Genomic DNA, 144,179 nt, shown 5'->3' with positions numbered 1-144,179 from the left:
TGCTCCTGGCGAAATAAGGAAAAATCAGCGATCGGAGACCATGCGGAGATGGCAGGACGAGTGGGACAACTTAGCCGAGCAGCCTAACGCCAGCAGGTATGTGAGGTGGGCACATCGAGTGATCCCGCAAATAACGCCATGGGTCGCACGGAAACATGGAAGGGTGAACTTCCATTTGTCGCAGGCTCTTACGGGACACGGATTCTTCCGAGAGTACCTGTTCCTTAAGGGGTTCACCCTATCCCCGGACTGCACCCATTGCGTAGGCGTAGTAGAGAACGTGGAGCACGTGCTGTTTTCCTGCCCGCGGTTCGCAGATGTACGGCAACGACTCCTTACTGACCAACAGGACCTCGTACTCACTGCCGAAACGCTGGTGAGCCACCTTCTCAGTAGTCGCCGAAACTGGGACAGAGCAAACGAGGCAGTACACAGCATCACCAGGGAGCTGCAGCGCTCCTGGCGAGCGGAGCAACAGCACCGATCAACGGCAGCAGCAGCGGAAACGAGAGCGGATGCTGCGGCAGCAGAAGCGAGACGAGTGAGAAACAGGCTGCGTCGACCGGGCGGATACTCGCGCCGTCGCCCGGCACTCACCGCCAGACTCAACGCCATGACGCCCGTGGACAGATCAAACTGGCTTCGGGAGTTGCGCAACATCCGTGAGCGAATCCGTCGCCTGAGGAACAGGACTGTCCAGCGAGCTACGCACCACGCGCTCGAGCGCAGGAACGAGAAATCCGAAGGGACCAACGGAGACTGTCACAGCAGGAAAATCGGCCCCAACAACGACGTCATCGGCGATGACACCCCCCCCCCCCCCCCCCCCCCCCCCCGAATGATCGCTCTACCACGACGGTGCACATGCGCATAGGGAACAGGGTACGTTTTTTACGATCACTAAAAAAAAAAAAAACACTTTGCTTCTAACGCCAGCTGTCAATTCGGCCAAGACACAGTACCCGGTGAAAGTGATAAGCGAAAAAGGGAACTTCATCGATCGGCTGACGGATCGGCTGATCGAGAGGATCGATGACCCTTGGCATCGGCTTCGCCAGTCGAGCCATTGTGCAAATTTCAGCGTGGAATAAAAGACTAGATTTTTGGTTCCGCACCACAGCGGTTCCTAAAGAATTTCTTATTTTTTCTTTGCCTTTGCACAGTCTTGGAACAGTTTCCAACAAAGACCTAAAATAAACTGTAACTCCATCTCTATGAGCCTTTATAAAAAAAAATCGTTGAAATTTCATTATTGCGCCGAAGGAGAGCTCGACAATGGTCTAGCTCTGTTATGTCTGTTAATACAATTTATGCTAACCCAAGCAAAACCTATTGATCCGAAAAAAACCCGGATTAAGTGCTATGTACTCTAAATAAGCCGTGAAACTCCAGAACGCCTACAAATTAGAGTAACAATTCCATAAAGAAGTACTTTCTGCACAAAACGTCCACAATCTTCTCCAATGTGACTTATTTGTTTTCACAAATTTTACCAGGAAAAATGAACTATATTTTAAACAACCCTAAACATGTTTTGTTTTGGTGTATTTTATTTCTGCAACGCCTGTAAAACTATAATTTTTACATAACGAGCGCTACAAATGGTTTGTAAAAACCTTGTAACGGTAGGAGCTTAGTGTAACGGGCTGAGCACCAACAGATGACTTTTGTCCGTGGAACTCACGGGCAATATGATATAAAGGGGGCCCCACTCAGTGGGAAAAATAGACCAATAAAGGACTAATTTTGTAGTTTTTTTGCCAGTACGCGCTAGTTCAACGATCCCACCTTCACAAAGATGCTGTACTGCTCGTTAGTTCGGTCTGTCGTGGAGAACGCATCTGTGGTATGGTGGCCGTCGGGCTCGCGTCCACAGGCGCGCCTTGAATCGATTCAGCGAAAGGCTATCTGTAGCGCGCAGAGATTGTTCGTTGTGGGCCTACGTATTGATGCGTCGGAACTTCTTTCGGGGCTCCGTTCATACGTCCCTGTGAGAACACTCCGTGCTAGAACGTCTAGGTTCGCCGTACCCATTTGGCTCCTCAGATCCATTACTTATGATGTGCCGCGAGATTAATACTGTTTGTGATCGTTTGAAACCAGACATGTTGCAATCCGCGTTTTTGTATATATTTGGCTGTATATAATTAAATTATGCTATTTTGTTACACTGTCAAACACTTCAATGGGACCGTTCAATTTTAATAAAAACTAGGTATAACGGCCCGGTTACAAAGGCCCATGTTGATGAAAGAATTTGCATTAGAATCTAGTAAAGTTGTCTTGAATTGAATTTCTCAAAGCTTCAGCCCAATTAGAAGGTTGAACCTGTATCAAACTGTGAGATGCCAAATTCAAATTCCCAGTTATTCTAATATGATAATGGCTCACTGGCTGCCTTAGGACATGCTCATGGCTGAATGGTAAAGAAAAATTTATCGGACCAAACAGAAGAATTGTTGATCACTGAAGACTTTACATGAGGAATGTGTTTTACATTGCCCGGATAGAATAATTTCCTGACTATCATACTGCCAAATGTAGTCAAAGAAAAATAACATGGCAAATATCCGTTTTATTAATTGTCTCGACAAATACTCCCGGTCTTATCTACTTACTAAATGCGGTACGCGGGAAATACAATCATCTCGTTTGGGAGACCATAGATGTACAGTCATTTGCGAGAAATATGATGTGCTCCTGTGATTTTCTGAATCCCGTTGATAATAAAATGGTACTAATCAAGCCATAGGGACTGAATGGTTGTCCCACTGTCCCATAACAAACCAACTTAATTTAAAAAATTATATTTGCTTCTAAGTGCCCCCCAAATACCTTATCTATTTCAATTAAACGCGATGTGAAATACCAGTGACTGGAGCTGCGCAATTGTTCCACCATTTCAATTTAAAAAGCGTTAAATACAATGTAATAGGATTACTGTTCGGTGCGTTTCCATATAAAGTTGAGGTTTTATTTTAAGTGCATCACTTTGTTCAAGTAAAGACATCACCTTAAAAATATGTCATCATCAATCTTTTCAAACACTGCTTTTCCGAATATTCGTTTTATGAATTTTTCTATCCAAGTATCCTTTCGTTTTACTCAAGCGAGCAGATTGCCCATAGCGATCAAAGTACAGAGAAACGTAAACTCTGTAGGTAGACAGACGAAAACTATTTAACTTAACGTTTCAAGTTCCGTAAAATTGGCTGTGAATTGTTGAGGATATTTTATATTTGTATTTCTTAGAGGCGCGTGTGTGTGGTTTTAGTGTCTGAGCCGGCCCAGTAATTTTTAGTCCAGGAACTGACCTTCAGTGAGAAGTTTTTTGTGATTATGTTGTGATTGTTTCGGTGATAGTGTTTTGTGTCGAAAACTGTGTCATATGTGCTTGTTTTTATGTTGTTTTAACTTTTTTGTATTGAAGCCCTTTCGAACAATTGTTCGCGCATTTCCAGTATTAGAAAACACACAGCAAAAGTGATTCGAGCGAGCTAAACCAGCAAGCTACCCGTGCATATCGAACACGGATTTGGTGCATGTTTGGAACCATGTTGAACGATGCATTATCAATCCAGTGTTTCCTTGATGTGTCTAATCAATCGAACTCTTAGTCCACGGGATCGGCGTCGTTCTTTTTAATCGTTTTCTTTTTCCAAACCTTAGAACTATTTTGAAAAACCCGTTTTACTTTTCTTCAATCGTGTTAGTTTCCCCAGGTCAACTGTGATTGCTATAGCGACACCCTTGGAGTGTCACCTTTCTAGCGTGACGTTAAGGATTTTTTATAATAAGATTAATTAACAAACGCATGCACTGGAGGAAACATAGCACCACCCCGTTTTTTGCCAATCTTTTTCAAATTTCCAAAAAATTTTAGCTTTTTCCAATTTGGAACGTGATTACAATTAGTTTCACAACTTTCCAGTGGATTATGGTCGCTTTCATTTCATTTCATTCATCATTTAAATCTAAAAATGCATAAAAAAGGAGAGGAAATAAAAATAGCGCCACCATACCAGAGAAGCAACCTGGCTAAAAGTTGACAGCTGTTTGATTCGATTTGGTGTCAGTTGCAATTAGTTCTTGTAGGAGGTGAAGTATTCTTCTAAAATTGGGTTTTTTTGGTTGTATATCAGTCATGGGTCGTGGGTAGCATCTTACTTATGAATAAAAGATAAAAATTGAAGCTTATGATTATGCAGGCCTATCGTCAAGAGAAATCGGTGTAAAAATCAACCAGTCACATACCGTAGTGGTACACAGTTCTTGCCAAAAGCCGCAAGTGGTGACCGGACAGAAAATCCTAGGAGGAACAGCGAACTTACGGTGAAAGATAACCGAAAGATTTTTAGAGAAGAAGTGAACCATAAAAGATCAGCGACATAAATTCTCGCAGTATTATAACTCCCGGTGTCTACTAGACGTGTTTGGCAAATTCTGTCAAGCAAGGTAAGCCTAAAGCAAGCCGTAAACGTCGCGAACTTGTTCGCGCGAACAATTTGACATCTTGCTTTTTCGTGTTCGCCGTATTTCCCGATGCATGCGGGATACAAGCACGAACATTGCTGACACATCGCAATCATGCTAGTTTACACTACAGGGCTGTAGAGTTTACTGGTATGACAAGTAATAAATTCATATGTGAATCTATAACGATTGTTTGTTTTTATCTATTGAGCCGAAAGAAAAATTATTTAACCCAAGTAAAATTAATAAAACTATATCTTAACAATCAATTTACAACACGAAATCGTACTTTTTAAGATGTCGTAGATTGGATCTCTGATATTTCCACAATAAATTCATATTCTTCTATCATTCTAGAAAAAAAATGTATAAAAAACAGGGTGTTTTGCCATATCACTTTTGGACAACCTTCGAAAACTTTTCCCTATCATGTTTTGTCATAGGGGAAGGTGGGGCAAGACGCGCCGGTGGGGCAAGATGCCCCGGCCTGTTTTACGCTGAATTAAGCAATTTAAAAATAATTTAAGTAATAGAATATGTTCATCAACGTATCTACTACAGCCTATGTAAATTTCACTGCCTGAAATAACCATTTCAAAAAGAAAACGAGAAAAAACCAAATTGACTCTAAATGATCTAATATTTTGTCACTTTTATGTAAGGTATGGCATGCTTTGATATTATATTTTTTAAACACCGAGGCCTTCTTTTACTACCTGATAATGGTATTTAACGAATACCGAAGAGAAACTGTTTTAAAATTCTCAAAATTTTGAATAAATTACATAAAACGGACGATCCTCAGAGTGGGGCAAGATGCGCCGGCCTAGGTGGGGCAAGACGCCCTAGCATTTGCGCCCTAGCAAAATATGCTATTTTGTATAGCTGTTTTTAAACAATAAACAGCTTTCGACACTCCGTCAGTTTTCTCGGAATCAACGCAGCATGGTTTAAGCAACCGATACCACAATAGTCAGTTTTCTCGGAATCAACGCAGCATGGTTTAAGCAACCGATACCACAATATTTAGTATTGAACGATTTAGCTAAGTCCTACGACCACATTTATTGAAAAAATAAGTCATGTAGCTTCAAATAAGTCATGTAGCTTCCCCAAGTAGTTCTAAAATTAGTTTTAAAAATGCAAGTTTCATATGGTATCTATCAGTGGAAGTTGTTAATATTAACACTTTGTTGACGGGGCCCGTACATGCCCAGACTAGCTTGGTTTAACGAGGTGCCGGCAAGTTAGAAGAATATTATATCAATTTTATTATTGTAGACAATTCAAGACGTCGAAAAGGTTCTGCAGCTAATCGAGCTGGTAAAGGCTTATCAATGTATCTGGAAAGATACTGAAAAGCATCACAAAAATGCAGAAATAAGACGATTGCTCCAGCAAGTGGAAAAGCCTCATGGGGCAATACAGGAGAACAAGAAAGGCAATCGCAGCGGAGCAAGTAACCGGTTCTGGTGAGTAAATGTTATTAAGTTTAACTAAAAGGTTTAATTGCGACTAATGACAAGACTTTTTACATAGGAGCTAACAACGATGACCAGGAACATTGGTATGGCTACCCACATATGCTGTTCCTTGCCGAAACCACCGAGCCACGTCGTTCGATAAGTTCTGTAAGTAATCTTCTTCTTTGAATTTTTGTTCTTCCTTTTGGTGATGTTGTTGTTTAGGCTAGTAGAATAATAGCTTACTCCTTATGGAAGAAAGGTTGCTCAAATACAGGGTATCTTTTATAAGGGTGACCGAAGTAGGATTTTGTTTTGAGATGAACAATCGGAAAATAAGTATCATAATCAACATACCGCCTGTATAATAGTATCATAATCAACATAACCGCATAATCGGTAAAATCCCAAATGAAGCCCCCCCGGCGCCGCATCGTCTTCATTTTTTCCACGTTTGCGCCTGAAAGTTATGCAATAGGTGGCACATCAAGTCAGTTTGAATATTTGAACAGTTGAATTTCCGTTAGAAACTGTAATGACTTGAACTAATCGGTAAAACTGAGCAAGATGGAGATCATAAACCAATGAGTTGGACTGAAGAAATGAGTTTGAAACGGCGGCGCGCCCGCAGCGAGCGCAGCGAGCGGACTGCGCTAGGTCTACCGAAAAAGGGAGTTTGTTATAAACTTGTGAAATAAGGGGGGCCCGTGGGCCCCCCTCATACCACACCCCTAGTTTCATTGCGTAGCCGAATTTTCATAACCTCATGCAAGTAATGCATGAGGGAGTTCATGTTGTACATCATTTTCAGTATAACCATAATCTTTAATTAAACGAGACATTCAATTCAAACGGTTCACACAACGGCATTTGTTTCACCCATTGCATACCTTTTAGGTACATCCGCTCACAAATGGTGTAGCCACGACAGCGATTTCGGCAGGGGGGGCTTCATTTGGGATTTTACCGCATAATCAACTATTTTAACTTAAGGCCCTATCATGTTCATCATGGATACCTTAGCGGTTACATGACTTGGAACAAAAATTTAATCCCTATTTTGTTGATGTTTTAAAATACAGAAGGGCGTCGATTATCCGGGGTCGGATTAACCGGAGGACGGATTCACCTGTATTCCGTTAGTATATTGATTGAAAATATTTCACTAGTACCTTATTGTCTATGAGGATGCGGAAGGGAAAATGGTAACGGATCATTAGCCTTAAAATGTTGCGCTAAGTGCGATCGCATATTTTGCAAAGTTCTTGTAGGCCTTAGAGGAGCCGGCAGCGACAACATCGAAGAAGGTAGTTCTTCACCACTATTTTCGTTATGAGCAGCAGAACTAGATTCTGTACTTCTAGTCGGGGGCAGATGGATAGCTGATGTATAATTATACAATAGATGCCGTCGTCGGAAGTTATGCAAATGAATCGTTGCCATTACCACCTTTTCCGCCACGTGGGGTTCCAGTTCAATTGGCTTCGATAAAACACGCCAAAGCTTCACGGCAATACTAAATGCATTTTCGACTACACGACGCGCTCGCGAATGCCTGTGTTTGAAATAACGTTCTATGGAGTCTGCGGCGTGCATCCCTCCATATGGCCGAAGACAATATTCTTTCATTGCAAACGCTTGATCTCCCAGTAAGTAATATGCCACCTCCATCTTGTATGGAGGTTGAAGTATTTCGGGGGCTGGAATATTTAGCTCCCGGCGTTCTAGATCCGCCAGTTGGGCACTCAGTTACTGGAGTTCGTATACGGGATATGATAAATATGTTCCATTAGACAGTATGATTGAGCGAAGCAAACACGTAAGCGAGATGCAATTTCGACCTTGAGCTTAGATAGCAATAGCGAAGGGGAACGAACGAAGCGAGCGCGAAAGTGAGATGCACTGTGCTGACGCGTCAGGTTCCCCTACAGCGTAAGTATTTCCCTTTACGCGCTGTGCTGTCGCTAAGGAAACCATATACCGTATGTTCCGTATACCATATAATGTAGTTCCCGTTTTCTCTGGGCATACAAAAGGAAATGAAACGTTTTCGTGATTTTGGGGACAAATTTTTCGAACATTGCATTTACTCTTGGGAAAGGTGGTGTTGCAACATGATGAAAATAACCAACGCACAATAAAATCAACAATCAAACTACATCCATAAGGTTGGGCCCTGAAAACGGGCCTTTTTCCGGGCCCTGTAAACGGGCCGTGTTACCGGGCCATGTAACGGGGTCCAGTAAATTGACCGTGTTATCGGGCCACTTAAAGGGCCCTGTCAACGGGTCGTGGTACCGGGCCATGTAAACGGGTCCTGAAACCGGGCAATGTGACCAAGTCTAAAAACTGGGCTCTGTAACCGGGACCTGTTAACGGGCCGTGTAACCGGGCCCTGTAACCGGGCCCTGTAAACGGGCCTTATTACCGGGCCCTGCAAATTGACCGTGTTACCGGGCCACGCAAACGGATCCTGTTAACGGGCTGTGTCACCGGGCCATGTAAATGGCTTCTGTAAACGGACCATGCAAATGGGCACTGTAGCCGGGGTCCAGTAACTGGGTCCTGTAACTGGGCCATATAACCGGGCCGTGTTACCGGACCATGTAAACGGGTCCTGTGAATGGGGAATGTAACCGGTCCCTGTAAATTGGCCGTCTTAACGGCCCTATAAACGTGTCCTGTAACTGGGCCGTGTAACCGGGTCCAGTAACTGGGCCGTGTAACCGGGTCCAGTAACTGGGCCGTGTAACCGGGTCCAGTAACTGGGCCGTGTAACCGGGCCCTGTAAACGGGTCCTGTTACCGGGCACTGTTACCGGCCCTTGTAACCGGGACCAGTCAACGGGTCCTGTAAACGGGCCCTGTAAACGGGCACTGTAACCCGGCCCTGTTAACGGGCCCTGTAATCGGGACCTGTCAACGGGCCCTGTAACCGGGACCTGTAACTGGGCCGTGGTAGTCGAAAAATAAAACAAAGCAAAGCGGAAATATGCAGACACAGTTTCATTGAAATTTTGTAATAAGAAGGAAATGAAACGTTTTCGTGATTATGGAAACAATTTTTTCGAACATTGCATTTACTCTTGGGAAAGGTTTTGCTTCAACGTGATGAAAATAACCAATGCAGAATAAAATTAATAACAAAACTACATCCATAAGGTTAGGTTATAATCCCTGTAGCCGGGACCTGTAAACGGGCCCTGTTACCGGGCCCTGTAAACGGACAGTATAAACGGACCCTGTAAACGGGCACTGTAACCGGGCCCTGTAAACGGTCACTGTAACCGAGCCCTATAAACGGCCACTGTAACAGGGCCCTGTAAATTGGCCGTGTTACCGGACCCTGTAAACGGGCTCTGTTACCGGGTCCTGTAACTGGGTCGTGTAACTGGGTTCTGTAACTGGGTCGTGTAACCGGGTCGTTTTACCTAGTCCGGTATAAAAACTCCAGTAACGTGGTGGTTCGATTACACGCTTTCCAGACTGCACCGTCGCGTAACGCGACGTCGCCTGACAGGCGCTGAACTCCATGCTAAAAAAATCTAGCGCGATTCGCGCGACATCGCGCAAGGTTTTTTTTATATGGAGTTCAGCTCCTGTCAGGCGACGTCGCGCTGTAGTGTGGACCCCTAGTTAGACAGTACGATTGAGCGTAGCAAGCACATAAGCGAGATGCAATGTTCGGCTTTTGTATCGCTTAGATAGCAATATAGCAACGAACGAGCGAAGCGAGCGCGAAAGTGAGATGCACTACAGCATACTGGTTTTCCCACGCGTTCTGCTTTTGCTAAGGATAATAAGGATGCAGGGGAAATTTTGTTGCGCTCTGTACGGGTGAACGATTTGATGAGCGAGTTTTTGGTGGTCGATGGTTACTTTGATTATCGATGGTTACTTTGATTATCGATGGTTACTTTGCCGGAAAATAAAACAAAGCAAAGTGGAAATCTACGGACACAGTTTCATTCAAAGTTTGTAATAGGAGGGAAATAAAACGTTTTCGTGGTTATGGAAACAATTTTTGTCGAACATTGCGTTTACTCTTGGGAACGGTGGTGCTTTAACGTGATGAAAAATAACCAACGCAGAATAAAATTAATAATAAAATTACATCCATAAGGTTGAGTCCTGTAAACGGGCCCTGTTACCGGATCCTGTAAACGGGTCCTGTTACCGGCCCTGTAAACGGGCACTGTAACCGGGCCCTGTAACCGGGCACTGTAACTGGGTCCTGTAACTGGGTCGTGTAACCGGGCCGTTTTACCTAGTTAATTTAAACTAGAGTTGTGTTAACCTGATTCAGACTCATGAATCTGAATGAACCTCGGCCTTATAAGGGATTCATGAATCTTTCGTTGAGAGATAATAAATAAATAATATTATTATTTTTATAAATTTCAGTTTCAAAGTCCCGTGATAAGATGAGGCAATAAACCCTACATTTATACAGTGCACGTGAAGCATGCTTTTTACAATCTGACTCTAAGTGGAAACAGGACTCGAACACGGGTTTACCAAGAGCGAAGCCGTAGTCTTGCCGAGGAACCATAGCACAAGTTAGAAATAATGAGGAAATATCACTGAGGAAATACGCTATGAGGAAATTTCGTACCATAAAAGATTTTCCCATTCGGGATTCGAACATCAAACCTCTGATACAAGGCTCGAGCACCACTACCAGTACACCAGTTGTACGAGTGGATAGCAGTGGGAAAATACAGGTCTATATAGCTATGTGAATAAATTGAACCACCAAGCTGTTAATTTAATAATGGTTATGATAATTTGAAATCTATGTAACAAAATATGATCAGATTTGAAAAAGTACATTAAATATCTAAAAAAAATCATGAAATTTTTTTTTTTAAACCGTCAACAAAAAAGTTTTTCCTAGCCCAGATTCGAACTCCGATCCTCCGGAACAACACCCATGCACTTTGCCCCCTAGACTAATGATGAAAGAAAATTTCCGCGTGATATCACAGCTACTAATATGTCTGTAGGCAATCTGAATGTAGCATAGAAAATGAACCAAGAATAAAAACTTTAGTCACATTTTTCCTCCCCGAGCATCGCCGGGGCTTCGAGCTAGTAATATAATAAAAATGATAATTATAATAATAAATACGATAGTTAAATCTCTAAATTATAAAATTTAGCAAAGTGCGCTTACAAGTTGTACAATCTCATGTTGCACGCAATCTCAAGTTGCATGCAAGTGTGCTATGCAACCAGCAACCTGCTGCTGGAATAGGAAAAACTATCCAAACCAACAATCCCGCCACAGAATAGCTGAATTAGCATCTACATGATCGGTCCTGATGCGCTTGTCTCTCGGTTTGAAGTCGCTAACTTGCCACGGAAGCGTATTTGCTTTTGACAAAAAGTACCGACAGTTACATAGCATTGATTGCTATAGCAACCAGCTGATTTGGGAAAGAGTTAAGATACTTGGATTATCAAAAAAAAAAAATCATGTTGAAATTGTGTTTTGAAGCAATTTAAAATTTTCGTGCGGCACCGGGTCCGGGCCCAGGCCTTATGAAATATGTTCAATAGAGTCAAGTGAAAAAAAATACTCGACACCGGGTAACTAGCAATGGTCTTATAATATGTACTAGCAATATAGTAACTAGCAATGGTACAATTTAACAAAAAAAAAAAGAAAAAAAAATGCAACACCAACAGAAGTGATGGCGAATTTCCTTAGAACTGTTTTCTCCAATACACGATTCTTCAAGTGATTCGAAACACATGCAAAACACAAATTCATATAAAATACAGTCACACACAAAACAAAAATATCGCCATGATATACAAATCTACCATCAGAGAAATCCAGAGGTCACTCCGATGGACAAACACGAGGAAATTGAAGGAGATGTTTGATTGACAGTGTTTAGCAAAAATAGTTTCAAAGCTTCCTAAGATTAACATGAAGTCGGACAGTACCGATTTCAATGGTTTGAAAGTGACTCAACTGGACTTGGAATAAATTGTTGAATGAATGTTACATTTGACTGAAATTCCACATTTCACCTCCTAGATAGCACATAAAATAAATTAAATGAAAAAATAAATTTTCAAAACAACAGTTTTTCTTTAAACGTACTAAAAAATAAAAAATAATGTTAGTTAAATGACATATGTATTTATGTATCAGTTTGTTGTTTTGATCATTATTCGCATTGCATCGAGATTGCTCTCAGTTCGATCGCCATCTACGATGCTATGCGAATAATGACAAAAACAAAAAACTTATACATAAATACATATGTCATTTAACTTACATTATTTTTTATTTTTTAGTACGTTTAAAGAAAAACTGTTGTTTTGAAAATTTATTTTTTCATTTAATTTATTTTATACTTTTACGTATTACATGAACAGAGAAAACAGGATTTATTCTTTTATATGAAAATTGTCATTAAGTTAGTTGAGTCGGAGTGTACTTAAGGAAGGAGTAGAAATCCACTGCCTGTTACTGCAGGATCTGGCGCAACTCGTTTTGCTTTGCTGTGAACAGGATCGCGATGTCCGAGTACCAATTATCAAGGAGTAAGAGTAGGACTGCATTCTGTTTTAACGTATGCTATGAGCACTGAGGAAGTGCTTTCGTTCTACAGCACTGCTGCGAGAGAACACAACATGCGATCTCTCAATGTCACACAGCGCTCTCCCGGGAGAGCTGCTGAAGGAGACCAGCACGCTATCTGTTCAAGTGGGCCAGAACGGGATCGCCAACGCACAGTCATAATCCGGGAGCGAAATATGCGGGTGTTGTTGGCACACTCTTTCATTACTGATCTCCTGTCTTTTATATCTGTCCGATTCAATTTTTGCGACATCCGGGAAGGTGAATGCAAGAAAACTGTTTAAAAAATGTAAGGTTTGAAGGCACATAAAAAATACATAGTGCAGCCCGTGGAACCGGGCAATTGAGCTAGTAACGATAATAAACGATAATAATTGTTTTATATTTCCAGGTGGATGAAGATGTGTATGAAACTTTTGTTGATAGTGGACCCAGTTCCTCGATTGCTACTACTCCAATAACATAACCATCAACTCCCTATTCTGACAACACTCATACAAGTCAACTCGTAAGAGAAAGAGAGTTCACAAAAGTGATAGTACAACTGAGGTCATGAAATTGGTAAGACAGAAACTGGAATCGCTACAGGCAAAGGATGCATTTCAGGTGTTCGGAAAACATGTGTGAAAATAACTAAGAGGGAGGCCTCCCAAGTGCGCAAAACGCAATAGCTCAGAAACTTATTTCTGACATGGTATTCGAAGCAGAGATGGGCACGCTAATCAGAAACTTTCAAATGGTTGACATGGCTTGCCATCGACAGGATGACTTTAGTTCAATGAATGGACAGTATGGCCAAACAATTTGGGTCAACAAAATACGCCCCATCAATTGCCACAAACTCCGCCACAGCCACATAACTACATCCCAGAAGCACTACCTCACAAAGAAACTGCTGCAAACTACGTATCTACTTTCGAATCAACGTGGGACGACATCAACTAAAATATTTTTTATTTTTGTTCACTACCATAAAAACTGGAATTATAATAAAATTAATATGAACTTGAATCGAACTTCAATCGTTAATAAAGTTAATACGAACTTGAATTGTTTTAGACAAAAGTAGTTTTATTTACCTTCATATAATCATTTTTCAGCACCTTGAAGATAGCTTCACTTGTTTCCGGAACGATATCACTCAACGATTGTTTTGGTACAACAGTTGTGAATTCTAAGTCTTTGTAACTTCTTCCGTCTGCCAAAAATCTTAAAGTTGCTGTTAGCCTTTCATGTGGTGATCTTACTGCTCTCAAACAAGTTCTTCTTCTTCTTGGCGTAACGACCTTGTTGGTCATGCCTGCCCCGTTAGGGGCTTACAAGACTTGTTTCCCTGTTGTACGTGGATAGTCAGTCCTCTCGCACAGGGGAGGGTCCAGTCTCGGTTGGGATTCGAACCCACGCCGTCGAGGTGGTGAGCCTCGGCGCTCATGGGCCGAATTTCTAACCGGCGCTACCGCTCGGCTGTCGCGGACCCCCAAGTATCAAACAAGTATTTTGTTTGATTATATACGGTGTGACTAACTCCAATAAGTAAGAATACGTGTTCATGTCCATTCTCAAGTAGTTCCGCCAGTCATTCGGTTCATCACGTAATTCACGCAATAATCTAGTATGGGAAAAGTCCCGCCTTTTTAGAAGCCATTTCTGCGACCACTTTCAACGCCTGGTTCTTCTGAGACATTCCAATCTTTTTTCAGCAAGACAACACGCAAAAGTTGACCACAGGAGAACCTCCTCCATTGCGATATCACTCAAGAATGAGTAAACGCACAAATAAGACTGTACCGTCAGGACGCTCACAATTGCAACGTTTTCACTCCGTCTTAAAACTGCTCAAACTTAAAACGTTGTGCAAAACGGAGCATGTGGACCGGCCTAAAGAGGGGATCAGTCGGGTCAGCGTGCCAACTTAAATTGTACAATTTAAGAGGAGAGTGATAGAGAATCGGAAGCTTCGATTGAATCGGCAACGAATGCACGAAGCTTTCTATGCCTTGCTCGATCCATATAATATAAATCCAACTTTCAAGTAAAGAGTAAACCCATATCTTTTTTCCCTACCTCTTCTTCACCGAGCAACGCCGGGCCTTCAAGCTAGTTTACAATAAACAGGCCAAACATTTGATGGTAAAATAATACCAATTTATGTACGAGCATTTATTGCAGATTCTCCTGCGCGCTCTTTTATTAATCCATTAATGGTATTTTCTACCAAACATGGGTGTACCAAATGCAACATTCTTGGAGTTCATGTACAGCCAGAAAAGAAAGTAATGGTTGAAGGTGTACCTGCATCACCACGCATAGATGCTGAGTTTCGTGCTAGAGTAGATAAAGCACATCGTAAAATCCTCCTTAGAAGATGTTGTGTCTAATCTTAACATGGTTTCAAATTTTCCAGTAGCTGGCAGGCATGGGCAAATTGAATCAGAACTGTATGCTTCACTCTGATCTTTCTACTGAGCGAACGAGTACCGCACATTCAAAACAACCAAAATGTTTCTTCCGCACGCGTGTGGTCCGGACTATGCATACATACAGTGTGCCAATCGGTAAATAGGACGGTCGAAAAAAGAACACTTGTCTGGCTTTGCAATTAATTTTAGGGTACTTAGAATTGATAACAATGAATTTCGCTTACCACATCTTCTTTGTCTATCTTTCTACGAAGCATGTGCAAAAAGAGAGAGTAAAAATCGGTCACCAAGCATCGAAAAAGTTAAAAAAAGTCATACATTTGCCAGCCAAACGTAAAGTTAGACACTTGCTTTTCAGGTTTAATACGTGGTTTGTTGAACAATTTTCAGAACTTTTTGATATTTATTGTTGTTTCTGTTATATTATATGACCGTTTGTTGATGCTTGACAACAGTTTTTTCTAACTTTATTGTAACATAGCCGATTTGAGCAAAATTGCACAGTATACTATTGGATTTCAAGCTGGAGACTCAGAAAGATTCTTCTGAACTTTGAGGCTGATTTAGAGTAGTATCTTTTGTGTTATTCGTAGCTTATAATGAGTATAGTTAACTTTTCGGAACTCTTAATAATGGAATATTCAAACTGTATCAACAATATCTGTCATAATTTTGATCATCATATGAACGTTGTGATGTGTATCTATCGTACTTTAATTAAAAATAAGTTTTTCAGTTCAATCTGATCACCTACAACAACAACAACAAATAACCTACAAGGTATAGGAGTTAAAACAACATTTTTTTTAAACGCATCAGCTCCGTTTTGCGTTAGCAAACTGCCTGCCTTTCTAACCAGAACTGTATATGTTTGCTTCATATGTAAGTCATACTTACTGTGACGAACATTTTTTTTTTTTTTTTGTGTGGCACGACATTCCCTAGTGGGACAAGGCCTCTCTCCGAAGAGAGTTTCGGTGACCGAAAGACGGTATATTATAGATCGGTGGTCAGCCGTTCGTAATACCGGAGGGTGCCAGACTCGAGATTCGATCCCACACCTGTGGTGTGGTGTTTTCTCGCGCTACCGCTGCGCCATGGGCACCCCCATGAACATTACCACATTAAATTAATTTATTTGAACGAGCTAGGAAGAGTACTTTTCAACATAATTTAAAATCATCGTCTATATTAGGTTTTGAAATGTAAAGGAGTTGTTTGAGGGTGCTACGGGTATGTTTTGGAAATAGTTTGGAACCTTCTAAATACTTTCATTGTCTTATTGAATTCTTAGACAACTACAATCGAAAAAGCCTTCAACTATATTTTTGACAATATTGGCATTTTTATCAATTGTTGGTGTATCACAATGCAGTAACTTTTGTTAAAATTATAACACCAGGTAACTTTCGGCATTTTTATCGATTTATGTGATAAAAAAGATAATGTTTCATTCCTTTCAGTGGTGTAACATATTTCAACCTCAAAGTGTAAAGAATTTATCAAGAATTGGAAGGGGTTGATGGACAGTGAACAACCGGTGCTTGCAGTTTTCTTGGAGCTAACGCGGGCATTTGAAACAATATCGAGACCCTTGTTACTCACAGCACTTTCGGTATTGAGGGTAGGGAACTCAGTTGGTTCAGCGATTATCTTATCTGAGGTAGAACCCAGAGGACAATTTTCAAAAAATCTGTTTCAGATCCCATTGAGAACACCCTTGGGGTTCCACAAGGAAGTGTGCTTGGACCAATTTTGTTTATCTTTACTTTTATAAATCTCAGTTTCAAAGTCCCGTGATGAGATGAGGCAATAAACCCTACATTTTTACAGTGCACGTGAAGCATTGCCTTTCTACAATCTGACTCTAAGTGGAAACGGGACTCGAACACGGGTTTACCAAGAGCGAAGCCGTAGTCTTGCCGAGGAACCATAGCACAAGTTAGAAATAGTGAGGAAATATCGCTACTTGAATGGCAAACGTAGATTTTGAAGAAAAATTTTATTTCGTACCATAAAAGATTTTCCCAATCGGGATTCGAACATCAAACCTCTGATGCAATGCTCGAGCACCACTACCAGTACACCAGTTGTACGAGTGGATACCATAGGGAAAATACAGGTATAGATGGTGATCGGATTTGAAAAAGTACATTAAATATCTAAAAAAAATCATGGAAAAAAAATTTAACAGCCGTCAACAAAAAAGTTTTTCCTAGCCTAGATTTGAACTCCGATCCTCCGGAACAACACCCATGCACTATTATCGGATTTGAAAAATTACATTGAATATCTTAAAAAAATCATGAAAAAATATTTCCCAACCGTCAACAAAATAGTTTTTCTCAGCCTAGATTCGAACTCCGATCCTCCGGAACAACACCCATGCACTTAGCCCCCTAGACTATTGATGAAATAAAATCTTCGAGTGATATCACAGCTACTCATATGTATGTAGGCAAACTTAATGTAGCATAGAAAATGAACCAAGAATAAAAACTTCAATCACATTTTTCCTCCCCGAGCTTCGCCGGGGCTTCGAGCTAGTCATGTATATAAATGACATGAAGCAGGTCTTACGTTCCTGCGAGATAAATCTTTTTGCTGATGACACAGTAATATTTATATCGCAAAAGGACGTGAAACAGGCAGAGTCTCTTTTAAATGCAGAATTGGTGGCTCTGGATGGCTGGTTGAAATACAAGAAACTAGCATTAAACATAAGTAAAACACACTACATGGTGATGTCGAGGAGGGAGTGGATCAGCCAGCTTTCCATTGCCATCAACACGGAACCAATTGACCGAGTCTCCCAGGTGCAATATTTGGGAGTCATTCTTGACGACGGACTTACATTCAGTGCACATATTGATGGAGTCATCGCTAAGGTGGCAAAAAGTGTGGGGTGATAAGTAGACTGGGGAACAACCTAATTTTTTTTGGGAAAGTTCACCTCTACAAATCAATTATCTCACATTTTGATTTTTTTCCATCAATATTGTTCCTCGGCAATCGGACACAGCTCAAAAGGTTGCAAAAAGTGCAAAATAGGGTAATGAGGCTAGTGTTGTGTTGTAGTCGGTACACGCCGTCTGCTGTTATGCTGGATGTCCTGCAATGGATGTCGGTAGAGCAGCGGATAGTGTATCAGACTACGATACTAATATTCAAACTCCTGAGGGGCTTGTTACCGGGGTACCTTGGAGAAAGAGTAGTTAAGGGTTCTGACGTTCACCGGTACAACACTCGTAGGGCTCATGACCCCAAGACGTCAAACTTCTCTTCAGTATTTGCCAGGAATTCACTATTTTGTAAAGGAATACAATGGTACAACAGCATGCCAAGAGAGATTGCCGAGGCTGCAAACGTTCGTGAGTTCAAGCGCTTGTGTCCCGTGTACGTTAAGCAGGTTGTTAAGTAGAACCAAGTAGCATGTGAAATGTCTCGTAGTTGTGTATTGTCAAAACTTAATGTTTGTAAGCATTGCACTTGTCATCACGATCTCACAGATGATGATGATGAGATTTTTGTTTTGCAAATTTAAAAAAATAATAAAAATCTCACGATGGTTTCCTTTATAATCAACGATATAATAAACGTTTTGCTTGCTTTTTATAAACGTTGCAAAAATGCTTTTTGAACAATGCACTGATAAATTGAAAGTGACTAATAAGTTAATGATATTAGAAAAAAGTTTCAACGCAAGATTGAAGAAATATTCTAGAAACTCGATAAATTCGAAGGGATTCGAAAATCTGGTTGAACAAACCATTTGACATTAGTGCCTATACGAAAAACAAACGTCGTGAACGGCCAAAAAAAGAGATTATGATCTATGCGTGTGGAATCAACGTCGAAGTATAGTCAAAAAGACAGATATCAACGGCAATCTCGAAAAGGAATTATCCTCAGTGAAGTTGTCAGCTTTTAAAGAAAAGCATTTAAGGCTGATGAGTATGATACACATGTCCTTCAAGTGTTATGCTTATGACAACCAAACCCAGACGCAGTAAAATCATTTTTCGTAGATTACAGCTCCTCAAATACTCGTCGTATCAGTCCCTTGCCAATTCAAAACCAAGAAGATTATGGTACAAGTTCAGAATAATCAAATAGTAGCTCTTTGTTAGGAAACGTCATGTCCGCGTTAGATGCTTTAAACATCATTATTTTCCAGATGACAATATTTTGAATGAAACTTTGTAGTAAATTGAGTTTGTTTTTGTAACGTACGGATGGAATGCCGGCTGTCATATGTTGAATCATCATGATCATGATATCATTGAATAAACTCTCTTCTGCGTTGGCTATCGACGAGTAAAGACGTGCCATGCTGATCTTGTTAATCTTCTGCCCGCCTATTACAAATATCGGCCCTACTATTGTGTCGCACTTATAAGCTTCGTACGTGAAGCCCTTCCGTTATTACCCTTCTATTCCTGTAAGCTTCGTACGTGAAGCCCTTCCGTGATTAAAGGGTGTCCCCGAAAGTATAAGCACGATTTCTAAATTAAGTTTCTGGAAAACGGATGACGCCAAACAGTTGATTCTTCGGGTGTTTGATTGTTTACATTCAAACCTACTAGATAGTGCATCGAAACTATTTTTTTCAACCGTTTCTGTTAAAACGCGAGGCATTTCCGTCAAAAAGCGCAAAAGCGTTCTGCACAAATGGTGCTCGACTCCTACCATTTCGCTAAGGCAATTAGCGAAATCGGTAGGTTTGAGTATCGGAGCCGTACGAACCGCCATCCAAAAGTTTCGGGAAGAGTCCAGCTTCGAGGATACGCCGAAAAGTTATCAAAAACCTGGTCCTATCGACCAACAGTTGAACCGGGAAAGAGCAAAAGCATTCAAGCAAAAATAGGAAAGTTCCATTCGCGATGTGGCTCAACAAATGGGTACCTAAAAAAGTAACGTCCAATGTGCCAATGTCCAAGTATAAAAACAAAAAAAAATCGAAACGAAGTGTAAATCAGGCCGCATGCGTTAAATATCGGGCCCAGAAGCTGTACGACAAGCTGTGGTGCAGCAAATCCTTATTCATCAGCTCGACGATGAGTCGGCCAAGACCCAACCAATTGAGATATTTTGGGCGCTAACGAAAGCACCCTTGAGGAAACATGTTAAAACTACGGAAAACATCGACAGTTTTCAAAAAAAAACTGTAAAACCGTTCAAAAGTGTCGAAAAACGTTCACGACAAGTCTGTGCTGAGCCATATCGGAGGCGACAGATCAAAAGTGCGGTCATTAGCATACGATTAAATTTAAAAAAAATTTGTTTTTTGCAAATAATCCAGAACAGAACCCAAACACAATTTGTTAAACAAAAATTCAGTTTCTGGAACAGGTTTTATTTTTTACCTAATGTTGAAATCGTGCTTATACTTTCGGGGTCACCCTTCATTATCCTTCCGTTCTAGTAAGCTTCGTACGTGAAGCCCTTCTGCGAATATCGCTCTTCCGTTCTTATAAGCTTCGTACGTGAAGGCCTTCCGTGGATATAGCTTGATGGAGGCTGGGGCAATGGATCTCACGGTATAAACATGCATGCCGGTCATACGTCACCTATCCACCAGCGACAGCCGAGGCGAACCCACGCACCTCGCCGCAGCCACCACTATCAGCATTAGTGCATAAGTATAATCTAACCTATAATATAATAAACACCCACGTAGAAGTACAACATTACTCTTTTGTTCTTAGAAGCTTCGTACGCGAAGCCCGTTAGTGACCGTTACCGTTCCGGTTTGCTACAGCTCAGAATCCCACTCATCCAATTGCTTCCAGAACTTTCGCAAAATCTTCTGTGCGCGTGTGTGTGTATGCCGATTCTACATCGTTCCCGACATGGTAGGAAAGGAAGACCTCCTGCGGGCGCTCAGCGTGGCCGGCATAGATGTCTCCGACACGGCTCCGAATTTCACAAATTCGGCAATTGTACACCTTCTTGGTGGTTCCCGGCCCCGCTCCTGAGTCATCATTGGAAATTATTGCCTAGGAGCCTGCCTGCGAAGATAGTCATAACCTCACTATCGCCATGAGGTCGCAACAAAATGGTGACGACGCCATCTTATCTCAACATGACATGGACACACGTGCTTTCGCTGTTTCCCTGGAAGGCAATGCTGACGCCAGCCTGATCGTCGAACATAGTGCTACCAGCCGCCCTGTTAAGGACAATGAGAACCATCGCGAGGACGTACCGCTCTCCGGCCGCCCTGCTGTTCCGCGATCGGTCGTCAACGCTGACCATGATCGTCCCCCTTCTGTTTGCCCTCCCGGCCCTTCCGATATGGATGCTCGCATTGACGCGCTGCGCCGCTGCGTTATTGAACTTTAGGATGCCGATCAGAACCGCGATGTCGAGCGTTGGTTCCATGATTTGGAATACCTATTTCCGCTTCATCATGTACGCGATGCAGACAAAAAGCAGGTGGGTCCTAAAGGCAGGTGTGATGAATTGGTCGGTCAATGATTAGAATACAATACCGTTGCACCTAACAACTACTTGCAATTAACTACGGTCACCGCACCTCCGAAGCCGTTATCATCCGCTCCTGTACATAATGCCGCGACGTCAGCTGTACCTGCCGCGCCGCAGCAACGCACTTCGGCTCAGCCAGCCCCAACCAACACATTCGAAAAGGCCGGCACATCCCGGGAAGACGAGGATCGGCCGATGGTCCCCTGCGGTCTGGCAGTGGACGATATCGAATTCGATATCCCGCTCGTTTCCCCTTCCGTCTCCCATCCTGACGATGGGACCAACACGATCGTAGGCGTTAAGCGCCCAGGGGACGACCTGGACAGCAATGCTGCAAAGCGTGCTGGACTGTTCATCTTCTTTGTCTTCTCCTCTCCTTCCCTTTCCCTCGACGTAGTTTGATTCGGTCTGAAACTGCCTCATGATGGATGGCTTAAGTGATATTATTTTTAATATTGCTTCAGTTAACCTGAATGCAATATCAAATCAAACCAAACTTGACGCACTGACCAACTTTACTCGGACAGCCGACGTGGATATTATATTTCTACAAGAAGTATATAATCCTGACATGACAATCCCCGGTTTCAACGTACTGACAAACGTTAATGAAGCCAGGAGGGGGACAGCGATCGCTTTACGCGAGCAACTAACATTTTCCCGCGTCGAGCGCAGCTTAGACTTACATTTGATCTGCGTTCGGCTTGAGAATACTGCCACCCTATGCAATGTCTACGCTCCATCCGGAAGCCAGCGCAGGGCAGAGCGGGAGGATTTTTTCACTCGAACGTTGCCAGCGTGGAATATAGTGATCGAATGGTGGACGCGCGTCTGGCATACACTCCGAAACTCGATCGAGCAGTAGTCCAACGCATCCAAAACATTCTGCAAGGATGCAACCCACTTGCCGCCTAGTTTCACCATGCTTTCGAGCGGATATGCGGATCGAAGAATTTGATGCTGCGGATACACGCACGATTGCCGGGGCTTGACCAGCGCCGCTACAACCAGCCTACCGTGGTTGAAGTCGCTGGCATTTTTCTCTGCTCCGAGCAAGGCAATCCACGTGATGTTGTGCTGCAAGATCGTGACACCGGATATCTTAACCGGGTATACGAGTCACATCAGTTGTTCGAAGCCATGCAGTGTCCGCTCCTACATCCTGCACGTTTGGCATACCAAAACAGCCAAGATTCGACGTAAGCGCTTCACGACATCCGGGCACCATCGCGGCAAATTTCCCCCGCGAATATACCGAGTACCGGCTGTGTTTTCGGTGAGAGGACGCTATGGCCAACCCGACGTCTTCATCACGGTCACGTGTAACCCGAACTGGCCGGAGATTACTGAGGCGTTGCTGCTCCGCCAGAATCGACCTGATCTAACGGCGCGTGTGTTTCGGCTAAAGTTGAAATCCCTGCTGGAGGACCTGTTGGCCGGAGTGCTTCGCCTCGAAATAGCTCGAATCCACGTGATAGAGTATCAGAAGCGTGATCTTCCGCAATCTCAAAGCCTTGTGATCCTTGCTGAAACCGACAAGCCACGGTCTGTAAGCTGGAAAACGGCTGCTCCTTGCATGAAAGATGGTGTGTGCTCGAACCGGTTTCCTAAGCCGGTTTGCGAAGAAACACGGCAAATGGAGGACGGGTGGCCGGACTGTTGTCGTCAAAAACGTAGCGCTGGACAACCGCCACGTATTGCCGTACAACCCGTGGCTGTTGCATAAGTATAATTGCCACATAAAGTGAAGTACCTTTATAAGTACGTGTATAAAGGACACGACCTGGCGTTTCTACTACCGTACCAGTGGACGAGATACAGCAGTATATCCACGCGCGGTACATTTCCACGTCGCAGGCTGTCTCGACGATCTTCGGATTCGAGGTTCAGGCCAAAACGGTGACAGTTGGAAACCGTTACATTCAAATTTGGTCGCTCCCAAATTATGTTGTTTGCAACTTGCAAGCCAGTTGTCGGAACTTAAAAAAAGATCGCCGGGTCACCTTTGCCCGGTCAGCTGATAAGGAGGAATGACCGCGATCGGCTACCGATCGTCGGTCGGGCGCGTGAGAACCATAGGAGAAAGGACATAAATAGGAGCCAAGAAGGAAGTGGGCTTCACTCTTGGCTCAGAACGGATGAAATAAAGCGAAATTTTTTTTAACTGCCCGCATTTCTGCGAGTTAGAAGAAATCGCTTACTTTTATTGAAGTTATTGAATCCGACATCTGCCCAGACACGGTTTTTCCAGCTGACGGCAAACGATTCTTACGCGCGCAGGCTGACGTATCAGGACATCCCAGCCTACTACCGGTACGCAAAACCGTCAGCTACATAGCGGCTGTCGTGGCACGATGGCACGGGCAAACAGTGAATCCGCCGTATCCAACAGAACGGTTTCGTTGTTGGCCGAATGGTCGACTGCCCTATCTCCGGCATGGAACGATACTGTCTGCGATTGCTACTCTGCTACCGTAACGGTCCAACTTCCTTCGAAGATTTGTGCACTGTAAGCAGTTCCGTGTATGGTTCCTTCCAGCAGGCAGCCGCCAGGTCCGGGATACTGCTTGACGAATCGGAGTGGGATCGGTCGAACCAGGAAGCCGTATCATTCCAGATGCCATCCCAGCTGCTTCACCTGTCCTAATACTATCGGAAGGTAAGCCACTAAACCCTCACAGCCTGTGGGAAGCATACGCCGATCATCTGTGCGAGGACTACCATCGGCAACATCGAGAGCGCTACTCGCTGGACGATTCTGAACAAAATCGCCCTTTGCGTGCGGCGGAACACTTCTGGGCTTTGCGGTCGAATGACCAGTATGTACGTGGGACGACGACACCGAAGACACTGGAAACGTTTCCCAGTATGCCAGAGCTCTTACAGCATGCACAGGGTGCAGAACGCTCTTACAGCATCACTGGATTGGATAGAATGCTCCGTAACGTAGAAAGGTTGAATGCCGAACAGCGTGAGGTGTACAACACCTTCACTGAAGCGGTGGATCGGAGCAGTCAAACAGAGCAGAGCGGAGGACGTGCGGCAGACGAGGAAAGTGGAAGCCTATACTTCCTGGATGGACCCGTTGGCACTGGGAAGTCGTTTCTACTCGAGACTATCCTGGCACACACCCGACGTTAGACAAAGATTGCTCTCGCATCAGCCTCCAGAGGAATCGACGCATTGCTTCTCACTGGTGGAAAAACAGTGCACTCTACGTTCAAACTCCCTCTAATTTTGGACGAAAATTTCCATTGCAACATACCCGCCTAGTTGCAGCTGGCGGACTTAATCCGACAGGCGACTATGATCGTGTGGGACGAAGCATCGATGAGCAGCCGGTATGCGCTCGAGGCCGTGAACCGAACGCTTCAAGATATCGTCGGAGTACGTCGTCCGGTCGGTGGGAAGGTTGTGTTGCTGTGTGGAGATTTTCGCCAAAACTTACCGATCGTGCCCAGAGGAACGGATGTGCAAGTGGTGCAGCACTGCATCAAACGGATTCCGCTATGGCACCTCTTTTGTGTGTTGCGGTTGCGGGTGAACATGCGCCTCCAAACGGCTCCGAATGCACAGGATGCTAATGATCTTCAGGAGTTTCTTCCGATTTTCTGCTCCGCATTGGTGAGGGTCGGCATCAAACGCTTCAGCGATTAGACACCACCTTCGCCAGTTAGCAGGGCGACGTTCTATCGTTGATCGGTCACGTATACCCAGATCTTGGTCTTCAATATAAGCACTCCGGATTTTTTTTACCGACCGCATCCTGTCACCACGGAATGTCGTCGTGACCGCAATCAACAACAGCGTGTTGGAAGGGCTAAATGAACCGGAAGAGGTGAATCTGTCCGTCGATACGTTGGTGAATAGCGAGGAACAAGAAACGCTAATGCTGCCGACCGAATTTCTTAACGCGCTGAACATGAGCGGCATTCCGATGCATAGGTTACGGTTGAAGCGGTATTTGCCGGTACTACTTCTCCGTAATCTCAACACCGAGCGTAGATTGTGCAATGGGACGCAGCTGCAGATCGTGTCACTTAGACCGCATTGCCTACATGCACGGATTCTGACTGGCAAGCGGCAGGTTCAAGACGTATCGTTGCCCCGTATCTTCTGCGACAGCAATGATGCGACCTTGCCGTTTCAGATCCGTCGCAAACAGTTTCCAGTGCAAGTGTGCTTTGCGATGACCATCAACAAGGTATAAGGTCAATCGCTTCACCATCTCGGACTCAGGCTGCAATGTGTCATTAGGATAAGTTCTTACACGCAACGTGCTTATAAACGTAATACCTAATTTAATTCTATTCTTTTCAAAATAATTAACCAGCAATTGAAGAACACACGATCGAGCGGATGTTAATAGTATTGGAGAAAAATTGTGGCGTATCGACAGATGGACGGAGTGCAATTGGGCGTCACGGAATTGTATGCAAGGTAAGTTTCTACAAATAAAGAAAATTATAATTGTACCATTCTATACAATTCTTTTCAATTACATTTCACTCATCAGCAAATATCGGTATAGTATTGCAAACCAATGATTGTGGTGCCTTGAGCATGGTTGAAAAGTGGAATCCGAAAAATGTTCGTGATTTTAAATCATCGTTTGAAGAGGTGTCTTTAAGGAAAGTCCTTACATGCGTAGTGCTTAACAAATGTACCATACTAAATAATACTTGTTTTACTTTCCAGTCTTCAGTCAATGGCCGCATCAGGAATGAATTTTCAGCAGCAGCAACAGCACCCAGCCTCGCGCCGATCCTGAGTGGGAAAGTGGGAAGTGGGAACCGACGAGACCAGCCGCAACCCTCTGACGGCGGTATGTCGTCGTGTAGGTGCAAACCGGCATTGATGTTGCCTATTAGGAGCTTTCTAGCGCAAGGGCTTCACGAGAGCCTAAACGGCTTTCGGGGTGCTCTTCAATGAGCCATACCCCAACCACTGGCTCAAACCCCGCAACAGTGGTGAAGCGGCAACATGGAATGGTAAAACAACCTTCCAAATAGTAACATGGCCCGTCCACCGCCATACTGACAGTCAGATTATTTTTCAAAGTATTAAAGTGATGTAACTTTACAATAAAAATTTACTTCCTTAGATTAGCTTGGTTAACTTTTTTCTTATCACCAACAAAAATTTGTCTATTTTTGTAGTGCAAACGCTATTTATATTCCACGGCTTAGTTTAAGACGACGTCCCATTCTTCGGATAGAAAATAAAAACTGTGTATGCTTATAATTCATTACTGACTCTTCAATACTATCCTCTTTGATCTACCGTTGCATACTATGAAGAATCAGCTTCGGTTTAGATTTGATATGCGCTCGACTTAAGACTGTTAAATGTGCACTGATACTATATCATACAAGGGCATGTTAACACGTTCCGTACCGCGTCATCCAAATATGGGTGGTAGCAGTTCTGGTTCTAAAAAGTTTTTCACGCATAAATAATTGAAAATGCAACATAAAAATTATTTGAATATTTTATAAAAAATTTTTTGGGAAGCTAAGTTTTTGCTTGGCCTTCGAAAACAATCGGTTTAACAAATATTATAAACAAATTTTCATTAAAACAATTGTACTAAAATTGTGCTAAAACGCTTGGTACGCAACGTGTTAAGTCAACTATGGCGAACATGTACTAATTTATTAATAAATAAAATAATCAAAATAGACGAGCATCAAAATGTACAGTACAGAGTCATAGCTGTACAGTCTTTCCCCGAGTTACGCGACACTCGAGTTACGCGAATTCGACTTAAGCGAATGTTCAAATTTTGACAGTTCATTGAGTTTATGACGTAAACTTCAGTTCTTCAGACTCATCATACGTCACTTGTCATTTGCAAATTTTCACATCATTACACCGCCATTCAAAACACGTCGTCAACAAAATTAAAAGCGAGTAAAATGAATAACATACGCAAAAATACCGAAAAAAGAAAGAGAAATGCAATAACTTTTGCTAAAAAATTGGAAATAGTGAAGCTGTTCGAAAAAGGAAAAGGATTTACAGCTATCGCCCGTGCAGTGAATCGTCCCGAGTCGACAATACGGACCATTGTGAAAACAAAAGATCGTTTCCTTGAATCCGTGAAAAGCAATGCGTTGATGCAGGGTACAATAGTTACGTCGCATCGTGATGAAACGATACAGAAAATGGAGAGTTTATTGCTGATATGGATTGAGGATCTAACCACAAAAAAAATTCCGCTGTTTGCAAAACATTAAAGATAAAGCCGTATCGTTACATCACGATATAAAACGTCAAGCCAATAACGACGATACTGTAGGATTACCATTTAAAGCAAGCAATGGTTGGTTTACACGTTTTAAAAAACGAACAAATTTACGAAACGTTAAAATTCACGGAGAAGCGTCCAGTGCTGACGATGATGCCGCCACCTGTTTTCCAGACACATTTGCCAGAGTTGTAGAAAACAATTGTTATCTTCCACAACAAATCTTTAATGTAGACGAGACAGCGCTTTTCTGGAAGAAAATGCCCTCGCGGAGTTATATTACTAAAGAAATGGACGCAATGCCAGGCTATAAGGTAGCTAAAGATAGAATAACGCTAATGATTGGGGGTAATTTAGAAGGAGATTGCAAATTGAAGCCACTTGCCGTTTACCGCTCTCTAAAGCCACGAGCTTTCAAAAGTGTAAATATTAACAATCTGCCGGTCACGTGGAAATCTAATGCGAAAGGATGGGTAACCCGAGCCATTTTCGTCGAATGGTTCAATGAAAGTTTTGTACCCGAAGTGAAACAATATTGCGAAAAAAATGACATACCGTTCAACGTGCTATTGTTACTGGACAACGCTCCTGGCCATCCGAATGAACTTGAGACTATGCATCCAAATGTAGAGGTATTATTTTTACCTCCAAGAACAACGTCTTTGTTGCAGCCGATGGATCAAGGAGTGATAGCTGCATTGAAATCGCATTACATTAGAAACACATTCGAGCAAGCATTGAAAACGGTAGAAAATGGATCTACGACACTTAGCCAGTTTTGGAAAACCTTTAATATTTTAAATGCAATAAATAACATTGCAGCTTCTTGGAAACAAGTGAAACTGACAACAATGCAAGCGGCTTGGAAGAAGGTTTATCCACATTTTTTTGTAAATTATCATCCACCAGTCAGTAGCCAGGAGACTCTGGATACTGTGTTAAGTGAATGTGTTTCCTTGGCACATTTTCTCGAAATAGAAGTAAATTACGAGGAAATGGAGGAGCTTGTAAATACAGCGGGAGAGCCTTTATCTAATGACGAGCTCATTAAAATGCAAACGCTAGAAGTACTCGAAGAGTATTTAGAAGACGAAGATGAAAATGTTATTGAGGAAGATAAATGCTTTACATCAAAAGGATTAGCTGAAGCATTCAGCCATTTGGAATTAGCTTGATCAGCCATCGAAGCGATGGACAATGATAAGGATAGATTTGAAGCAGTGAGCAGCAGTGTACGAGAAAAAATGCAAATCTATAAGTTAATTTGGGAAGACAAAAAAAAAACTGCAAAACAGTTGACGTTGGACAATTTTGTTATAACTTTGTAAATTAAAAAATATTAACAATGAATTTGGTATAGAATACAATTCGAATAAACTTAATAAAAAGAGGAACTTAACGTATTCGTATTATTTTGAATATGTTTTGAATGATGATATTAAATACTCGATCTCTTAACACCAGGTATAAACCAAGTGTCAAGCGGAACTCGACTTACACGAAAACTCGACTTACGCGAATGCCTCCGGCACGCATTATTCGCGTAAGTCGGGGAAAGACTGTACTCGATAGTACATCAATGTCCGCAAACAATATGTTTCCACCATCACAACAAAAATTGCAAAAAAAATCGAGAATTAAAGAAACATTGTAACATCCTTCTATTCAATTATTGAAAGTACTATAAACCAGGAAATTTTACTACAAACATGGCATCCACTTTTCTTTTGGATCATCCGTTTATCTTTTGTTGGAGAAATCGTTAAAATCAAACTAAGGTATAGTTACGTGAATAATGCGAGCATACAGGTAAGGTACGGAAGTTTAACAGAATAGCATTCATAATTGATTTTCTAACCCCAATAAAAATATGGAATCAAAAAAATAAATGAATAATTTGTAATTATTGAACGCGAGTGATACATACTTCTTCATTCATGGCACCCGAACAATAAAAATGTGATTGCATTGCACATCAATTTGAAGTGTTTCCAATGATACCCGGATGTAATGATGATTGACACTTACCTATCTTCTTCTACTTACCGGTGAACAAAATATCCTTAGCCCTTGTTATCACACTTTTTTACATTGAAACGCTGGTCGTCGGCTCGAGCATGGAAACTGAAAAACAGCAAAAAAAAAAAATAAAAAACAACAATTCACAAACTGTGTTACTAGATTTTATAAACAATCTACGTGTTGAACATAAATATTAAGAGTATATCTCATGAGGTTCGTGATAGTAAAATATACTGTAAAAAAATTACTTAAAAACTGACTGCTCCGGAGGCATGTCCTGCCTGATATCTGCCTGATGCCTGAATTTTTAGTAAATTAAACTACATTAAATTCGAACTTTTTCGTCATACTGAAAGAATAGTATGATGTTTTAATATCAGAAATCTAAAGATCAAAAGAACGTTAAATTTCGTAACTTCGGTATAACTAAAATTTCTCAAGAAATGAGCGTAATGTGAAATGCAATCTGGTGACACCAGCTGTTATTTATATTCTAGAATCTATCTAATTTTTGAAGATAAATCCAACACAACAAAGAACAATTTTTGTACACTTACCTTGAATTGCAATGGTGAAATTATCCGTTGCACATTAGCTAACACTTTTTCCTTAGCGCAGTTCTACACGGCGCTGCGATAATCCTTCGACCGCCAGTTTCTGCCTTTTGAACACCTTTGACATACGAGTTGGCCGACTTAGACAATTTTGTTTATTACTTTGGCACTTCCGTGTTCGCGGAAACCCGGTCGCAGAAAAGTCGCAGCGCCGTGTAGACCTGCCGTTACCTATCACTCTTTCACTGCCCCACATCAATAACACGTCATGCATTTGATAAGACATATGATAAGACAGCCATAATATTCGGTTAAGCTGAAATGAACCAAAAAGCAGAGTCATTAATGATTCAGTCGTACCTTTCAACAGATTTCATAGTAATTTTCAACTCACCACATTATTTGGAAGGAAATTTGCCGTCATTTAAAACTCAATTCAGTTTATAAACATCACATTGCACATATTTCTGACGAAACGAAACATTATAACATACCAGCCAACCACTGTTTACACTTCTTCCTTCATTGTCAACATAGCGAAGTAATCCTATTGTCGCGCCTACGTGAGGAACACCAAAGCTATTACGTGCGACTTATTACTTGTCGCCTAAAATCTTCACGTAAACCCAAGCTAGTCGCCAAACTTAATCTTTTGGTATTTCTTCTAAAACGAATAACATTAAAATTTCAATGCCAATAGTTTCGGTGATCAACCTAATAAATAACCAGCTTACTCACCATTAAATTATGTATCCATCTTTTGTTCTGCCGCCGAACAATATGAAAATCCTAGAACAATGTGTATTCAGTACATTTTCTGCACCTGTAAAAGAAACAAAAACATGAGAATTATGTAAAGCTAGACTAAACCTGTACAGCTTCTCATGTAACTCTCAATTGAAGTTAAAATATAGTTTGATAAAAGCTTCGACAAATACAGTAACATCCGTACAGTACAGTAACTCATTCAATTGCTGAATTGATACGGATTGACAACTTTTGTGACACGATTTCAAGATTTATTAACGCCCAATAACAATTGGCTACGATCATTGAAACGAAATAAAAAAAACGAACACTCAATTCTTTTTACACTTCGCTTTTCTACACCTTAGGAAAGTTTCAAAACTGTAGAATGATGCGCATTTGTATTTGTAGGTACCCAAACCGTGCCATGAGCTAGCACCCTGGCGTAATACACCGTCACTAGCGCAACTTAAAAAATTACGCGCAAATTTGCAATAAAATGTTCAAGTTGGCAAACGCCTTACCTAGCATACAAGCCTTCTTCTCAATCATATCTGATCGGAACAACAAATCCGCGGCTTTCTACACTTGATGTACAAACATCACTAGCATGAGCTAGCACCCTGACGTACACTATCATAAAATCTCTTTTCACTTTACAAAACTAAGGCCGGCAAAAACAATAAAAAATTTACAAGTTAGCCACCACCCCAACAGTTAGAAGCTGAACAATCAAAGCCTACTTCAGAGTAATTGTATCAAACCGGAACTAGAAAACCGCGTATTGGTACAGTTTTCTACACTTTGACATTTGGTAAACGATAAAAACCTTCGAAATAATTTTTCAAGCAAAATTATATCGACTCGTCATTGACAGTGAAACATTTCATATGAGGCAATGTTTTCCCAAATGTAAAACGGCCGTATGCTTTATAAAGCCCCAATAATAATAACCCCACCCTTTGCGCGTTTTCCGCAATTATTAGACCGTTCGCCGCACCTTTTAGCGGCAGTCATTTTTCCGAGTCTTTTATGAGCGCTTTTGTTCAAAGAGTCAATTGTAGAGGTGGATGCTTCATTTCGTGGTTTGAATTTTCCGTTACGTATCAATAGTTGCGAATATTTTTTTGTTTAGCTGGAATTTTCTTTTTCTTTTTTTTAAAATGTCTCGGGAAATTCTTTCTGAAAATTGTAAATGAAAATCATTATTTCCATAAAGAGTTTTAAGATTTATTTTCATAAAGGTCGCCTTTTCAAAAACATTCTTATTTACATTTGTACATTGTGTCACTCATTTTGACCCCAACGTAGTTTTCGATTTTTAGGCGTACCATACCAAAAAACTGGTACGCTCCTAGTGTCAAAAATCGATTTTTCTGTCAGAATTGAGCGATGCAATTGTAGTCACAAAACCTCCCAACGAGAAATTTTAGCGTCATTTTGATGTAAAAGAATTCTCTTGAGACCTGATCGCTCTTCTTTTCAGAAGTGTTTTACACCTTCTTTTGCAGCAGATTTCCAATGCAATTTTGGATGTAAAACACTTCTTAAAAGAAGGGTAAAACAATTCTCTTGATACTTGCGGGACACCGCAAAAGAGAACTGTTTTGACAACGTGACTGTGCAACGTGTTTATAACACCTATTTCTGGCTATACGCGTAAAAAACGTATACCCATTCCTAGTAGATTATATGAGCTGGGTTCAGGATATCTTTTCTTTCCCATAATAATTATTTTCGTACAGGAAAATATTTTTGATTGTTTTATTATTTTGATACATCTATAATATTATATATACATCGTCCGGTTCGGTAGGCAATCAGGGGAAATGTTCAGAAATCGTCCGACGCCTCCTCTGGTTCGTGCTGGCAAACAGCGACCACGGATCGTAGCAGGCTCCTTCGATGTACGATGTGCAGCACCACTCCGTCATGGCCAGTGAAAACACGTAGAACGCATTGATGATTATTTCAAGCCGCTTCTTCCTCCTTGTCGAGACCCTGAAATGTGTGAAAAGCACGGACAAATCATCATCAGTAAGAACTCTCTGCTGTGGGTTCTTACACACGTACTTACTGTCTGATGCGAGTTAACACGGCCCCGGTTAACCACCCCGAGTCGGTCAATCCAAGCGCTTCCTATCGAACACTGGCCACCGATACTATGTTACAACCGGTAACAACCGATGATCGCCGCGAAGTCCGTTGGCCACCGACCAACTATTTACACTGCGTTGCAGTTTCTATACCTGTCGATGAGGGTCATCGTCCCTTCCTGTTTTCGAATGCTTGCTAGTTGGCCAGACTTGCACAGTAAACAGTAAACAGTAAACAAACAAAGGTTTGACAGCCAGTACCTCTTTCCACTGCGGTGCCTCCCAAAACAAATTATTGGTAGGTTATGAGGTGTCCATGCCTACCAAAAATACACTCGGCAAGGTTCTTTTAGGTAGGCATGGATACCTTTGGTAGGCAAGTGCAGCAGGGTTCTCCTTGGGCTCTCACTCTTTCCCTATGCTTTGTCCTGCTCACGTTATATATTCAAACTGAATCCAGCAGTTTACGGTTAAAGATGGTAATTACAGGCAAATAAAAACAATAAGATTCGTTTTACCACATTGTTTCACGACTTAGAAACCATGACAGTAATTTTATCAACGGGTTTAATGCTCATAACTTCTTTCAAAACGTAATAGTTGTTGGATTAAGAACTATGACCAACAAAGCGGGTAGAAATTTTAAGCAAATACATCGTATCAATTATTATAAAAGAAGAAAAACGATGAAAAGAGAACGAGTATTCTTGTTTAATATCTCCTGGTTGGAACGACAGGTGCAGCGTATTATTTTCATCCATGGAGTAAAGTTGTCATGTTTCACCAATATTATGGTATGGAAAAATAATAATAACCGTTTTAAATTCCATCATGATTCTAAAATATGCTATTTTTTTCTATCACTCAATTATCTATTTATTTCTATCAAATGCTCTTCACAAATTAACTGATAACTGCTTGACAAGTTCTTACCAATATGAAAAGTCTAGCACTTCATTGAGCTCTGTCGAGCACACCATCGTCAGCCAACCCAGAAGTGCTGGGTTGCATTTGGTATGGTACGCTGGAGCTCGACCGTACCAAGTTTTTGGTGTGGTACGCCTAATGTGGTCACGCGGTAAAACAAAAATTTCAGATTTTTCTGTTTGCCCAGTTCCGAGAACCTACTTGACTATACCTAGATTGCTTTTCATGGCCTTATCACACTGGTCACCAACGGCGGCTTGGCGAAGGCACTGGACAGTCAAACTGGTGTATTGAGCAAGCTCATTGCAGCAGTGGCCCCCTTGTTTGACTGTTCATCTCCACATAGCGAACTCTCCTCCGACGAACTGACGAACTCAGTTCCCGCAACAGCTGGGAAACTCGTAGGAAACTGGTAGGAAACTCTTGACAGCACTAGCAAAGCCCCTGGTTCTGACGTTTAATAACTGACGGATTAAGAAGAAGCGAAGAAGACCGAAACAAATGCGTGTCCACTTAGCGAACTCGGGAAACTCGAAACTCCATACAAGTTTGACAGGAGTTTCACCAGAGTTTCCTATACCGCCGTTTAAACACGCCTGGAATTCCAGGTGGCGGGAACGGGAAAAAGTAGCCCAGATTCGACAGAATATCCAGCGGGAACGAGCTTATTCGCCCGATCTGTCAAAGTGAAGCTTTGTTTACGTTTTAGTTTGTTTACGTGATCTAAATTGGCGGCAGGTAAAAGTGGAATTGTGAGTCATTATCAAATATAAAGTTTATGAATGGTGTTGTTGAGTTCCTCCTCCAAAATTTTGCGTCGAAGACTACTCGCATTTTGGTTTCTCCCCAACAACATCGGCCGCATCCATATACGTTGCCCATACCGACGTTGTTGTAGCAAGCGAATGAAACTTTTCATGAAACGTTTCAATTAAGCAAATGCGTCCGTTCCCGCCGGGTCGTAGTTTCGCGTTTTTTAAACATAGCGGGAACGAAATCCGTTTTTTTCATATGGAGTTTCCCGTCGTCCAGCGGGATTCCCGCGGGACGGCGGGAATATTCGTGCGAATACCGCTGTGTCTAGCCGTCGCTTATGAGTTCGCTATGTGGAGATGAACAGTGACAGTACGGTGGCTATACGAATGCCACCAGTGATGACCAGTGTGATAAAGCCATTAGGGGTCATATTGACCCTTATTTTTAAAACGCTATAACTGCACTAGTTTTGAAGATTTTTCAAATCCACAAACTGCTACTTTTTAGTAAATTGGTTTTCTATATTTTAACGGTTTTGGTTTTTTGATGCATTTCTTCATCATCCCGCTAGCTCGATGTAAAGCAAAAATGGTCGAAATTGAGTTTTTCCAGCTTTTATTTATTCAAAATTGCTAATGAAGATCTAGAAAAAATGTTCTCCTTGGGGTGTGAATAAATTGCACATACCGTTGGTGGTAGAATCATATTCTTTTGTCGAGGTTTGTTTTGGGGTTACATAAAAATAATTTTTGATAAATATTGGGCACATTCAAAAACCCGGTTGACAGAAATTTAAATTGTTGCTGCTACTATGTAGTTCCAGTAAGAGTTCCAGCAATCTGCCATGGAAAAACTTAAGTTTCCATGCTGTAAGCAATTGATGTAACTACATGACAGCTGCAAAAAATTGAATTTTTGTCAACCGGGAATAGCATTTACAAACGTATTAATTTGTAGTAAAGCAAACGGCCGTTTTACATTTGGGAAAACATTGCCTCATATGAAATGTTTCACTGTCAATGACGAGTCGATATAACTTAGCTTGAAAAATTATTTCCAAGGTTTGGATCGTTTACCAAATGTCAAAGTGTAGAAAACTGTACCAATACGCGGTTTTCTAGTTCCGGTTTGATACAATTACTCTGAAGTAGGCTTTGATTGTTCAGCTTCTATCTGTTGGGGTGGTGGCTAACTTGTAAATTTTTTATTGTTTTTGCCGGCCTTAGTTTTGTAAAGTGAAAAGAGATTTTATGATAGTGTACGTCAGGGTGCTAGCTCATGCTAGTGATGTTTGTACATCAAGTGTAGAAAGCCGCGGATTTGTTGTTCCGATCAGATATGATTGAGAAGAAGGCTTGTATGCTAGGTAAGGCGTTTGCCAACTTGATCATTTCATTGCAAATTTGCGCTTAGTTTTTTAAGTTGCGCTAGTGACGGTGTATTACGCCAGGGTGCTAGCTCATGGCACGGTTTGGGTACCTACAAATACAAATGCGCATCATTCTACAGTTTTGAAACTTTCCTAAGGTGTAGAAAAGCGAAGTGTAAAAAGAATTGAGTGTTCGTTTTTTTTATTTCGTTTCAATGATCGTAGCCAATTGTTATTGGGCGTTAATAAATCTTGAAATCGTGTCACAAAAGTTGTCAATCCGTATCAATTCAGCAATTGAATGAGTTACTGTACTGATGTTACTGTATTTATCGAAGCTTTTATCAAACTATATTTTAACTTCAATTGAGAGTTACATGAGAAGCTGTACAGGTTTAGTCTAGCTTTACATAATTCTCATGTTTTTGTTTCTTTTACAGGTGCAGAAAATGTACTGAATACACATTGTTCTAGAATTTTCATATTGTTCGGCGGCAGAACAAAGGATGGATACATAATTTAATGGTGAGTAAGCTGGTTATTTATTAGGTTGATCACCGAAACTATTGGCATTGAAATTTTAATGTTATTCGTTTTAGAAGAAACACCAAAAGATTAAGTTTGGCGACTAGCTTGGGTTTACGTGAAGATTTTAGGCTACAAGTAATAAGTCGCACGTAATAGCTTTGGTGTTCCTCACGTAGGCGCGACAATAGGATTACTTCGCTATGTTGACAATGAAGGAAGAAGTGTAAACAGTGGTTGGCTGGTATGTTATAATGTTTCGTTTCGTCAGAAATATGTGCAATGTGATGTTTATAAACTGAATTGAATTTGTTTTATAAACTGAATTGAGTTTTAAATGACGGCAAATTTCCTTCCAAATAATGTGGTGAGTTGAAAATTACTATGAAATCTGTTGAAAGGTACGACTGAATCATTAATGACTCTGCTTTTTGGTTCATTTCAGCTTAACCGAATATTATGGCTGTCTTATCATATGTCTTATCAAATGCATGACGTGTTATTGATGTGGGGCAGTGAAAGAGTGATAGGTAACGGCAGGTCTACACGGCGCTGCGACTTTTCTGCGACCGGGTTTCCGCGAACACGGAAGTGCCAAAGTAATAAACAAAATTGTCTAAGTCGGCCAACTCGTATGTCAAAGGTGTTCAAAAGGCAGAAACTGGCGGTCGAAGGATTATCGCAGCGCCGTGTAGAACTGTGCTAAGGAAAAAGTGTTAGCTAATGTGCAACGGATAATTTCACCATTGCAATTCAAGGTAAGTGTACAAAAATTGTTCTTTGTTGTGTTGGATTTTTCTTCAAAAATTAGATAGATTCTAAAATATAAATAACATCTGGTGTCACCAGATTGCATTTCACATTACGCTCATTTCTTAAGAAATTTTAGTTATACCGAAGTTACGAAATTTAACGTTCTTTTGATCTTTAGATTTCTGATATTAAAACATCATACTATTCTTTCAGTATGACGAAAAAGTTCGAATTTATTGTAGTTTAATTTACTAAAAATTCAGGCATCAGGCAGATATTAGGCAGGACATGCCTCCGGAGCAGTCAGTTTTTAAGTAATTTTTTTACAGTATATTTTACTATCACGAACCTCATGAGATATACTCTTAATATTTATGTTCAACACGTAGATTGTTTATAAAATCTAGTAACACAGTTTGTGAATTGTTGTTTTTTATTTTTTTTTTTGCTGTTTTTCAGTTTCCATGCTCGAGCCGACGACCAGCGTTTCAATGTAAAAAAGTGTGATAACAAGGGCTAAGGATATTTTGTTCACCGGTAAGTAGAAGAAGATAGGTAAGTGTCAATCATCATTACATCCGGGTATCATTGGAAACACTTCAAATTGATGCGCAATGCAATCACATTTTTATTGTTCGGGTGCCATGAATGAAGAAGTATGTATTACTCGCGTTCAATAATTACAAATTATTCATTTATTTTTTTGATTCCATATTTTTATTGGGGTTAGAAAATCAATTATGAATGCTATTCTGTTAAACTTCCGTACCTTACCTGTATGCTCGCATTATTCACGTAACTATACCTTAGTTTGATTTTAACGATTTCTCCGACAAAAGAAAAACGGATGATCCAAAAGAAAAGTGGATGCCATGTATGTAGTAAAATTTCCTGGTTTATAGTACTTTCAATAATTGAATAGAAGGATGTTACAATGTTTCTTTAATTCTCGTTTTTTTTGTAATTTTTTGTGATGATGAAAACATATTGTTTGCGGACATTGATGTACTATCGAGTACAGCTATGCCTCTGTACTGTACATTTTGATGCTCGTCTATTTTGATTATTTTATTTATTAATAAATTAGTACATGTTCGCCATAGTTGACTTAACACGTTGCGTACCAAGCGTTTTAGCACAATTTTAGTACAATTGTTTTAATGAAAATTTGTTTATAATATTTGTTAAACCGATTGTTTTCGAAGGCCAAGCAAAAACTTAGCTTCCCAAAAAATTTTTTATAAAATATTCAAATAATTTTTATGTTGCATTTTCAATTATTTATGCGTGAAAAACTTTTTAGAACCAGAACTGCTACCACCCATATTTGGATGACGCGGTACGGAACGTGTTAACATGCCCTTGTATGATATAGTATCAGTGCACATTTAACAGTCTTAAGTCGAGCGCATATCAAATCTAAACCGAAGCTGATTCTTCATAGTATGCAACGGTAGATCAAAGAGGATAGTATTGAAGAGTCAGTAATGAATTATAAGCATACACAGTTTTTATTTTCTATCCGAAGAATGGGACGTCGTCTTAAACTAAGCCGTGGAATATAAATAGCGTTTGCACTACAAAAATAGACAAATTTTTGTTGGTGATAAGAAAAAAGTTAACCAAGCTAATCTAAGGAAGTAAATTTTTATTGTAAAGTTACATCACTTTAATACTTTGAAAAATAATCTGACTGTCAGTATGGCGGTGGACGGGCCATGTTACTATTTGGAAGGTTGTTTTACCATTCCATGTTGCCGCTTCACCACTGTTGCGGGGTTTGAGCCAGTGGTTGGGGTATGGCTCATTGAAGAGCACCCCGAAAGCCGTTTAGGCTCTCGTGAAGCCCTTGCGCTAGAAAGCTCCTAATAGGCAACATCAATGCCGGTTTGCACCTACACGACGACATACCGCCGTCAGAGGGTTGCGGCTGGTCTCGTCGGTTCCCACTTCCCACTTTCCCACTCAGGATCGGCGCGAGGCTGGGTGCTGTTGCTGCTGCTGAAAATTCATTCCTGATGCGGCCATTGACTGAAGACTGGAAAGTAAAACAAGTATTATTTAGTATGGTACATTTGTTAAGCACTACGCATGTAAGGACTTTCCTTAAAGACACCTCTTCAAACGATGATTTAAAATCACGAACATTTTTCGGATTCCACTTTTCAACCATGCTCAAGGCACCACAATCATTGGTTTGCAATACTATACCGATATTTGCTGATGAGTGAAATGTAATTGAAAAGAATTGTATAGAATGGTACAATTATAATTTTCTTTATTTGTAGAAACTTACCTTGCATACAATTCCGTGACGCCCAATTGCACTCCGTCCATCTGTCGATACGCCACAATTTTTCTCCAATACTATTAACATCCGCTCGATCGTGTGTTCTTCAATTGCTGGTTAATTATTTTGAAAAGAATAGAATTAAATTAGGTATTACGTTTATAAGCACGTTGCGTGTAAGAACTTATCCTAATGACACATTGCAGCCTGAGTCCGAGATGGTGAAGCGATTGACCTTATACCTTGTTGATGGTCATCGCAAAGCACACTTGCACTGGAAACTGTTTGCGACGGATCTGAAACGGCAAGGTCGCATCATTGCTGTCGCAGAAGATACGGGGCAACGATACGTCTTGAACCTGCCGCTTGCCAGTCAGAATCCGTGCATGTAGGCAATGCGGTCTAAGTGACACGATCTGCAGCTGCGTCCCATTGCACAATCTACGCTCGGTGTTGAGATTACGGAGAAGTAGTACCGGCAAATACCGCTTCAACCGTAACCTATGCATCGGAATGCCGCTCATGTTCAGCGCGTTAAGAAATTCGGTCGGCAGCATTAGCGTTTCTTGTTCCTCGCTATTCACCAACGTATCGACGGACAGATTCACCTCTTCCGGTTCATTTAGCCCTTCCAACACGCTGTTGTTGATTGCGGTCACGACGACATTCCGTGGTGACAGGATGCGGTCGGTAAAAAAAATCCGGAGTGCTTATATTGAAGACCAAGATCTGGGTATACGTGACCGATCAACGATAGAACGTCGCCCTGCTAACTGGCGAAGGTGGTGTCTAATCGCTGAAGCGTTTGATGCCGACCCTCACCAATGCGGAGCAGAAAATCGGAAGAAACTCCTGAAGATCATTAGCATCCTGTGCATTCGGAGCCGTTTGGAGGCGCATGTTCACCCGCAACCGCAACACACAAAAGAGGTGCCATAGCGGAATCCGTTTGATGCAGTGCTGCACCACTTGCACATCCGTTCCTCTGGGCACGATCGGTAAGTTTTGGCGAAAATCTCCACACAGCAACACAACCTTCCCACCGACCGGACGATGTACTCCGACGATATCTTGAAGCGTTCGGTTCACGGCCTCGAGCGCATACCGGCTGCTCATCGATGCTTCGTCCCACACGATCATAGTCGCCTGTCGGATTAAGTCCGCCAGCTGCAACTAGGCGGGTATGTTGCAATGGGAATTTTCGTCCAAAATTAGAGGGAGTTTGAACGTAGGTGCCTATCGCGAACGCAGACGTCAGTCCATATCGATCGGTATCGCTTTATCTATCGGTAGCGATATCTACTCGAATTAGCTACCGCGAACGTTCTTCCCATATCGATAGATAAAACATAATCAATCGATAAGGCAAGCAGTTCTCATGCTGTCAAACAACCATTTGTTTACATATGGCTTAAAAATTAATCTGGATAACAATTGTCATCTAATCAGTTTGATTATTGTTTTATGCGCATTTCTTCGTTTCGTTCCAACCAGTTTTGTGTGATTAGTAAAAAGCTATATTCAGCATGAATGCATTAATCTTCTTGTCGAGTGATGATAGTGAGGAAGAGGTTAATGCAGTGAATCTTGCGGTGCATCGAAGGACATTAAGGAGTAATCTGGACTTGTTTGAGATCTCCGATGTAGCGTGAGTAAGCAGTAATCTTTGAGAAAATGCATTCACTAATCCTACTTGTTGATTTTCTTCTAAAGGTTTGTGTCCAATTTTCGTGTGTCGAAGGCATTGTTCACTGCAATACACAGTAAAATTGCATCATGTCTTGCTCGGAAACATATGCGTGGGTTCTCATCGCAAGACAAACTGGCGGCAACTTTAAAATTTCTTGCCCAACGGTCATACCAGCAAGGTGTTGGTAACGACTTCACCGTTGCAATTGGTCAATCAATGTTTTCCGATATTTTTCACGAAACGTTGTGCGCCCTTGAAAAGGAAATCGGTATCGAAGTTACTGTAGAAATGACCCAAGGAGAAAAAGCTGCAGCAAGACGGTATTTTTATGAAAAGTCTGGGATTCCGGGAGTTGTGATGTGTGTGGATGGAACCCACATCAGAATCACTGCACCAAAAGACAACAAAGAAAGTTTTTACAATCGCAAGGGATTTTACAGCATGAATGCAATGATGGTAAGCATAACTGTTCATTAATTAAAGATGTGTTCGTATTTTCTGTATCGTTAAACATCAACTTATTTTTCAGCTTTGTGACCGTCGGAAGCTAATTCGATTTGTCAATGCAAAGTTTCATGGATCACATCATGATTCATACGTTTACAGCAACAGTCCTGTTGCTAACTACTTCGAGGAAAAATGGAGGAATGGTGAAAGGCAGTTTAAACTATTAGGTATGTATTTGTTAGTTGATCTTTGGGTGGTCAACACCCAAAGTAATGCAATAGACACCAATAATATCAGTTTTCTGGTGTTAATTTTTGGGGTCCACCCAGCTAGTTTGAAAATTATGACGGAATGTTAATCATATTTCACTCAATTGCAGCTGATTCTGCATATCCCTCGAAGCCCTGGATCATCAAACCTCATCGCAATGCTAACCAAAACAGTCCGGAAGCAGAATTCAATGAAAAACATGCTAAAGCACGATCCATCATTGAGAGAACGTTTGGAATGCTCAAAAACAAATTTCAATGCCTCTGCACAACATGTGCATTATGCACGGATTGACCACTGCAGATCCGAATGAATAACAATAAATAAGAACGAGCTAGAATTGATGTAGTTGTACACAGATTATTTTTTTGTTTTTCAATTTTTCTTCTTGGTACTTAACCGAATTTTCTACGAATGTTTTTCCGTAGCTCACGAACTCTCGTAGTAGTGCAATTATTTCGTTTTATTATTATTAACGATAATTTTTTTTATAATTTACGTGGCGATTCCTAGCAGTGGTCTGCTGCCGAAGATCGGAAACGTTTTGCTGGTCTGTAGAAGCCTCTGAAGTTGAAGCCACAGTTCGTACAGGATCACTCGTAGCATCCTCAATTGTTTCAGGTGATTCAGTTGTTGCAGCCTCGGTTGTTGCAGCCTCCTGTTCGATTAATGGTTCCTCTTCTGTATCCGGATGATGTCCGTTTTGTCCGTTTACGTGTTGGTGTTGGGTATACCGGCTGCATTTTCATCCAGGTTGACCAATTGAATGATTCTTTCATCCAGATCATTCAACTGTTGTAGTTTCGCTATGCCTCCGTCCGTCTTCTGCTGTTCCCGTCGGTTGTGGGCTAGCTTTGTTTTGGCAGCGGACTTTTTTTCAGTCCATGTCTGTAAAAATATTAAATAGTATTATAAAATATAATATAAAAATCAAGAAACAATCTATGTAGAGCTATTCAAAATACTTACTCGTTTCCACGCTGCTGGTTCCTTTCTAGGACCTATTGAGTTCAGATTTGCAGCTACCTCTTTCCAAAATGACATTGGATTAGTAAAACTGCTTTTCGCAACCTCGGGATGCTCTTCCATTATATCCATGAACTTTTCCAGCTGTTCACGAGTAGCACGACACTTCCTGTAAGCATCAAAGCATCTATTACATATTTTAGCTTTTTTTTATGTATGGAGTTCTATGTACACTAAAAACTCAACTAATACTGACCCGTCGCTTCTGAAACTTTTCACACATTAAGTTTAAGTACTGCAGATGTTGTTGAAGGTTTGTTTGATCACAATTTTGTAATAAAATTATCTAAATTTTACAATTGAAACTCAGTTTTACTAACACAGACAAAACAAGCATGTAAACAAATGTCAAGGTGTATCCAACATAGTTACCCTAAGGTTTATACATCAATGGGAATTTGATGAAATATCAAACATTTTAAATATGTCGTTATTGTAACTATTAAATTCAAACATATCTTTCAAGTCTTAGTCAAAACCATAATACTTTTCTCAATCCCTTCGTCACCGATCAACGCCGGGGCGTCAAGCTAGTATAATATATATATGCCACAAATATATTACGTGTAATAAACACTTACTCGCTTTCTCCACTTTTCTTGGTCATTTCAATAACTATAATAATAACTCCACTGTTAACACTTTGAGGGATCTATTTAAGCTGAACTCGGTTTTGCTACTTAATCCAACGTGGGCGATTCGTCGCAAACCATCGACGGCGAGCGAGGCAGTGCTTTCACGTTCAATCATGTCTCGATCTGTTTTCTTTAGAATTAGAACAATGCTGTCTACAAAGCGATGTCTGACTACTAATAGAAACAATAATGTCTCCACAGTCTGCCGATATATATATAAGTTATGAGATGGACCTTGCTCGTTCGAGCTTCGAGAGTCAACTTGACTATATTTTTGAGATGCTTATGGACTAAGTACAATCTAATCTTATCATTACGCATACTTATACCTTACACTATCTTACAACTACTCGTACATAGCGTCCGGGGCCGTAACGTATATATATATATATATATATATTTATATATATTTATATATATATATATTTATATATATATATATATATATTTTTTTTTTCTCGCACAGTTCGCACTTTTCGCACAGTGCGCACTTTTCGCACAGTGCGCACTTTTCGCACAGTGCGCATTTCTCGCACAGTGCGCACTTCATGCACAGTTATCTTTTTGCTACTTGTAATTCTGTTGCAGATCGATGAACATAAATCCATAATATGTAACATGCTCGGATAGTTGAATTTTAATTAGTCACACATTTTAACTTTTGAGCGGATTCAAGGTGGAATTAAGATTTAATATTTTTAGGGTGTCCCTTTGACTCAATGACACTTTTTAGTCTACTTGGCATGGAATTGACCAAATTTGCCGTGACGCCATTCCCATTGTTCTTCCAATGCGCCTTTCACCCCATCCTTGTTATAAATTGTCCATCGAAATCGAATGGAGTTGTTTTAGGACATTATAAAGAAGCCACACGTTGGTCATTGTCTTGATCGAAAATAAACCTATTATTCCTGCACCTGGTGCGGCAAGGCGCTTTCTATCCCAGAAGCCACAGAAGCCAAGAAAAACTCCCACAGTAATTTCTTGAACTCGTTAATTTTATTCACGGGTTAAAAAATTTGCACTGCACTTGTTGGCGTTCTGAGAGCGAAAAAACGATCGCCCGCACTGCAACCGAACTTTTCGACTTCGCCACCGGTCGTTTATACCCTAATTAGACGAGGAATGTATGTCATTTTTCTAGAAGTTATCTGCCAAATGCGCTTGACATTCCTTCCTCAAAATCGGAATCAGGCATGACTGGTTCCGATTTTCTTTCGACTGGAATTTATACGTCAAAGTGGCGATTTTTTTACTTTTTGCTTTGTTGTTTGCAACGGATTTTGTTCGTTACTCTAGGATGAACAGTACGCTAAATTCAAACATGAAAATGATCAAATATCTGCAAAACCCATTTTGTGGAACTTTGCGTTATTACACGAGCGGACATCATTTCTATGTCGAACGCCCTCCCAGAGCCTACTTTGACAGTAAAAGGATGGCAGAAAATATGACAGATACATTCCTCGTCTAATAAGGGTATTACCCGAATCTGCTAGTTCCCGGTGCAAGTTGGTAGCAATGACCTGTGGTCAACCGAACGGACGGTACAGTGCGAGCGATCGTCTTCCCTTTTTCTTCGATTTCGTGCCTTCTACCGGGATTTTGCGGGACCCAGCTTATCATCGAACCGTTACTTCATCGTTATCTCCGCTGTGCGTTATCAATTAAACTTCAGTTTTTGATATTACAACAAAAACAACGATCATGCAACACCTATCTTCAAGTCCGAGCTTTGCGATGCTTGGTCTTAGTGCTGTCTTCAACATATTTATGTAATATTGCTTATTCATAATATTAAATTCATACAGCCCCATATCATGAGTGATCCTCCGACAAACTGTACAGTTTTTACTATAAATTTTGATAGTAATGGGTTGGCCGACTTTCGCCATACCAATCGGCGTCCATCGGAACCAAACAGGTTGATTTTTCATTCATTGGTGAACAGAACCTGCCGAACGTAAACTATTAGTATATCTGTAATTGATTAACTAGCCTAATTAAAGCTATGATTTATCTGTTTCCAATAATCATATCTTTTATTTACGTGTTCTTTGGCCATCAATCTTAAACGGCTGTTCTTCTCTGAAATAAGTGGCTTCCTACGAGCGACTCGGGCTTTGTAATTTTGTTGCTTTAAAACGCGATGCACTGTGTCCACACTCATTGCAACGTTTACATTTGCCAGCATGTGTTTAAGGTCCATGGCTGACAAAAACGGATTTTGCTCTATTCTCTGTAGAATGACTCTTGAATAGAATGACCATTTATTTTGTTAATTGTTTTGTTTCGTCTCAATTCCTAACTTTATTGACTATTCTCCCCGTGTTTTTGAAGCGGTGAACTGTATCTTAAACAGTTGACTTGCTAATACCCATGATTTCGCTTATATTTCTTATTGAATTTCCTTATACAAAATTATCGATTACAATTTTTCGTTCCTCCAATATCTTATGCTTTCCTCAAGAAGCCATGATACTGTTCACTATCAGTTCGCAAACCCAACTGATATCATTCCGATTAAGTTGGTCACTTCTACCAAATAGTAATGTTTTGTTGTTCTTTTTTTTCGCAATTTTCATAGCGAGAACAAAGAAGAATAGTAGCCAACTCATAATGTGTTGCTAGAACGACCTAAAGTCACTTGAAGTACGCCAAACGGTCATTAAAACTTAGATGAAGCTTAATCCATCTTTTACATATTTTAAAAAATGGGTTAGAGGATATTATAAAAATGCTGTGTAAAAAATGTTGTATAAATAAAGTCAATGACATCGGTCATTGTAACATAGATGAAGCGTGCTCCATCTTTTACATATTTTCAAAACTATGTTAAAGGATATTGTAAAAATGCTGTGTAAAAAGTGTTATATAAATCCAGTCAATCACCAGTAAACCAGTGAAAATAGAAATCAAAACAAAAACCAAATGAGATGAATATTTGAAACGACAAATCACTCGGCAATATGTTCGGTAGTGCTTCCTACATGGGAAGTACGACTAGTTTGTATGCATTCAATTTAATGCGTTTCAAGCGTCGTAGGCCCCGACTTGGCTTTGAATACTGGCACGCATGCTTTAATTGCAGATTGCATGTAAGCAACGAAATGATTTGCAGCATCGTCTATCGAGTTGAAATTGCAATCGAAGCTTTGATTAAATGATGTAATAAGATCGATCAGTCGGGAGACGTCAGCTTTAAAAAAATTCAACCGAGAACCACCTCTAGGTGTCTCTGTTCTGGTTTGACTTGAATGTGGTAGCTGTACATCAAATATCAGGGCAGGATGGTATGGATCTTCATTAAAGTAATGGTTTAAGTCACTTTATAGCTGGATCGGCTACACGCGAAGCTGCTGTGAGATTGGCGAAGATCAAGTCGAGCTGACGGCCAAAAGAGTTGAGAACAGCGTTTATTTGAAATAGACCGTTGAATGTCATGCCATACTGAATCCAGTGTTGGCCATAGATTGCGACTCGGGCACATAGTGTGTGAATGAAGAAAGTTGAAAACTATCAACATGTGACGATGTGTTGGAGCACTTCCATCCAATATCGGATCTATTAAAGTCACCAAAAACATACAGCGGATCACGATCACTAGTCCGGTTCGACATATCACGAATACTATCATGTAGGAGATCGATAGTGGCTATGTTAGTGTTACGTGTCAGAGGAATGTAAACAGCACCAACAGTAACAGCAATATTGGACAATTGCACATTTATCCAGACCTGCTCAAGATTGTTTGTAAACGGTGTGAGCTATGATGACACCAAGGAAGCTTTGCAGGCAATAAGTACACCATCACCGCGAGAAAAGATACTGTTTTCGGGAGAGCGATCACAACGACAAATGCGGTAGCGTCCATAGGCGAAGAGAGATGTGGGTATGGTGTTGATGAGCCAAGTTTCGGTGAAAATAATAATATCAGAATCCGATTCATGAAGAGCCAGCCGCAGGTCAGTGATTTTTGTGCGCAGACCGCGCACGTATTGGTAGTAGATAGAAAGTGCTGTTATTTTGTGACTTTGATGACGGATGACAGGACGATGCTCGGCAGATGTTTGCGAGATGGTGTGTGTATGAGGCGATGAGTGTAGATTAAGGCTGGTGTTAGTGCTTTACCGCGTCAGGTTTTGACAGGCAAAAATGTATGGGATTTGACAGCTGCAAGGTTCGCACGATTTATTCGCATCAAATGATTTTGATTTTATCGGATGGACGCATCCGATTTTATTTGTCAACAAAGTTGGGCTTTATAAACTCGGAGTTGTGGTTTTCATGTAAGAAAAATAATAAAATGCATTTAATCGTATTAGAATCTGAACAATTATAGAAAAATTGTGCGGACCTGTCGTCCGACAAAACATCGTGCGGTAAAGCACTGACACTAACCTAACCGGGAGTGTAGTTATGGAAAAGCCCCGCTACATGAGCCGCAAACTCCAAGCGCAAACTCAAAAACCGTATAAGTTTACGTCAAAATCTTTGCGGTTCGTGTAGCCGCGTTTTGTGGTGCCAATGCTGTCGCCAGTCAATGCAAGCGCAAAGTTCCTGACAGTCTACGCACGGGTCATTCTCTGCTTTTTTTGTTTTTGATATTTCAGTTAACTCAAAAATCATCAAAAAATTGATATTTCAGTTAACTTTTGCATCAAATTGGGTGTGTCGGTATTGGTAACAGCAGGCAAGGGCGTTTGAGGTTCAAAGACCTCGGCAAAAGTTCTGCGTCGTTTGCGGGTAGGAAACATCGGGAGATCCACACCGGCCGCTCGGCTGCTAATTGGACTGGAATGTTGGGCCGAATTTGCGAATCTCAGACTTCAATGGCTCAAGAATTAGTGCCTTCATGGTGTCCACTGTGGACGAAAGAGCCGCTTGAAAGCCGACAAGGAGACCGGCTTCTTTTACCGCCCGTGATCGAGGATTGTTAAGTACAGCAGTACAACCGGTGCAGCTCCAATGCAAGTCGATGCGCTGGTTCACCTCTTTTAAGAGCGCATCAGGTACACGGATGCACTTGAAGTGAAAGGAGCCTCACAGTAGCATTACTGAACTGATTAAAGCATCACTGGGTTCCACCTCGGACGCACACGACGAGCAAACAGCCACCATTTTGAGTAAACTGGCTTAATGATGCGCACAACAATCTTCTCAGAAAACAGGCAACAACTGCCGAAATACACCAATAAGGCAACACACCACAGTTGAAAGTTAGACGCGTGAGGTTAATTATGCCTTTGATCACAAAAAGATATGTAAACAGCACCGAAAACTTGGTTAATCATAAGAAACAATCAGCAGCGATACGGGAATAATCCATCTTTGTTGACGACCTGTCTAATGGCGATATGTAGCTGTAAATATTGAGTTGCTGTGCTAAAAAATAGGTAAGCAATAGAGCGTATACGGCCATTACGATACAATATGCTATCCACATTATTGCAAAGTTCTTGAAACACTGCATATTTTATCTAAAAATGATCGATGGCAAAACACAGAAACATACTGCGCAGACTTTTCAATAAAAATTGAGATGATAACATGCACGAGCACGCGGCTGTCATAGCCGGTTTGGCTGGTGTATATGGGCCTGAGGGGCGCGAAGGACAAGTGATATGGGGTGAGACGAGTGGACGGGAGAAAGCTCCATAGTGGGAAATTAAATAGTCATGTAGTTCAAACCAGTCTAGCATAGAGATGGGATTTTTTTCAAAGGCCTGGAACGGATAGGAACTGGGTGTCACATACTTCGGAACAGGTCCGCGGAACTGGGTGCAAAGAATCTGCTTGGGAGGATAATTTATTATAATGTGGCTCTATTCGAATTATCAAAAAACAAAAAGGTCATTTGTTTCAAATTTCGATGCGTTAGTTTATTTCCATTTAGTTTTGGTACAGGTACATTAGAAACAGTTTTGTTTAGCGACCATAGTTGTGGGGGGTCCGCGACAGCCGAGCGGTAGCGCCGGTTAGAAAATCGGCCCATGAGCGCCGGGGCTCACCACCTCGACGGCGTGGGTTCGAATCCCAACCGAGACCGGACCCTCCCCTGTACGAGAGGACTGACTATCCACGTACAACAGGGAAACAAGTTAACGGGCAGGCATGACCAAGAGGTCGTTACGCCAAAAAGAAGAAGAAGTTGTGCTTCAAAAAACTAACCTCCTCAACATTCTTTGTCGCCATCCTATTTCGCCTATCTGTTATAAGATTTCCCGCATTGGAAAAAAATCGTTCACAGGGAACCGACCGATGCACATTATATTGTACATGTTGGGGTAGTACATATGGTTTTTTTTCCACCACGCCAGTGGATCTTCGTTCCGCATTGCATCTTTGTGCTTCTTGTAGCTATCTAGTTCGTAAATGGCTGCTGCTTTGGGGTTATGTGTTGGTCTTTTAACATTCTTTTTTTTGTCGTATTCTCCCCACAAGCGGTCCATCGCTTTACTTTGGCATTCCTCGACTAAGTCCCTAACCATATCATCTGCACGATTTTGCCTTGCCTTCAAAGTTGCTACATTATTTAAAATTAAATCGTACATCTCGCGGTATTTCTGTTGGTCATTTAAAAAAACCATCGCGCTTGTGTCTAGGATCCAGTAAAATAGATTTTGAAACTAGTTGATTGCTTATAAAACTGGACAATTTTTCTCTTAACCTTCAGGTCTACGACCAAAAATACCTACGTTAACATACGACCGCCTACCCGGGTAGGCCATACGTTTTGTATGGGGGTTTGCATTTTGCTGTGCTTCAAAGCTAATATCTTTTGTTCTAGATGCCGTAGTGAGTTGAAATTTTCAGTAATGATACTTAAGAATGTTTTCTAACACATCCCATTCAAATAATAATATTAAAAATTCGATAAGTAAGTAATTTGTTAATTCAAATATATTTTATCCCATAGATCTACAATCGCCAACTCTGTAAACCATACATTTTCAATAAGTAATTGTGTTTGTTTATAATTCTTAAGTTTCTGGTGAAGTAACTTCTTGGTGCCTTTCAACATTTTTGCTTATAAATTGAAATTTCAAAGATTTAGAAATATTTTTCTATTAAATTTTACGTTTTGGAAATGTTCATGTTCCTCTGTAAATTCAGTGGCATATCTGGAAGAAATTCTTCATTATACATTGTTACATCTGATATTTAAGCCTTAACATTTTAAAACTTAGCTCATATACATAAATTCGATCGTTTTGTTTCAAACGATAACAGTTTCTTTGGTATTTAATTCAACCCGTTGCATCATGATTTTCTTGCAATTAAAAATTTATTATTTTGTGTAGCAAATGATGAAAGTTCACCTAAAATGCTTTCGATGCCACTGTGTGGTCCAAAATGTAGCATAATTTGCATATTTGTACATCGTCTTCGAGTTTATCTCATTACTAATTGTTCGAGGAGTTCGAGGAGTAAAACAGTCTTTCATAGTGTGTCTTAGATAAATTAGGATTGTTTTCAATATAAATATAAAAAGAAAAACCCGAGGGGCACCTCCTTTCACCTACTGGTGGTTTGTCTTGGTACAGAAAAATATAAACTCTCGTATAAAACGTATGACTTACCCGGGTAGGCGGTTGTAGATTTAAGGGGTATAAATCGAAAAATGATGTAAAAAAATACTAAGAATAAAAATAAAAAGTCGGTTTTCGGCAGAATGATAGAAAACATGTTGCTTGAGGCATTCCAGGAATTTCGAGTCGATATAACTGTTCATTTCGAAGTAATAGCAAAATAAAAGGGCAAAACTTACCCAGGTAGGCCGTTGTAGATCTGAAGGTTAAACCTGCTATTAGTTCATTAACTAATTCTTTAATCTCAATTTCTAAACCTTCTTTCTGCTCTTCTTTTAGCATTTCGTGCAATAATATCCTACAAAGCACTCATGTTTTAGATATGGTTATTGTTTTTTCAGCTGAATCATCTTCGGTTGCTAATTTAAATAGTTGCCGAATGTCTAAAGCTTGCTTTAACACATCCCGAGTAACAAGAATATCCATGTTGCGCTATGAAAGGGGCGTTTTTCATGGTATCATCGGGCTCCTGATGGAACCTGCGAAATATGTAGGTTGCGTGACGCGATGTTTTTTATACAATGCGCGGTGTTTTAATGGAGGCGATGTTTTCAATATTTTGTCATCATATACAAAGGAAAATTCCCGAGTCGTAATTTTATATTAAAAGAACATTTTTTATTGAAATATATTTATAAACCACGTTACAAACCGCTTATTCGCCAGGAGCCGCCTTTACTGCAAAAATCAGCCATCTCCGCACGTAACTTGCATTCCACCGCGTGAAGACACCGCGGTTGGGCTTCTGGTGCCGCTGTTGCTTGCGTTGGAACTTTGGAAAAGAAAATGCATAAAAATTAGCACAGTTTTGGATTTTTTCTGATTTTCATGTATCTTAATAACGTTTACTTACCGAATATTAACGAAAACTGCCGCTATATTACTATTTTCTTCACATTTTTGGTGAACTGCAATTTCACTCTGCAAGCGGTGGCAAAATCAAAACAACTCTGCTGACAGCAGGCAAAACTGCCCAAGGCTCATAGAGCTGTAGGTTGGTTTACTTTGGCTTGTTGACATTTGGTTCAAATTCATAATTAATTGTCAAAATAATATTTTATTTTTTCTTCATTGCTTGGTAATTATGAGCAGTGTTTGAAGTGATGATTGATATAAAACTGAACACATTGATTCTATTTTGCGCAATATTTGGATCTGGTTCACTTATTTTGCTTTCAGTCACTTAAAAATGTGTTTTTTAATTCTCCACTACACTTCTACGACTGAAAGTAATAGCTCGATAGAAGATCCATGTTTTTGACATAATATTTTATTTCTTTACATTATGAATCATGATGAATCATGGTATGAGAAATGTATAGCGATTGTTTTGGTTTTTCGCTTTCGCAGTAATCAATAAACAATATTTTTTTCAGCTGTATACAACGAACATCATAGCATTACGTTATCGATTGGTGGCTGTGCGAGCGATCGTTCTTACTCTCGCAACTGCTCAAGATAAAACAAGTGCAGTGCTAATTTTCAACCTATTGATCGAGTATATACGCTGAAGCAAGAAGTTCAAAAACTTCCTGCGAAGTTTGATGTCACCTGAGAAGCGCGAGAGAAAGTCCCTTACTGCGTTTAACGCAGCAATACATAGAAAATACTGACAGTTAAAAAAATGGTTTTCATGGACATTTCATAAAACTCATTTTTTAAGTGCCTTCATCGTAGTCATGGTTAAGTTTTGATATGAATCAATTTTCCGATTCAACTTCAGGGTTTTTGTGGTTTGAAAAGTTTAACGACATTTACCAAACCTACCCTGTTTAATGCGCCTTGGTCCGAACCTGTCCGTGTTGCAGTGCCATCTGCAAGTATGGGTCCATCAGGGGTGGGATGAGGAAATTCCTCCTGATGCATCGCTTCGTCGCGGTGTTTTGTTCGCGATGTTGTGCTACCGCTTGCAAGTATAGACTCGCGGAGAGGAGCACTGGGGTAGCACTTTCATCGCCCGGGCGTTTTGTATGGAAAAAGTTGCACCTAAACCCGCCGTCGCGCAATTTTGTTTGTCGGGATTCCAATCCCTTTCCTCTAAAGTATTTTTTATATTAAGAACTCCTATGCAGGTCAATAATGCTTCTTTATCATCTATAAATCTACTTAACATATCGTAGGTGGAATTCCACCGAGTTGGCACATCCTGTTTCAGTTTTAAGTTTGGTAGATTTAAATGTTGCTGCATTTGAGCTAACTTATGTGTAGCATTTGAACTTTTTTTAAAATGTTGCACTATTACCTCCACTTCATCTATGGTTTTTTTTAATAGAGGTATTCAAACTCTTTTGCACTATTAAATTAAGTGTGTGCGCAAAGCAACTTAAATGACTGATGTTAAGACTCTGGACGGCTGACTTCATGTTTGCAGCATTGTCTGTTACTATTGCTACGACGTTGCTTTCTATTTTAAAATCTACCATGACGTTCCTCAGCCATTCTGCAATAATTTCATCGGTGTGGCTTACAGGAAATTCGGAACATCGCAGCAAATAAGACGATAACTTGCTGTGTTCATTTATAAAATGAGCGGTGACTGCATAAAAATCCGTGTTATTGTAGTTTGTCCATCCGTAGGTTGTTAATGCTATGTGTTTCGCTTTCTGGACTTCATTCTCCACTATTTTTAGTGTTTCACTATACAATATAGGTGTAAGTGAGTTTGTTAAGGTTTTCCTACAGGACAGCTTCTTCTTCATCTTCTTCTTTTCTGGCCCGCTCGCAGTTGAGCACGTCGTGCTGACATGGCCTGGTCGCCAATCGCTTTCCAGGTCGCTCGGTCCATGGCTGCAGCCCTCCAACCCCGGTCGCATCCGATGTCTCGCAGGTTCTGCTCCACTTGGTCCATCCACCGAGCTCGCTGAGCTCCTCGTCGTCTCGTGCCGGGCGGGTCGCTGGTGAGCACCTTCTTGGTGGGGCATGAGTCCGGCATCCTCATGACATGCCCCAGCCAACGAATCCTGCCGGCCTTTGCCACTGTCAGGATGTCCGGCTCACCATACAGCTCAGCTAACTCGTGGTTCATCCTTCTCCTCCACACGCCCTGCTCACACACACCGCCAAAGATAGACCGGAGCAAGCGCCTCTCGAAGACTGCGAGGGCGTTGGCGCGTCCTCCGTGAGCAGAGTCCAGGATTCATGCCCATAGAGAACGACCGGTCTAATCAGCGTGCGGTATATAACACATTTCGTGCGTGGGAGAAGCCATCTGGACCTCAGGAGTTTGTGGAGTCCATAGTAGGCAAGATTCCCCCTCACGTTGTTGTCCGGAGTTACGACAGCGCCGAGGTAGCAAAACTCCTCTACTACCTCAAGTTCGTCGCCGTCCACTGATACACTGCTCCCCAGCCTGGCTCTGTCACTATCGGAGCCTCCAACGAGCAGGTACTTCGTTTTTGTCGCGTTGATCATCAATCCAATCCTTGCGGCCTCGCTTTTCAGTCGGGTGTACGCCTCGCACACCGTCCTAGTGTTCCGCCCGATGATGTCGATGTCATCCGCGAAGCCGAGGAATTGGAGAGAGCGGGTGAAAAACGTGCCACGGATGTCGAAGCCCGCGCTCCTCATGACACCTTCCAGAGCGATGTTGAATAGAAGGCAGGAGAGTCCATCACCTTCGGCCCTATTCCGGGGAACGGTCGTTCCCGGGAAGGGTCGTTCCCGACGATTTGACAGTATAACAGAAGGCGTTACAGTAGGCGGTATTTTTACAGCCGAAATCAATCGTGTCGTTTGTTTACTGTTGTTTGTTTACTTTTGAATTTGGATTTGTGAGATTACAATTGCTCGAAACATGAATTTTATTCATTTTCCCATCATAAATGATGCTGAAAACATCAGAAAATTAAATATGTATCGGTGAAAGCTTCGGTTAAACTCGAATCCAAAACAGCTTTCTGATACAATGTAGGTAATGAAAAGAATTTAATTTGGACCATGAATGTAACCTATTTACATTTCAGGTTTCAACAAAACTTTAGGATATCCAAAGATATTTTCATGGATATTGTAACCATGATTGGACCCCACATAGCCGCTCGGACCGATTATGGTTTGACGGAGGAACAAAAATTAGCAGCTTGTTTGCGGTACTTTGGTGAAGGAAGATATCAGCATGGAACTGGAAAAGATTTCCATGTTGCAATGGCGCAGTCAACGTTCTCGAAGGTGCTACGTGATGTACTTCCACCAATGCAATCCCTTTTGGGCGACTGGATAAAATTACTTATGACCGAAGAAGAACGAATTGAGGCTAAGGAATATTTTTTCCAAAAGAGTGGCCTTCCTGATGTGGTGATGTGTGTAGATGGAACACACATCAAAATAAAAAAACCTAAGCTACGGCCATTGCAGTATATGAACCGAAAAAAATTTTACAGCATAAATGCTATGATAGTAAGTATAACGATATATGATATTATATGAGCTTTTATCGAAAATTTTTATGTTTCCAGGTGTGCGATCATAAAAACCGAATTCGAGCAATCGATGCCCGGTTTGCTGGGTCTCATCATGACGCACACATTTGGAGGGTTAGTCCAATAATCTAGCATTTTATGGATCGACACAGAAATGGATTCAACGATAAATTGCTAGGTACATTTATAACAAGAAGTTGTGAAGAATGTTATTAACTGATTGTCTTTTTGATTAGGTGATGCAGGTTATCCGGCAGCAGACTGGCTGATTACGCCTTACAGGGATCCAAATTCAGGGTCTCCAGAATCTGAATTTAATAGGAAACATTCGTCTGGACGTATGATAGTGGAGAGGACAATCGGTTTGCTCAAGAGTAGATTTAGATGCTTGTTAGGAGTAGATGGAATGTTTAATTATGAACCGCAAAAATGTGCACAAATTCTTAATGTATGTTGTGCTTTACACAACATATGTGTTGAAAATAACATAGAGTGGAACCACCATTTCCAATCTTTACTAGAAGATGTGGGAAATGATTCCGATTAAAAAATAATCGAAAAAACAAACATTTACTGTTTTTGTCTTTTTATTTCTAGTTCTTCCCGTTTCAAGGCCATTTTCTTATTAGCTATTTCTATTCCTAATTCTATTTTTTTTCTTCTAGTACTTTGTAGTACTCGATCCTGTCTTTTTCGAGAGCTAGCTTCTCCTTTTCTATTTTCTTCTTCTACTCAAATTTTTCCTTTTCCAAGTTCAACTGTCTTTCAATAAGATCATTTTTTTTAGCCATAAGGCTATTATATTTTCGCTGCTCGAATAATTGCAGCTCGGCTATTGACCGTTCGGCCTAGCTGCACCTATTTGCCGCATTGATAGGGGCGTTTGTCCCCTTGTTGGCGTCAAAGCAGGTGTTGATGGATCCACCGATGGTTCCATCGTTGGTGGTATCGATGGTTCCGCAGATGGTTCCACCGATGGTTCCCCGTTGGATCCACCACTGGTTCAGGCGATGGTGCAGGGGTTGCTGATTGGGAAAAACCCATTCCCATTACTGGAACATCAGCGTTCCCAATTACAACCTTGTTGAGATCCAATATCGCGATGGCCTGCTCCTCGAGCTGCGAAAATGCCTTGATCGAACAAGGCCCTCCGCCGGTTGATTGGTACTCGCGATTGTTGTGGGCGAGCTTCTTTTTAAGGCCATATTTATATCCTTGCCAAGCCTGGAACGAAGTAAAAACATTCATGGGTTAACTGATATTAGTAATATTTTGTATGATATAACACGCTTACCCTTTTCCACCCTGTTCCATCTTTCGATGGAGAACCAAGGGGGTTTAATTTGCCTGCTACGGCGTTCCAAAATGTTGGACTTCCCACGCACTTATCCTGCGCAACGTCGGGATTGTCCTCTATGAGCAAAAGAAGCTCCCTCAATTGGATCTTCGTAATAGCCTTACGTTTATTCTAAAAAATAAAGAGTTGTATTAGGATAACTGAATAATAACTGAACTTTTTTTTTAAATAAATCAATTACCTCCATTATTAATTCCTTCAATCTATCAATCAAAACAATTTCACACAGCTCAAACAATCCACACTAGTCCGTGCTCCACTTGCCACTGAACCGGTACCTGTACGGCTCCACGCAAATTTGAACGAAATACTTGAACTTACCATTCATGAAAATCGCATTGCATTGCATTGGTTGCCATAGAAACTAGCGCGCTTGAGGGAATGGTCGGATCGTTATAGCCACCAGGTTAACTGAGGAAACCCACCTGGGGCAGATAGCCTGAAGAAACCTGCTGGCCTGGAGAAGGATGAACTGGTTTTTCGTAACGGTTTTACAATTTGCACATACACATGCTTTTTTTGCCGATTTTTCGATCTGCCATTATTCTAAGGTTGTCTTAGAGTGCTACAGGGCCAATAAGACCCACTTTGTACCAAACTCAAATTTCTCAGAGTTTCGCCCCATCGAAAAATACTGGGCAATCACAAAACTTCATCTAAGACGAAGTGGTGGAACAGTTAGAGATGTTCTTGGCACGAGGAAGTGGACGGAGGTTGCGATAATGGTGTCTCATTCCATGATATGGGCGCTAATATAGGAACCAAAAAACAAAATACGCGAATTTAAAAGAACATGTAACAATTAAATAGTAAAAACCTATTTTTATAACAAACGTCATGAATAACTGTAGAAAAGAAAAATACTTATAATTTTTTTTTTGCTTTTTATAATGGGTTCTCGGCCTTGTCACTCTTTCAGCCGGCGCTTCAGTTTTAATTTCCGGGTGGCGTCACTAGAAGCACCACAGCAGCGCGCTTTCCTTGGTTCAATTTACTTATGGTCACACTTTAAGATATGTTATAAGATCCCACACAAGCTAATTAAGCCGGGTAAGATAAATGGAGAAGAGCATCATTTACCAAACTAAAACAAGGCCATTGGTGTTGCTCATTCTTTGTATGTTGTTCGGTATCCAATCTAGCAAAGAATATTGGAATTATTAAGCCACATCGAAAAGATAGTGGAATTGAGTGGGTAATCAACCTGAATTTTGTGGAAACCCAGTTCAGTAACTTTCTATAATCGGGTTTTTTTTTGGGGTTGGGGGGTGGGTTATATATAGAATTTTAGTAGTGTTACAACGCATCTATCAAAGCGACCTGTTAGTGCCCTATAGTTCTTCTTTTCTGACTGGTATTTTTGAGAAAAGCTATAAGTCTTGGAGTCAGGCATCCTATTGAGCCATTGCTCTTCCAACTAGTATGAGGTTTTGAGTAGATGCAGCAAATCTACTGCATTCTCTTCACTAGATTGTAATGCCTTTTATCAGGTTAAGGTTTTAGTGACCAACAGTTCCTCTTGGCCTGATAGCTTAGATAATAATTAGAACTTGGATTGTTTTGTTACCATTCAACCATAATCATCTCATATGGCATTAGAAAAACCTGGATAGGAATTAGCCGTTCACAGTTTGATACGGCTTCATTATTCTAATTGGGCTTTGATTCACTAAATTTACCGCATCTTCTTCCCGGGAACGTAAGTATCTAGGAGCAAAACTAAACTAACTAAAATGCACAAAAAGTAAACCCCCATTAATAGTTTTTGGTCTAAACTGGTAGGAGGTTGTGGATGTGGAGGTTGAAATTTTTTGAAACCACAAATAAATAAACTTAATGAATTTTTTAAATTATAACTTGTAGATAATATTTTGGGAAACACCCTCAAGTATCTTCACTGAAAATTTCAAATCGATCCGACATCTATGATAAAAGATGTATCACATAAAAAGATAAAAGATAAAAGATGTCCGACATCTATGAGGTCTGAAGTAGAGGAAAACAGAATCTCCCATACAAATTTATAGACTACACGGGTTGACCGGTTGAACGAGTAAGGGGTATCAATCGAATAATGAAAATGAAAATTATTTAAACTCCTTTGAAAAATTTCTTTTTTCGGCAAAACGATAGAAAATTGATTTTTATAGTCGTTCTGAAAGTTTCATGCCGATACGACAATCCAATCAAAAGTTATGTGGAAATAAAACTCCAAAAACTACCCGGGTAGACGGTTGAACGGATGCTCAAAGAGCAGCAAAAATTTTCCCCATACAATGCGGGAACGACCGTTCCCGCGTATAACAGTTTAACTCTGGCGTATAACAGAAAACGAACATTTTTTAAAAAATTTGACAGTTAAACGTAAACAAACTACGGGAACGACCGTTCCCCGGAATAGGGCCGCTTGTCTCAGACCCCGATGAGATTCGAACGAATCCGACAGCATGTTCGAAATCCTCACCTTACACAGCACCCCCTCCATTGTGGCCATTCCGTTCAAACGGTGTGACGGCGTGAACGCCTGGAATACTGGCCTCCTCGTGGCGCCACTGGACCCCCTGGAAACAGGGGTGACGAACAGAGATCCGGGTGGGAGGGATATCCGCCCTCTCGTACACTATCAGAGTGATGGGCCAGGGTTATGGTTGTGTGCCGCACACGGAACGGGGTTTGTTAGGTATCTTTAATCCTGGTTTTAGATATCTAGCCCTCCGGTCTGTTTAGCCTCTCCGGAGGTTAGGATGGACCCTATGTCAGCGGACAGGACCGCGAAGACGTAGGGAGTGTTTCGGCAGGGATTCACTCTCCTGGAAGATTCACGAGAAGTCGCAAAGGTCGAAGTCAAGTTGTGCTCTGTGCCTACCGGGTCGCAGGACCTAGACCGATGCGCGAGCTATGAGTGGACGTCCGGCTACGAGGGAGTGGGTTATCGTTCTGGTTTCTCTCTCCTGGGGTTGTTGGTGGGCGAGTATGATGGGATAGCGTCTAACCATCGAAAGTCTTACCAGCAGCAGAACGGAAGGGTCGCTCAGTGTTTAAGGAGGGCAGGGCGGGCTATGGGGCGACTTGACTTTTGTCGGTAAGGGATCCACCGGTGAGGCGAACTATGCGATAGTGGTCATGTCAATCCAGAAACCTATACTGTCAAGGGCCTGGTAGAACAGCAGCCAGGCCAAGCGGATGAGGGCAAGTCTGACTTTGAGGCGATAAAGGATTGGTCGGCGTAGGGCGCTGAGGTTTGCGGCACCATGATGTCTGAGTCGTCCATGACTGAGTCAAATCAAACGTCGGACGACCCCAGGATAGGGACCAGGCGTAGATTGCGCAGTAGCGTGATTTTGCGGCTGGTTTCAACACGGTGAAGGGAACAGAAAGGTTACTTGAGGTTTGTGATGCTTTGGGGAGGGATGCACCGGGGGTGATGTGGGGTCACCTGCCAATTGCGGTACCAAGCCATCGCTGATCAACCTCTTGGACACCGGTCGTGTTCAGGGCCTTGTACTTACCAAACAGGCCAAGGTGGACGGCACGTAGACCGAGGAGGTGCTCGGTTTTGCGGGCCAGCAATCAACATCTGAGGTGTCAGATACTGGAAACCCGGCACGTAGACTAGGCAGGAGCTTAGTTTTGCGGGCCGTCGAATCCGAGTGGTGTCAGAACCAATGTGCAAGTCCACAAGAAGGATTTTAGGAGGTATTGGTGTCAGATAAGTCGGCTGTCGGATCGATCTTCTGAGCCGCTTAAGTTGCACTGCACTGAGTCCGTTGCTTTAGGCGTGGGAAACATGACCCTGGTAGGCAGGGGGTACCAGTTAGCCCTTTAGCAACACGCGCTTTCACCCTTCAGGAGTTAGTTGCGTGCCACAGCGTCCGTAAAGTGAGATTTTAACCTAAGGACAGACGCCTTTTCCATCCATGCTTCTACCGTGTAGGTGTATAGCGGGATGGAATCCAAAGGGCTAGAGGAGGGAGTATGCTTGTTTCGTAGTCCGGGACATCGGGACATCGAGCAAGCTGAACCCTCGTCCAAAAAAATTGTGGCCTCCAGCAGCCGTACCAGCTTCTCGGGAAAGCTGTGCTGCCGCATAGTCTTCCATAGCTCCTTCCTGTCTATGGTATCGTAGGCCGCCTTGAAGTCGATGAAGAGGTGGTGCGTCGGGATCTGGTGCTCCCGGCACTTCTGGAGGATCTGCCGTAGAGTGAAGATCTGGTCGGTGGTGGATTTGCCTCCAACAAACCCAGCTTGGTAGCTTCCGACGAAATCTGTAGCAAGGGGCGCGAGTCTGCAGAAGAGTATCTGGGATAGGATTTTGTAGGCAGCATTGAGAACTGTGATGGCTCGAAAGTTGGCACAGTCCATTCTGTCACCCTTCTTGTACACTGGGTGGATGACACGCAGCTTCCAGTCATCCGGTATCCTTTCCTGCTCCCAGATTTTCACAATTAGCTGGTGCATACTGACGGCAAGCTCTACCGAACCCATCTTGAATAGTTCTGCCACCAGCCCATCGCTGCCAGCTGCTTTGTTCGGTTTCAGCTACTTGATGGCACTAGCGACTTCGTCCAAGGATGGTGGGAGCACATCGTCATCTACCTCCTGACTAATGTGTTGCTCAATTCTGCCTGCGCCGCTGCTGGACTCCCCTAATTCCGCTCCGTTCAGGTGTCTCGAGCTGCGTATAGAAGGCGTCTTTGTCGTCATCGCTGCTCTCAAGGTGCGGGCTGTGCACATTAATAATGCTCAGGTTGTAAAAGCGTCCAGGTATCCTCAACCTGCACATCTTGTCGTTGATCGGCCACCATCCGATCACACGCTTGAAGTGCTACTGTTTCGAAGCCGCGGGCTCTCACATTCTCTGCGAGTATTCTGGTACTCCCGGGTGAGGTAAGAGACCTGCAGTTCCATGTACCGAGTTTCCAATCGTAGTCCTTTTTCCGTCGCGTAGGTCTGGCATGATTGGTCCAAATCGGGTTTTCTTCTTGGTGGTCGTTCGTTGCGATTGTTACAGGGGGTGGCTTGCAAGGCCTCTCCCCCCGCCTCCTATCTCGTCGGTGGAACAACGCATCCTAGCTGTTTTACGTCCCGTAGGATGCCAGGACAGGGTGTACAGCCGCCCCTAACATGGGGAACAGACGCTGGTTCGAGCCGCTCCTAACATGGAGAACAGACGCTCGGGGATGAACTACTTGCAAGTAGCAGTCCATTCCCCCTCTCAATTTAGCCTTGCCGCCCATCCGCCCAAGGGGGTGGGTTTCCCCGTGTACCCTAGCTTGGATATTTAGGCGAAAAGTTACCGTTCTGTACGTCGCGGACGTATTGAGTAGGAGTTGGGGAGGAGAGCCTATAGCAGCCTTCAGGAGGCGTCGGATCCAACCCTTTACAGAGTGAAGAGTGACATACGTATCTTCTTCTATCGACTCAAATCTACTTGATATGCCCTCAATTAGCGATGTAATAAGTAAACTTACTTGCTCTTGAATGTGTTTTGTTTTCTCCTTATAATCATTGATATTTTTTTTTAAACACGAATTAGAAGGCCCATTTTGGATAATGTGGCAACCTTTTCAGCAGACGCATGTTGCGTAGCTTCATCAAAATATTTTAAAATTGTAATAGCTTGGGTCATTCTATCCCAATCATCATTTTTTAAACTACATTTCAGTTTTAACGTGTCTACACAAACTCCTAACGTAATTCTATTTATAAGAAACCTTTCCAGCATAGTATAAGTAGAATTCCAACGAGTTGGTACATCCTGTTTAAGTTTCAGTTCCTCCATAGTTAAACTTTTTTGGACTTCGCAAAGTTTTTGCGTTGCCAGGCAACTTTTTTTTAAAATGAATAAAGGGTGTCCCAGAAAGTATAAGCACGATTTCAAAATTAGGTAAAAAATAAAACCTGTTCCAGAAACTGAATTTTTGTTTCATAAATTGTGTTTGGGTTCTGTTCTGGACTATTTGCGAAAGATAAAAATTTTAAAAATTTAATCGTATTCTAATGACCGCAATTTTGATCTGTCCCCTCCGATATGGCTCAGCACATACTTGTCGTGAACGGTTTTCGACACTTTTGAACGGTTTTACACTTTTTTTTTAAACTGTTGATGTTTTCCGTAGCTTTAACATGTTTTCTCAAGTGTGCCTTCGTTAGCGCCCAAAATATCTCAATTGGTCTGGTCTTGGTCGACTCTTCGTCGAACTGATGCATGAGGGTTGACCACACAGCAGCTTGTCGTACAGTTTCCGGGCCCGATGTTTAATGCATGCAGCCTAATTTGCAGTCCGTTTCGATTTCTTTTGAATTTTGTACGATTTTAAATTCAATCTTGCCTTGTCTCATTGGACGTTACTTTTTGACGTACCCATTTTTTGAGCCACATCGCGAATGGAACATTCCTATTTATGCTTGATTGCTTTTGCTCTTTCCCGGATCAACTGTTGGTCGATAGGACCAGGTTTTTGACCACTTTTCAGCGTATCCTCGAAGCTGGACTCCTCCCAAAACTTTTGGATGGCGGTTCGTACGGCTCCGATACTTACACCTACCGATATCGCCAATTTCCATAGCAAAATGTTAAGAGTCGAACACCATTTGTGCAGAACGCTTTTGCGCTTTTTAACGGAAATGCCTCGCATTTTAACAGAAACGGTTGAAAAAAATAGTTTCGATGCATTACCCAGTAGGTTTGAATGCAAACAATCAAACACCCGAAGAATCAACTGTTTGGCGTCATCCGTTTTCCAGAAACATAATTTAGAAATCGTGCTTATACTTTCTGGGACACCCTTTAACTATCTGTTATTTATTATGTGTTACTGTTAAGTGTATGAGCGAAACATGGGAAATGGTTCAGTTCTAAAATAGATTCGGTAAGTTTCATGTTGCGCGCGTTATCCGTTGTAATACTAATTATCTTTTCGTCAATTTCGAAATTTTTTAATGTGGTTTCAATTCAGTTCGCCAAATGAGCACCGGTGTGATTGTCTTCTAAATCAGAGCAATCTAAAAGTAAGGAAACTAACTTGCATTCCTCGTCTATGAAATGTGCCGTCACAGTTATAAAGGGAGTATTATTTGAATTGCTCCATCCATCCTTAGTTAAAGCAATAGATGTTGTTAATTTTAATTTGTTAATTATTTCTTCCCTAGTTTCTTCATACATCAACGGTAGCAAAGAATGGGTTAGAGCTTTTCTACTTGTTGTTGAATATCTATGGTTTAAGATGTTGGTAAATGATTTGAAATATTCGCTACCTTCCAAGTTGAATGGGAGAAGAAATGTGATGTGACCTTCGAACCAATTTTTAACAACATCAAACGGATCAGCTAGTAATGTATAAAATTTAGTAAAGTGCGCTTACAAGTTGTACAATCTCGTGTTGCAAGCAATCTCAAGTTGCATGCAAATATGCTATGCAAGTATCATGCATAGAACCAGATCACTTCGTACTAATTTTGTGTCGAACTATTAACAAGGTAACTGCCTTACACAAATTACACTGCTTTCCGTTCTGAAAGCGATTCGTACAAACGCTGGTCTACCTAACTGGCTCTGTCGTTCCGAGCAGATCGACGCCGGCTTACGATAAAGAACATTGTCGGCCTCACAGGACCGACGTAGCGCTTAGAAGCACGTTGTAATGTAATAATACAAAAATACTGGTAATTTTTTTGTTTTGTTTTATTGAGTTCCAGGCATTTTCAATTTATCCAATTTGTTCTGACCACCCAATTTGAATTGTGCGGAATTTAGCGAAAAAAATAGTACACATCTTGTTGGCAAGTAAACACGTTCGAATTAGTAAACAACAGCGACACATGCGAAGTGACAGAACACGAAGGAGCTAGCTAGCGAGGGCAACCTAGCTCCCGAGTTTATAACAAGTTCAAGTAGGAACTAGGAACCCGTGGTAAGGAACGAAGTAGGAACCGAAAGATAACGACTACGATACGGGGTCAAAGTACTAGCGGTCATGGGGTCAGCCCTGCGATGAGCACTGACCACCGCAAGAAGATCAGGAGCAAATTAACGATCGCGAAGAGCAAACGTGCAAAAGCACTTGCGCCCACTGACTTAACCACTTACGGTTACGAAAACACTTAAGAAATCACTTCCGAAAGCAACACTAAGTCGCTCGAATACGTGTACACCGAGGCTCGACCGTTATTTGAATAAAGTGTAACTTAGCACTAGTTACACGCGCGTAGTTTTGTCGGAAAGTATCAGAACTTTGCTACACAATTTTAACAAAGTGATTTTTACTAGTGGCTATAATACTACTACAAATTTTAATTTCCGGCTGGCGCCACTAGAGGCGTCACAGTAGCGCGCTTCTTTGGTTGAATTTATTGTGAGACAGGCTTTATGAAATATGATCAACATAACTAAGTGCATCGGGGGTCCGCGACAGCCGAGCGGTAGCGCCGGTTAGAAAATCGGCCCATGAGCGCCGGGGCTCACCACCTCGACGGCGTGGGTTCGAATCCCAACCGAGACCGGACCCTCCCCTGTACGAGAGGACTGACTATCCACGTACAACAGGGAAACAAGTCTCGTAAGCCCTTAACGGGCAGGCATGACCAAGAGGTCGTTTACGCCAAGAAGAAGAAGAACTAAGTGCATTTACGTTGGACAAAAACTACTGAACAGATTTCCTCATTACATAACATTGATTGCAACTAGCTTAATTTGGTAAAGTATAAGGATACTTGGATTAACAAAATACTTATCATGTTAAAATTATGTTTTGAAGCAATTTCAAATTTTCGCACGGCACTGGGCCCGGGCCTTATGAAATACGTTAAAATGAGTCAAGTGAAAACAAATGCTCGATACCGGGTAACTAGCAATGTTGTTTGTATAATTTAACAGAAAAAAAGTAAATCAAATTACTACACAAACAGAAGTGAAGACGAATTTCCATAACACTGTCTCCTCAAACAACGGGATACACGATTCTTCAAGTGTTTTACAACTCGTACAAAATACAAATTCATATAAAACACAGTCACTAACAAAACTAATATATCGCCATGATGTACAAACCAACCAGAACGCATTTCAGAGTTCACTCCGTTGGACAAAATGTGGAAACTGAGGGATTAATTGATCGACATTTCTTAGCAATAAATATTTCGAAGCTTCCTAAAATTACTATTAAGTCGGACAGAACCGATTTAAATGCTTCGACAAGTGAACAAATGACAACTGGACTTGCAGTGACAAGTGACAGCTGGAATAAAGCGTTGAATGAATGTCATATTTGACCAAATTTTCATATTTCACCTTCTAGAAGATACACGTTCACAAAAAAAATGCATAGCGCCCGCGTAGCCTGGCAAGTAAGCTAGCATCTAAAAAAAAATTAGATTCGTCAAAGGAACCAAATGTATAAACCCGTATTTTTTTGTCATGTTAAACATACCTTTCACAAATGTCCTTGCCGGTGCATCTGCTATTATAGACCGAACTTTCACTTCGTGCTGAATGCTGAAGCTTCGTGCTCGTGCTGAATGCTGCTTCGTGCATTGCTGATACAATAGAAAGCATTAACATCTTAACTAATTAAATAAAAATTTTACTAAGCTGAAACTATTCAGAAGACACTGTTTGGCTCGTCTTTAATATTGTCCGAGCGTCCTTTGGTATACGGTACGGCGTTTTTTCTCGTAGAACGTCCAGAATTAAGTTCATAGTTTCATGAGGGATATCTTTGACTAAAGCACAGTATCGAAGGCATTCCTGCAATGGCATGTCCCCATATTTTCCGTGACGAGCAACGTCTTCCTCCGGATCCTAGGGATTCGTCTCGATGGTACACTCTTCGTCGGAGGATTGATCGTTTGCTGAAGGAATGTCCGAAGCACTGCAAACTGGTCCATCGTCGATAATTAAATGACATGAAATGTTCTATTTAAGCAAACAGAAAGCGATAGGCACTTTATCCGCGTCATACAAATGTCTTAGGATAAGGATTGCTTTCCATTGCTTTCCATTTAGCATCAACTTTTCTCAACAAGTTTTCGCTTGTTGATGGGGATTGGTGGACTTTCGAAGAAAACATGGTTATACTAATAAAATAACACAAGATATGGTTAAACTCTTCAGTGGTCTTAATATCATGCATAACCACGATACTTATGCAGTGTAGAAAAGTCTTAAACTCAGTACCTTTCCAAAAGGGGAGTGTCTCAAAGGGCTGTTAATCTCTGTAACAGATTGAGTTGACTAGAGATTAACAGCCCTTTGAGACACTCCCTTTGAGACACAGCCCTTTGAGACTGAGACAAGTTTGTAACAGATTGAGTTGACTAAACTTATTATCTACTATACCACGTAAATTTGTTTTCGTTACTCCTAAATCTATTAAATGCAGGCGATCGGCAACTACAACGTCATCTATTAGATTAAAATGGTTTAAATCTTCTAAAGGCGTGTGCCACTGTTGGTGATGTCCTGGATTGTCTCTTTCTCTAAACGTAGATCGGTATCAACAGAATAAAAAATCATGTATTTGCCGGATAGTTTCGCTCACCTGCTATCAAGCATTTCATGTAACCGTGCTTACCGTTGAAGTTTGTGGTAGCTTTTATATATGCACGTGCTGGCTAGTCTGCTATAATAGCACGAATTTCAATTCGTATAACGCGATCCTGGAACAGGATACCATTAACTTGCAAATGATTGGCATCATCCACAAAGGGACGCAGGAATTCTTCAATGTTTTCAGATTTTTAATCCCTAAAACATAACCCAACGAGCATTATCGGTGCATCTGGCAGCTCAACAACTTTAATTAAAAACGGCCAAAACTGTTTTTCTGAACTTTCAAATAATGAAAGCCCATCAACAGATACTTGCAATGAGTTTTCTTTAATTGAATCTACAAAATAGTTTCGAAGTACACTTTCAATACCTTGATACCATATTCTTCCTCCAGTTATTGGTTGAATTGCTAAACTGACATTTGTAGGTGTGTCGAGAATTTATCGTGTATCTTTTGGCAAATTTAAGTCAAATTTTTGTTTTCAAAATCAAACATCAAATTTCCTTTGGCACGGGAAAGGCGCGCGATGGTAACAATATATCTGAAGCATTGTTTTAATGAAGGTTTATCTATACAACTGTATTTTTCATCCCATACAGCAGTGGATACATTCACACTATCATCATTGAGAACGACATTAGATTGTTGGTCAATGTTTTCGCTTGCATCATCATTTGTACCCCAAGCGAAATTTGTAGTAGTTACTATCAAATAAACCATCCCTGAAAGAAGCCCTGTACAAACAGAAACGGGAATGACTTAACACAAACTGATTTTGCAAAGCGATGAATTGGATTGATTATCATCTAGACAATCCATGCAGGAAAAAACAGATCGACCTCTTGGTCATGCCTACCCATGTTAAGGGCTTACGAGACTTGTTTCCCTATTGTACGTAGGTAGTCAGTCCTCTCGTACAGGGGAGGGTCCGGTCTCGGTTGGGATTCGAACCCCTGCCGTCGAGGTGGTGAGCCCGGCGCTACTGCTCGGCTGTCGCCATGCAATGGTACATTCATCCCAGATAATTATATTTCACTGTTGCCTGACCTTGGCCATGGGTTATTGATTTTTCATGTTACATACGGCTTATGGGTTCCTATTCATGTTTAGAGGTAGCCTAAATGATGTTCTACCGACATTTCCAGCTAAAATTCCAGATGAAGCAACTGGTACTGTGATGTTGTTGTTTGCTTGTATTTTGGCAAGCAAGAGCGGTATCAGAATGGTTTTGACGGTTCGAACTGGTGCATCCAAAAAATGATACCAATTTGCCCCGTTTATCAGTCAGCATTGATACGTTGTGAGAAACGATATCCTACATTTCTGCAATATTATGCAGCAGTTCATGACTTATTTCAGTGTCCATCAAATTAAATGCACTTCGATTTGGCGAACATAAATAATGATTTGGTACTAGTTTTCACATATCCACCCAGTGGGATCAGTGCCTCCAACGCGACATTCTTTTCTAAAACTTCTTTTTCAGTTTCAAAAGGCATAAAAGGCTAACTCACAACTCCTCAGTGGCCAAATTAATCCTGTTTCTCCTTCGCTAAGCTTGTTTATCTCGGAATCTTCTCACTAGCAATTACCATTACCGCAGCACATCTAAGCTTACTAGACTGGTAAGAATAAATCTTACATTTCCGTTTCTATGCGCCCTCCTATGATTTGTGGAGCGCTTAAGGATAACGCTTTATCCCGAATATTCCTGAGCGTATCAGAGGACTATTTTTGGATGTCATGTTCTCTATCCACACTAGCAACAATTTCTCCATTTCCATGATGTTTTTTTTTTTTCCATAAGGGTTCGTTTATTTCTCCTTTTTTAAAGCTAGGCTTAACTAATATCACAGATTAGAAGAAGAAACATCCTACTCCCTTCTCTTGCCCTTGCGTTGCCCCCACACAGCATGCACCTACACGGTAGAGCTATGTGGGGGCGGGCATCTGGCCGTATTGCCCTACTACTAACTCCCGATCGGGACCTCACTTCCGTTTACTTTTATTGTAATTGGCCCGGCTGGCCACGATTTACGCCACTTCTCCTATTCGCCCGCTGACGTTCGTTGACGCGCTCACGTCGAGCGCGCCGGAGATTTCCTTCAGCCTCCTCTAAGACTGCTGCCGCTTCTTGCTGGTTTTCGGGGGCCGCATCGTGCAGCCGGAGAGCTGCTACGTTCCTGGCCATCGTTGCTGCGTACACGGCTGGCGGCATCCGTTCTTGTCGTCTTCGCAGCCGTCTGATGTTATCGAGCAGCTGCCGTGCCCGCCTCCGGAAAGCTATCCTGTCGGGCTCCTCCATCGCCAGAATCCTTCCCCTGAGGGTCGGGTCACGTCCAAAACGACCCATCCTTCGCCGCTCCTGCGCTGCCGCGATTGCCTCTGCCTGCGCAGTGACTCGCCGCCTTTCCGCATCCATCGTCCGCTCCGCTGCAGCTGCTCTCTCCATCGTCCACTGGCGCTGCAACCTGGAGCAGATCGTCTTTGCCGCCTCGGCTACCCGGTCCCACGCATCCGAGCTGTGAAGCATGTAGTCGCCAAGGTTGTCGGCCGTTGCTGGCTGCATTCCGTGGCCAGTCAGGAGCCGCTGCCGCACCTCGCCAAAACGAGGGCACTGGAACATCGCGTGCTCGACTGACTGGTCCACTCCTGGGCAGTCTGGGCAGCCCGGGGATCGGATGATCTTCTTCACCGCAAAATACTGCCGGAAAAATCCGTGTCCCGTCAGTACTTGGGAAAGGAAGAAGTCAACCCGTCCATGTTTCCAGGCCACCCATTGCTCCACGTCCGGGATGAGTCGATGTGTCCACCGCACGAATCTGCTCCCTCGCTCCGGATCCTGCGCGAGATCGTCCTAGGTGCGCTGCCATCTCCGGAACGTCTCGGCCCGCTCCTGTTGCCGGATCACCGCAGGAGCCTCGGTGGCTGCTTGGCGGCGCTCGTGGCAACGTTGGTCCTCCTGGATCAGCTCCACGATCGGCGGCAGCGAGGCGACGACGGTGGCCACATCGTACCTGACAGTACGGAACGTACTGGCCACCATCTTTGCCGACCGATTGTGTACCCTGTGCAGCATTCTGCGATTGCACTGTATTTCCGTCGCCTTCCACCACACTGGAGCCGCGTACCGCATCACGGACGTCGCGACGCTGGCTAGGGTGCGGCGACGAACGCTGGACGGCCCCCCGTGGTTACGCAACAAATAGCCATGGGCACGGCTGATCTTTGCCGCCTTGTCGGTGACCGCCCTGACGTGAAAGTTCCACGACAGGTGGTCCTCGACTTGTACCCCCAGGTACTTGATGTGGCGACTCGAACGTAGCACTGTTCCTCCAACACGAACCGGCACCTTTGGATGACCCCTCCGGAGGCTGCTGATCATAACCATCTCCGTTTTGTGAAGGGCGAGGGACAGCTGATGTTGTTGCATCCACCTCTGCACCACGTGGACGGACTGGGTGGCCAGCCTTGATGCTTCCCGTGGAGTACGGCCGGGGACGGTCAGGACCAGGTCGTCCGCAAACCCAACGAGCTCCACGCCGGGAGGCAGCCGCAACTCGAACACGCCGTCATACATCACGTTCCAGAGGGTCGGGCCCAGGATGGACCCTTGTGGAACTCCGGCGGTGATGTCGCGCGTGACCGTGCCGCCGCTCGTCGCGTACTGCAGGACTCTACGTTGGAAGTAGTCCCCGATGATCATCCGCAACTGCGCAGGGACTCCCCTCTGACTCAACGCCTCGCCGATGTGCGTCCAGCTGGCGGAGTTAAACGCATTACGAACATTTTCATGATGTTTTCGTCGCGATTCTGTGTTATGATGGTTCCTTCCATCGTAGCACTGTCTTGCAATGGCTGCGAAACTTTTTCCTCCTTCGTGTAACTTTATTATGTTCATTTTATCGGCGAAATTAATAGAACATTCTTGGGTTTCCGTTTTTCCGGATTAACGAAATTTTAATAACTTTGAAAGGCAAATGCACGTCCAACATTTCTTCTTCGTCTAGAATTCATAGAATTTTGTTATAGTGACATTTGACAAGTGGAGAATTTACATCGATGTCATAATAATCTACTCAAATTTTGAAAACCGCGTAGCTCGAGTTCCGTGTATGTCACATATCGACTTTATATGATAAAACACTACGTCCAAATAACAAGGCAAAGCTATAGTACCTGAATCAAATACTGCAGACTTGTGTATGTTTCCCCTACTGCTAAAAACGGTAGTGTTATTAGTAATCTTCGCGAGGTGTTATCGCCGATCGCATGTTCGTGTCCATCCGGTGGATGCGATGTTTTACCAAGGATTCTAAATAATAGAAATCCTCCCATTGCATGCGAAGAAAATTGAAAATGGTATCATCCATCTTCGCTAAAATATTATCAAGAAAAGAATATTATTTCCATCTTCTTCACGGCAAAAGAATACAGGCCGCATCGACCGCCTATGCCGATTTCTCCAGAACCTTCTTTCTCTAATTTGGTTTGCCAAGTTGGTGATGTTTGTCAACCATCGCGGTTATGCTTTACTTAAAACATCACAGACAACTTTTTTCGATCCGTTTGCAATCAATACCAGGTGCGTAAATTTTTGCTAGTATATTTTTTAATTTTTATTTTGCTAGTATGTTTTTAAACTAATTTGCGCACATTTCGACAGTTGACTGACCAACTATCCAAAGGCTGAAACCATTTTAGTAAAATCTAAAATGATTTTACCGTTTGCAGAGGGCTGTCTTTAAAAAACCTCCTACTAACCGAGCTGTTTGATAGACGTCAATGGGGGCTTTTGTTTTGCATTACACCTTAAGGTGTAAGTAAAATTTTAACACTGTTTAGCGCGATGGCCAAGGTTTTTAGTGGCATCGTCCAAAATATTAATACGATCGTCGGAGCTATTAAGACTGCGTGAGCGCCGTTTAGCGACTCTGTCCAAAACATTAAGAAGATGGCAGACCCTTCTAAGATAAAGTGAGCATGCTTAGCGCGTTGGCCGCACCTATAAGACCGTTCGCCGCACCTTTTACCGGCTGTCATTTTTCCGAGCCTTTTGTGAGCGCTTTTGTTCAAAGAGCCGATTGTAGAGGTGGATGCTTCATTTCGTGATTTGAATTTTCCGTTACGTATCAATAGTTTCGAATATTTTTTGTTTAGCTGGAAAGTTGTGACTATAGTCACGTAAGGGACCTCTTTTCTGATTTTTTTTGAGGTACTTCGGATGTCACGATTATGGTTATATTTCCAATTTGAATCTTTTTAATGGTTCTTTCCCCTTCGCTTTTTCCCCATCTAAGGACTCCTGAATTTTTTATCCACTCCATTCACTTATTCATTTTCGTTAACATTTTGGTATACGCTCAAAAAGGTTGACGAAGCAGGCATCATCGTACCTTTGGTCATTACATTCGTCGACCCTGCGATCTGGAGCTCATGTCACGGGTGCCTAGTATGTAGAGATGGCTCCTAGTGTAAAGAATTAAGTACGACTACTAAAGTATATAAGGCACGGGAGGATGGGGTTACGCACACTACGGGCCGCAGGGAAGAATTAGGATTAGATATAGTTGTTGAACTTTCAAATTCAACTTTGAAATAATGTGATGTGAATATTCACTCAATAATCATAAGTGAACCTTCCAAACGCACGGAAGAACAAGTTGTATGTGTATGTGTAATTGCATTACTAATTTTTCCTCTTTAGCATTTTCCCAGTGTTCCACAGTGTGTAATAGTAATACATTACAAATCTGCCCACCAACCTGGACATAATAAATGAAATTAGGACTCTTAAAAATTCCGAACTACGACAGTGCAATGCTAAATTAGACGCAGTGTTGAGGAATACTGCACTGGCAAATGTTGTTTTAGAAGAAGTAGTCGCTGCAAGTTGTCCCCGTGAAGGCATAATGAGGCGGACTGATTTTGACTTTCCACCAATTGACTGCGACGATGAATTGAAGCTGTTGAATGAGTCTCTAAAAGAAAAGCCAGAATATAGAGAAAAATTAATAAGTTTTTTGAAAAGCCGAGTAACCAGAACAGACCCGGCAAATCGATTGCATGATGCAATAGATTTAATTTTTACAAAAAAATTTTATGCATCTATGAACTGGTCGGGGTTCAGCATGAACCCACACATCGCTGCCATCGCACCCCTCGGCAGTGACGGTCCTTAAGAAAGATTTTCTCTCGTTAAAAAAAAAAAACAAAAACTTTTATACCAACTATGGATTTTATTTTTTATAATCTACTACCCCGGCGTTGCTCGTTGAAGAAGGGGTTGAGAAATGAATTGTGGTTTTAACTAATATTTGAGAGATATGTTTGAATTCGATAGTTACAATAAAAACTTAATTAAAATGTTTAATATTTCATCAATTTCCCCGTGATGTGTATACCTTGTTGTAGCTATGGTAGATACACCTTGACATTTTTTTACATGTTTGTTTTGTTTGTGTGTAATACTGAGTTTAAATTGTAAAATTTAGGTGATTTTATCGACAAATAGTGATCAAACAAACCTTCAACAACATCTGTAGTGCTTAAACTATATGTGTGGAAAGTTTCATAAGCGACGGTTCAGTTTTGGTCGAGTTGTAGTGTACGAAAAACTCCATGCTAAAAGCTAAAATATGTAGTACATGCAACTCTAATGTATGCAGAAGAAGAACAAACACTAGCTCTTCTGTAGTCCCTAATGGTATTGCAACTAATTTACATTTAATATTATCTAAGTTTATGTCCTCGTCCTCCAACAATCCACACGTTTCACATTTATAAATGTCCAAATCACTCGATTCCATTGGTTCTTCAAAGAACTTTTCTTTTCCTAGCAGTTTACGGCCGCTTACGACGTAGCTGCTGTCCGCACTCATGGTGCTTTTTTCATACATCATAATGTTGTTGTCTTTTGTTAAAAACCAACAACCTGTTCCTGCGAACACGTAGGATGGAAAACTTTCCATTTTCACGACAGAGAGGTGTGTTTGGTGCCATCGATTCCTTGTAAGAAGACATATGAAAATTGTCCAATTTCGACAATCGATTTATGGCCTGTTCCAAATGTTAGTTACCGCCACGCAAAAGACCTTTTAGATGCTGCAATTCGTTCTCGAAGGGGTACGTAGACAAGGACGGAAGGGGACCAAGACGAGCCACTTCTTCGTAGATGTGCTATAGGTTGTGGACGTTGCTGCCTACTTAACGTTCAGTGTAGACCACACTGCACTGCGCTACAAATTGCTCCAGCAGTTGTCCGACCAATGCACGATGGAGCGAAGCTGGGATAAAAATCAAAAATTCATTTTTGGAATTCAGAAAAAATAAATATGTTTTCTTAAACTACAAGATGAAACTAAGTAATGACGCAAAAACTAGAGCCTCTGTTCTTCCAGGTTCTGAGAAACCCGTCAAATTTATGATTTGTGAAAATATTGCGTGAAAAATTGAAAAAAATCCATCAACTTTGAAGGTCTGTAACTCCTATAATAATAGCCTGAATCGGATTTCAAGTACAGTTTTGGAAAGGTATACATAATATTATGCTTCATAATTGTTAACAGTTTGAGTAAATTGAAATTCAATGTCACAAAATATTAAGCATTTTTTCGCAAAACTCCTGGAACATTTTTCAATTTTCTTTTTTTAACCTTACGCCATCGCTAAGGATTGTAAAAGATTGTAATATGATGCATACCCACTTAAAGTCTAGAATGTTTTGTAACAATAAATGATAGTTTTTTTTTTCCCATACGCGCGCATCTTTTCGTTATTCTGTACTTTATATGTGAAGCTTATGCGTGGGGGGACCCAAAAGTAACGGGAATCGGGTTATAGGGAGAAGAGGGGGAAGTGGATCGGGTTCAATATTTTTTTTAAAAAAGCTTAACATGTTCTTGATCAGTATGCAAAGTTTAATTTCTGTTAGTGTATCCGCTAGTCTTTGAGAATTTTTTCAGTGTAACGGTTTTAGTGTTTTCGGCGATTTTGTGAGATGGCCAAGTGAAACTGAGGTCAACCTCGTTCTGGGCTCCCCACAGCTTCAAAAGCGGACGAAAATGTTTCAAAAATCAACAATCTTGTTCAGCATTTGTACGGATGCAAAGCAGTATTTGTTACAATATTTAAAAATATCTAATTTTCCACCCGCTAGCTTTATTGAGAGCATATTCAAAACATAGGCGGTGCTGCAAAAATCTCTTGACCTCTCACTTCTACAGATCTTGGGCCCTTTATTTCTGCTGACAAGTGGTTTGTTGACAGTTCTGAGGTTGCTGACTGAACAAATACGATCTGTATTTACAAAAGTAATCATACACGTAATATAGTTCACTAGCTTCGGTTCTAGTTCCATTTATTCCATTTTATTTACAGTTCTTTTCATATTCTACTTACAGTATTTTATTTACATAATTCTATTTTCTATAATTCATTCTATTCTATGCTGTTCTATTTACTATGTATATTCTAATTCTATTTACTATGTACATATTCTATTTACACAATTTTACTCGAAAATTTCTTCGCCGTTCACACAACGACGTAAATTCGTCCACATGTGGCGAACGAATTCTTCGCAGTCTTGCGTGGTAACTAAGGTTGAATTGCATTCATCAACTGCTCCTCATTATTCAGCTATTGCATTCATCAACTGCTCCTCATTATTTGGCTCTGCCCTCTTTACGTTAGACTTCCACTTGCTAAACATATTCTCAATGGGGTTAAAATATGGGCTATAAGGTGGAAGAAGCATAAGTGTATGGCCTTCGTTTTCAATCACTGTTAAGACTGCAAATGCAGAAAAAAATCAAAAACGGTGTTAAGACTGCAGATTACAACATAAACATAAACATCCTGCAACAAAATCTGGAGATTTCACTGATCCTGACGGGCCTTGAAGAGAAGTTAGTTCTCCCGGCGGGGGCAAGTTCGACGCAGCCTGGCGAGGCCAAGTTCGACATACTGCCAAGAAGACGAAGTCTTTCTTCCCGTCTTGTCGGACAAAACTGTTGAAATGGCCTCCTCAGAGCCCGGAGATTAAAAATTTGTGGGCAATTCTCGATGCCAGGGTGGACAAAACTGATGTATCGAACAAAAACGACAATTTTGAAGCTTTAATGCGCGCTTCAGAAGAATAAAATTCCCAAAAACTAAAAATACTGGTAGAAAGTATGCCAAAGCGCCTTCAGCAGGTTCTAAAAGCTAAAAAAGAACACATAAAATATCAAAACGCATTTATTATTTCTTATTTTTATGGATAATAATGAATAACTGAAGTGGGCACTTTTGCTTGTCACTGTTTTTAGATACTTTTTTTATTATTTTTTTCTCAAAATCAAAATATGTTTGTTTTCGCTTACCTATTAGTGGATCTTATATGAAATATGTAAATCAATATACGAAAAATACTTGCAGTATATTTAGTTGGATTGAGAAAAAAATATTGAGCGAAAATCTACAAAATTCGAAGTGGGCATTTTTTCCTGCCGGTCACTGTATATTTGAAACATTCTACCTTAACTCCTAAACTTAAACATATCTCCAACGTGACTCATCCACAGCATATCTGGCATTAGACTCAAGCCCTTGTCTACACTATTAGTCACAGACACTTTCCGAATGACATGATAACCCCACCCTACTACCAATTTGGAATGAAATCAGGCCTATCCCCGTGGATCGGAGCGAGACGCAGCGACTGACTTATGCTCCGTCGCATTCGCGCTGCAGCGCCGAAATTTTTCAACCCGCTCTTGAGTGAAACTTTGCATGAAAAATGAAATAAAGCGACGGATGGAAAGCATAAACCGTTACAGTTTGAACGGAAAGCACCGGCGCTGCCACCAACGGTAGAACATATTCCAATGTAAACAACATTGACGCTTTCAAATCTGTTTTCGATGCACAGTAAAGAGAAGAAATAAAACAAAAATAGCTCCTCAATGAATATTCCTAGCCAAGTGCATCATTCAGACAAAAGATAGTTCCGCCAAATACCTATGCAACAATATTTATATCATCTCAATCGCCTCAGAAATGATTGTGTTTAAGATGATCAAAGATGTATGATTTCAAAAGTATTCGAAGCATTCTCGTGCGGTCTCTTCAAAGCAACACTCGATAGAATAAAGAATCCTTCGACAGAATTTCTATATGTGGGAAAGTTTTCATTTACGTTATTACAAAATCGTATAATTGTTACATACCTATAATGACAACGAGAAAATAGACAAATATTATTCAATTCGAAAGATCTGTTGGCGCATGCACATGCACATGCATATCAGCAATTCCAGCGCTAGAAAAACAAATCACAAGTTTTCTAGTTGCCGGTTCAAGCTGTGTTCTAAGAAGGGCGGATGAGATTGTTTTCCTCCCGTATTCAATTTTTACTCTTCTCCCGCAGTTGCTACCATTGCTACCGCTGTACGTTTTACACCTGTGAATAAACGAATGCATATCAAACTAACAAATGTTCGGCTATTCACAAAGTGTGTCCATTATATTCAAAACATAAAAAATATATCCCAGCGATACATAAATCATTTGAATCAATGATCTCGAACGCCAACTATTGCGAGGTGTTCGACGCTATGGATTCATGTTCGCCATTTGATATTTGAAATATAGAATTCTTTTTCGAGTTTTATCTTCGGGCGTGAAAGATATCCAAAAGTGGGGCATTTAATTTTTTAAATAATCGACATAGACTGTCCTTATACCGACCAAATCTTGATTAGTGACAAACGTTTGCATTTCGGGAATATTACAATAACGTTTGCATTTAAAAAATGAGACAAATTTTAACGACTTTTCATGAAAAAACGGAACACGTTAGCAACTTTCTGTTAAAAGCAAATTAAAGAGTAGCATTTCGTTTAAATTTAGAACAAGTTTGACATCAACCATCTACGTTTGATTTTGTGTTTAACATCCAGCTTAATAGCGGACCTCGTGACCAACGATTATTTAAAACCAGATGAAGACAAGTGGTAAAAAAGCCTAGTACTTTATATTACTTTTGAAGCTTGTTACAGTATTTTTAAAGTGTTTTGTGGTCCCTAAACTCCCATAGAACGGCATATCGGGACTGAAAACCAGCGAGAAGGATTTGCCCAAAGTCGCTGTTTTTCCTGTCAAGACTTCCGGCGTGGAGAAGTGTATAATGTGCAGTGTCTTCCGGAATAAATCAACTTTATCAGAAAACACGATAAAGAGTACGATTCAGTGGTTTGGACATACCTAGCCACAGTAAATCATGCGTAAAGAGGATCGGAGGAGTTGAACGGGTCAAATATAATTGAAATAGCCCACACTGCTCACCTTGCTCATGCCTATCAACTAGAACAAATCGAAAAAAAACATTTACAACAACTGAAAACATTCCTACATGGTTGGTTTGGTTGGCTTTGGCAAAAGTTTCGGCCAAGGCCAACTGGGCGTCGGAAGTTATTTTGAAAGTACCAAAAATATGTAATCTTACAATAAAATTTACTTGATTCAATATACTTGGTTGACTTTTTTCTTATCGTCAACGAAAATTTGTCTATTTTTTAATGCAAACTTTAAGGCCGTGTTTCTCAGTTCAAATGTTAATTACAAAGTAACGGTAATCTTTGTCCGGAAGTGATTAATTTTCTATCTGCTTGAGCAGTTGCTACACGAGTTTATGTATTTATATTAGGGTAACCAGCATTAAATAAAACGAATGCATTTTGACTAAGGAGTGTCATTAACCAGCTCTCTTTTGAACTGTCAATACATGATTTCACCTTATGCTGGGAAACGATTATGTTTCCGGCGGAAGAAGATATTGGAACGTATTTTGCACACAAAACTAGCTTTTGATAAGAGCTAGATTTTTATCCGTTACTTACGAATGCTGTCTCCAATCGGTGTATAGATCTGTCTGTAGATCTTTACTAGTTTCCAAAAGAAGAAATCTCATGAAACAATCAAATGTTGAGCAATGAAAAATGCGATGTGACATCGAAATCTAAAAAAAAATCATTGCAACTTGCAGTAAGTAGTACATATGGGTAGCTGTGCAATTATTTTTAACCAGATTTTGGCATGGCCTATCTTTGTAAAAGTAATTTCTTATCTGTAATATATTGCAAGCTAGGTATGAAGCAAAGTTCCTCGTGGAGGAAAAAGTACATCTTTGATCATTCGTATTGTTCTTTGCTCCGCATCCACTTTCGTTTTGCATTTTCTTAACGTATAAAGCACATGTTACACAAAAAATATGCAACTTAGTCGCTTGGTCACTGTTAATGACGCCGGTCATATTTTAGTACCTTTTATTGCATGTTAAAAATGTGAGGAACAACTGTAATGAAAACACAAAGAAATTCCATGCGCATATGTATATTTAATGCTGCGTGCAAATATAACAAAGATAATTATACGGTGCGATCGGTTGTCGCCAGCTGGTTCTTGTTAGCGGTTCTTTTTACAAGGTCAACGCGCGTGCATCATACACATGTGTGTACCAAGCAACGCGTGCGTGTACTGCCACGCAAACACCAAAGCGATCAAAGAAAACCCTAGTTAAACCCGAGGGTGTACAAGAATCTCGGTGGACTACTGGAACAATTCGAGGTTGACATCCCACACGCTTCGGACTGGCAGAATCAAATGGTAAGTAAAAACTTTAATAACAAAGACAAATATATACATCTTTCACCCTCAGGCAACATACCAACTCCCAAAACCGAAGCAACGGCGGAACACCTGCTACCAGGCGAGCAGAACACATCAGGAGGTTACAAGAGGGACCGCAGAGGGGAGCGAGGCAGCAGAACGAGAAAGGCAGAACAGAACAGAAGATAAATTAAATGAAAAAATAAATTTTCAAAATAAAAGTTTTTCCGTAAACGTACTAAAAAATAAAAAATAATGTATGTTGAATGAGATATGTATTTATGTATCAGTTTTTCGTCTTTATCGTTGTTCGCATAACATCGAGATTGCTCTCAGTTCGATCGCCATCTACGATGCTATGCGAACAACGACAAAAACGAAAAACTGATACATAAATACATATCTCATTCAACATACATTATTTTTTATTTTTTAGTACGTTTACTGAAAAACTTTTATTTTGAAAATTTATTTTTTCATCTAATTTATTTTATACTTTTACGTATTACTTGAACAGCGAAAACAGGATTTAATTCTTTTTTATGAAAATTGTCATTAAGTTAGTTGAGTCGGAGTGTTATAATTCATTATCAAACTTAAGGAAGGAGTAGAAATCCACTGCCTGTTACTGCAGGATCTGGCGCAACTCGTTTTGCTTTGCTGTGAACAGGATCAGGATGTCCGAGTACCAATTACCAAGGAGTAAGAGTAAGACTGCATTCTGTTTTAACGTTTGCTATGAGCACTGAAGAAGTGCTCTCGTTCTACAGCACTGCTGCGAGAGAACACAACATGCGATGTCTCAATGTCACATAGCGCTCTCCCGGGGGAGCTGCTGAAGGAGACCAGCACGTTATCTGTTCAAGTGTGCCAGAACGGGATCGCCAACGCACAGTCATAATCTGGGAGCGAAAAATGCGGGTATTGCTAGCACACTCTTTCATTATTGATCTCCTATCGTTTATCTCTGTCCGATTCATATTTTGCGACATCCGGGAAGGTGAATGCATAAAAACTTTTTAAAAAAGGAACAAACGGAACAAGAGTTGCGGAAACAGCTTTTTTTTGCAAAGTTTCAAAACAACGCTTAAAGCTGCATCGTGTAAGCTTTCTACAGTCGAGACACTTAAATTATTTTATGAACTGCAGTGCTGCTTCTGAATGAACGGAGCTGCTTTAATAGGAAAAGCAGCTGAACACTCCACAGAAAAGCAGCGGTCATTTTCCATAGCGAAATGTTGCCTGGGCGTCTAACAATACCTGCGTCAAGACCAGAGAACTGTCAGAGTCGTGTTGACAAGCGCAGTCTAGTTTTGTGTGGGCTCCACAAAATTGTGTAATTATCGTATGAAAAGAAAGGCTATTGTCCGATCTGATCATCGATAATTGTGTCGATAGTTATTCAGTGTCTATGAAAGTGTTTATTTTTGTATGAATGTCGACGGCCACGCCAGATAACGGGTTTTCGTAGAGCCGTGTTTTAGCGGACAGTCAACGGCGTCACCTGTTTTTCGTGTAACACAGGTAAGTACAGTGTCGGTGGCTGTTTTATGTGTATGTGTGCGGGTGTCCCTTGGCTTTGAGGCTTTGGCCAAGACATTTAGAGACGGTCATGGAACAGCAAAACTGTGCAAACGAAATGTTCAAAACTGTTCGGTGTGCCACTGGGCCCAAAGTTAATCCGGAACTACACTGGGCCCAAAGTTAATCCGGACGCTCAAAAAATGAGCATGCGTCCGACTTTGTGGTCGATTTTAGAGTACTTAGAATTGATAACAATGATTTTTGTTCATTGCATCTTCTTGGTGCACCTTCCTACGAAGTACGTGCAAAAAGAACGGTGAAAAAAGTCGTACCCAAGCAGCGCTATAAACAATAGAGTGGAAAAAGTCAGAATTTTGACGGCCAATCGCAAAGTCGGACAGTTTAATTTCATCGCATTTTTGTTAGTTAGAGTGGTGTGTAAGTTAGTTTCGACACTTAATATTTGTTATTATCGATGCAGACGACTCTTGGGCATCGTTAGAAGCACTCGGATGATTTGATTTATTATATTATTGAAGTTTTTATTGAAATATGTGTCACACTACTTGGTTGGAGCGAAACATCATCATTTATCCATCATAACGATAAAAAAAAATTTAAAAACATATAAAATTAGACTTACATTAGCAAACTAACAATTTCAGACATCATTAAAAAGTATAAAACTTCAAAAAGTATCGTAAAATCACCAAAGAACTGCTTTTTGCAGCACACAGTTCTGTTTCGACCATAGTAAAACATTTTGACGCAGGTAATTTTGTTAAAGCATTACCAGCATCAGCACCCGCTATTAGACAGTCGGATAAACATCTGCAGAGAAGATTAGTGGTCATTCCGAAAGCTAGTCAATCTTGCGCTGTGACAAGGACCGACATACGGACTAAGCTTGATCCGAGGCGCCATCAGCATTCGGACTTTCGCAACGGTGGAGAGGGCCAAATTTCGGTACAAGTTCCTCTTGGTGAGAACTTGAATGCCGTGAAAGCTAGATTAGGCTTAGCTCTTGGGGAGGCATACACCATTTCATTGCCTCTGGCAAGGATGAAATTAGTTGGTAGGAACGAAGACAATTCTGAACCGGAATTGGTTGACTACCTCAAAACTCAAAATGAGGGAATTCCTTGTTTTCGTTACAACTCCATAGTTCGCCGTTGTCACACCGCAAGCAACCGCAATACCCAAACACAAGTTGCCTTCTTTCATTTCATTTAATAAAACTTTGAATACAACCGAATCTCTGGCATATATTGCAACTCCTCCAGTATGTCGCGAGTTAGACAAACAAGATTCGACACGGTATCCTGGTATGTGAAACTTATCAAAAGCTTCAACTTCCGTGATATGCGTTTCGGTAACTAGAACCATCAATGGTTTAACTTTTTCTACTGTCTTACGCAACATTGTATTGGTGGTTGGCAGCCCAGCAATATTAATATACAATATTTCATATTGCCGAACAATATCCCAACCATCTTGCTATTGCGTGGACTTCTTTTTTTGTTCGACTCCTTCTGGAACATTGGACACACACTACTATTTGCAGCATGGTTCGTGTTGAAGATGTTGGTGCTCAAATTATTAGCCTGTTAGCAGTTGACACACTTAAAAACAACAGACTTACAAGTTGCTGTTTTATGTTTATCACCGCATTTTGAACAGGCCAACTCATTTTTGCAGTCATTGGTTATATGTTCAAACTTTGCACACTTGAAGCAACGCAAAATCCTGGCCGCTCGATGTATACGACACGAATCGAATCTTTACCAGGTTCCGTCCCTCACGACACCGAGCTGAATCCTCATCATTGTCCATAAGAGTATTGAACTTTTCAAATTTAAGCATATTGTTTAGAACCCTCTATATTTCCACCTCACCTGTCGGGCACGTTACGTTTAGAATGATCCCAACAACTTGAAATATGACTCACCGTATCCTCCGTATCGCCACATTCTGTCACGGCCGACAAGAAACTCATTGCCTCATAGGCGTACCATTGACTCTTCGTCTGTTCATCAGCACCTGAAACATTAATGAGAAATGTTGGTTTATAATATTTTTATAAAATGTTGTTCTTACTAAATTAATTTACCAGATCCGGTTTTTTGGTTTTTAGAATATAAGGGTTTAAAGTGCCGGTATGAGCTGTTCAACGATTCCCATTTTTTTGTAATAAGAATGTTGAAACCCCCATTGCTTCGCTGATTTCTTCCCATGCATCAGTCTGCATATTTTTATTTTCATAACTTGGATCCTTCCTATTCCATAAACACCCGTACAATTCAATGAGACTTATGAAATGTAGAGTGTTTTCATTGCTCAAGTCGATAGTCTGAAAATAGCACAACATTTAGTTCTACTGTGAAGTCACTTCAACTCTATGGATGATCTTCCCGTGGTGAACTGTTACGTAACGAGAGTCATTTACTGATGAAACGATTGAGATTTTTTTATGGTTGATGGTCTTCACAACACACTCGTCACTATACATACCTTTTGCTTCTTTGACATGGTCAATACTTTGATATTTCACCTTCAATGAACGCACTGTTTTTACAACTACGTTTCAACAGATTTTGGACGCGCACACGGACTTGACAATCGCGTTCCGAGAAAATTGAACACAACCAACGATTAAGTCGATAGAAGTGCTTTTGACCTTCGACTTGTGCATCGTTTTTATTACGTCTGTTTTTTATGTTATTTGTGAACAAAAAACGTTTGAACAATACTTAAGCGCTTGTTTTTACATTAATGTTTTTGACTTTCTAGAATGCTTACCCATGTAGTGATTCACAAAATATGCTATAGGGCGCATTTACATTAAAGTTATTATTTACATTCATACATTGTCGCCGCTAGAGCAATTAATTAATTTAAATAAAATAATAAACAGCACGCCGAGTAGAACACTTCCTTGCGCGCTGGAGAAATATGTCACTTCAATAAGGATCAAGGCTCGTAATGTTTTACATCTCCTAGCTACGGGCCTAAGAACCATGCGTAAGCCATCGCTAGCGTGGCATGTCCCTAGTGAAGGGCCCAACCAACTAGAATAAAAATAAAATGCCTGAAAAATAAAAAATAATAATATAATAATAATAGTATAAAAATAAAATAAAATGTCTTTTACCGAAACAACAACCGTGTCTTTAGTTAAATGTGTGCCACAGTTACAGTGTGCCAATCGGTAAGTGAGACGGTAAAAAAAAGAACACTTGTCTGACTTTCCCAAGGGGATTTTTGAAATATTTCCGGCGCCTAGTCCGACCCGTTTTCGCGTCGAAAACGGGTCGGTCCAGGGCACGATGCGCAGTAAATTTCGACCCGATTTGACAGCGATGTTGACGGGCTGTCAGATTCAAATTTGATGGTGGGTTCAAATTCAAAATAGTGGGTTCGAAAAAAATTATCATTCTAGGTTCAAAAATAATATCCTCTCTAGGTCTGTTTTCCCTCCTCATTCCGCTATCTTTCCTCTTCCCTCTCCTAGCCTCTACCTGTAATGCACCATGATTCGATATTCTTTCGTTTTTTTACTGTCGCGATCGTGGTTAACACAGTGGTAGTGATTACATTGGTGGTAGCTGTTGAAGAGAAATTTTTATTGTTTGGTTAGTGAGGATTGAACACTTATCGTTATACATACCATACGATGCGCAGACCGGTTGATCTATCGGCGATGTTGGAAAGTGTCTTGTTGATTGTCTGTTTTATTTTACGTAACGATGGATACATTTTCTCAAAATTGCACTCGCGCGAAATAAGGTGCGTAGTATAAAATCATGAAACTAGAGGTTGGAGTTGAAAAATTCGACGAAGTTTGTGCAGTTTAATAATGTGTTTGATTTTTCTATTGTGCTGTTTTTTTAGATTTTAACACTCAATTGACGGTGACTGCAGCATGTTTTGGTCAGAAAGCACACGCCAATAAAGTGTTAAGTGTGGAAGTATTCATGCTACGACATCCACTGGGACAATCAATGTGAAACCCACCGAAACAACTGAAAACCGGCTCAGGACATTCCATCGTCACTGTGTATCTTTTCAAATTCCACCAGCATTGACAAATCACGGTAATTATTGAAATCATGTTACAAAGATATAACTTTATATTTGTGCCATTTATAAGACAAATACTGTGTATCATTTATTTTTAGAAGGAGCTTTCAAACGCAACCTTCACAACCATTAATATCATACCAGCATCTAAGCCATCGATTTCTGGCAAGTGAATCAGAGAACAACTCTTCTTTCATTAGTTGCATGAGTTTTGTCGTCTGCAAGGCTTGCGGTATTACTTTACATTGACTTTGGTCCCATTTTCTCTTTCCCAGTGTTTCGTTTCGCCAGCCCACCAGCAGTCGCTTCATGATGCTAAGATCGATAAGATGCAAACGATCCGCTACCACGACATCCTAGACTATGTAAAAAAATAAATCTTAAAGAGGTGTAATCGTTCTTTGGTGTCCTGGATAGGCGCCTTGCCTGAATCCTCCATCAGTTCGTTGTGTCCCAGAAAATACAATGGTGCGAGCAACGCTGCCGTAGTGACCTACGACAGTACATTTCTGGCAACTCCTATAATCAACATGTCCTACTACACCTGTGAAAATTAAATGAAAGAACAATTAAATACATGTGAAATTGTCTGCTGATAAGTTTTGTAGTCAACCTGTTATGAATGCTCTTGCTGGAGCGTCTGCAATAATAGCCCTTAGATTCCCGTTGATGTTTACTCCACATTCCATTAATAAATAGCGTTGAAACCCCATTTCATCCACATAAGCTCCATCTCGATCTTCAACTAGAATTTCTGCTTCCACGGGTATATTGTCAGCTACAGCTTCAATATTTGCTGTAGATTGCTGCGTTTTGAACATTTTTCAGACATTGTCAGATCGACGATAGAAAACAGCATTCTTTCGCAAATGTTTTAATTCGGTTTTAAGCACATTTTCAAGGGATTTCTTGTACAAAATAGACACCAAGTTTTTACAACATACTGGACGAGCGGTTATTTTAAAATGTAAACAATTCCTCAACGGGCTGTTGCTCACACACACACAAGTCTATGCTGTTGGCAATATAACGCGAGAGAAAAGGACGGAACGATAGAGCAGACAGCATTTGGATTGTCATTAGGAAGTGAGGGGTATGTCAAATGGTGACGGAGTGGTTGCGGGGTAGCTCTCCCGTCGTGGAGGGGTTTTTTTGTATGGAACTTTCATGGGTTCGGGTCGAAACGTCAATTTGGCGCTCCTTGGGTTGCGATCAATTTTAGGGTACTTAGAATTGATAACAATGAATTTCGCTTATCACATCTTCTTTGTCTATCTTTCTACGAAGCATGTGCAAAAAGAGAGAGTAAAATCGGTCACCAAGCGGTGCAATGATTGAAAAAGTGCAAAAAGTCATAATTTTGCCAGCCAAACATAAAGTTGAACACTTGGGATTACTAAGAATTTCTGCGGCTTAAGTGTTGTGGAAGCTAGTTTAGGCACGTAAAATCATTTTCTAATGATCTATGATATACTACACACGTTAAGCGCTACGTGGGTCCCGTGGGGCCGACAGTGTTCCTTCCCGTAAGCCGGCGTCGGTCTGCTCGGACCGACAGAGCCCGTTAGGTAGGCCGGCGTTTCTACGAATCGCTGGCAGAACGGAAAGCAGTGTAATTTGCGCGTAGCGCTTAACTTGTTAACCATTGTTATACGTACACAAAAAATGAGTTTTGATAAATTATTTACACTTTGTGGTTGAAATGTGTTACACCACTGAAAGGAATGAAATATTATCTTTTTATCATATAAACCGATTATAAATGACGAAAGTTATCGAGTTTTATCAATGTAACCAAAGTTACTGTTTTGCGATACACATACAATCGATAAAAAAGCCCAGTTTGTCAAAAATATAACATGAAATGGGTCATCTTACAATAAACTTAAAGGACGATGATATGAGATTCATTAAAAAACCAACTGAATTGAAGGCTTTTCCTCTATTATAGATGTCGAAGAATTTAATAAAACAATGAAAGTATTTAGAAGGTTCCAAACTATTTCCAGAACATACCCGCAGAACCCTCAAGCAATGCCTGTACTTTTAAAAACCTTATATAGACGCTGATTTTAGATTATGTTGAAAGGTACTCTTCCTATCTCGTTCCAATGCATTAATTTAATGTGGTAATTATCGTCACAGTAAGTATGACAAATATTGTTGATATAGTTTGAATATTCCAAGATTAAGAGTTCCGCCAGGTTAACTATACTCACTATTAGCTTCGAATAACACAAAAGTTGCTTCTCTAAATCAGCCTCAAAGTTCAGAAGAATCTTTCTGAGTCTCCAGCTTGAAATCCAATAGCCGATTTGAGCAAAATTGTACAGTATACTATGTTACAAACATTAAATTATAGTATATAGTATAAATTGGTAATAAAACGAACGAAAAGAAGAAATTTGAGCAGAAATGTGCAATCAAGTTAGAAAAAACTGTTGTCAAGCATCTACAAACAGTCATAGAATATAACAGAAATAACATTAAATACCAAAAACTTCTGAAAATAGTTCAACAAACCACGTATTATCGGCCTGCTACACGAGCCGCAAACTGCAACCGCAAACTCAAAAACCGTATAAGTTTACGTCAAAAACTTTGCGGTTCGTGTAGCCGCGTTTTGCGGTACCAATTCTGTCGCCAGTCAATGCAAGCGCAAAGTTTCTGACAGTCGATGCATGCGTCAGTCTCTGCTGTTTTTGTTTTTGTTATCAGTTAGCTCAAAAAGCTCCCTTCGAAGCAAACAAGATATCATCTTCAGTTAACACAACTAGTTAAATATGGATAATCTGTTGATGAGTGAAGAGTGGCTAACTACCCTATCGCGGGTCATCGAGTTGAGTACCCAAAACTCTTGTGCTGTACCAAGCATACACGCAGGCGCAATTACCAAAAGTGCAGATTAAGATAAGCTTGAAACAATTAACATTTCAAGCTCCATTGCAGAGCTTAATCTTCCAAGCAAGTTCTAAGTAGAATACAATGAAGAATGCAATATGGCATGCAACACAATTGAAAGGCAAGATAAAACGCAAAGATGCAACGTAATGACAATCAAAGCCAAACGAGCATGTACGCATATTGTAACCTGATATTGTTTACCGATAAAGAATTCAACCACGAAAAACCAAAATAACTTTGCGCAGTAAACCAAATGTTAAAGAAGCAATGCATGCGTAGTTGGGAATGCGTGTTCCCACGCTTTCAAGTGCATACGCCCTTAGGTAGCATACGACTCGTCTCAATATGACACCGCGAGATAATTCTCACGATTTCGGGTGCACATGCAATCGCGCCAATAAACAACATCTTTAGTTCAAGGGCAAAAGAACGTTTAGAAACGCATTCAAATACAATGTATGGATTCCCACACTTTCAGGTAAAATAATGAACCCCAAATTAGGCGAACGAACATGTTCGATCATGATAGGCACGTGTAAGATCATATTAACCAAACTAACCAGGACAAGGAAGTTAGCCAGACAGTAAATCAATATCAAATCTATAAACGACCAATCAAAATTCAGACAAACAAAAGTGTTAAATTCAATATTATTTTTTTTATCAAAATTCCCATTAGAAATAATCCAAAAAGAAATGTTGAACTTAAGGAAGAAATTGCACTATAAATAAAGGGCCAAAGACTGATCGAACAAGTCTCAGTGGAACAGAAGCCTCAGTTCGCGACGCTCAGTTCCATCCCCGTTCAAAGATGGAGTTCCAGACAGCAAAGAAGTTATAGTGAAGAATAGACAAAAGGTTAGTTCTGGTAGACAATAGTTCGATCAGTTTAGGCAACTATAAAAACGAAACCACACTTGTGTTTTATTTCGGGACAAAGTCTCGAGAAGGAGGAACGATGGGTTTCTTACAGGTGCATAGTGATCAGTGAATTCCACCACGAGTAAAGGGCATTCTACAGTCAGCAGTGAGGCTGCTAATTGAAGTAATAGAAGGAAGATAATATATCATGGCAACCGTGATGCCGAAAGTTCACGTGTAGACATATTATCATTAGAAAGTAGTCAAGACAACGCCAGCGTATACATTGTGGACAACGCCATCGCATACATTGTGGACATCGCCAGAGCATACATTGTGAGTCAACATTCGATCATCGCGACGCGGCCCCCGGACCACACCATTATGCTGAGTTGCAGCTTCCCATAGCAACGCGGACCGCCCGCATTATGCTGAGATTGCAGATTCCCGCAGCGACGCGGACCACCTAGAATCAGAAGACCGTGAACCAACGATCCAGATCGCGAACCGATCATCAGTTGGTATCCAGCATCCGAACACGATAGTTGGGTATTAACCCGCACATATGTTGTAGGAAATAAAGTTTAAGTTTTTTTAAAACTCAAACACCCGCAGCAGTGCGTTAACTAAGTGAAGTGAAGAGAACTGCGTAATGTATCATGGCAACCGTGATGCCGGAAGTTCACGTGTAGATATATTATGCTAAGAAAGTGATGTGAAGAAGAATATGAAATATATCATGGCAATCGTGATGCCGAAAGTTTACGTGTAGATATATTATCATAAGAAATAGGAGTGAATAGAATATGTAATCCGGAAGTTCACGCGTAGATATATTATAATATTACACTCTCAACAACGCAACAGGCGTTTTGTGCGAAGGTGGTGGATGCGTCCAATTTTTTTCCGGCGGCAAGAAGATGGCAACCGTTTGCTGGACAATACTGTAGCAGAGCAAGCAAATGATACTATAATTAACTTTCTTCGCATGAAGAAGGAAGATTTTGATGTTCTCAAGTTACATAAAAAGTGGTAGGATAAAATATTATAATCTTTATCATTAAACTTTTCGAAACTTTTCGTTAAAGTCAGTTGGTGGGCCGGACTTTGCCGACCCCTGATCCATAGTGAATTTATAATTGATATTCTAGCTATAAAATGACAAAATATTACTGTAGCTGCAAAATAAACACGTAAATTTATCACCATATGTTCGTTTATTTTGTTTTTAAAATTTGTTATGTTTACATTTATTTCTTCTTCATCTTCTTCTTCTGGCGCATTTAAGTTTGCGGTTAGCTGCCAAAAACTTTGCGGGTGCAGTTTTCAGCTCACGGAACTGAAATATTTCTGACGTAAACTTTTCGGCTGTTCCCCTCTTTGCGCTGCAAAGTTTTTGAGTTTGCGGCTCGTGTAGCGTGGCTCTTAAAACGCGGCTACACGAACCGCAAAGATTTTGACGTAAACTTACACGGTTTTTGAGTTTGCGGTTGGAGTTTGCGGTTCGTGTAGCAGGCCGGTTAAACCTGAAAAGCAAGTGTCCAACTTTACGTTTGCCTGGCAAAATTATGACTTTTTGCACTTTTTCGATCATTGCGCCGCTTGGTGACCGTGTTTTACTCCCTCTTTTTGCACATGCTTCGTAGAAAGATAGACAAAGAAGATGTGGTAAGCGAAATTCATTGTTATCAATTCTAAGTACCCTAAAATTGATCGCAAAGCCAGACAAGTGTTCTTTTTTTGACCGTCCCACTTACCGATCGGCACACTGTATATAGTTACGAGTGAGATGCGTCTCGTTCAGAGAATAAGCCCGCAATGTTCTTTATTTCCTTCTACAGTAATTTATATTCTAACTTGAAGCTAACACACTTATCTACTGCCGTACTATAGCAGGGTATAGTACGCCGTGATGTGCCCTGTTCTGTTGCTCACTACACTACCACTTGCAGTTGGCATGGAAGATTGTCAATCATATAACTCCGCCCGGGCGAGAAAGAGTAGCGTCCTCGACACTAATTTTTAAGGCGCTTAATTTTCCCTTTGTTTCTGTTAATGCCCTGTCTAGTTTCAAAAGTCCGTTCACCAATATTTTGTACCTTAATTATGTTTGCTCTTGCATCTAGTTTTTTTCTTATATTAAGTATGTACAAAACATCTTGCTTTACAGCTAATTCTGGTGGTGGTTCTCTTTTCGCATTCCTTTTTTCTAGGTTTTGTTTCGATGTTTGCAAATTTGATAGAGTTTGGTCGAAAATTTTCCGCACAATTTCCGTTCTGTCTTCTACGTTAATTACATCGCAGTTATTGAAAATTATTTTGTTTGGAGTATGTTTGTGAGACGAATGCACTGAATTATTGTAAAGGCTAGTGGCTATTTGTACTAACGATAATGTATCTAAGTTTGTAAATTTATACTTATTTGTATTGATTATTTCAATAATAGTGGAATGTGTCTTTTGCGTAATGCAATGCGCATGTGAAGAAGCGTAATGCAATGCGCATTGTAAGTTCGTTAAGAATGTTTTCACCTGAATAGAACGGAAGGTGGTTTCGTGATCCGTAACTATTTCCTAAGGAATTCCAAACGCAGCGAAGTACTGTGATAGCGCGGCTTTTACATCCACCAAATTTTTCGTTTGCATGGGAATTCTTCTTCTTCTTGGCGTAAACGACCTCTTGGTCATGCCTGCCCGTTAAGGGCTTACGAGACTTGTTTCCCTGTTGTACGTGGATAGTCAGTCCTCTCGTACAGGGGAGGGTCCGGTCTCGGTTGGGATTCGAACCCACGCCGTCGAGGTGGTGATCCCCGGCGCTCATGGGCCGATTTTCTAACCGGCGCTACCGCTCGGCTGTCGCGGACCCCCCGAATTAATGCATGCTTTGAAAAGGAGTCTACCATTGATAGGAAATTCTGTCTGTCAATGGAGAAGATATCCATGTGAACTCTTTGTAATGGCCGTTTTGTAATAGGTCTCGGTGAAAGCGTCTTCGCTCATATTTATGTTGGTTACAAGTTCCACAAACGTTAATGAAATTTTGAACCTTACTTTGTATTTTTGGGAAAAAATATGATTTTTTAATTTGCTCAACTACTTCGTTGAACCCTCGATGAGCCCTCTCTTGTTCCTTTGAAATTATAAGGTCTTGTTTGCTTTCTAGGGGTACGTCTAGAACTTTGTTCTGTGTTAGTATCGGTAAAAGAGCCTTGACATCCGTATCTTTTAATTCCAGGGAATGGTATTTCGATGCGTTCTGATTTCGTCTCTCCACTTTCGAAAACTAATTGATTCTTATAGCAGTTAATTGGACGCTCTACAATATGCAAGAAGTCGTCATGTGATGAAATTGCTGAATGTCTAGTTTCGCAAGATGAATTTTGGTTCATTTCCATAACTTCTTGGTTCGGAATTTTCCTACTCAAGGCGTCGGCAACTACATTGCTTTTACCTTCCCTGTAAATCACATCGTACTCCATGTTCTCTAAGCACAATCTTCATCGTAGAATTTTCGAATTTTTGGATGAATTTTTTATGAATACAAATGGTTTATGATCTGTAACGAGAACAATTTTTTTTCCATACAAATATGGTTCGTATTTTTGCACTGCCCAGATGATAGCCAGTGCCTCTTATTCCGTGGTAGAATAGTTTATCTCTGCTCTGTTGTTGTACTTTCCTGGTTTATATCTATTTGGGATGTTTCCGTTGTTCGCGATATTATATTTGGCAAGAAATTGGTAAACTTCATAAAAAATTTGGGCAAGAAATTGGTAAAGTTTTTTCCGTTTTAAAACGTGTTAGGGGGCATTCCTATTTTGAAAGAAAGCGCGAGTGATTTTGAGCGAAGCAGATATTGTTTTCAGTGATAATTTTGAACGTTGTCAAACCACTAGTCGATTGTTTTACCCAAGTGAATTAATTTGTTTTACGGAAGTGATTCGAAGTGAAGTACCGCAAAAGCGAATTTATGTTACAAAATGGTCACTAGGCAAAGTTCAAAAGAGCCAGACGTGTGGGCCGTGATAAACGACCTAAAGAGTAAAGTAGAAAAATCTCTAGTAGAGACTCAAGGCCTTAAGTGGCAGTTGGAAGAAAAACGCAAGGAGGTGGCCCAAAAACTTGCCCAACTCCAAGAGCAAATAGGTGCCGCCCGCGACAAGTCTGCCACCCCGGAGGAGCCATTGGAGAAGAAGGTAACTAAAATGACCGAAACCTTAAAAGAAGTAGTGCACGAACGACCGAAGGACCCGGCCTTAAGTTTACCGGAGTTCAATGGTGATAGCCGTATGTGGCTAAAGTTCAAAACTGCCTTTGGAAATATGAAAAATGATAATAAATGGAAACAAGAAGATATACTGCAAGCCTTGCAAGAAAAGATCAAAGGGGAAGCTGCCATAAGTGTGCATCGTTTCATGAACGACACACAACATATCGATAAAATCATGGAGAGATTGGAAAAGGAATATGGAAATGTTGGAATAGTTTATCGAACCTTGTTCAATGATTTGCTTAAAGTTGGAAAACCTACATTGAAAAACCCCAAAACCTTCATTAACTTTATGCGTGCCTTAGATGAATTGATCATATATTTAAATTCACTAAACAAGTCTGAGTATTTGTATGATCAAAGGTTGATAAGCGATTTGATGTAAAGATTACCAGATGATACGATGCACAAATGGTTTAATTTTTTGTTGGAAGGAGGGAAGGGAAATACATTACAGGAGCTTGCCGAATGGTTAACACCAACCGAAGAGCTTGCTATGTCACTCAATGCTAATAAACGCCAAGAACTTCCTCCAATAAATGAACAGACGCCCATTCCTGCAAGCCGACCTGGGTTTTGTGAGAAATATAGGATATGGCTGCCAAATTTGCAAAAGAGACCATCAAACCACAGATTGTAGAAGATTCAAATTCGTGAATATTGATGAAAGATGGGACACTGTTAGGCGCTTAGGTTTGTGCATAAATTGTTGCAAGCTAATCAATGCAATTTACCACCTCAATGTCGCGAAGGTAATTGTCGGCGGAAGCATAACACACTGCTACATCGTAACATGGCACATACCAACCAAGGGAATGTTGCAAGGCTAAATGTACACAATCTTAGAGAACAACTATACTACCAAATACTTTCCATAACTGTGAAACATGGAGAGCACGACCTACAGACCTTTGCATTTTTGGACACGGGGTCTGCAGTGAGCCCAATAAAAGAAGTCGTGCAACGAAAACTAAACGTGCCAGGGATACCAAGACCGACGGAAATGGTTTGGAGCAACGGAAACATACCAACGGAACTTGAAAGTGTAGAAATCGGGTTAGAAACTAGAAGCTTTGAAGGCATTTCATATCAAATAAATGAACTAAGAACGGTACGAAACTTAGATCTACCCACACGATCTGTTGATGCTAACGAATTAAGACAAAATACCGACACTTAAATTTTATCGATGTGCCATCCTACATTAAAGGAACTTAAAGGAACTACGTTAAAGGAGCACATTAGTATTGAAGGCTTCGAGGTGAGGCCTATAGCACAAACACCCGTTAACAAAGATGAGGAAAGAGCGGTTCAAGTAAAAGAATTGACAAGAGAAAAAGTTTTAGGACACTACTGGAATACCTCAAGAGATTCATTTAACTTTGTCGTAAAAAACATTCAACTACCTGATTCTGAAGCAACAAAAAGAAGTATATTATTATTATGTGGCACGACATCCCCTAGTGGGACAAGGCCTCTCTCCGAAGAGAGTTTGTGTGACCGAAAGACGGTATATTATAGATCGGTGGTCAGCCGTTCGTAATACCGGAGGGTGCCAGACTCGAGATTCGATCCCACACCTGTGGCGTGGTGTTTCCTCGCACTACCGCTGCGCCATGGGCACCCCCAAAAGAAGTATACTTTCACGAATAATGAAAATTTTTGATCCTTTGGGGTTGTTAGCAAACTATTTGATAGAAAATAGATTGTTATTGCAAGACATATGTAAAATAGGAATTTCTTGGGATGCTAAACTTCCAACTACTATTATGATGAAACGGGAAGACTTGCTGAAATTACTAGAATCATGGAAAACACCACGATGCTATTCACCAGCAGCCACTGTAGTAACCAGGCAGTTGCATGTATTTGTAGATGCTTCGGAACGGGCCTTTGCAGCGGTAGCTTATTTGCGTGCTGTTCACGAAAATTTCATAGATGTCAGTATAGTAGCGGCTAAATCAAGAGTGGCGCCCACCAAACCGCTTTCTATACCTCGCTTACAATTACAAGCAGCAATGCTAGGAGTGAGGTTGGTGGAAATCATTAAAAGAGAGTTAAGATTGCATATTAATCAGTCCGTATTTTGGTCCGATTTAAAGACTGTTCTAGCATGGATATCATCGGAACCAAGAAAGTACACCACTTTCGTAGCTTTGAGAATAGGTGAAATATTAGTCTCACCACCGTTAGTCAATGGAGATGTGTCTCAACAACGGCTAATCCGGCTAATGAAGCCACCAAGCCAAGAACCTTGGGAAAAATTGATAGATCAATTTGGCTGCAAGGGCCTGAGTTTTTAAAATTACCTGAGCAAACAATGACAACGGTGGAGGAAGCAAGACCGATGCTACTTCTGAATCTAAGGGAAATACGAAATTGGTCGTTTATAAACGTAGAATGGGCCTCCAGCTGGGTGAAGTTGAATGATCGCTAGCCATAGACCTCCTATATATTGATTGGTTACGAGCAAAAGCGCAGCGTAAGGAGTTCGTTTGCGTGATTGATAAAGAAAGATTAGATAATAGGGCTTATTACGATTCTCGAACAACTCTCTAATCACACGGAAGCCGCCGACTCGAACGTTGGAGAAAATTGCATGATGGACAGAACTGTCAAACTGGGGTGAATCGACTTCTCGAACGGGAGCCGAACGGATACTCGAAGATGAGGCATAATGCAAATGTGACGTTCGGGTCGGAAATTCTCTAACGTTCGAGTTTCGTAATAGGCCCTAATGCCGAGCATCTTCTACTTCAAAAGGCCCAGTGGGAAGGATTCAGAGAGGAAATTTTGACGTTAAGGAACGAAGAACCAGTTTTCCGTCATAGCTCAAGAAGAAACCGTAATCTTGAACTCAGCGAAAAAGGAATATTGAGGGCTGTCGGAAGACTAAGTGGAAGCGATGAACTCTCTGTAAACATGAAAAAACTACCGCAAATGCATAAGAGAGAAAAATGGCAAACAAGAGTACTGCCTTTAACACAAGAATCCAAATTGGGGTCATTTTGACCCCAACGCAGTTTTCGATTTTAATATCTCGAAAACGGCTGACTATTTTTACAAAAAAAAAAATAAGGCTTTTCTTAAAATCCAGAGTTATATCTAAAACAAAAATTTCAGATTTTTCTGTTCGACCAGTTCCGAGAATCAACATGACTATACCTAGAATGCTTTTTAGGGGTCATTTTGACCCCTACTTGTAAAACGCTATAACTTCACTATTTTTGTAGATTTTTCAAATCCGTAAAATGTTACTTTTTAGTATATTTGTTGATTATCTTTTGGCGTTTTTGGTTTTTCAATGCATTTCTTCATCATGTCGCTAGCTCGGTGTATAGCAAAAACGGTCGAAATTGCGTTTTTTTCAGCATTTATTTATTCAATATCTGTAATGTAAATCTAGAAAATAAATGTGCGCTAAATAGTTAGTATGTTGAGCAACATTTCAAAAATAAAATCATATTTTTGCCATCATAAATGACTCCATAAATTGGCCTCAAAGATTAAAAATAACGCCAATTCCCATAGTAACGCATCGCGCATAACAATTCGAAACGCTCGCGTACGGAATAACGGAACAAAGCGCAGAACGGAAACCACCTATGGAAAATGTTAAAATCCACATCTTCAAGATCAATTTGTGGCGTTATTTGTTAATTTAAAAATATGAAATTATTTTTCAAAGGTGGCCTAATTTATAAACATCATAGCGCACACTTTTTTTCTGAATTTGCATGATAAATTTTAATCCTTTTCAATTTTTATTCTTTCAAAATTTATCATGCAAATTAACTCATACCGATCTTTTTTGCTATACACCGAGCTAGCGGAATGGTGAAGTGGTACATCAAAAAATTAAAAACGCCAAAAGATAGTCAATAAATATACTAAAACGTAACAGTTTACGGATTTGAAAAATCTTCAAAAATAGTGAAGTTATAGCGTTTTCAAAATAGGGGTCAAAATGACCCCTAAAAAGCATTCGGGCAAGTTTCCAAAGCAATGTATTCTAGTGTTAAAAGTCGATGACGTAGTAGTATTCCCCAAAATGAACAAAGGCCCGAAAAATTGATAAATGGAAGCAGTACACACAGCAGCAGTCAAACAAGTGAGATCAGTTACTATTAAATGTGTCGACGCCTTAGTAAAACGCCCAGCTTGTAAGGTTGCCAAACTTTCAATATTTAAAGAATGATAAGGTCCAGTTGATAAATTTTGTGCGAGCATCATTTCCTAATAGTTCAGAAACTCAACGTTCTTGCTACACATCCGGGATATGAGGAATCTTGGGAAGAAGAGAGGAAGGGATGTTTACAGTTGATATTTGATATTTGATGAAATTGTTTGACGATTATGAGGGGGAAGAGAGAAGAGTGAATATGAAGTTTATGATATGTACTTGGTGGATGTTATGTGATCATGATTTATGGATGAGGTGATATTTGGAGATTTGGCATGGGAAGAGCATGCGGTGTTGATGATGTGTTGTAGTATGGAAATAGTGGCACAATGGTGTCAAGGTGATTCGTGGATCGTGAGTAGCATGAACGTTGAGTTAAACAAATAAGGGTTGGTAGCTACAAGAAGCACTTTTGAGTAAAGATAATCGCAAAATTAAATTGTATCCTGGTTAGTGGCTTGCAGGAAGGCTCGATTGTTCATTGACATCACCATAATTTTCCACTCCATACAGTTTGTTAAGTTGTTTTTATTTATGTCGAAACAATTTTTGAAAAGTCTAATTTATTTGTAATGTGCAGCTTGTAATTATTCAATATTATCTAAAAATTTATTATTTTTTACTATTTATTGCTTGACGGCTGAGCCGTATAGTAATTTATTTAATTTATTTGTGGTGATACCGGCACCGAGATGCCGTAAGCCGATGCGCTGCACGGACACTCTAGTGCCTCGGATTGACATTTGGCGTAGCTGGTGCTAGCGGGATAGCACAGATTAGGCTAACACACACACTCACACTAAGTAAGGATAGCATTAGCACACACTAAGTAAGGATAGGATTAGCACACACTAAGTAAGGATAGGAAAGTAAGCATATAAAAGAGTCGAGATGCGCTCGAGAAACTCTCTGTTGAATTGTAACCGCAAGAAGAACCGGACGTAATAAAGAAAGACCAGTGGCCTAAAGTAAAACATTATATATTAAACCATCACATTCGGATCCTCCTGGGCAGCAAAGGTCTTGATTGGCGGGCGGTATCGTTTGCTGTGGGAATAATAATGAAAAAAAGGATTGCTCTGCGGCTTTAATTTTGTAGCACCTCTACTAGGAGTTACGGAGGGAGGGATGTTGCCGCTAGAGCAATAAATTAATTAAAATAACTTAAATGAAATTTTTTTTTCAGAAATCACTTTTCCTCAAACTAAAAAGTAAAAACTAATTTATGGTCTATATATATATATATATATATATATATATATATATATATATATATATGTATATAAGTTACGTCTCGTCTGTGCACGTCTTTCTTCTTCCACGGCTCGAACAAGAAGAGCGATCGTTTCCGTCTAAGCACTGACGGATCCTTCTGACAGCGAGATGCTATATTAATCAAGGTTAATATAGGTCTGCTGTATCCTATCGTACTATAACTACTCCGGGGCGCAAGATCGGACGTACTCGTTCGATAAGCTAATCTTATCATTCCAACTAATTGCCTAAGTCACAGCCGCTTTCTTATTCTTTTAATTTTTATCTTATGTAATCTTATATTCCTATGGTCTATAAATGTCTTTCTTTTGTTTTCCTTAACCTTAACTTGTTTGTACCTAGTTCTTTTCTTATTTCTTATGCCTTGAATCTTATTGTACACGGTTTCATTTTCTTTTAATTCGGGTTCATCCTCTTTGTTAACGTTAGATTTTTCTCTGCACTTATTTTGATAGTTTTTAAGATTTACGATAACATCGTCAAATACTACATCTCTATTTCTGATAATTGAATCAATATTGAGTGGCCGTTCATCGCCATCCTTGATCCCAAAGAATACTTCAATTGGTTTCGCTTTAATAGCTTAATTTTATAAATCTCCTTATCAGTGCAGTCACTATACTTTTCTTTAATACATAAAAATATCTCTGAAAGAGTCGAATGAAATCTTTCGACAATTCCATCTGAATGATCTGAGATCTGTTTCCGTTGTTGATATAGCCCAGTTTTGAATTACAGAAATGTTGTCCGGGCTGGGTTTAACGCCGTCGGGTGTCACTATGTGCCCAAGGAATGCTACATCCTTTTTCAAAAATTCACTCTTTCCAAGATGAGTTTTTAAGTTGTTTTTTTCTATCGTTTCAAATATTGCTTTCAAATTGATTATATGCTCTTGTAAACTTGTGGAAAAAACGATAATATCCTCCATGTAAACTAGACATTTTCTTCCGATATGCTCCCTAAGAATATTATCCATTACTCTCTGAAAAGTCGATGGAGCATTTTTCAGCCCGAATGGCATTCTCACAAACTCGTAGTGGCCATTATCCACACTGAACGCGGTTTTTTGGATATCTTTGCCATTAAATTCAATCTTTCCAAGTTTATCCAATATCTCTGTGATGTTAGGTATAGGATAATGATCACACACACACAAGTCTCCATTTTCGTTAACCAGATGAATCACTCTTTTTGGAAACAATCCAAATGGGTGTAGTGTTGGGAAATGAAGCTCCGGGAAGGGATAAAATCTTCAAGCTCCGATCCGGAAAAGGAGCGAATCCCTTCATTAGCTCCGGGCTCCTAGAATAGATAAACAGCCTAAGCATGGAGTTCGATCATGCATCGAACAAAAAATAACATGTATTTAACAACATTTAATAATAAATTATTGATTAGTTTATTTATGAATAGTTAAAATTTATAAAACAAATGTATTTGAACATAAAGCTGCTGATATTTGTTCAGTTGTATTGTTCGGTTGTGCTGTCAGTAGTCAGCCCCACGGATAAGCCGCCCCTGATTAATCTTTACCCGGTTGACAAAAATTCAAATTTTTTGCAGCTGTCATGTAGTACCAGCAAGTTTTTCCATGGCAGATTGCTGGGACTCTTGCTGGAACTACATAGTACCAGCAACAATGTCAATTTCTGTCAACCGGGTACCCAAACAGTCGACATTCCACTGTATATTATAACTATGAAGACTAAAATCATACATTAGAAACAAAATAATTTTACTGTCAATTTTACATATTTTCGGACACCTTCGATATTGCATGTTTTTTTTCTCATTGTGCTTTTCATTATTCAAAACTGAAATAAAAATTTACAAGCAAAGCATAAAAAAAAAACTTGTTTGTTTGTAGTTCAATAAGTATTTTTATTAAGAATACCCTGTCTAATAAAAATTTTAATTTACATTTCTTTTTTTAAGTTATGTTGTAAAAACAGCATTTCATTTAACTTCTTAGGTTCTAACCTATTTCTTTTTTCCGTGTATATTTGGCCCGCTTTGGAAAATATTCGTTCACATGGAACTGATGTAGCCGGAATATGTAATTTCTTTTTTGCTATTTTATATAATTTCGGGAACCTATGCTGTTCTTCTCTCCACCACAATAAAGGATCTTCGTCAAAACCCAGGGCCCTAGCATTGATGTAATGGTCAAACTCTGCAATCGCCGCTGCTTTTGGGTGAATTTGCTCTCTGGCATTATTTACCTGACTGATAAAATCGCTAAATATTGAATTAGATGGTGGAACGGATTCTCTCGGTGGTGCTTCTGTACTAAAATTACTGTCCTGTTGGTATAGATAGGCTGTTTTATTTATGATGGACTCACGTATTGTTTTGTAGTTTGGCGGATCATTCTTAAAGGGGAAATTTTTAATGCGGGGGTCTAAAATCATTGATTCTTGTACTACCATGTTACTGCGTGTGGCTCTAAAACGTTCTTCCATTCCTTTTACTAGAGCAGATATTAAATTTTTTACTTCTTCCGTCATCGTTGTGATTGGTATGGATAAAAGTTTTTCAATTAAAATTTTTATTAATAGTCCTACCTTTGATATTGTAATCGATTTTTCGGCAGAAATTGTCTGAGTTGCGTAATTGAAATGAGTTAGTATTTTGACCGATTCTTCTATTACCTGCCATTGGTGATTACTTAGATTACAATTTTTTTTAAACGAATCTAAAGTAGCCCCTATTGCTACCCTATTTTTTAAAAACCGATCTAGCATCATAGGTGGAATTCCACCTTGTAATAACGTCCTGTTTTAATTTTAGTTTTTCCATTTTTAAGTTTTGCTGTATCTGTGCTAGCTTTAGTGTGGCCGATGAACTCTTTTTAAAAAACATGACTATTGATTTCACTTCTTCTACCGTTTCTTTAATACTATCTTGAATGGCATGTTGTACTATGAGGTTCAGAGAATGTGCAAAACAGGAAAAATGCCGAATATTTAGTTCATTAGCTGCTGTTTTCATATTGCTAGCGTTATCCGTTGTTATTGCCGAAACTTTATTTAGAGGTATTTCAAATTTTAGAAGAACTGTTTTGAGCCAGTCGGCAATGTTTTTTCCTGTGTGTTGATGGTTAAATTCACCGCATTCTAACATAAACGAAGTTAATTGAAATTCATTATTAATAAAATGTACAGTAACAGCAAGGAAACTAACATTGTTTATGTTGGTCCATCCATCGGAAGTTAGGGCAACTGAATCTACTGAACATAATTGAGCTTTTACCTTTTCAAATGTTTCGTTATACAAACTGGGAAGTAAACTTTTGGACAATGTTTTCCTACATGGTGGTTGATAGTTTGGGTTTAGTAAATTGATAAATTCTCTGAAATCTTCTCCTTCAACTATGGAAAACGGAAAATATTCCTTGCAAATCATCCTCAACAGAGTATGATCCAATTTATGTTTAAGATGGGTTGTAAGTGGGGCCCTAACAGGGAAATGTTGATCTATACGGTCTTGTTTAGTTAAATTGATATTCGAAGGACCTGGTATTGGGTCATCACTTACTGGTTCTGAAGTACTTTCACGATCAGCTGGGACGGTGGATTCAGTGCTTACGGAGACAAGCTTACGGTTTTTGAACACTACGCAGGAATGATGAAATCGTTGTAAGTGCCGCCACATGTTGGATGTAACGGCCTTTTTAATTTTTACGCCACAGTAACGACATTTTGCGTCCTTGTCGTCTTCAACAAAATGACGCCACAGCTCGGTATCAGCACGAGGTGACATTATATCCTTTGTTTACCTGTGAAAACACTCGTGGAAAACGAATTAATCAACTGCAAAACGCATTGCAAAGTAACTGTTTTTAACTTACCGTTATATATATGAACACTCGCTCAACTTTTTATTACTTCCTCCAGCGAAGTTTTTGATTGCTGGTTATTAAGAACTGATTTAATATAATATTCACTGAAGCATGCACTTTTAACCATGCGTATTGCTCTATGAATAATGAGACTATGCTCATAACCGTGGGACACTTTGATAACCCGTTGGACACTTCGAGCTTCTCAACGACCAAATTGAAATTTGAAATTTGTTTAAAGTTCGAGTTCACTTCATGTACTCGTAGCAAACACTGGTCTGCAATTTTTCGTTACTTTTCACTCAGTTAATTGGGGAAGATTTTAATCACTGGTTAAGTGCTGACTTAATGTAATGTCTACTGACGCTTGCACTTTTAACCATGCGTATCACTCTATGAATAATGAGACTATGCTCATAACCGTGGGACACTTTGATAATCAGTTGGACACTTCGAGCTTCTCAACGACCAAATTGGAAATGAAATTTGTTTCTAATGCGTTAATCGCTTATATACCCCTAGCTGTTAGCGATTTTTTATTACTTCCCATTCGGTATTCAATCGAATCTGGACTGCTTTAGCAATAACACTTGGTTTTCGGTTGAAATATATATGTATATATCTCATTGCCTGCTGCGTCGGTAAAGTTAACCCGAATCGGAGGTGTCGGGGTTTCAGGCTGGCGAGATTCTATCGAAAAACAAGTATTCTAGAAATATTTTAAATTTGCTATGAACCCATTAAACTTTGGGTGGCTATCTTTGGTATAGTTAACCCGAATCGGAGGTGTCGGGGTTTCAGGCTGGCGAGATTCTATCGAAGAACAAGTGTTCTAGAAATATTCTAAATTTGCTATGAACCCATTAAACTTTGCTTGGCTATCTTTGGTATAGTTAACCCGAATCGGAGGTGTCGGGGTTTCAGGCTGGCGAGATTCTATCGAAGAACAAGTGTTCTAGAAATATTCTAAATTTGCTATGAACCCATTAAACTTTGCGTGGCTATCTTTGGTATAGTTAACCCGAATCGGAGGTGTCGGTGCTTCAGGTTGGCGAGATTCTATCGAAGAACAAGTGTTCTAGAAATATTCTAAATTTGCTATGAACCCATTAAACTTTGCTTGGCTATCTTTGAAAAAAAAAAATAACTCTGAAACCGATGTTAAGTTGTTACTACTATTTATAGACCGATGTAAATAGTTTAATGTAAAAATGTCATTTTTCAATAAATGAAGTCAGTATTAATATGCAATGCTTTTCATCTCAGAAAGCCCCGTCAACAAAGTATTAAGTTTGAATGGTCAAGATCTCCTGAATTGTACTCTGAGTACTTATTCAACAGAGAATTTTCATCGACTTTATGGTATTTCAAGTAATCTTTATTTTTATAAATCTCAGTTTCAAAGTCCCGTGATGAGATGAGGCAATAAACCCTACATTTTTACAGTGCACGTGAAGCATGCTTTTTACAATCTGACTCTAAGTGGAAACGGGACTCGAACACGGGTTTACCAAGAGCGAAGCCGTAGTCTTGCCGAGGAACCATAGCACAAGTTAAAAATTGTGAGGAAATATCGCTACTTGAATGGCAAACGTAGATTTTGAAGAAAAATTTTATTTCGTACTATAAAAGATTTTCCCATTCGGGATTCGAACACCAAACCTCTGATACAAGGCTCGAGCATCACTACCAGTATACCAGTTGTACAAGTGGGTAGCATAGGGAAAATACAGGTATATATGGCTATGTGAATAAATTGAACCACCAAGCTGTTAATTTAATAATGGTTATGATAATTTGAAATCTATGTAACAAAATATGATCAGATTTGAAAAAGTAATTTGAATATCTAAAAAAAATCATGAAAAAAAATTTTTACAACCGTCAACAAAAAAGTTTTTTCTAGCCTAGATTTGAACTCCGATCCTCCGGAACAACACCCATGCACTTTGCCTCCTAGACTATTGATGAAAGAAAATTTCCGAGTGATATCACAGCTACTTATATGTCTGTAGGCAATCTGAATGTAGCATAGAAAATGAACCAAGAATAAAAACTTTAGTCACATTTTTCCTCCCCGAGCTTCGCCGGGGCTTCGAGCTAGTCTGTAAAATAAAAAAAACTGTCAGTTTGATCCGTCCGTTACAAAGTTGAGCGAGTGTTCAGATATTTAACAGTAACGCTGTGCAAAAATCTGTGCTCAAAGTGAATTTTGGGATTGTTTTAGTACTAAAGACGCTGCAATCTTTCACTGCAATAAAATTTAAAAAAATCACTTTCGCAAGGTTTTTACAATATTTCTTCGCGCACTGTAACATTTCAGTGACGCATCCAAGGTGATTGAGCATTGCAATATTGCTATGACATTTTCAAATTTTATTTCAGAGTCAAATTTTATTTCATTGAAGTGAAATATTGCATCCATTTTCTAGCACCATGTAATTTGTTTTCTGCAAGTATGTATTTCTACAGACAGCAAGAATAAAATTCGAATTTGTAAAATCTCCTGAACTGTAGCCCCGTGCGTCTGGGCTGAGCGAGAAGACTCGCGCATTTAACGGTTGTTTAAAAACACCTATGCTTAATATGGATTTTGTGATTTATTGATTCGATTTCTATGCATAATTCCCTAAAAACTTGACTTCTCGCACTAGTGGTGTCATTTTGTTGCAGACAAAAAAAACAATTTTTTTAAATTGTTTGTCATCACGCAGATCGGTTTAATAATTTGTACATGGTGCAAAAAACCGCAAAGTATACCGGAGACGCGATCTCGCGAAAACATTCGTCTGCGGCTTGCTTCACGTCTCCGGTCTGCTTTAAACTTTCCTATGCTCTTTCATATTCCTCATTCGATCCCATATCGAACAAACGTCAAATCCCATCCACTCCGGAGAGAATCCCATTCGATCCCATATCGAACAAACGTCAAATCCCATTCACTCCGGAGGGAATCCCATGTCGAACAAACGTCAAATCCCATCCACTCCGGAGAGAATCCCATTCGATCCCATATCGAACAAACGTCAAATCCCATTCACTCCGGAGGGAATCCCATGTCGAACAAACGTCAAATCCCATCCACTCCGGAGAGAATCCCATTCGATCCCATATCGAACAAACGTCAAATCCCATTCACTCCGGAGGGAATCCCATTCGTTCCCATATCGAATGACTGTCAAAATCCCATTCGCTTCTGACTCATGCAACATGAGGAGCTAATCAAACTAAATTTAGGATCGGATCGAAAAACTCCATGGCTGGATCGGATAAATCAATACGATCCAGCTCCGACGTCGCAACACTAAATTGGTGTCGACCATGGACTGTTAGAAGGATGAATTATTCCTTGCTCCAATAATGCATTTACTTGTTTTTGGACCTCGTCTTTATGGCAGTATGGATAGCGATATGACTTCGTATAAACCGGAATGTCGTCTTTTGTATTGAAATGATGTTTAATAGCATTGGTAAATGTCAGCTTATTACCTTCAATGTTGAAAATATCCTCAAACTGAGAAATCACATTTGTAACGTCGAACTTTTCTTCCTCATTTAGATGCTCAAGCTTTAATTGTTGTAATAGATCTTTTTACATATTGGCAGACTTCAACTAGTTGACGATGGATTTCAATAAGTGTCACCTTTTTCGCACTCAAAAAACGTATTACAGAACGCAATTCGCACTTGGACGCTGACGCGAGGGGTACCTCCATCGTTGACGGCTGCTCAGCCAAGACTGAGCGGTCGGGGAAGCCTCACCCAGCAGCAAAGTGGTAGTGGGGGAGCCAAGGAACACGGCGGTGTTGCCAGATTTCGCCTAGCGCGTGATCCGGCGAAGTTGCAGCGTTGGAGACCTTACTTTATTGTCAGCCCTCGTACAAAATCGCGCGTATAAACGAAAGTCAACGCGGGTCAACAAGTCTGTCGAATCGCTGTGGATTCGTTTATACGCGCGATTGACAGACCATCCGTACCGGCTTGTGCTATCATCTCCTACAATTCTGATATCATCTGCCACGATTGTTGTATACATGCCACACTTGGCTTGTCATCTGTCACGTTTGTGGAATCATCTACTGCGTTTGTGGTATCATCTGATTATTTTGTGCTATCAAATGGTAAACCCTGTAGAATACGTCAAGGGCAAAAAGGATTGCTTGACCTTTAAAGCCGAACTGCCCGAATCGTCCATCAAATTTGATTACTTTTACTAAAGGATTGATTCTTCGAAGCAATCTGGCTTCCGATTCGTGTAAGTCTTGGATCACGGCCGGAATGTCACCAGGATCCAAGTTATTCCAATATGCCATTGCCGGATCCATTCGATGGCGTTCATTTTTCAGATGTGTGTTACATCGTGAACAAACTTGTAGTGATGATTTTACAGCAAGCTCTGCTGGAAGGTAATCCTTTAAACAACGTATATAATTGTCATCTGAGTTGGATGTGGCACCCCCAGCCCCTTGCAGAGGGTAAGGGGATGTTCCTGAGGGACTGTCGGGCTCCTTACCTAGGTAAGGGGTACCACGCGCTGGGGAACGGATTCTGTAAGATACAGCAGACGGGTTGCCCCCGCTGATTGACTCCCACCACTACCTCCTAAAAACCTTGCCGAGCTGGTTGTTCCGTGCGTTTTGGTGCGCGTCTGGCTCCCATGTTTGGCTCAGTTTACCCCTGCCTTCTTCCTGCTGTCATCAGGATGTCCTCACTGTGTCATCGCTGATGGCGTCGTTGTCGGGACCGATTTTCCTGCTGTGACAGTCTCCGTTGGTCCCTTCGGATTTCTTCGAGCTCTTCTTCCGCTGCTACGAGGTCTCGCTGAGCGTCTTGCACTTCCTGCTGGTTCGTAGCCTCGTGTCGCCTCAGCATTGCGTCGTTCCTGCGCTCGAGCGCGTGGTGCGTAGCTCGCTGGACGGTCCTGTTTCTCAGGCGACGGATTCGTTCACGGATGTTGCGCAACTCCCGAAGCCAGTTTGATCTGTCCACGGGCGTCATGGCGTTGAGTCTGGCGGTGAGTGCTGGGCGACGGCGCGAGTATCCGCCCGGCCGACGCAGCCTGTTTCTCACTCGCCTCGCTTCTGCTGCCGCAGCATCCGCTCTCGTTTCCGCTGCTGCTGCCGTTGATCGGTGCTGTTGCTCCGCTCGCCAGGAGCGCTGCAGCTCCCTGGTGATGCTGTGTACTGCCTCGTTTGCTCTGTCCCAGTTTCGACGACTACTGAGAAGGTGGCTCACCAGCGTTTCGGCAGTGAGTACGAGGTCCTGTTGGTCAGTAAGGAGTCGTTGCCGTACATCTGCGAACCGCGGGCAGGAAAACAGCACGTGCTCCACGTTCTCTACTACGCCTACGCAATGGATGCAGTCCGGGGATAGGGTGAACCCCTTAAGGAACAGGTACTCTCGGAAGAATCCGTGTCCCGTAAGAGCCTGCGACAAATGGAAGTTCACCCTTCCATGTTTCCGTGCGACCCATGGCGTTATTTGCGGGATCACTCGATGTGCCCACCTCACATACCTGCTGGCGTTAGGCTGCTCGGCTAAGTTGCTTGGAACAGATTTCACAGGCCGTATCGCTGAATGTGTTAACATCTTTCAAAAAGGCCTGTATAGTTCCAATGCTTTGGGTGTATGAATTTTTGTCTATTATCAGTCGCTGCACTCTGTCCTGCTCAGTCTCGCGGGCCCGGCATTTCGTGTACGTACACAAATCAAAGCAGTGGTAGTGAAAAAAATTGCTCGGAACCTTTCACGCCGGTTTCGGCAACCTTCGTGTTATTCATTGCCTACCAGAAGAGCGACAGGATAAGAAAATGTTCGGATTTTCGGAGTTCCCATTCCCGCTGTTGCCAGTTTTTTTCTGTTACTGTTGGAGGAGCAGGAAAGGAAAGAGTATTATAATTGTTTCTCATGATATGTCGCTAAATTATGGGTCTCCTAGTATGTCCCTTTCTTAGAAAGTTCGAATTAAGACCCCTTGGGGTACGAAAGGCCGACTACGGTATCTTTTTAACGAAGTGCGACTTTGCAGTTGGCACGTGATGTGTTGGAACCGTTGTGTTATAGTACCGCGGCTATTATTTTGCTGCTATGAGTTTATAAGAGCGCCTATTTTCGTTAGCTCTTTAAAATGTCCTAGCTACAAAACGTTTGTTCTTAAGACTGCAACAGTTTTAGACAAAAGATTTACATGACATAAAATTTATATTTCTTGAATCCCTACGCAGTGTTGCTTATAATACTCAGAAGACAGCATTGATCATAGAACGGAACCATATTGCTCAGCTGCGCGAGTCATAATGGAACTGCAGTTGTCCGTCACTGAGAACATCGGTCAGAGGTTACCGGATCAAGCAGCTTCCTTCTAGCAACAGTCGAAGCTCAGCGTGCAGCATTGCCAGGCTCGTCTTGAATTTGCTCACTAAGGTGTAGTCCATTAGCGAAATGTGCTTTAGGACCTTTACCTTTACCTTCAGCTAAGCGGCTTTGACGAAATTTAATGAAATATGCACGATAAGCCGTGCAATGGGAAATACAGAGGCTCAAAAATGAGAAATGGATGTGGTGTACAACTTGTGTCCGACATTGGAGTTCTTCACGAGAAAACAGCAACCAAAATGATTAAATTTCCTTCATGGTCAAACAATTAAAGAAAAACCAAAGATGCGCATCTAGGGATGTACGTTACTTATAAGGTAGTATGCGTAAATATTCCAAATTTACCTTGCCTCCTGTACGGTTGCAAAGGAAAGCAGTATATTGCTGCTCACTCTCGCTGCAGTAGTTTTTTTCGGATTTTGCCGAAGCTAATCCGCACACCTCGTCTGCGCGTTAGCCGCGCCCGAAGAACGCGCAGACGACGTGTGCACACCCCTTTACGGTTGCTCGCGCTGGGTTTTCGATCGCTCGCGCTGGGTCTTCGAAGACCCGATCGCGCAGGGCATTTAAACTTCGTATCGTATTGCAATGCGCATGCGCTCTTTCCCAATTCCCACAAGCTTCGGGTCGTGGTAGGAAATCAATGGGCAAGAGCGAGATGGTGATATTCTGCTCTCTTTTACACCAACGCAGAAATTCCCCCGTCCCGCCACCGCCAGAAATCTCTGGCCACCGCGCCCATCTGGTGCCGCGGCAGCCGATCCGAACTGAAAAATCGAGGTTTGTGATTGGCTAGCCGAACCTTCATGTGTGAAGTCATCAAAGTGCGCATGCGCATTGTAATGCGCAATGCAATGTAGTTTTATGCGATTTGAGTTCACTTCAATGATTAACAACGCTAAATGAGTATACAACTCATCATATAAACGTCGTATAAACGCGTGATGCGTTCGTAAACTTGAAATGAAAGTTGCTGTCATTTATCTGCACCTTTAGACAATACACCTTTTACCACTGTTTAGCGCGATGGCCAAGGCGTTTAGTGACACCGTCCAAAACATCAATACGATCGCCGGAGCTATTAAGACAGCGCGAGCGCCGTTTAGCAACTCCATCCAAAGCATTAAGAAGATGACAGACCCTTCTAAGATAATGGGAGCACCCTTTGCGCGTTAACCGCACCTATCGAACCGTCCGCGGCACCTTTTAGCGGCAGTCAGTTTTCCGAGCCTTTTGTGAGCGCTTTTGTTCAAAGAGTCGATTGTAGAGGTGGATGCTTCATTTCGTGGTTTGAATTTTCCGTTACGTGTCAATATTTCGAATATTTTTTGTTTAGCTGGAAAGTTGTTTAAAATGTCTCGGGATATTCTTTCTGAAAACTGTAAATGAAAATAATAATTTCCATAAAGAGCTTTAATATTTATTTTCATAAAGGTCGCCTTTTCAAAAACATTCTTATTTACATTTGTGCATTGGGTTTGGTGCATATTTACTCCATAATTGCTTCCTTTCTGAGGCATTTTGTGATATATGAAAACATATTGTGCACATATAGCCTGCACAATCAGATGGAGTAATTAATGAAGCTGCTCCTGCGATGGCGTTCATCAGCTCCGCTTCGTTCTGTGGATTGGACCGTCGAGTAATTTGTTTCCACTGACTCGAAAAAAGCTATTTTAGGGCAATCTGGATTTCTGGATTTGCCAGTCCAGCTACATTGTGGCAAAAAGTGCCTATCAAAAATTAAATCTAATAAAGCATCTGCTAATTTTACGCCAAACGTTCTAGAGCTTGACCATAACTAAATTGAACCAAGGAAAGCGCGCTGCTGTGGCGCCTCTAGCGGCGTCAGCCAGAAACTAATATTGTCAGTAGTATTAGTAAATAGTAACAATGAAGTTGTGAAAGTTTCAGATCTGCACTATTGATTTTCGCGAAATGCCGTACAATGGAAATTGAACGACCAAAAATGAATCCGCACAAATAACTGGAAAACCAAGGTAATTGAGCAAATTGAATAAGCCGGGAACCTATAAAAAAAAAACAATAAAAATGACAAATATTTTTCTTTGGTATAATCATGCATAACGATTGTTATAAAAATAGGTTTTTAGTATTCTAGTGTTCACTGTTCTTATAAATTCACGTATTTTGTGTTTTGGTTCCTGCATTAGCGCTCGTATCGTGGAAAGGGACACCGTTTTCGCAACGTCCGTTCACTTCTTCTTGCCAAGAATATCTCTAACTGTTCCACCACTTCGTCTAAGCTGAAGTTTTGTGATTTTCCAGATTTTTTCGATGGGGCGAAACTCTGGGAAATTTGGTTTCGGTACCAAGTGGATCTTATTGGCCCAGTACCACTCCAAGACAACCTTGGACTAATGGCAGGTCGAAAAATCTGCAGAAACAAGTATGTGAATTTGTAGGAACAGGGAACACGTAAATAGTAAAAACTTATTTTCAAAACAAACCTTTTGTATAACTGTACAAAAGAAAAATACATGTAATTTTTTTTTGCTTTTAATATGAATTCCAGGCCTTGTCAATCTGTCCACCGACGCTCCAGTTATCCCAATCTGCAAGGTCTGGCTTAAAAGACCGATTGACTCAATTTACAATACAGGGTTGAGGAGTTTGAATGGTTTTTACTGCACTTGGCTTCTGCTTGTGTCCGTGTAGTTACATACTGTCAAGCGGGATTTAAGTGCATTTCGTGTAAATTTCAATCTAGTTTAGGAGGTTCTTATTTTTCTTCCTTGCATTGTATTTCTGTCATAGCGAAACAGGCACGATGAGAATCGTAAATATTTGGTTGTTTATTTAATGCAGCTGACTATCGTAGCATCACAGATCAGTGTATTTTAAAGCATCCAATCGATACAATGAGCGAAGAGGGTGAAAAAATTAATCACAGTGAAGAAAACAACAACTTGCAAGAAGGTTCGGCAACAGCAGACGACACAGCTGAGGCAGAGGTAATGTTCGTATCATCGTTCGGAAGATTAACTCAACGCAGTGATCCCGCTTTCATCTTCAGCCATAATTGTTTGTATAACAATCTGTGTTTTTTTTTGTTTAACATCAAGGAAATCTTCGAAAGATCGAAAGAAGAGGTTTGAGCCAGTGGTTGGGGCATGGCTCATTGAAGAGCATTGACGCCCAAAGCCGCCTGGCTCTCGCAAAGCTCTTGCGCTAGAAAGCTCCTGTCTGAACGCATCAGCTGGCACCTACAGGACAACCTACCTCCGGTTAGCGGCCCGACATCGAGGCCTCCGAGACGGCCGCTTCCTTCGCCGCCGTCAGAGGACTGCGGCTAGTCTCGTCGACTGTCACCTCCCATACAGCGTCACTGCTCCTACTTCTGGAACGGCTGGTGGTGCAGTAGCCCGCCTCCTTGTTCCTCGGTTGCCTGCTGCTTCGGCTACGGTCCTCGGGATCGGCTCGAGGCTGTGTGCTGTGCAACGGTGCTGTGCTCACAACAACTCAACAACAACACACTCTGTCAACTCCTTCCGTCGTGAGGACGATTTGCCCAACAATGCGCAAAATCCACCCCAGCAGGAGGATGTTTCGAACGGACTCAACCAACTGTGTCATGCGCAGGGGAATCAAATGAAACACTTGATGTGGAGCATCTTGATACAAAAGATTTGCATGAGGGCTGACCGCTAAGCAAAGGAATCATCTTCGAAGTGCCGACCGCAAGACCACCTGATAATTGGTGTTAACGCGTTCTTAGCGGAGGATATATCGAACGATGTCGATACGTGACTGCCGATATGAATGTTGAATAATTTGTCCACCTCGATTGCTCGAAATGTAACAATTGTGTTTCTTGTTTTACTAGATTGAAAATAAATAAAAAAATCCGCAAAATCTTTTCTCAAAGCGGCTGTTGGAAAGTATTGGAATTAGCCTCATTTTGTCATTATCATTTTTATGCGAAGAATCATTAAACACCGTTCTTACGGTTTAAAACGATACATTTGTTGTTTTGTAGTTGTGTGAGTGTTTAGAATATGTATTTAAAAAAGACATAACCGGAAAAAAAATTGTAATAAAATGTTCTACGTATTGCACTTGCTCCATTTATATATGGCAACTGACTAAAAAGAATTGTCCAATCGAATGGTCTAGTGGTTAGGAGTGCTGAACACGAAATATGCAGTTGATGGTTTGATACACATGCAGGTATGTAATAAAAATCTACTAATACATATATGAAAATCTACATGCTTTCAGAAAAGGAAACTGTACAACAACACGTAGCAAGCAGAGCAATGACGAAGGACAGAGACGTGGGTGTTCGAAAAAAGGAGGGACAACTTTTTATTTCGAATTTTCGAAATTCCCACTTTTTGACATATGCGGTCTTTTAACCGTGTTATTTAGACGTCTTTTAACGGTCTTTTAACCTATTAAAAGACCACTAAAAGACGTCTTTTAAAGTGACGTTTGCAGCTTGGGATTTGTGCGGTTCATTTTTGGACGTTTAATTTCCATCGTACGGCATTTCGTGGAAAAAAAAAAATAGTACAGGTCTGAAACTTTCACAACTTCATTGTTACTATTTACTAATACTACTAAAAATATTAGTTTCTGGCTGACGCCGATAGAGGCGCCACAGTAGCGCGCTTTTCTTGGTTCAATTTAGTTATGGTCATGCTTTATAATCCTGGAGCCGTGTTTCTAAGTTTTCTAATTCTTCTTTACTTGTAATGATCTGAAATTGGAAATCAGTCCTAGAGACGGATCCTTCCGTAGGACGGATAGCTGCAATTAAGGTTTCCAATTCTGAACGAGCGTGTTTTACATCACGATTGGTTTTATTCGATGTCAGCTCAATGTTTTCCACTCGGAGTGTAAGCTTATCTATTTTGTTACGATGTCGTGAAGCAGCTTCATTATTTCATCATTTGGACGCGTGGTGGTAGCTACGACAATAAATTCATTTGAGAAAAAGTGGAAGGTTAATTTAAAACTTGTGTGTACTTACCCGAAGGAATTGATTGTTGACGTAATTGAATATTTGTGATTGGCGGAGGATTTTCTGGATTGGTTGTTGCTGGAATCTGCTGCTGTTTTGTGGCCGGGACAGAAGGATTAACGCCAATTGCAATCCAACGTTTTGTACATGGTTCCCTAAAGTGGTCGCAAGTGGTCGGAATTTGAATGTGCGGTAAACAGCGCCGCTCTCGAAAGGTTGCCAGACAACCGCAAGTTTGCTTCCGGTTGAGAGCCGCAACAACTAGCTTGGAAGAATCTCCTCAGAGATTGGATCTCGCCACTTTATGCTTGTAAGCCGCAACTGAGCAGTTGTATGAATCCCTCAGTGCTTGGATGGATCAATTAACCGGTTGAAATCAAAGTCAATCAACATGCAGGTCGCAGCATACCATGTAACGAGCCGAAACCGTGGGAAAATGGTTGAACAGCGAAGAAAGTGGGGTAAAACTGCAAATCTGATATGTTTCACCACCAGAACAAAGAGTTGAGGCGTTCGAAATATGTTCTGAAGCAAGACTGGGTATAAGGCAGACCAAGGCACTTAATTTCGGCAATCACAACGAGCAAAAGAATCCATATCCCATTGTTATGTTCGGGGGTCTGGGTGTAAGGTGGCCAGTTTCTCAAGGTTTGTACTATCCCTGAATACAGCTATCCGGTAGGCATTATAGTTAAAATACACTTAACGTTTATTAACACTCTCGCTTGGATCAGTTCCTATTTACGTGGTAGATCATACAGCGTGAAAATCAATGATGCCATCTCGGCTTCATTTTCTAGTTCCTCAGGCGTCCCTCAAGGCAGCAACCTTGGTCCTTTGCTGTTTGTTCTGTTCATTAACGACATTTGTAATGTTCTTAAAAATGTCTCTGAGTTAATGTATGCAGACGATTTAAAGGTTTATTGTGAAGTGTCTGAACTGTCGGATTGTGTTAGGCTGCAGGAGGTCCTAAATGATCTCTGTTCGTGGTGTGAGGTCAATTCACTTGGGCTATGCGTTGATAAATGTTGCTTAGTGTCGTTCCATAGACTAAGAGAACCTAAATTATTCATGTACACGCTTAATGAACAGAGCCTCAATCGCTGTTACTCGGTTCGGGACTTAGGTGTAACCCTTGACAATAAATTAACATTTTGCGAGCACTATAACGTATTAATTGACAAGGCGAATAGAATGTTAGGCTTCGTGATAAGAAACACTAAGGAATTTGATGACCCAATGTGTCTAAAAACGCTTTATGTCAGTTTTGTCAGATCGTGTCTTGAATGTTGTAGTGTTATTAGGGCCCCACATTTTGATGTTTGGTGTAATAGAATAGAAAAGGTTCAACGACGATTCACTAGGCTAGCTATTCGTTCACTACGGTGGGAGGACAGTAACCTACCTCCCCCGTACCAGTCCCGTTGTCTCTTACTTGGATTACAGTCTTTAAACAAACGCAGGCTAGTAGCTCAAGCTGTGTTTGTAGCTAAATTAATCCGTGGTGATATCGACGCGCCATCCCTGCTTGAGCTAGTTGAATTTAATGCACCATACCGACAATTGCGGACCACTGAGTTTTTAAGGGTTAGATTTAGTAGGACGCGTTACGCTCAGTTCGCACCAATGACCGCCATGTGCAGAGCATTTAACAAAGCTTATCCAGCATTTGACTTTAACATATCTATTGACACTTTCAAAGCCAGGCTTCTTGCTGATCCGCATTTTACGTTAGATTAAGTTGTGATTTTTGTAAATTTAGTTCTTAAGACATTCACTGGGACCGCGTAGTCCGTTGAATTTTTTTAATAAATAAATAAATAAATAAATAAATAAATAAAAACACTTTAAAACAAAAGGGGACGAGACGTGCGGCATGCGTTGCCGGCACGTCCATCCGTGGCTGATGCTGAACCCGAAGTCCTCGATAAGTTCGGGACTATCGTTGCGCACGATAAGCGCTGCGGCCGACTCCAGAACCGGTAACCGCTTGAACTTTGGTCTCAAGGACGTCGTCCTGACACGTACACATCTACATGTTCCTCGCAATGCTGCGAGGAACCCAGAGTGCCCGGTCGTGTGACGCAGCCCGCGTACGTAGCATCTCCCCCTTTAGGATAGCAGATACCCGTCGAACTTTCGCGGAGCTCTATTAATCCTAGAAGAGCGGCGAAGTGAGGGTATCGGCTGCGCTTCCGAATGATCATCTGTCTGCTGTTGCTCTGCAGCCGGGGAAAACATCGTCTGCTCTGGTATCGGCGGGTTCGGAAGCTTCGTAGATGATGTTAACGGCGATGACGATGATGTTGGTGGTTCCGCTGATCCCCGCAGCGCAGACGATGGTGATGACAGTGACGTAGACATTGACGAAGACGATGACGTAGATGATGACGTAGACGAAGACGAAGACGATGACTTAGACGGTGACGTAGACAAATGACAAGAATCCAGCAAGACAGCCAATGGTAGACGATTAGATGACCCTTCCGTTGTCCGACGATCGCCAGCGATAACTCTCGGACGTTATTAAACTTGTTCTTAGATGATCTCCCACGGCAAAGATGATTTGGCCCAAGGGATTGGATTCTCGTGCGGTGGTGACTTGGCCGCAGCGGCGCATGATGAACATGTGCCTACACGTTCATCTATATCCTCGTCCATACAAGGCCAATATACGTAAGGCTTGGTTAATTTAGAAATGGGGCAGTTTGTTTGAATGATAGCGGAGCCCCCCGTGAACAAAAATGGACAAATTTTACACCGTTTGGTGACAAAAGTATGTACTTTATTTGGTCAAATTTTCACGCCATTTAGTTATTTCTGCTCCAAGATAGTCGACATGCAAGAGGAGAAGCGAAAACTAATTGTGCACAACTATCTGCAGAATCCATTAGTGTCATCTCGGGAGCTAGCAAAACGGTTAAGTTTGCTAAATCGACCGTTGCGTGAGTGATTAATAAATTAAATGAAAAAATAAATTTTCAAAACAAAAGTTTTTCCCTAAACGTACTAAAAAATAAAAAAAATTATGTATGTTAAATGACATATGTACTTATGTATCAGATTTTCGCCTTTATCGTTATTCGCATTACATCAAGATTGCTCTCAGTTCGATCGCCATCTACGACGCTATATATGAGGCCGTATGGGTTTAAAAACGAGAACTAATTTGCATTCTATGGACGAAGATAACACTTCAACTCGCCTTGTTGAAGCGTTTAAATCAATATGATAAATATAAAGATCACTAGACGGTAGAACAACGTTCTCCCCTTCTTGTGATTCTGGCAATGAAACATTAAAAACATTTTCTGTAGAACAAACATCAACACCAAAGATAGTAAAAGTTAAATTTTTAAATTGTGGCTCTAATGTAAACCCTTCTGCTAGAACAAAACGGCCTTCTTTTCGAATTCGAAATCTAGCTTTGATAATCTGACTCCGTTCCGTTAATCTCCCTGCAACCTGTTGCACGATTTTCGTACCGGATCTAACACATGGCTTGATAAATCTCATGTTATTTTCAAAGCCATATGCTGAAAACGAGTCCAGTGGCCCTAATCGTTCAACTTCTATGGCTATGTGTTGCAAATTGTGAACATTGCTGGACAATTTAGATAGCCCATAGAATTGGTCAAAATCTCTTACGAATTGATTGAGCATTCGTTTCGCAAGAGGAAAAAGTGCCTTATGCTCCAGTGTACTTAAAATAGTAATTCCACAAAAATATAATAAAAAATGATTATATGCTTCAGGTAGCATAAAATCTTTGAAAATGACTATGCTAATGTAGTGCAGAAAAATAGGAAATTCTGTAGCTTTCTACAGGGCTATTTCCTTAAGGTGTCTCATTGGGCGTGGAACTTCACAAGGAAGTCGTTTTTTCAACAGAAATGCAGAAACGACATCCTTTTGTCGGTTTCCCCAATGAATGAATTGGCGCTCATTGAAGCAGTTTGCCAACATGCCCTCAAGTTTTTTTTTTGTGACGCCTTCATCAATAAGATGAAGCCTTTCACCTACAGGGAATCCCTTAATCATATCAAAATGGACGATTTCCTCCAACGGAGTCCGGCCGGTTTGGTGATCTGGATAGGCTCCACTCCTGAACGCGGCGTCGGTTCGTAGCGGAGCATTGACCGTTTCGAAAATTGTTGTTCTTCCTCTACCTGATCGCTCGGACCGGCCGACAGTTGTGCAGGGTAAACATGCGTGCCTACCATTGAAGTTCACTGTTGCTGAAATCCCAAAAACATGTATTAAACTCTCTTCTTATATCAAAGAAAAATTAGGAAAATACCTTTTAAATACGCTCGCATTGGTGCATCGGCAATAACGGCGCGTAACATAAACGGTATCACTCGACTACCTAACTTTAAGCCACGTTGGTATAGATCGTTTACTTCATTTATAAATGGTCTGAGAAAATCTTCTAAGCTTCCCGATTTAGACGATCCGCCAAACGTTCCGATTGCCAAAACTGGCATTTTAGGCAGTTCTACTGCTCTTATTTGAATCGGAAGCAAGTTTTTGCGACTCTTTTTGAAGAGCGGTAATCCGTCGATTGATACATCAATCCCTCCGCTCGGATTGTGAACCCATACTCGCTTATGCTGCCAAACACTTCCTTCAAATTTGTGTCGTGCTCTTCCTGCGTTGTACCGCCGATGATCACATCGTCCATGTACTCGCAAACTTTTTTTCGCACTGCTGGGGCTATCTTGACTCCGGGCGGAAGACGGTTATATTTGTATAGACCTCGGTGAGTGTTTATAGTGAGCAGTGCTCTGTATTGCTCTTCCACTTGCACTTGTGTGAATGCATCCGATAGGTCTATGGTAGTGAACATCTTGCATTGTGCCAACTATGCAAAGATGTCTTCAGGAACTGGGAGTGGATATTCATGCGACTTAAGGGCTTGATTCACCCAGTCAGAGTAATCAACTGGCATAATAACTTTCAATTTCTCCAATCTTTCGAGTTCTTCGTCTACTATGGCCTGCATTGCATATGCAACGGGTCACCTAGGGTGGAAAACTGAAGGAACGGAGCCAAGTGCAAACAAGTCTACTAAATCAGCTCCCAATAAAAGTAGATCAACCTGTGCCACGCGGATGGTCGCTGGCTTCGTAATGTTGCACATTGTGACTTCCGCTTCGAATTCGCCCAATAATTCAAGTTGCTCGTTTGATGCAAGTCCCCCATGCAGTATGGCTGATGACGATAATGTCCGATGTCGTATCGAATTGTAACCGTATGCCTCTTCCATTAATAATAGCTTCGATAAATTTGCGATTGGTTTGTACACTGCACACACTAACGGTTTTAGTAGAAAGTTGTGGTCGGTATTGCTTTCGACGTACGTGGTACTTTTCTGAGCGGCAGCGTTCCTCACAATGCACGATGGAGCGAAGCCGGGATAAAAATCAAAAATTCATTTTTGGATTTCAGAAAAATGAGATATGTTTTCTTAAACTACAAGATGAATCTAAGAAATGACCCAAAAACTAGAGCCTCTGTTCTTCCAGGTTCTGAGAAACAGCCCGTCAAAGTCAAGATTTGTGAAAATATTGCATGAAAAATTGAAAAAATCCATCAACTTTGAAGATCTGTAACTCCTATAATAATGGTCTGAATCGAATTTCAAGCACAGTTTTGGAAAGGTATATTATTATGCTTTAAAATTGTTGACAGCAAAAGCATATAAATTTTTCCAAAAAATTCACAAATATTTGTAAGTATAAAACGACTACTTTGCATAAATATTGTTGAAAAAAACGAATCCCTTTCGGTCCAAAAAACTAAAATCAGTGGTGTCCCAAAATGATAGCCTCACTTAGGATTTTGATCGAATTATCAACAAAAATAGCATAAATGGATTAAAAAGTCATGATTTAGTTATCAGTTGGTTCTCCATTACAATTTATGCTTGGAAAATGCTTGATGGTATGCTCTCCGATAATTATTCTAACGTATTTACTGATAAGGAACGCCAAGCATTTCGGATAGCAAGTTTAAGGTCCTTTAGGGTCTCGTAATGTCTCCCATCGACGATCTTCATAAATCTCTTGAACTAGCCTTCCACAAACATTCTCTATTGGATTAAGGTCTGGAGAAACGGCTGGCTAAGACATTGTTTCGATACTAGATCGTGCCTGGTAAGTTCTTGTTGTCTTGCTTGCGTGCACGGCAGCATTTTCTTGCATAAAAATGAGCTGTTGAGTGTTGTGATTTTCCAGATAAGGCTTTAAATGATTGTCCAGGATGTCGATAAACATATCGCTGTTCATACGTGTTGGTATAATGGCCAATTTACTTCTACTAAGACCGCTGAACGCAGCCCAAATTATGACTGATTCACCTTCAAAATTGCGACGGTAGAAAAATCGTGCTATCGTCTTAAATCTCGCCGGTAATGGATGTAACCATCCGATCCATCAATATTTAACTTTTTTTCATCAATATAATCCACCTCACATGAATTAATAAATTAAAATTTGAACAATACTACACAGTGACAAGTTACGTTTCTCCACTCATTCTTCCATGTCATGTGTTCTGTAGCAAACTCCAATCTAGCGACTTTTTGGTGAAGTTTAAGGGCAGAAACTTTCTTCATGGACTCTCTTACAATATCAGAACATGAATTCAAAGCTCGCAACACAGCATTTTGGTGCACATTCACCCAGAAATCGTTTTTTGTCCTATGGCAACCTTTGGTTGCATTGAAAGCAACTTAAAAAATCCTCCGATTATCACGTGAGGAAAGATTTTGAAGACGACCAGGAGACTTCTGAAGCCCATATTAACTGGAATCTTTTACATAATCGTTAATGACGTTTGTGAATCTATTTATTAGCACAACAATCTCATGATTTGACTTGCCATTAAAGCGATAAGCATCAATTTGACTTTTTTTTCGTTCCTATAGTTGTTTTCTGCTTCCAATGTTCAAATTAAATTACAAATTAAAGTAAGAGAACTTAAAAATTACTTCTGGCAACTGATAACGTAGCTAGAAACTGGGTTGCTTTGTTAATTTGAATGATTTTTGAAGTGAGGCTATCATTATGGGACACTCCATTTTTTAAATTTTTGACCAAAATGTTATAATTAATTTTTCTTTCTGATAAATTAGAGGTGAAACACATTTCTTTTAGATTAAGGAATATGTTTCTGTCGTTTATTTTACTTTGCGATCATTTAAAATAGCATATGAGTGAAAAAACTGGGTGAGGCTATCATTATGGGGCGCAGTGTACAATTCAGCTAAATGAAGCAAGTTATGTGACGGTAAATTATTCATTTTACATGAGTTGAATTGATGGAAAATGTTTGGCATATTTAACTGACACTATGTATACGCAAACATGTTGTATATATGGTGCAAAACCAACAGAAATGAACAGTGTAGAGCACTTATAAAATGGATTTATTCCATATCCTGAGAATTTATCATGTGACTTATATACGACTACACTGCGCTGTTGGATGAGATTTTTCGAATGCTTGCCTCACATTTCGTACAGAATTGAATTTAAAAAACGGAAGGTTACTAAAAATTATATAAACATGTACAATGACCGAAAAAAAAAAATTGTATTGGAAAAGATGTACAGGGAAATTGGTGTTAAAGTAGATGAACCAAGGTGAATAGGTTGAAATAGTACGACGGGAAATGTTTGTCGTAGGGCTTTTTCAAACATTCAAAAGTTGAGCAATATTTTGCAAATAGAAACAGAACTTATAGAAAGGTTTCGAAATATTTTAATAGCCATCACCTGTTCACAGCCTTTAAATCCAAAAACTATTACTCTATATTGCATAGACACATACATGTCTTACAAACATCATTACAACTGGTACAAAATGCCTTCTACTGTCCATAAAGTTCTTGCGCATGTAGATGAAATAATTGTGAATGCCCCAGCTCCATTGGGATCCTTAGGAGAGGAAGCAGCAGAATGTAGAAATAAAATGTACAGAAGGGATAGCATTGCAATCATCAGAATAGTTCAGAAGTTATGTCCGCGTTAGATGCTTTAAATATCAATTATTTTCCAGATAACAATATTTTGAATGAAATTTTTTGTAAATTTAGTTTGTTTTATAACAAACTAAAAAATTTTTTTAAGTCAATGTAAAAAAAAAAGTTTGAAAAGTTGATGCACCCATAGAAAAGCCCAAAAATATGAGGTTTTTGCAGCGCCCCCTGGTGGGATTGTCCAGAAACATCATAATTTCGTGTAATATAATAGTACTACACGATATTGCAATGAAAAAATTGCAAAACATTTGATTCCGAATTTTATCCCGGCAATTTGCTCTTTTCGCTCCATAGTGCAATGATCGATCTTACCGCATTTTTGACACTTATGCGTAGCCTGCGGACAATCTTGCACCCAATGCCGACCACCGCAGCGCCAACATGCGCTTGGTGGCTTAATATTTGAGGGTATTATGATTGGGAGCGCGGAAACGATAAACTTCTCGACGCTGGCCCATACAAAAGGTAAACAACACTTTGAAAAAAGCGAAAAAATGGCTGGGCGTCTCGACGATCCAAAACGACGCCACCTGAGTGTCGAGACGATGCGCGGATACGAAACGACGCGCGTCGTTATCGTCGAGCAGTTTCAAGCACCTCCTGGTCGATGGATCTCTATACACCGTATGTGTCCGAAGCATATGTGGGTTCTATGGATCTTGGTATTTACCAAGAACATGATAATTCAGGATGCAATTTTCATATCAACGTTGTGTTTAGACAAGTCACTTTGATTTATTTAGCCATTTAGCCATAGTATAAAACACACCAATAACTCGATCGTTTTGAAAATTGATTAAAAATCAAAGTGCTCGAAACTTGTTAAAAACTATATATTTATATACCTTGAAATACTTGTATAAATACCCAGGTTGCTATTCGAGCAAATATGCGGAAACTTTCGAGCAATAACGCGGAACTGGATCATAATACCCTCAATTGTTGGCTGATCGATCATCGCGACTGCCCCAGCGGGGACGTGGTCCTTTACCGCAAATCTTTTGCTAATGATTCCAACCGCCATTTTGTAATGCGAGCACACGTTCTCTTGCTTTCCCGACGATCATTGCATTATCTAGTTTTAAATTTGCAATACGAATGCACTCCGCGGAAAGTTGCTCAATCGTTACATCTTCTCGATCTTCTATGCGAGTAAGTAACTTTAAATCGAAAATCTTTGTCCGTTTCCTCCTTGTGTCCGCAAACAAAAACTAGACGCTTCAAACTCAATCAGATGAGCGAAGAACAATTGAAGTCAACGCACACTCGGTTGACTCAGTAAGCGTACGCCAAAAAAATCCTCTGTGTGAGATTTCAAAAGATGCATGCACTTGTAGCGCTTGCTCAAAAGGGATTCTGCCTTCCCAAAAATCGATTTTAACTTCTCCACTGTAGCCGCCAGCGTAAAATCCCGGGGATAACGGGGAAGGATAAAACTTACATACTGGTCGTGTTCTATTGTCCCCAGCTTGCCCATGAGCAATCTGACCTTTGCTGCATCGTCGATCCTGGCAGCGTCCTTGGTGAAAAGGTCTTCATATCGTGAGTACCATTGCTCGACCGTTACCCCGGTGTCGGCCTCGAAGCGGAACTCGGTGATGTTCCCAGCCAACGAGTCGACTATATGTTCCGAATTATAGGGCATCGGCTGGTGCTGCTCCTGCGGCTATGGTGGCATTTGCGGGTAGGGGCTGGATGCTGTTGGTTCATCATTAACTTTGTTATGAGCTGCTGCTGCTGCTGCATTTGCTGTTGCAAAATTTTATTTAGAATACGAGCAGAGCAAAGCCGGCGTTCGTCGGACCCAAAATTACATTAGGGCCTATTACGAAACTCGAACGTTAGATAATTTCGCGTTAGAGAATACTCGAACGCCACATTTGCATTATGCCTCATCTTCGAGTTTCTGTTCGGCTCCCGTTCGAGAACTTTTTTGTCGATCAAAGTAAACTGTCGAACAATTCAAAAAACATTGCATTACAGTTCTCGAACGGGAACTCAAATTCGACAAAATTTTTATCCGTAAGTCTAGTGCTACGGAAAGTGCCAAAAAGTTCAATCGAAGAGACCTCACGGGAGTTCCCATAGTAAATTCCGATACATAAGATACATTCGAAGTAAAATATAGTGTTTTCATAATACGAAGGTATCTTTTCGCTTTAAATTTTAGAAAAACCAGCAATTTTCAACATTCCCTCCAAAATGCCGAAAAATTACGAATTAATGTGCGATTTTATTGAGGCATTCAAAGCTAAGCCGTGTCTTTTGGACAAAAAACATACAAATTATAAAATTACCTATATTAAACAAGCGGTCCATAAAGAACTGCTAATTGTATTACCAATACAATTGTACAGCAGTACAATCCCGAGGCCACAGTTGAAACTGTGAAAAAATAAAATCAGCACCATGAGAAAGGGATTCTCAGCCGCACGACAGCGAATGTTGCTGAGTGAATGTAGTGGAGCAGGGAGAAGCAACATCGAAGAAGTAGCTAATCTTTGGTATTACGACCAACTGTTCTTCTTTGGCGACAGCTGCGATGGGCCTCGTGCTTCGAGTAAGTAAATGATGGGGAAATAAAGGTATGCAGAAAATTTAGATTTAAGAATCTTTTTATGTTTATATTTATTTGGTGAGAAATACTTACTGCGACTGGTATTGATGAACTCTTTCCTTGGTTTGGAGGTGCGTCTATGATCTTAACCGGTTGAACCAAAACCTTTGGTGAGTAAAGATGTGCTAGTGGCCTATTTAAATACAGCGTGCCTGACTATTTATTTTAGAATTTTGAAATGCATCGTACTACACCATCGACGTTTTCATCGAAGAAAAGACCGCTGTTGGAACAAAGTAATATGCCGGATCCGCCACCTCCATTGATATAGCTCTCGCCAGACGGTGTTACTGCAAAACCCAAACGCCGGAGACGGCAAGCTAGTAGTGCGCGAGTGTGTGGGCGTGCTCCACCAAAGTTACAAGCCGTTCCACTGGAATTTGTCCAGGAGTCTGCTCCTTCAACACAGTGGGAAATTGAGTCTGGCCCTTTACACTGTGTTGACGGTGCAGACTCCTCTTCCCACTGTGTTGTTGTTGCGCAAGAAGAGCAGCAAGGAACGTGTGGGTCGCCGTTTAAATGACAGGTAAAGCGACGGCTAGACACAGCGGTATTCGCACGAATATTCCCGCCGTCCCGCGGGAATCCCGCTGGACGACGGGAAACTCCATATGAAAAAAACGGATTTCGTTCCCGCTATGTTTAAAAAACGCGAAACTACGACCCGGCGGGAACGGACGCATTTGCTTAATTGAAACGTTTCATGAAAAGTTTCATTCGCTTGCTACAACAACGTCGGTATGGGCAACGTATATGGATGCGGCCGATGTTGTTGGAGAGAAACCAAAATGCGAGTAGTCTTCGACGCAAAATTTTGGAGGAGGAACTCAACAACACCATTCATAAACTTTATATTTGATAATGACTCACAATTCCACTTTTACCTGCCGCCAATTTAGATCACGTAAACAAACTAAAACGTAAACAAAGCTTCACTTTGACAGATCGGGCGAATAAGCTCGTTCCCGCTGGATATTCTGTCGAATCTGGGCTACTTTTTCCCGTTCCCGCCACCTGGAATTCCAGGCGTGTTTAAACGGCGGTTAACGTAAAATTGGTGTTTATTTATGTTACCAAAACCTATACGAACAAACTCTTCGGATTCTCAGAACGATCTTCCAAGTAGTTATAGAGCGCAATGTATTTAGTCATAAATAATGAAAATGTTCCTGTTTTACCTTCTCTATAGCCACCTTTTCACCAACAAATCCTTCGGTAGTATTTCCTCAAATCCTTTCGTCTACTATTCCCTAAATCCCTTTGCTTCCGACCCGCAGTTATCTGATGGTAAGTGTAACATAAAAAATGTAAAAAAATGTATAATTTATAAAACAACAATTGGTCTCTTTTTAGAAAGTATCTCACAGCAAAATGAACCAGCTACAAACCCATCCGCAGCTGTACCTTGTAGTAAGTGAATGATTTGATAGAATATTCTGTTTAAAATGTTTTAGTGTGTAACAAATTCTTCTTCATTTTAACTATATTTTCATCAAATAAAAAACGGAAACTAGAGACTGAGGAAAACAGTGAGGCAAATTTAAAAGAAATTGTTGAACGCATGGAAATAATATTTATAGATAGGATAGAAAGATTAGAATTTGAAAACAGGCAGCTACATGACGTTCTAAATAAAAAAATTGATGTTATAGCTAGAAATACGGCTCGTCAGAATGCGTGCATAGATGAGTTGATAGCAGCTACTCGGCCAAGGGCAGGTTTATATGTTAGAGAGGAGGATATGTTTAGTCCTATTAACAGTCGTAAGGATATGGACAATTTGGAAGAAAATTTGAAAGAAGTCAAGTACAAAGAGAAGTTGATGCACTGGCTTCAACCTCAAGTGACACGAGTAGATGCAGAGAATCTTCTGCACGATGCTGTAGATTTAATATTTACAAGGAATGTTTTTGCAACGATGAATTGGACAGGGATTTCGAAAACGCCAGGTGTACATAAAATAGGTTTAGGTAATTTTAAGAATATCGTCAGTGTTTTTGTCGATATAGGTAGTAACAATAATTTAGTATTAGATAGAAAATTCGTTGCTCAGTTTCTTATGAAGAAGCTAAGTCATGCGAAAGACAGAATTAAAATAAGCGATAGTAAACAAACTTCATGTCATGTAATGAAACGACAATAAACTACAAAATCGGTATTGAAATTCATTTTTTTTATTTTATTAGAGTGTGAACAAGAGGAAAGAATATAAGAGGAATGAATATATAGAGGCTATTTTGTACCCCAACCAACTTACACCTTATTTGATTCGGACAAATGTCCAGCCTAGTTTCATGCATATTGCTAACTAGCTTGTCGCCCCGGCGTTGCTCGGCGAAGAAGGATTTAAGAAAAGAATTATAGTTTTTACCCTGTACTCGAAAGTTTTATTTTAATTTGATAGTTGCTATAACGTAATATTTAACCGTCACCCGTTCAACCGCCTACCCGGGTAGTTTTTGGAGTTTTGTTTTGTTCTAACTTTTGATTGGATTGACGTATCGGCATGAAATTTTTAGAATACCTAGAAAAAAACATTTTCGATCGTTTTGCTAAAGAAAAAAAAAATTCCAAGGAATTAAAATAATTTTTATTTGCGTTTTTCGGTTGATACCCCTCAAACGTTCAACCGGACTACCCGGGTAGTCCATACATTTTGTATGGGAGATTCCGTTTTCCTGTACCTAAGACTTAATAACATTTTATCTAAACGTCGGATCGATTTGAAATTTTCAGTGAAGATACTTGAGGGTGTTTCCCAAAATATTGTATAATTTTTATAATTTTAAAAATTCATTAAGTATGTTAATTTGAGGTTCCAAAAAATTTCACCATTCACATCTACAACCATTTATCTGTGTAGTTCATATATTTTACATAGAAGTTTGCTTTTTCTCTATTTTAGTACTGATATATTTACTCTTAGATACTTAACTACTTGAAATGTTTTGGAAAATTGCATAAAATATTGTAAAAATTAATAAACTCTCAGTCGCTTCATGCTATCGTCATGCTTCAACTGGGAACAGAGTTTTGTCCGTTATTTAATTCTTTTTTCGTCAGAAATGCTGTTCCTAGTAATTCTTCTATAAGTCTGTTCGGTTTTATCTATTCTAAGGATTGAGTTTTTCCATAACGCTCACTTTTACTTAGCTTTTATTGTTCTTTGAATCACACACATAGTCGACTAGAAACGGATTAATAAACGTGTTTGTGGCGCACATTTTCTGAACAAAATGATGTGTAGCATACTTGTATTTAATATTAGATTAAGATTTTAATACCTAAACGTAAGGCATAAATGTTTAAATTATCGAATTCGTGTTTTCGAATGAAACAATCCTACTTGAACATTTCTAAAATATGTTTAAAAAACTTGAATAGATTTCAGAAAATTTCAAGTAATTAAGGTTCAATGATCAAAGATACGTATACTGAAATACAGAAAATGCAAAGTCCTATCTAAAATGTTCAAGCTGCACAGGTTTGGGTCATAGATGTGAAGGGTGAAATTTTTTGGAACCTCAAATTAACATAATTAATGAATTTTTAAAATTATAACAAACACACAATATTGTGGAAAACACCCTCAAGTATCTTCACTGAAAATTTCAAATCGATCCGACGTCTAGATAAAAAGTTATTAAGTCTTAAGTACAGGAAAACGGAGTCTCCCATACAAAATGTATGGACTACCCGGGTAGTCCGGTTGAACGTCTACGTATGTAGGTTTGGTTGAACGGGTGACGGTTAAAATTGTTGATATTTCATCAATACCCCGTGTTGTATAAACCTTTTTTGATGAATGCACCTTGACATCTGGTACTGTCACTTTCATTACAGTAGTGGTCAGTGATGCATATATACTTGGGCTGATGTTTATTTTCATTGGTACCGTGTATGAGCCATAAATTAGAATACTGTTAATGAAAACCCCTAAATTACTACGATTAATTATTGTTCTTTGTAAAAACTACCGAAAACTGAAGATAATGTTTGTTTTGTGCAACAAAAATACATATTTTGTGCATTTTTGCTATATTTTGTTTTTATGTGAAGCAGTGTAGATTGCATACGTATTTGTTTTGTTTGTGTTAGTAAAACTGAGTTTCAATTGTAAAATTTAGATAATTTTATCACAAAAAAGTGATCAAACGAATCTTCAACAACATCTGCAGTGCTTAAACTTTATGTGTGGAAAGTTTCATTAGCGACGGTTCTGTATTGGTCGAGTTTTTAGTGTACACAAAACTCCATACATAAAAAAAAGCTAAAATATGTAGTAGATGTAGCCCTACCCCAGCAGCTTTAATTTATGCGTCGTGCGACAAATCGCGTACATTAACATACAAAAGAAGAGCGTACATTTACCCCAGGAGCATTAATTTATGCGTCGTGCGACAAATCGCGTACATTAACATACAAAAGAAGAGCGTACATTTAGCGTCTATTAGAAGAGATACAAACGCCTTATTGTACGCTCTCGTAACGTTTCGACCTGGCGGTTGCCTACATGTAGGCGCTAAATTTAAACGGTTTTTTCGGTTTAAATATTGCAAATTCCAATTTACTGTTTAATTTTCGGTTTTATTTATTTTTTTTGTTCATTTCATTACAACATCCATGTTTTTTCAAATTATGTCATCAAATGAACGGCATTCGTCCTGAACGTATTTACGTTGCTCTCATGATGGTTCTAGGTTGTGAAGTCTGTAAAATAAAATACCCTATTATTGCAAACGTTTCAAATATTTAAATGCATACTTACATTGTTTGTTAATTCAACTGGTTCAACTGCAAGCTGGTGGTTTCATCCTTCTTTTAGTTGCTTCCCCTTAGCAGGTTGTCAGTGAAGATTATTTATTTACATTTATAAAACATGTTGAGAGCGGCAGAAATACTTGATTAGTGAAAAAATAAAAATTCCACTATTCATAAAATGCAACTTACACAAAAAGGAATGAAGGCTTGCGCTGTTTAATACACACAACGCATGTAGTCTATATACAACCGGCCGCATGTTCTACCGGAAGCCGGACGCCTGCGGCAACTTGTGCAGTAAGGAAATTTTCGAGCCGGAAATTTCAGAGCCTCTCACACCACCTGAAGATCAATCATTGGGCATGAGAAAAGAAAGATAAAATTGGACAGCAATATGACCTCTACCATATATACCTGAGTTTCGCCGAAGATTAAGTTTTTCCCGGGCAGCGACACGATTTCGTTCGGTATACGGGTGATGGTCAGCTAATACGGGTGATGGGGTGATCCTCACAATTTGATTCTTCTTCCGGTTTACGTCACACTTACTTGTTTCCAAGGCGCAAACACTGTCCGCGTCACTGGTCGAAACAGCGATAACTGGAACAGCAGGGTAACGGTGCTACCTTCTTTGATAAGCTCATCAAACCTGCAATAAGACTTTTATGGGTTTTATTGATTTCGCACCATACCAACATCAAACTGCATCTAACTTACCAACTGCCTCCTTACTGCTGCCTCAGGATGCAGAGTGGAGCCGTAATGCACAATGCAGTTTTAATTTGACTGAAATGTAAACAACTACATTCACCTTTAATTCTCGTGCAAGTTTGCCAAACGATTTATATTTTCCGTGTAGAGAAATACCTTTACCGTCTTCATTTTTACACTATACATTCACTTTTCACGATGATTCTGCTGTAAAAGCAAAAATATTCTTTCGAATGGAGTCTTCTAAGCGCTGCGCACAAGTTTGTTTTGGTTCGAAGACGTCAAACAACAACAAGACCCAAGAAGAGTTAATACGGAGGTTACCTCATATAGCATCTGATTGAATTTGGATGTGGTACTGAACTTGAGTTTTGCCTGCTGAGATGAGAGGAAATCAATTTTTCACCATCACAACCAACAACAATTCGTAAGCAGACGACAATGAGTGCAAAAAAAATACGTTTAATGTTTTCTTTTTCAATCAACGCTTTTTGTTCTAGATGAACCAACCTCTTTTTTATGAGTGTGTTGCGCTGAGCACACTAGCGCCCCTTCGGATTGTTCCTGTGTGACGCGGATGGTTTGAGAACCTTTGGGGTTATAGCCGTTATGCTGTGGTGTTATGTTGCCCATCGCATCGATTAACGAATCGTTACTATGGCTATCGTACGATCGCATCATTTAACGTAGCTGGGGTAGTAAACGTACATTTCCATTGAGTCGAAAGAAGCGATGTTGAAAACCGATTCTTGGGTCTCCAGCTTCCGCCCTGTTATCCGAAGATATCCAGCATTCGGTCCTCATCTCATTGCTGCATTTTGAAATTGGATAATAGAATTATCCTTTGTTAGAAACCACTAATTTCTCGGATTATTCTGCAGCAAGAAACTAGGACGTACTCGAACTGTCACTGTCGTTCCACGTGCATGTATGGCAGGATACTTTGTTTTGTATGGTGATCTCGTCATCATCATACGGAATTTACCAACTCTGATAGTCGGTTTATGGCTTGTTCTAAATTTTTCCATCCAGCTCGAAGCATTCGTTTCAGTTGCTGCAGCTGGTTCTCGAAGGGATAGGTAGAAATTGTTGTTAATGGCCCAATTCTCTGTACTTCTGTGCACACATGCTGCAGGTTGTGCACATTGCTGCTCATATGACGCTTTCCGTAAATGATTGAGAAATCGTGAACAAATTTGTCTAGCATTTGACCCGCCTGGACCCATTTGTCCTTGTACACATTAGACGAGAGAAGCGTCACGTCACAAAACAAAAGTAAAAAATGGTTGTAAGCATCATGGGGAAGATGGTCTTTCAGCACTACAATGCTCACATAGTGTAAAAATGCGGCATATTCAGACCCTTTCCAAAAGTGGGCGAACTTGATGGGTCGAATCTTGCGATGGATTTCGTGAGGCAATGTTGTTAAATCCAGTGTCACAGAAATTTGTTTGCATTGGTCATCCGTCCATCGCTTTTTACCTAGTGTGCCATCACGCCATCCGACAAGCATTCGTTTCATAATGCCTAGATCGATTAGATGCAGCCTGTCTGCTACAGCTACATCTTCGATTATGTCAAAATGATTGAGGTCCAAAAGCGGGGTCCTGATTTTTCGGTGTCCAGCGTAAAGGTCGTTTCTAAACCCCTCGTCAGTACGCTTAGGAGCGTTTAAGCCGGGAAACACAATAGTGCGACCTTCCTTGCTATATTCACCCCGGACTGTACACTTCAGGCATCCTCCATAACCTTCATGGCCTGTTACACCCGAAACAACAAACAAAAGTAAGGGTCAAAATATGGAAGTCAAATGATAACTTCATTTAACTATATCAAATTATACCTTTGATAAACGCTCTGGCAGGCGTGTCTGCAACGATTGCCCGCAGTTTTATCAGAATGTGTCTCCCGTGGATGGTAAGTCCCTGGGCAGACAGGATATTCATCTCATTTTTTTATTTTTTTTATTTTTATTATGCTCTTACTGTTATTCGCCTCGAGGGCTTTATAACTTCTAAACTTAAAATTAATTACAAAAAATTAGCAAAGGGTAGAGGACGCAGGGTCACCGAACGGAAGGACTAAGCAGGAGAGGAGAGGAGACGAGAACGGAATTGGGGAATAGAAAGGTTGAAGTCAAACAGACTGTAAACGTCATTGAAGGCAGACAGTGCGCGGAGGAACGGGTCGTTTTGGCCGTAACGGGTGAGGCGACGGGGGATAGCCAACGGGGGCCTATCACGTAGCGGGCGAGATGGGGCATAAAAAGGGATTGAGGACAGGAGGGAAGGGGCATCCAAGTGATTGAGGAGAACGCCCGCGACAAAGAGTGCCTGAGCGTTCTTGTACCGCACGCAAATCTCCTCCAACCCCAGGAGCTGACACCGAGTGGAATAGGACGGAATAGGAGAGGAGTTGTTACCAAGGAACCGACGGACAGCAATCCGCGTAAACCTCCGCTGAATGCCCTCGAGCCTGTTCATGGAGGTAACCCCTGGAGGAGACCAGACAACACAAGCGTAATCGAGGGCAGAGCGGACCCAGCAACAATAAAGCGACTTGAGGCAGAGTGGGTCGCGAATCTCAGTCGCAATCCGTTTTATACGGCCAAGCATTTTGTTCGCCTTGGCAACGGTCGCGTTCAGATGTGCGTCGAAGGTGAGGGCCAACCAGACCCCGAGATCCTTGACCACGGACACACGGGATAGGGGGACCCCACAAACCGTATAGTCCGCATGGACAAGACTACGAGGTCTGATGAACGATACCACGCAACATTTATCGGGGCACAGCGTGAGTACGTTGATGATGCACCACACCGAGAAATCGTCAACGACACTTTGGAGGGGACAGGAGTCGGCAAATGAGGAGATGGGCAGTAAGATCTTGACATCATCGGCGTAGAGCAGGTGGCCGTCACTAGGAAGGATGCTCGTACAATCGTTGATGAAAAGACAGAACAGGAGGGGACCAAGAACACTTCCCTGGGGGACACCAGAGACACCCACGAAGGGATCGGATAAGCAATCGACCACCTTCACACGGTAGATGCGACCGGTCAGGAATGACTTGATCCAGGATAGGAGAGGATCACGGATGCCAAGCCGCTCTAGCTTAGCCATCAGAAGATCGTGCGGAAGCGAGTCGAAGGCAGCTTTGATGTCAGTGTAAATGACATCGAGCTGCCTTCCGGCCGAGATGTTCTCAAAGGCGCATTTAACTAAGGTCATCAGGTTGGACAAAGTTGAGCGACAAGGCATGAGGAGGAGAAATATAGGAATAGAAACAAGAGAGGAGAGAGGCATGGACAACGGATTCTAGCACTTTGGCGATGGAGCACAGGTGGGATATACCACGGTAGTTAGAGGGAGTTGAACGGCAGCCCTTCTTGTGAGTAGGGACCATCCAGGCAGACTTCCACATCGACGGCACAACCCCTTCGGTGAGCGAGCGGTTGAAGAGGCGAGCCAGTATCGGGGTGAAAGCATCCTTGCAGTCCCTAAGAACGCAAGAAGGGATACCGTCGGGACTAGGGGAGGAAAGTGCAGCCAGAATAGTATCATTGCCAACTGGCACAGAGTGGAGCAATGCCGAGAGAGCCGAGACCCCAGAGATCGCCCTAGCAATCGACACAGAAGACCGCGCTGGGTCAACGAAATTTCCCGCGAAATGAGTGGGCTCTTTGCCATACATCTCAGCGTGGGTCGACCCAGTCGTATTACCATCGGACATGGAGGAGGGGAGTAGGGAGGAAGAGCCCCGCCTGGAGTTGACATGACGCCAGAAGGAGCGGGGATGGGATGAGAAGCGGGTCTGCAGGCGCCGAAGGTACATCCCATAGCATGCCCGATTGAGCCCACGGTAAGCAGCCGAAGCATACTTAAATGCCCTCTTATGGAGCTCGCTGTTTACACGGTTGTAAATACGGAGCGTACGCTTTACATCCGCCTTCAAAGCACGAAGTTGCCTGTTGGACCAGGGACGATCAGGGGGAGGGCGTAGAGGAGGACAGCAATCGGAAAGGAACGAGGAAATTACAATATTAAAACTAGACACGGCGATCTCAATCGAGGTACAAGAATCGATAAAAGACCAATCGTGTGCTACAATTAAACTATTAAATCTAGAGGTATTCAGCTTACGGAAATTGAGCCCGGCCACGCTAGGCCGAGCAACTGGAACAGCAACATGGACCGGGACGGACAGAAAGACAGCTAGAGCAGGATGATGTCGGTCTTCAGGAACGAGCGGTTCTGGAGCGTGGGAGACGGGAGAGCAAAGCGTAGCTAAGGATGAGCTCGCGAGCACGAGATCCAATTGGCGACCAAGATCGTTCTGGACACCCGAGATCTGCACCAAGTCGTTGAGGCACATCCCGTCTGTGAGCACTGCGGAGGTAGCGGTGGAGGAGGCTGGCACGTAGAAACTTGTTGCAACCGCTGGCTGCCAGTCGATGTGGGGGATGTTTAGATCTCCAAACAAGAAGAGGTGATCGGACGGTTTGACACGTTCGCGAACTAGCCCGATATTGTCGTGGAGCTCATCAATGACAGAAGGAGAGCAGCGGTCAGGCGGGATGTAAACAGCGCCCACGAAGAGCGACGCTTGGTCCAGCTGGATACGCACCCAGGTTAGCTCCAGTGCGCCAGTTGGGAGATTCACGGGAGACGATTGGAGCCGCTGGGAACATGAAATGAGGACTCCTCCGCCTCGAGAGTGCCTGCTGTTCGATTGATTTCGGTCGCAACGGAACACACAGAACGATTCATCAAACAGCATCGCTGACGGAATGTCGTTATCTAACCACGTTTCGCTTAAAATAATAACATCCGCGACGGATTCGGAAAGGGCCAGCCGGAATTCATTCGTCTTCGTCCGCAGGCCCCTTACGTTTTGGTAAAAACAATTTATCGGCGTTACTGCAGGAAAGGTGAGTGCGGGAGTCGGTGAGTGTACGGAGTTCCGTGCCACTGGAGCTGATGATGATGATGTTGAAGGAGCTTGATGAGGTGAGAGCTGTCTGAGCTCAGTTACTCGTCGGTCACTAGTGTAGGCTGCATGTGAGGCTCCGACACGATCGGAGACCGGGACAGTTCCGGATCCAGTGGTGCATCCAAATTGGTGGTTGGTAACGTGACGGCAGGTTGTGTAGTGGCAGCGATCGGCGGTGCGGCAGTAGGAGGTGACCCGACTCGAAAAATTGCCGGTTCAGAAGAGCCCCTATGATCCGAGAACTCTCGGAATCCTACGCCCTGCGTCCACGTGGCCGGCGAGAGAGCCTTGTCGCGAAGGTGGGGCAACAGACCAACCATGAAAGAAATAAAGGTGGCAGTGCTCAGGTCTCTGTCCTTGCTAACAAGCCTCCTTATGATGACGTCATCGGTGCCCAGTTGTCGCTTGACCAATCGATCAACCACATCATCGGAAACCGATGGGGCGATTCTGGTGAGGTAAAGCCAAAACCTGGGTGGTACCGTTATCAGCACCGATGAATCGTCAATCAACGCCGTGCCCTGGACGATGCGGGATGTGAGGTCGGAATCCGGGGGGGAGCGGGCAAGCAGACGGCGTTTGGCGGTGTTGGTGGTAGCCAAATCTCCCGCATTAACCCTGACAAGCTGCGAGAGACTCCCCGCACCCGTTGGAGTATGGGTGCCGACGGTGGTGACAGGTGCAGTGGAGGCAGGCAAGTAAGTATGATGCTGGCGGCGCGTAGATGTTGTCGTTAGCGGTGATCCGAGGGGCTGGGGCAGACGGGCGAGATGGCGCTCGAGAGTCTCTCCCAGTTCTCGCTTAATATTGGCCAGTGTATTAGTGATAAGATCACGAGTACTAGCCCAGCCTCCGTTTGAGCCGCTCCTACAATCCTGGCACATCCACAGGAGAGGAGACTCCGGGCGTTTAAGCTCCTGTGTCACCGCTCTGGAGAGTCCTAGGCATGCGAAGTGAAACTCACACTTGCATATCCCACTGCAGATGTATAGGCTATCCCTAGCCACCGGGAGAGCGCAGGTAGCCATATTAAGGCTAGGCATGCACAGCACTGAAGGCGAATCTTACACAAACACACGCGCGATTCAGAACAGACCCAAATGCCGGTATCGGGAATTAATCGCCAAAACAATCAGCTGTAAGCCGGACTGGAGCCACCCAAATAAACCGTCAACAAGCGGGTCGTGGACTGTAGAGTGTCCGAAAGACGCTGCACAGGAACAAACACAGTAGGCGGCAACGAAACACAGCGAAAACACGAGATCAAGTGAGAGCCCGAGGAACAACGATCCAGCTTCTACGAGTTGCAATGCCGAAAAAAGCTCATTGACCATAGGTCGAAGGTACTCCTAAATATTGTCGGGTTTTTTATATCCACAATATATGGCCGCTGTCATAGCTGGTGCATCGGGCAAATCATGGATATTGAACAAAATTGGCCAGAATTGCATACTGCTATTGTTATGCAGGGGCAACGCATCTACCGACATGGTCAGGCTTAGCTGCGTGCAAGGAGGAGCGGTGCTAAAATTTAAATAACATTTTATAAGTTAATATGTTTTATAATAACATAGGACAAAAAGGTTAGCGGTAGATACTACCATTTCACACTTACGTAAAATAAGATAACAAGCATTTTCTAATGCTGTGATACCAAAATTGGCCACCAGAAATGTCGACGATTTCAGCAGATGTTTTACGTTTTGTCCTCAGCAAAGTCTTGCAATTAGCAGGGACACGAACGTTGGCTTTCTTCAATAGTTTCAAAATCATGTTGATTGAAACATGAGTTGAATTATTTACCAATGCCCAATGTCGTAGGCCATCGGGGATGGACAAATTGTCAAGTGGATCTTTTTCGTAAACGCCGCTGTTGACAGAAGATTGGTCATCATCGATGTAATCCGCTGGTGCAGCTGCTTCCGTATTGTGTTCTTGTTCGATGTTATTTTGAAGAACCTGGCTTTGCATACTTGCAAATTCATTTTTTATTATAATATCTCTATTATATAATATAATATCTCTACTTCTTATTATATCTAGTATGTTTTACCTTACAGGTGCTTTTTTTTACATTGTTGCTCATCGTAAGATGGCTTTTTGAGTTCCTAAACTTTTTCATTAAAAATGCTTTTACAGCAGCCCCACATGTGGGCTCCCCACCAATAGTATAATAAGTTATGATCGTTGCCTCAAGATTATTATAAAAAAATATAATTTTTATTTAAGTATAATTACTGATTCACGACTATTACAATTTTTATTTGGGATTGAACCTGTTCTGTCTGTTCCTAGCTAGAGACTGAGGTCTAACTTGTTATGAAGCCCTTTTATAGCGCTGCCGTTGCTGCTCCGGGTGGTCTTCTGTTTCGACGTGTTGCTCTGCGATTGGTGACGAAGTCTTTCTCACAGTCGTTGTTCTGCACAATTCATGTCTCAACTCGTTCGCGATCTTCGTCAGGTTTCTGCGTCGAGTGATCATGTCCTGTCGCGAGGGTTCGCGCTAGTGTCTGCGTTGAGTGGTTGCATCCGTAGCGAGGGTTCTCATAGAATGCGGTGACATCCTGTCGCGAGGGTGGAATATGATACGTTGGCTGGTTTCCTATCGTAACGTATATTTCGATAATTTTTTGAAATTGGCAAAAGGCGATCTTCTGCCCTTTTATTCCTTTTGCCGTGTAGCCGGTCCATGTGCACTGCGTTACAAAATATGGGTCGAGCAAGGGGTAGTATGCTTCGTGCATGCGTTGTTCCGAACGCATTTCGACCGAAGAAATTGTAGAAGTCAGCCATGAAATTACTTCATCGAAGTAATTTTGTTCGGTCAGTTTCTTGTTGAACGTTTCCAACATTTCTTCGGTCGAAATACGTTCGAAAACAAAGGTTGTTCTATTGGAAGCCGTCTGTTCCGGTGCTGCTGGAAGAAACCGGCTATCCACTAAAAGATCGTGAATGCACTGCACCGTCTTTTGTAACAAAAAGGAGCTGCTTGCGCCTTGCTGAACCATATTTTGCAACGCAGAGCAATGGTTGGTACACGGCATAACCATCCTAAAAAGTAAAACAAAAAACTAAATAATGATTCAGTAAAACTTGCAAAAACACCATCTATAATGTTACCTTTCCAACATTCCGGGCTCTGTTTGAACACCAACACTCTGGTGTGAATCCTCCATCACATTGGTTTTCTTGTCGCTGCTCATTGTTAATGATAGTTGCTGCAAAATAGAAGTAAAAGTTAACATAAATTTTATTTTAATGAGTACGAAGCTTACTTTATTTTTCCGTTGAAAATTTGATCGGAATGACGCTAGTAATATGACAGCTCGTCAAATCTAAATACTGCACTGTAAGAGAAGCGTCATGCTAAGCGGACATAATTTAATTTGATAAATAGACATTTTTTTATACATTCGCGGCTTAATTCCTGTGCGAATATTGTAAAATGAATTTTGCAAACGAGTACACCTTATGAATTATTTTTAAAATAATGATTTCGATTTTCATCATGCTTTACCCGGTTTTTCTGGCCGGGACCATATCAATATATTTTGGCCGAAATAAAATTTCACTGTGATCTAGTATCCCAAGCCCACTAGGCAAAAACTTGCATGCTAACTCCTAATTTTGTGTCACCTCGATTTTGCCCATACAAAATTGAGGAGTTTTGAGGAGTTTTGAGGAGTTTGAGCCACGGGCCTTTAAGCGTGTGTGAGTGAGAACGGGCAGCCAAGATCTATGCATGTGTTGGTGAGGATCATGGGATTTATGTATGTAGTAGTGATAGATATTTTCTTTCGGTTGGCGCCACAAAACACGAATGTCAAAATTAAAATTCCATCGAACTTTTATTTATTTATAACGCAATCGCAATTTGCTTACGTACAGTTTTTAGCTCCTACTGAAGAAAGGTAAGATTTCCTCACTTTGCATAAGTTAACCATTAAAAATAATACAATGTAATGTTTGCAATCATACATACCCAAATTTCAGATGGCTTCACCAAAAAAAGAGATCATTCCGAATAATCCGGTGCCAGACTTTGCAAAAGAATTTCTTTCGACACGCAGGAGCATGGCACAGCTAAAAGTACAATCGGACATTGTTACTACGAAGGTTGAAGAGCTACATGAAAAAATGGATAAGAGCTACATGAAAAAATGGAGAAATTCTTCGCGAGTAAACGATTTGCGATCGAAAAGATAATATTTAATGTTTTAACACTACACATAAAACGCATATTCACGGTAGCAACTTTACAATATAATTGTAAAACAAACACATAACACTTACCTAAGACTGAGCCAGCAGGTGCCGGAGCCGAACCGGAGCCCGATGGCTGCATTTCAACATATTCTGCATCGCAAGCTCGTTCTTCTTCCTCTAGATATCGGCGACGCTTCCGATAGATGGATGATCTCGAAGTCATGTTGAAATCTTGGTTCAGGATTGCTCTTTTTCTAAAAAGATTCAAAACATAGGTTAGTTCTATTCGCTTTTTGTTTTGTTTCTGAGCCGGCTTCTCGAACTTGTCATTTTTTCACTGACTTTCTTTCCACGCACGATTCCACTAACACAGACACACAGATTTTTGAATCGCTGTGTCCAAACACGGGAAGTTATGTTTATACCACCCGGGTTGGATCCGACAGAACGTTGATTTATACAGATGAGCGGGACAGATGATGACGACCTACGCGTTAAAAAGAGATGGCATGTTTGTGATGGATGGCGCAAGAGATGGCGTTAGTGGGAGAGGACTGTCATTTGACCGCTCGCAGTATCGAACCAAAACCAAAACAAAGCAGCGGTGTGTGCTGTGCGTGGTGTAAAAATTAAGAAAAACTAGTTTGTTTTAAAGTATTAATAAAGTGTTAAGTGTTATTTGCTTTGTTTCAGCAAAAAGTGTTTGTTTCTGCCGCTTTGTGCACGGTTAAAGCAGGTTGGACGAAGCCGGATGAAGTCTGCTGGAGCCGGATGCAGACGGATAAAGCTGCTGGATTAACCAATGCAAAAGGATGGAGGAAATTGTTTACACGAGAGAAAAAGATAAGTATTTTCATAATCTATATTATAGTTTACTATTATTTTAAGAATACATCGTCTAAAAGATCATTTCTTTATTGTTTTTTCAGACCACCTTGACGGAGCGGTAGCCGGTCGTCAACCCAAGTTAGCAGCCAGCAGCTGCTGCTGCTGAACACCGCTGTGATGCTGCCAATCATCACTGTGCATGGTAAGTTATAGTTTATTGCCTGAAAGTGATCTTAAAATCACATAATTTACTCCGTAATTTGCGTTTTATTTTTCAGACCACCGGCTGACGGAAAAGGTGAAGAGTGCGTTGAAAGTATGATGGCCGGACATCGAACGCTGTACTGCTGCCGATCATCGCTGTGCTGCTGCCGTTGGTGCGTGAAATTGTTCTTGTGAAATGCGTGAAAAAGTGCGTGAATTAAGTGATGTGTGTAGTGCGTAAAATAATTGATTTTGAAGTGAATAAATTGCGGTATAATTATTGAAATAATTTTCTTCTTTTCGTGTGTTCACACTCACGAGTCCATTTTGATGACACTAACACCACTACGCAAGGGGTACCGCGGTACGGCACGCACACATGCTCAAAACGAGCTCTTCGCACGCACACACTCTCAAAAAAGCAACTCAGAGACGCTTAGAATCTGGGCATTCTAAGCGGGTCAGTATCGGGTTCTAAGCGGGTTTTGATGCTCCCCGAGTAACAAAAATACGCATGTTGCACTATCAAAAGAGTGTTTTTCATGGTATCATCAGAGTACTGATGGAACCCGCGAAATATGTAGGTCGCGTGACAAAAACGGCGTGACGCGATGTTTTTTATACAATGCGCGGTGTTTTAATGGAGGCGATGTTTTCAATATTTTGTCATCACATACAAAGGAAAATTCCCAAGTCGTAATTTCATAATAAAAGAACATTTTTTATTCAAATATATTTATAAACCACGTTACAAACCGCTTATTCGCCAGGAGCCGCCTTTACTGCAAAAATCAGTCATCTCCGCACGTAACTTGCATTCCACCGTGTGAAGACACCGCGGTTGGGCTTCTGGTGCCGCTGCTGCTTGCGTTGAACTTTGGAAGAGAAAATGCATAAAAATTAGCACAGTTTTGGATTCTTTCTGATAATCATTTATCTCAAAAACGTTTACTTACCGAATATAAACGAAAACTGCCGCTCTATTACTATTTTCTTCACATTTTTGGTGAACAGCAATTTCACTCTGCAAGCGGTGGCAAAATCAAAACAACTCTGCTGACAGCAGGCAAAACTGCCCAAGGCTCATAGAGCGGTAGGTTGGTTTACTTTGGCTTGTTGACATTTGGTTCAAATTCATAATTAATTGTCAAAATAATATTTTATTATTTCTTCATTGCTTGGTAATTATGAGCAGTGTTTGAAGTGATCATTGATATCAAACTGAACACATTGATTTTATTTTGCGCAATATTTGGATCTGGTTCACTTATCTTGCTTTCAGTCACTTAAAAAAGTGTCTTTTAAGTCTCCACTACACTTCTACGACTGAAAGTAACAGCTCGATAGAAGACCCATGTTTTTGACAAATGTTTTGTTTCGTTACATTATGAATCATGATGAAGCATGGTATGAGAGATGTATAGCGGTTGTTTTGGTTTTTCGCATTCGCAGTAATCAATAAACAATATTTTTTTCCAGCTGTATACAACGAACATCACAGCGTTACGATATCGATAGGTGGCTGTGCGAGCGATCGTTCTTACTCTCGCAACTGCTCAAGATAAAACAAGTGCAGTGCTAATTTTCAACCTATTGATCGAGTATATACACTGAAGCAAGAAGTTCAAGAACTTCCTGCGAAGTTTAATTTCGCCTGAGAAGCGCGAGAGAAAGTCCCTTACTGCGTTTAACGCAGCAATACATATAAAATACTAGCAGTTACAAAAACTGATTTCATTGGTATTTAATATAACTCATTTTTTAAGTGCCTTCATCGTAGTCATGGTTAAGTTTTGATATGAATCAATTTTCCGATTCAACTTCAGGGTTTTTATGGTTTGAAAAGTTTAACGACATTTACCAAACCTACCCTGTTTAATGCGCCTTGGTCCGAACCTTTCCGTGTTGCAGTTCTATCTGCATGTATGGGTCCATCAGGGGTTGGATGAGGAAATTCCTCCTGATGCATCGCTTCGTCGCGGTGTTTTGTTCGCGATGTTGTGCTACCGCTTGCAAGTATAGACTCGCGGAGAGGAGCACTGGGGTAGCACTTTCATCGCCCGGGCGTTTTGTATGGAAATTGTTGCTCCTAAACTCGCCGTCGCGCAACTTTGTTCGTCGGGTCTCTGAGCGGGGTGTGTGACACATTTTAGCTGCGACGTGACATTTTTGCCGAGCGGGCTTCTGGCAGGACGTCACGTGGCGGCTGAGGCTGTGGACTTCTCGGGGGGGTAATAGAGTGTCATTCTCGGCACGGTTTCTTCCTGTTTAGTCCTTCAAAAGATTTTTTTTTTTTTCATAAACGTTATAATGTTATAAATTTATAAATTTCTTTGCTTAAATTATAATTTCGTCCTTCTTTTAATTTGTGTTTTATGGTGTTTTTACCTTTATCGTCTATGAAATTTACTCCTTTGTCTTCAGTTACAATAGCCTCTTTATAGCGCTCTTGGTGTTTCAAATAATTTCTCTTACGTAGATAAATAGTTTCTCCAGGAGTCAAAAGTTCTGGTTGCTCTCTTATTTCATTTGCCTTTGCAATTTGATTGATTTTCTTTTAATCTTATCCTTTCGTCTAAATCGGTTGGTAATGGATGATCGTTTCTGAATTGGTGGAATAATTCGTTAGGTGTTATGTTGGTTTCTGAATGGATTGAGTCGTTATAAATAGATACGGCTATGTTAATTTTGTTAATAATGTTAATAATGTTAATAAAGTGATAGAATGTTGTGTAGCTCGCTGAAGGTTCTATGGAAAATTTCTATTGTTACGTTAGAGGATGACTGTGCGATAGATGTGTAGTGATATGTGTAGTGATATGAGCAGTCTTGGTTTACCAACTGTTGCTATAAATGTGGACAATCCTTTAATGATGTGCAGTATTGCGAGTATGGATTGGGACTGCAAAAGCCAGACGAGAGAACCTATCACAAAACGTCAAGTAGAGCTTATCTTTAATAATAAAGATGTCAGTGTGGACTATCTCAAGTGGCTTATCAGGGGTTTCTGTTATTTTGTATTTCAGTTTGTACGGGTGTCTTTCGTATTTACATTTTTTACAAATTTTACAGAAGTTTGTGTATTTTGTTACTTTGGATCTGAGTTCTGGGAAGAAGATTTTTTTCTGTAGATGTTTAACTGATTCG

General features: G+C 41.0%; 2 protein-coding genes and 2 pseudogenes across 2 annotated transcripts; 2 read left to right on the top strand and 2 right to left on the bottom strand.

Moving 5' to 3' along the window:
- Positions 1-7,109: 7,109 nt before the first annotated feature.
- On the bottom strand, positions 7,110-40,871 carry LOC131293814 (uncharacterized). Its single transcript, XM_058321871.1, has 3 exons — positions 40,554-40,871; positions 22,351-22,543; positions 7,110-7,660 (listed from the first exon to the last, which is right to left on the bottom strand). The coding sequence occupies exons 1-3, from the start codon at positions 40,869-40,871 to the stop codon at positions 7,110-7,112; spliced, it is 1,062 nt and encodes a 353-aa protein (XP_058177854.1).
- Positions 40,872-41,257: 386 nt separating this feature from the next.
- On the top strand, positions 41,258-42,432 carry LOC131293812 (putative nuclease HARBI1). Its single transcript, XM_058321870.1, has 4 exons — positions 41,258-41,379; positions 41,445-41,877; positions 41,951-42,095; positions 42,248-42,432. Exons 1-4 carry the CDS (start codon positions 41,258-41,260, stop codon positions 42,430-42,432), a joined length of 885 nt encoding a protein of 294 aa, XP_058177853.1.
- A 12,895-nt stretch (positions 42,433-55,327) lies between these two features.
- Positions 55,328-56,513, top strand: LOC131293811 (putative nuclease HARBI1; annotated as a pseudogene).
- Positions 56,514-70,573: 14,060 nt separating this feature from the next.
- LOC131293810 (uncharacterized) lies at positions 70,574-137,639 on the bottom strand (annotated as a pseudogene).
- Positions 137,640-144,179: the final 6,540 nt, after the last annotated feature.

This window comes from Anopheles ziemanni, chromosome 2 (genome assembly GCF_943734765.1).
Source record: "Anopheles ziemanni chromosome 2, idAnoZiCoDA_A2_x.2, whole genome shotgun sequence".
Classification (NCBI taxonomy): Eukaryota; Metazoa; Arthropoda; class Insecta; order Diptera; family Culicidae; genus Anopheles; species Anopheles ziemanni.
The sequence above is the reverse complement of the archived record's forward strand: the minus strand, read 5'-3'. Positions and strand labels throughout refer to the sequence as shown.

Excerpts from the sequence above, each read along its gene's own strand:
- LOC131293814 (XM_058321871.1), bottom strand. The coding sequence starts at position 40,871 with ATGATCGTGTGGGACGAAGCATCGATGAGCAGCCGGTATGCGCTCGAG. Across the intron at positions 22,544-40,553 it reads CGATTTTCTGCTCCGCATTG|ATATCCGGTGTCACGATCTT; the intron begins GTGAGGGTCGGC and ends TACCCGGTTAAG. Across the intron at positions 7,661-22,350 it reads AAGCATGGTGAAACTAGGCG|AACGCCGGGAGCTAAATATT; the intron begins GCAAGTGGGTTG and ends TGGCGGATCTAG.
- LOC131293812 (XM_058321870.1), top strand. The coding sequence starts at position 41,258 with ATGAATGCATTAATCTTCTTGTCGAGTGATGATAGTGAGGAAGAGGTT. Across the intron at positions 41,380-41,444 it reads TTTGAGATCTCCGATGTAGC|GTTTGTGTCCAATTTTCGTG; the intron begins GTGAGTAAGCAG and ends TTTCTTCTAAAG. Across the intron at positions 41,878-41,950 it reads ACAGCATGAATGCAATGATG|CTTTGTGACCGTCGGAAGCT; the intron begins GTAAGCATAACT and ends CTTATTTTTCAG.